This window comes from Molossus molossus, unplaced genomic scaffold, assembly GCF_014108415.1.
Source record: "Molossus molossus isolate mMolMol1 unplaced genomic scaffold, mMolMol1.p scaffold_m16_p_10, whole genome shotgun sequence".
Taxonomy (NCBI): Eukaryota; Metazoa; Chordata; class Mammalia; order Chiroptera; family Molossidae; genus Molossus; species Molossus molossus.
The window spans coordinates 60,032,747-60,176,925 of record NW_023425345.1 but is presented as its reverse complement, the minus strand read 5'-3'; positions in this window follow the sequence as shown (position 1 = coordinate 60,176,925).

Sequence of the window (144,179 nt, the reverse complement as noted above, 5' to 3'; positions counted from 1 at the left end):
CTTTATAAAGCCCCACTTATATGTGGAATCTAATGAACAAAATAAAACTATGAACAAAATAGATCCAGAGACATGGAAGCGTGGAACAGGCTGAAAAGTCTCAGAGGGAAAGAGGGAGGGTAGGTAGAAGGAAAGAGATTAACCAAAGAATGTATAAGCATATATGCATAACCCATGGACACAGACAATGGTAAAGGCCTGGGGCGGGGGGTGGGGTGGGAACTAAGGTGAATGGCGGGGGGGGGGGGGGGGGTCAATGGTGGAGAAAAGTGGAGACATCTGTATTACTTTCAACAATAAATATAAATTTAAAAAATAAAAGTCTCTGCAAACTGCCTCCTGAAAATTTCTACAGCATCTTCCTACTTGCTTCCCTTGGAATAACAAAAATGATTCCTTGGCTTCTGGTCTGTGCAACAGGTTACTTTTCTAATCAGATTGGATGGTAGTGTTACTCTCTAAATGAAGATCATAGGAATATAAGGATACGATTTTGTGGATTGTATGTGTGAAGCTTTGCTCTTGTTTGGTATGAGTTGGCATCCTGGAAAATCAAATTGTGATACCCAGGAAGAAGTTAAATATGTGAACATGGAATCCCTCTGGAATTGGTTTACTTAAATAATTTAGAAGAAAAGCTAATGTCCAGTTAGCGTCTATTTGGCCATATTGCATAACTACAGATGACCTTTTTTTTTTTCCTGAACATAAGGGTTTATATCATACGTATTTTTAATTATTTTGAATATGTTCTTCAATTGGAAGATTATGATTATATTTTCATAAAGAAAAATCAAGATGCAGTTGGAGATAATCTGGGTATCCAAACCAATCCACTGTATATCCTATTTTGTTTTAATGAGCATAAGTGAAAGTGTCAATTAGTGTGGAAATAATAGTCATTCATGTTATCTATAGCTTCTGTCCATCTAAAAGGCAAAACCTACCAGCCCTTTGGAATTGATGTACCTCATATTTTAACTGTGAATTTTGTAATGTGAAAGATAGAGCTATTTAATTATTTCAAAAGAATTTTCTAAGAAAGTCGTCAAAAATTGTTACTTTCTCACCCACCAGTGGTTTGACTATCAAAATATGTATATTCTCATTTCTGAATGTGAGAAAACATTGATCAAGGTGCTTAGTACTATTTTAGTTTACTAAGTTTGGATTTGTGTGTAATTTTTGTAATTTGTGGCAAAGCATTTAGCTTTATATACCCTGAAAAGAGGATGATCTTTACTTGTTTATGTTTTAGATATTATCATGTTGCAATAGGTTTGCCAAAGTGATTCTTTCTTCTATTTCCTACTGTGTTTAAAAAAGGATTATAACTTCTAAATTACTAGATTCTTCTATATCAGATATGCTCATCATTTACCAGGAATCAACCTTCTCAAAATAAATCATATTCAGCATAAAAGATCATTGTTGTGCTGTATTTTCAGCTTTAGTATATGTGTTATTTCAGAACCTGATTTTTTCACTATATGGTTTTAGTCAGTCTACTGACAATGTTTCTTTTATTGAGAATGAGGTCAAAGACAGAGTAATTTGGGATGAAAGAAACCTCATAGCCTGGTCTTGTCTTTCTCTCTATCACTAATTAATTACTTAAACTATATGTTCCTAAATAATTATTAAAAAAATAAATAAAAGCCTTTACTCACTCTCCAATTTTAGCTCTACCAATTATATTCATTCTAAAATTTGTTATACAAATAGAGTTTAAAATTTTAATGACATGTTGAAATGTTTCATCATTACATCAAATTGGTCTTTAAGTCAATTATACTTATATGGATAATATTTACATAAATATATACTGTATATAATAATTATACTAATATTTTCTTTGGAGTGCCCATATAGACATAAGACTATTTTTTTCCTATGTTTTTTATTTGGGTGCATAGATTTAGTTCTTTGCTCCCATGCAATTTGGGAAACTCAAACTTTGGATCATGGGAATAATCTTACAAAGGTAATCAATAAAATGACACTGATTACCTATTACACCCTGGTCCCAGAAGAAGGCTGGGTCATGGACAAGTGTTTCCAAAATCTCTGGCAAATTCTATTATTTTTGATTATGAATGAAAGTGTATATATATATTATATGTGTGTACTTGTATATGTACATATGTATGTATGAAGAATAGATGCTATCTACTGTAGATTAGGTACTTTCAACTCTACAAGAACTTCTCTTTTCCCAGATGAGTCCATAATAAGCATCACTGAAGGACTGTGAAAGAGGCATCACTGCAATACTCAAGCAACCATTTAAAAAGCAGAAGGTCCTATATCCTATTAGCTAGTTATTTCATGTAATAACAATAAATGAGCTTCTAAAATATGCAGAGCACATCAACATGCATAGTACATTTTATTATGTTTTATAATCTTCATAACAATCTTTAAAAGTAGGAATTATTATTTATATTTCCAAGACTTTACATCATCCACATTCAGGGCCAATGTTAAGAGTCTCTTGCATTCAGCCCTGGCCAGGTATCTCAGCTGGTTGAAGTGTTGTCCACATAGTTCAAGCTTGTGGGTTTGATCCCCAGTCAGGGCACATATAAGAATTAGCCAATGAATGTATAAATAAGTGGAACAGTCTGGCTGGTGTTGCTCAGTGGTTGAGCATCGACCTATGTACCAAGAGGTTGCAGGTTCAATTCCTGGTCAGGGCACATGCCCAGGTTGTGGGCCAAATCCCCAGTGAGGGACATGCAGCAGAAGGCCAATCAATGTTCTTTTTCATTGATGTTTCTATCTCTCTCTCTCTCTCTCTCTCCCTTCCTCTCTAAAAAATCAATAAAGAAAAAAAAAAAATAAGTGCAACAACAAATTGATGTATTTCTCTCCTTCTCCCTTCTTCTCTAAAACCATTAAAAAAATAAAAATAAAAACGAGTCTCCTGCATTCAAATGACATGACTAGCTATAAAATAATACAAGTAATAGTAAATAAAAAGCCTACAGGTGCTTTTTAAAGTAAAATTCTAAGAATATATAAATGAGAATATTTAATTTTAAATATTTTGATATTAAAAGTGTATGTCATTTTTCTTATTTTATTTCAATAATAATCTAAGATAATAATTTTTTAATTGTGATTCTGAATATAATGAATATAGCAACCTCTGGGTTAACTCAGATCTTCAAAAAAAAAAAAAATTGAAGTATTTAAAGTGATAATCACAGTTTATATTTCTGACCTTATTTTGGGCCAACACTAATCTTAACGTTAAACTATTTAAGTCTAATATTGTCAATATTGGATTATATTATTTATAATCAAAAATTTTTAAAAGACAAATGCTGGCGCTGGAAATTGGCCCAATTGAGAAGATTTTTATCTTCCAAAATTATTTTTATTCAACTATAGTATACATAAAAAATAAACATTGATGTTCCCTCTCTAAATGCTTAAATTTATATTCTAAACCTTTATTTTCTATTAGGTAAAAAAATGTCATAGTGCCTTCTGAATACGCAAGAAGTATATTAAAGTTAGAAATTAAAATTGTATTTATAATCAACCTTAGAAATTAGCTAAATTTAATAAGAAAAGCAGATTTGTGATTCTGAAATTAGTAAAATATCTTTTCATATATCACTTTCCTCATAAACATGGTAATTATTATGCTATAATTGCTAGTTAACTAAACATTTATTTACATGTGATTATGTTGTAATTTTAGCTAAAGATATTTACATTAAATATGGAAGGGTATTACTGTGCAATTAGATATTTTTTCTACCTCTATATCACATATTAGCATAATTAGTAAATTATCTGCATGAAAATTACCACATAAATATGTAGATTTACAAATTATTTTAGAGTAAACTATAGTTGATATAAAGGGCTTTATTATAACTTCAAGTGACTTAGAAAAGTTTCACATAAAGTAATGCACACTAAGAAATTCTGTTTTAGGAACAGTTTGTGTACTTGAGAATCTCTCATTTGCTTATAGATTTGCAAATGGAATAGACCACTATCAACTGTAATGTAAATAGCCTAAGAATTTTGAGAATATCTAAATATGTAAAAGTTCACCATAACATTTATTTCACCAATAAAATGCAGTAAAATAAATCTGAAAAATAAAAACGACATTTGTATAGACCCTTAATAATTTTACCAATACAGGCCTAAAGTCATCTCTAAACTGCATACATATATTCAGAATGAGCTCTCATTGTAACTGTTTCCTTTATCTCTTATTAAATTTTAACTGTTCATATGAATTATTCATATCTAGATCATCCATTGCAAAACTGGATATTCCTGTTTTGTTTCATGTTAAATAAATATTCTAGCTAAGAATCAGCACTTTCTGAGTCTTAATTGAACAAATATTGCAGGTTGCTTGCTATGGGCCAGGCACTGTTCTAGGCTCTGTAGCTAGCTGTACTTACCTGACTTCTTGGAGCTTACATTCATTTGTTCTTTCCTTGTATTACCATTGCTAGTAGTTTGCTTTGTGTTGTGTTTATAATAAAATTCAAACACCTGACCATGACCTACAATGACTTGGGTGACCTTCCTGCCTCCTTCTCCAACCTCATATCTTATTACTCCCTTTGTTCCTGCAGTGATAAGTCTCCACTCTACTGCAAAACAAAAAAACAAAACACCCTTATCACTTCCTTGTCTCTGCTTCCTTTGGCTATACCTTTCCTTCTCAACTTTTTTCATGGTTAGGTTAATAATATCATTCAAGTTTCAACTTAAATGTTACATCCCCATAGAGATGGTCTGTGACTGCAAAGTTCCCCGGCTCATCATATCTGCCCTTCACTCAATATTTAACGCAATTTACATACCAGTTTCTGCCTCTCTGCCATAAAATAATGTAAGATGGAGAAAATAAACAGTATAGCAAACACCCAGAAAATAACTGATTCATGAACAAATAAATAGAAACAGAAAGAAAAAGGTTCCCATAATTTTTTTTGAGAAATGCTTCTTTTTATACCTTGGAGATTCACAAAGCAAATTAACATATTAAAGCTTTACATATCCTATTTTGTTTGATCCAGAGTTTCCAAAGCTTTTTTTGAACATGAAACCTTTATCATTTGTTGTTGTTTTTTTAAGTGGCACCTATTATCATCTCTTTTAACTATTGTTCTTTGAAATACACAATGGCAAACATTAGTCCTTTTTTTTATTCTTTTGAGATATTCATAATTCATAATATAATTTAAATAAGCATTCTAATAGTATATGAAATAAAAAGTTTAACATATTGAGAGGATCAGAATGTGTTTTCTGAGTGAACCAAGTTTAGTTCAAATAGAAAAAAGGCATTTTGCCATTAGCTTTCTGGCCCATGGTTGACAGTTGATGGAACAGTGTATAGAGTAATATGTTTTCCTTTTGCTTTCTAAATTTGTATTAAGCCCATAGCAATTCTGCAGCAAATTTAATGATGTTGTAGGAAAAATGTCTAATATAAAATATTTTATTATAAAAGAACCGAAACATTAAGGCTATGCTATATCTGCCTTATGTTTGACAGCATGGAAAAAAGTACTATATTTGTAGGGAGGGATGTAGAATGTCTTTAGAAATGAAAGTGAAAACCTGAACTGAATAGACATTATTCCCTAGTGTTTAACTCTGTGGGATGTTTTTATTGTGTTTTGTGTTTGACAAAACATACTTTTTCATGTTCAGATTTTGGGGAAGTTTAGCTTATTCTGGTAAAAGGGATTATGTTATAAATTCTCTTGCCATTTCTGAAATGATATATTGAAATATATTTATGTTATGATACATGTACTATAATTTCTTCATGAAAGAGTTTCAAATTTTTAATAAAAAGGAAAAACATATATGTGGCTCTGTGGTTGAGCGTCAACCCATGCACCAAGAGGTTACTGGTTTGATTCCCAGTCAGGGCACATGCCCAGGTTGTGGGCCCGATCCCCAGTGAAGGACATGAAGGAGGCGGCCAATCAATGTTCTCTGTCATTGATGTTTCTATCTCTCTCTCCCTCTTCCTTCCTCTCTCTCTAAAAAAATCAATAAAGAAAAAAAATTAAAAGAGAAAACATAGCTTTAAAGGATTTAGAAGTCTTTTTCAGGGTTGTATCTTTATCTACTCTTCTGACTTGCATAAATAATGGGTTAATGAACTTCCATTTCAAAATATTGACCACTCCAAATGAGTCTTAAGTGAAATAAAGAAATTCTTCCCTAGATTTTGGATATTATAGCATTTTTATCAATTATTAGATTTCAAGACTGTAAAAGATAAATAATGTCTATCTCCACTGAATCTGTTAGGCATAAAATGACTCTGTCTATAATGGGATAGGTTGAATTCATCAATAACTCTTATTTGCCATGATTCCCTGGCTGTATTTTTATATTTCACCTTCATTAATGTTACATAAGTGTATACTAAAAAAGAAAATCAGGAAAAAGTGCAGCTTTTAATGTAGTACAGACTCTGCCATCTTTAATTTTCTAGCCTATAACTGAAGGCCTTTAGAAGTACTTAATACATTTTAATCCTCACCAGAGGATATTTTTCCTATTGATTTTTTTGGAAAGAGTGGAAGGAAGGGAGGAGAGAGAGACAGAGACAGAGAGAGACATTGATGTGAGAGAGACACATTGATTGGTTGCCTCCCACACCCCAACTGGGGCTGGGATCAAACCTGCAACTCAGATACATGCCCTTGACTGGGAATCAAACCCAATACCTTTTGATACATTGTTGATGCTCTAACCATTTAGCTACATAATTTTCTTTTCATATACATGTCGCTACTTGCTGGTATAGCTAATAAACTTTTTTCATACAGTAAATACTAAGTCATTTGTATTATTTGATTATATTTGCTGGTATTTTGACAATTAACTAAAACGCCAAAATGGGTTCTCAATCTATAAAGTTCAAGATAACAAATGCAACCACCTATTACAGTAGCCAAGCAAGTAACAACCCTGAGTGAAGGTGGCAGGATGCCAAGTGCTTTTGCAAAAGTCTCCTGGTTGGTGGAGCTGAGATAAAGATCAGGTGATCCAGTGTCTCTGGAGAGCTTCTTGTGGGGCCACGGAGGGAAGGGAAATAGTTCCAATTAAAAGCGCTTTGAGGCTGAAATATCTTTTGAATACTCTAACTGATCAGTATAACTTAGGGCTAATTTAACATTAAGCTGCCTTTTATTCTTTATTTTTATATTGAGGTATGTTACCTATAGAGCTTTTATGATATGAATATTTATTACTACGTTCTATGTAATTCTGTTAATATGTTATTTTTTATTTTATCCTCTTTTCTAAAGCCACTCTATCTTCCCTATTATGTATTAATTTGATTTAGAAAATTAATAAAATGCAAAACATAGTTCTAATAGTTTTAACAGGAATAGACTGTGGTGAGAAAAGGCAATTTAAGTATTTACTGAGGAAACAAGAAATAATACAGAACAATAAGACTTACTCTGTAAACACAGCCTCTATTAGGAGAGGCACAAAAGCTACATTCTGGAATAGAGTCATATGGCATGATTTCAACCTGTGGGAGAAAAGGTCTAACAGGAATTTGTGTGCTATGAAACATTTCCACTCGACATTAGAAAGATTTAAGTGCATTTTTAAAATAAGCAACTTAAATTTAAGGAATGACACATGAGACATACATCTCATCACCATCCCAATACATTGAATGACACAGTATTTTATTATCAAGTATACAAAGTGTTAATAGCAACACAGTTTTAAAATCATTATCTAATGCAGATAAATTACCTCATAATCTGCAGTGCTGGTGGTACTCTAGCTCAGTGTATCATTACAAAATGCATTTAAAATTTATAAAACCCTATCAGATGCAACGGTGATCAATGTATGTACCATTTAAAATAGGGAATTATTTTTATTATTTTTTAAGCATTTGTGTATGTGTGTGCATTATGTTTGTAGAGACAGGTGCATATGCACATTTGTACATGTAAATAGAAAATGTTCAGGTTGCAAGTATATATGTATATATTCAGAAATAATCAGAATCACCCAGTCTCATCACTATTAGAGGCTTTTAGGGGTCATTCAGCCCCACTGATCTGCCTTGATATAACCTCCTATCCTGTATCATTTCTCAGTTTTCAAACTTTTACATCTTTACTGTGATTAGTCGGGACCTCTGTTGGAAATTATTTTAAATATATTTTTGTTATATATTTTATATAAATTTTCCAGGTATAATGCAATTAAGAAATTTATCTAATGCCCTTTACTATATCAGGTAACACTTACAACTCTCCAACTGAATCCTGGGAGGTGGGGGCTGGGGGGAGTTTCTGACTTTGATAAATGTATTACAAACCAAAATGGTATTGGCTTTTTTTTTTTTTTTTTAAATCCTCACCCAGGAACATTTTTCCATTTTTGTCCAGATAGAGTGGGAGGGAGAGAGAGGAAGAGAGGGAGAGAGAAACATCGACGTGGAAGGGACACATTTAGTGGCTGCCTTCTGCACAACCCCAACTGGGGCCAGAGACAAACTGCAACCGAGGTACCTGCCCTTAGTGGGAACCAAACCTGGGTCTCTCTGGACCGTGGGCTGACGCTCTAACCGCTGAGCCAAACCAGCTGGGGGGCTTTTTTTTGTTTGTTTTATAGTTTTTTCTTTACCTTCACTGGTATATAGTCTGGCTCTCCTGAATCAAATTCAAACAAGAAATATTTCTATACACTCATAAATTAATCTAGTAGATTGTATTTCTAAAGCACATGCATTTCTCTGTTTTTAACAGGACAATTTTGTGTTTCTTTTTTCAAACAGGTCATTTTTCTGCCTATTTATATAATATTTTAAAGATTATGAACTTTGAAAGTATCTTATCAAAAAATTACAAACACAGTCAACCAAGAAAAAAACCCGTTATTTCTTATTCTATATAATCATCATCAGCTGTTGTTCGAGCATCTTTGGCTCACATTCTCCAGCTTTGTCCCTGATTCCCTCCCTGTTCCTAGAGGCTTCTTGCACCTCGAATTGCTATATTCTCTAAGACTCCGTCTTTGCTCATTTGTCTGTTTTCTGAACGCTCTCTGGCAATGTTCTCTCTCGCTGCGACGTCGGCAACCCTTTCGATGACAGCCCTCACCTCAACTTCTCCCCTTAGCTCTCTCACAAATGCCTCCTCTCAGCCATACTTACATGAAGGTTAATTTACTACCTCACTGTGGCCAGCAATTTTATTAACCTCTGTCCCCAACTTTCTCCTCCTACTGACCTTTCTGTCCATAGCATCATTCTACCCACAACCCACAGTTTTCAATCTGTGTTCTGAGTAAACAGAACCTTCCTCAGTGGTGCCTGAAAATAACCCAGCAAGCAATTCATTGTGTGGGGCTCTGGGACCAACCCACCCTTCTGCCTTCTAACAAGAGCAGCTGCACTTATAATTATTTGATAGCTCGGATTTCTGGACAAAATAGTATCAATAAAATAAGCAGGTGAATGAACAAATAAACTTAAAAAACACTGATCTATCTGAAAAATCTTGAAGCCATTCTTAATTACTTATTAACACAACCTCCCTCTTGGGAAGAATCGATGTCTCAATGCTTCTAAACCCGTATTCACTTCTGGAAAATTTGCACTGTCTCCCAATGCCAGACAAGAAAGTTGCCATCTATTAATGGATCCCCTAAATAGTTCAGGTCTCTGAGAATGTTTGTAGTCTCCCCCAACTTTTGCTTATCCAAACTGTCTATCCCTAAACAAATGTTATTCTATTTTCTCTCTTTCGCTCAGAAAGTTTCCTTTCTAGAAAGTACCCTATCACCCAACTTTCCATGAGATCCTCCCACTTATTTGAGTGGTAGCCAAATAAACCTGTCCTGGGACCCCAGGCAAAAAATCATCTTTCTTCCTAGAGCTGCTACGACATTTTATTCTTTACATATCTCTACTTCACATATTCCATTTTATGCTGAGTTGTAAATATTAAAGAACATAACTTTGATTTATACTACTCTCCTGGGTCTAGGGGATTTATTTGTATCTTATAAGACCATTCATGCCTATCAGAATGCCTTATATAAAAGAACTTTAAAAAATATGTTTAGTGACTCAATGCATTTTAAAGTTTGTCTTTATTTTTAAGACAAAAAAACAAAGAACATCGGTGTAATATTTCCCTGCTTTTGTAAAGCCAGTGGGTGTCAGGGAAAGGACTCATTCTTATTAATTCTCCATCTGAGTTGTAAGAAATATTCTTGGATATTCACTGTGATATGCACTTGAATTATTTCCTTAACATGTTTATGATAAATCAAATGTAAACTGGCTCAGAGGAGACTCCCAAAGAAGTTCCAGAAGACCAGTGGAGTTTTCAATTCAACTACATAATGGCTTATTTGTTGAATAAGGTTTCATCAGAAACCAGCTATAGAGCGAGTCACCAAAAGGTGTTTCCCACCGAGTTTTTAATAAGCTCATCAAAATCCATCTATTGAAGAGGAGTGTTTTATCTTAACGATATGTGTCGAGTTGAGTCTGCTTTATTAAAAAGTACACTTCAGTCTCTTCTGCAGAAAGTATGATTTCATCACCAGGTTTATTATTAAAAAGAACATATCTTCCATAAAGAATCCCACAGTTGAAGTCTCTGATTAGGCTGCTCTTTTCAAAGTGGTTTGTATACACTTAGGAGAAACATGCCTTTTTTTTTTTTTTTCCTGTTTTCTCATTTTAATACCAGATGCATTCCCCAGGGGTGTCCTGCTCTCACAATTAAGATACAAAGTTGATAGCATGGACCAGTGGTGGCCAGTGTGGTAGATGATCAGTATCACCAAGTCAGCTTTACAAATACAGAGATCTAAGGCCAGGTCTATTTTATCAGCATTCCTAGGGGATATGAATATATATCTATATCTGTCTATATCTATCTATCTATATCTATCTATCATCTATCTATCTATCTATCTATCTATCTATCTATCTATCTATCTATCTATATAACTTATATATTATATGACTTATATATTATATATATATTATTATTATTTAAATATATATATTTGAAATGGAGCCCATCACCATCTTATGTGGTTTCTGAACATAAACTATATTTGGCAAACACAGATAAGAACTTACTCTGTGCTTCACCAGAGAATAAAACTAGACAGGCTGTTATGTGTTGATAGATTTGGCTTAAACTCTAGAGAAAAAAACACAAACCAGAGAACTTGCTGGTAGTAAGGTAATAAAGTGGGCTCTGCTTAATTTCTCTAAACTCTGGCAAAATACACTATTATATTACTGAGAATGTTTAATCAGTGTCTGGAGAACAATCCTCCAGATCTTCTATAGCAAAAAATACCCCCCCCCCTTTTTTTTATCTTCAGAGAGAGTGAGAGGGAGAGAGGGAGGAAGAGAGAGAAACATCAATGTGAGAGAGACATACATTGACTGGTTGCCACCCACACGGCCCCAATCAGGGCCGGGGACACATTGCAACTGAGGTATGTGCCCTTAGTGGAAACCGAATCCAGGTCTCTCTGGTTTGCAGGCTGATGCTCCAACCATTGAGCCAAACTGGCCAGGGCAACCAAAAATACTCTTAATTAGAAGATTCTATAACTATAATCAAGGTATTAGAATTAAAGATATTAAACATCACTGAGATAAATTAATAGCAATTATTACTATTTTGTTTTGCAAATTTATAAAAATTCAATAATGAGAATTTATTTTTCTAAAAATTTTAATTTTTATAAAATATATTTCATGAATACATTTCTAAGGATTTATTTCCTAAGGTGAGAAAATTTAAGGTAATAACATTTTAGCGTAAAATCTGTGTATGCTATGCATAATATAGGTATGAAGAATTATTTTTTTCAAATTTTTATATAGCAAATATTTATCATTTCTAGATAGCAAATACTAAACTGGGTACTCATGATACAAAGACAAATAAAATTATTTTTTGTGGCTTTAGAGGTCTTCAGATTAGGAAATTTGTGTTCATCTCCTTGTTTTTTTTAAATGCTCACTCGAGGATATTTTTCCCATTCATCTTCAGATAGAATAAGTGGGATGGAGAGAGAGAGAGAGAGAGAGAGAGAGAGAGAGAGAGAGAAATCGATGTGAGAGAGACACATCAATTGGTTGTCTCCCGCATGACCCAGACCAGGACCGGGTCCAAACTGCTACCAAGGTTCGTGCCCTTGACCAGAATTGAACCCGTGACTGGTTCATGGGCCAACGCTCTAACTACTGATCCAAACTGGTCAGGGCTGTGTTCATCTTTTAAATTTCTTTTTCCACAGTCTGATTTTCTATTTATATGTTACTGATTTTTTCAGTATATCTTATGCTAACCATATTAAATCTTCAAAATTTTTAGAGGGACATAAAATATAATAAAATGTTTTAAATAATTATAGCTTGAAAAATAAAATACTTGGCATATAAATTTTTAATTTTATTGTTAATTCATTATTTGTGCTACTCAAGTGGACAATGTGGTAATTTACTATAAAAAAAAACTGTTGATCCATTTTGTGTAAAGTATGGCATTTGTTCAAATTTTATAGCACTATAAACTGACTTAGGATAAATTAAAAAATTAGCTGAGGAATAAATGTGATAAGCATGAGCAACTCTGACTGGCAAAGACCGCCTCACATCACAGCAAGAACAGTAAAAGTAGAAGAGATTCAAAGTGGCTGAAAAGCTCTGCATGAGGGTAGGCTTTTGGGAATCAAGGAAAGCATACAGGAGTTTGCAGTCTTGTGTGGAATTCAAACAGGGATGATACATTTCCATGTGATTGGAGGTGATGGAACAGTATTAACTAGTAAAAGCCCCAGAACTTGATTTGCTTTTCTTTGGGATTTCTTGTTCTGAGCAAAGGCAAATAAACATTTTATCTCTTAGCATTAAAAAGGCTAATTTGTATTTTTTGCATTGGGTAATGGTCAGGATTCAAAATAGCCTGCACAGAATGGAATAGTAGGTAAAAAAAAAAAAAAAAAAAAAAAAAAAATGGATTTTAGAATTTTAGATAGTCCTGAAATAAATTTTTAAAATCACCTGTGAAAGTTGGCTGGCATTTAACTGATTTATATGGATGGGGCAGGGCTGGGCATTTTTCGGCACACTTTCAATTTCATTGGTCAGACATCTGTTTTGATTGACCAGAACTCTGACCTCCTGCTATTAACTGTTTTTGACAACTTCTCTGTAGGGAAGTATACATAAAGAACATTAATTATTGTAAAAGTATGGGCTGCTTCTGGAATTAATATACCCCCTTTGTTAAGAGCTCTAAAAGCAGAGGGGGATACGGTAAATAGTGTAGCAGAGCAAATGGAAATAACTTAGGTATTTTCTTGTCTTCAGATTCAATATGAATTTCAAGTTTCATGTAGAGTTCACTCTTCTGGGTGTACATTGCGTAGTTCACACGAAGTCAGGGGTGATTGTTCACAGGGGTCTTCTACCGGCACACTGCTGGGAGGAATCAAAGCTATGACACCTACATTTAGGAAGAAAGGGGAGGAATTTTCCTCCTTGGAAATAAGACTTAGCAGAAATAAAATAGAAATACATAAGATAAAATCTTGCCCAGAGAAGTGGATGTAAAAAAGAATTAAGCAACAGTTAGTGTGAAATTTGAGTGTGAGAAAGTGAATTCTTAATCACAGATGCAATTCAAGGGGGCACTAGGTGAACACTAATTGGAGGTAATAAGGAGAACATGCTGTGTTTAGAGCTGAACTATATGATTGCTCAGATGTCATTCAAAAATGAGATTATTTCATTTTCTGAATGGTTAAAGTAATGGTTCTCGACTGGGGGTGCTTTTTCACATTCAGGGCATTTGGCAATGTCAGGATACATGTTCGTTTGTCATGACTAGGTGGTTCTAGTTGACGTGCTGTTAAATATCCTACATTACATGGGCTAGATGGTCTTCCACGACAAAGAATTATCCAGCTCAAGTGTCAATAAGGCCAGGTTGGGAGATGCTGGGCTAAATTAGCAGAAAACTACGTTCAATAAAGTATAGCCTCTTCTATGTTAATGGGATACTTAAGTCTCACAATTATCTGTATTGATTTTTTTATTTTTATTTTTTTCATTGAGTTCAGAGAGAGAGAGAGAGAGGAATGGAGAGGGAGAGAGGGATAGAAACATCAATGAGAGGGAACATCGATTGGCTGCCTCCTGTATGCTCCCCATTGGGGATCTGGCCCATAACCTGGGCATGTGTCCTGACCAGGAATCAAACTAGCAACCTCTTGGTGCATGGGTCAACGTTCAACCACTGAGCCACACCAGCCAGGTTGTATTGATTTTTTAAAAATACACTATCAACTTACTATTTTTGTAATGTAGTGTTCTATGTTTTTCACATTTTTCAAGACAAACTAATTTGTATTCAACTTTAATGTTTACTTTATATCATTTTTTTTCTCCTTTATACCTTATTTGGCATGTAGTCCTTTCGTTTCCTAGCTGTGCTGTTTTGTCACTTTGTTTAAGTTCCATTTCTTCCACTGAATTAATAGTGTTCCTATACTACTTCCCATAGTGACAGTGATGCCTTGCTTTTCCCCAAATCGCTGGCCAAATTCCAATTGAGTAATTATACTTTACCTTTCAAAATGTATCTTGTAGTTTCTTCTGTTCTGAAATGTGTGGCAATTTTCTTACATGCTGAAGTATATAATCTTTGGGTATTGCAAGATTTCAAGTGAGAGAAAAATAGGGAAGATCAACGTTCAGCAGTGTATATACATATATGGTTATTATTATGTTTTTAAATTTCTGAAGCTTTTAGGGTTCCTGGAAAGGGAGGAGTATTGGTGGCAATGAGTCACCATTTTCAATATCACTCTTTGTCTTCCTTATTAATAATATTCTGGTGTTACTTAAATAACAATAGCAAACATCAATTTAGTTGGACAAATGAGTTTTTCACATGACAGACATTGTTTAGGCACTTTAGTAACATTAACTTATTTCCTCTTTATAAAAAACATTAAGTATAGGTATTATTGTTATTTCATTTATAGATGAGAAAATGGAGGGACAGAGAAATGAAATAACTTCTCCGAAGCCATTCCAGTAAGAAGTGCACAGCTGAGTTCAAACCCAGAGAGTCTGGTTCCACAATCTACACCTTTAAACACTAAACTATTCTGTTTTTCTAAATGTTATGTTACGTGATATGCTTACACACGTATCTATGTACAAGTTATTGTACATAGAATACTTAGAAAAGGGCTATATAACTTTGTGTTATAATTATTAGCTTATTTTATATGCACAACAACTGTGTGAGATAGGTACACTCATTTCCTTTCTGGAGTTGATACAATAATAGGTTGAGATCAGTTAAATAACTTGCCTTAAATCGCACAACTAATCAGTGGAAGAAATGTAATGTGAACCTAGGGAATTTGATGCTAGGCCACAATCTAAAACACTACAGTTTTCAACTAAAAACTTACGTAAGTTGCTCACACAGTAAATTTTTAGTATAAGCTTTAATTGGAAACTGGTCTTAGCCTTTGCAAACTGAGCAGAAATACTGAGCAGAAAAGGGTGTGCAGGTAGGTTTCTTAATCTTAGAGCATATATACCTTCTTATGTTAGATGAGCATGTATTTCTTTTCTGGATAGTATTCCATACTTCTCTGAATTCCAGGTAAGATATCAGCAATGCAAATGTGTCTTTAAAAACACATAAAATCATCTTACTATCTTACCCATGATTTCTCTGTTTTATTAGATCCTCAGTGTTATCCCATCATTGTCTGCTTGTGCAAATAATGAAGGTCTTATTTCTAATAATTTAGGGAATAAAACAATGTTTTTAATTTGCAATGTTCTACAAAATACCTACTTGGAAAAATAAAACTCAGTGTCAACAAGAAACATAGCTGTTAAGTCCACCATAGTATACCAATAAAATAGATTATAGTGCTGCTGTTAAGATATTTATGAAGAATATTTAATGGCATGAGAAACATATATACTATGTAATATATAAAAGATAAAATATAACATCTCTTTTAAAATAAACATAGAAGAAAATACTTTAAAATATTTTTTTCTAAATACATTACTGGAAAATTTTATATTTTTCATTTAACATCTTAATGCTTACATTTTAGAACTGGAACATTTTTCTCTTTAGTTGATTACTTCTTGAAATTAATTCTGATATTTAAAATTCTTAAAAGACATTTATTTGATCATTTAGGGATGGAATCTCTTCTGTTTTCCAAGTGTATTTGCTTTCAAACAAAATGAATAGAACATATTTTATTTCATTGAAGAATTGCTGAGAAATTGATATATGTGCAAAACCTCTACTGGGATGTTGGAGATAAAATGATAGCAAGATGTGGTCTCTGCTCTCCAGAAACTCACGGGCAGGTGTAAAAAGTCTCCAGCACTCAGTAGATTGTGAGGGTTTTATGGCAGAGGTACAAGTAAAGGACGATGGATACTTAGAGAAGTACATGGGAATCTAGACCATTGGAATCTGAGACGCTGTCCATGAAGTATGGCATTCAGAAAGAATTTTGAATTCACAGACAGAGAAGGCAATTTTAAAAAGTAACAAAAGACCTAACTTCTAGTTTTAAAGCTTTTATATACAAACTACAAATGGCCATTTTTCAATGCCAACTCCACCTATCTCTTTTAACATCTTGTTACCCTCTCCTTTTGCTCTACAGATGTTGTTTTGAAATATTATTTTGTTCCATCCACTTTACATGCAAGCTTAAGTGATAGGATATGAGAATTGTCTTCATATTCATCATCCATCCATTCTTCAAATCTCATTATGTTCTTAATCTTGAGTTTCTATTTTTTGGTGAGGCACCCAAAGGGGAAGGGGCCCCTAAGTAATAATCTTTTTTATTAGTAGTAACTTATACTGATCTTCTTTGCTGTAAATCAGTGATCACAATAAGTGGAGAATTCATTTTGTTATACATCCAAATATGGCTTGTGCATCCAAATAATATATTTGTTGAAATATACCAGTTACACAGAAGAAAAGAATAATAACAACAAAATGTTTATTGAATGAGTGACCTAAGGAGCACTAAAATAAATACATTTGGATTTGGACTTGAGTTTGAACTGATTCCCTAAAAACTTTTCCCCTTACAAATCCTACTCAAGTATTTCCACTTAAATTGGTCTTTGACAGCATGGTTATTGGGAGGAGACGGGTTCTTAATTCTTCCTGTAAGTTATGTCTAAAGAAAGTTCCCCTTGAAGATGGAATCAGAGAGCAGAGTGAACTGCTGAGGTTGCTGGTATCTGCCATCACCTAAATCTCAGAGGACCATACCCTAAATCTTCAAAGGCTCAGTTGACATTTTCATGCCATTTTTATTTCACCCAGACCAAATTTGAAAGTATTTCAAGAGCAAATGCAGTCTAGTCATATTCCTATTTCTCTGGAAAAAAAAAAAAAAATACCACAAAATTGGAACGGTAATTCACACATTTTCTCTCTCTCTCTCTCAAAAAAAAAAAAATCTTTAAAGATAGCTCACCATCTAAATCACTGGGCAGTTTTTACCAGTTTTTACTGAAGTTGTATTCTTTTAAACGTCTTTGCTGGATGTTCATTCTGTTCATATTCTTAGTGTCTTGTCATTTTGACTGCTCCTGGCTAATGCTTTCTAGCTTTAAAAATATGGTTTGAAAGAAATTGGCTTCTGGCTCTTATCATAAATAGCACAAATGGCAAGTCCCCAGGCTCTAAAGTGAAATAACATAGAAAATAGTTGCATATTTAATCTTACATGGTAGACAACACAGGTACCTGCGATCGTTAGAACACAGCTCAGTGCACTGCCTAAAGGATTGCCTATTCTGAAGTGTTTCTGATACTAAATTACAAGTCTTGATCTAATATATGGTTGAATTATTGTTCTAAGAAATCAGAGACGTTCAATCTAAATTATGGAACTACTCTACATATTTACTTGGTGTACTTTTTTAAAGCATAATTATTCCCCTTGGTATCACTTAGTTATGTTTTTACTTCTCTTTTCCTCATACATTTCTTTTTACCTCTAAAAATCCATTCACTATCTATATGTAATACTATGCCATATATCCTATATTATGTTAGGACAGTGGTTTCTGAAAACATACAGAAGGAGACGGGAAATAGAAAATTACATAAAATATATGTGATTATCAAAATGATGATATTTATGTATAACAATGTGATTAAAATGTGTAGAGTTTGATTCTGATTGCTGATGTTCCCCATGGTAAAGTCCACTAACTTCAGAAGATGAAAAGAAAAACATTTTTCTGTAAGAAGAAAAAGCTTTAAAAGCTCCTGTTTCTAAGATCAAGGCTACTCTGACATTTATAAAATCACCACGGCTTTTTTTTCCATTTCCAGTATCAGTAGAAACAAGACAGTCAAACTCAAAGAAACTGATTTCACAGTTATTGTTTTTTTCTTCTGATTTGATTTAGCTCGTGATTCTCATACCTGTAATTTCGAGAACTACAAGATTTAAAAATTGCAGGCACACACAAGAAATGTAACACTGAACATCAGTAACTGACAGTTTTGTGTTCATACATTTTTGCCATATCACTGGCTACCTGCTATCTTGCAGACAATTGCAGAATTTTTAATATAGTAATAAGTCAATCATAGCTCTTAGACTTAAAAACTAGAATACCATACCAGAGGAAAATTTCTGACACTTTAATAAAAATTAATATAATGAGAAAATCTGATGTCTTGTGTCACTGATGATTTTTATGCTAAATTACTATATTAAATGGCTTTTGAAAGCGAATTTACTAAATTTAAAGATTTTGAGGATGGGTAAAAAAGGTGAAAGGAATTAAGAAGTACAAATTGTCAGTTGTAAAAATAGCCACAGATTATAAAGTACAGTATGGAGAATATAGTCAATAATATTGTAATAACCATGTCTAGTGTCATACGGGTACTAGACTTATCAGGGTGATCACTTCTCAAGTTATATAAATGTCTAATCACTATCTACATCTGAAGCTAATATAATATTGTATGTCAACTTTAAGTGAAAAATAAATATTTTTTTTAAATTATTAAGAAAACAAGTTTGAATCTTTCAGTTTATACCACCCTGAATGCTCCGGATCTCATCTGACTCTTAGTTTATGATAAAGTTTTGTCGTTTTATTTAGAGAGCTAAAATAAAGAATGAGAGGATCTGTCAATTATCTTAAAACTCTAACATCGTTGCTTCCCTTCCTTCCATTATCTTCCTTTGATAGCCTTCCTCCTCAGATCTGACATTCAGAGCATGGAGTAGTAAGAAAATTCACCACGGTACCTGCTTGGAAACCGAAGGCCGTGCTGAAACCCTGAGGTGGTATTGAGAAGCGAATTATCACACATCAATTTCCGGCTCAACAGCACATGTTTTTATGCAGTGCATTTATATAAACCTCACCTTAAGAGGCAAAGAAATTGGGATTATGTGGGTTGGGCCTCCGGAAGAGAAACCAAATGAGCCTGTTCAAAATCCTCAGGTCTGATTTATATGGGAAGCATCTGATGGAAGGGAAAAAAATCAATAACAACAAAACCAGACATTGTGGATGAGAGTAAGATTGGAAATAAATATTTATAACTGTGAGAACTATTCATCTTGATATTTTAGCCCTTAAAACTTATAGCAATACATAAACTACAAACATTAAAAAAAAACTGCTTTTTTATTAACTTCAACACTAATCAGGGAAAATAAAATGCTTGTAAGTTTAAAGTGAAAATGGATTTGGTTTTTGCTGATCATGGCTGGTAGTAAGCAGCTGGCTGGATGTCTCAAATCTCACTTTCAAAAAGCCTATTTTCTATTGGTGATGAGAAATTTGCCCCTTGCTTATACTTATCAGTGGGTGTTCAGTTGTTACAGCAGATTGGAAGTGATTTCGTTCATTTCTTGGGTATTTTCAAAAGCAGGGCAGGATTTCACACTCTGTGGAGTGCTGCTTCACCAAAAGTAAAGAATATTACAGCTCAAGGGAGTGATAATTAAAGCCAATAATAACCTAGAAGTCTCCCTGGATCTGCAATGTTGGGAATAATACTTCACCATTGTATACCTGTCGGGTCGGGGATGTTCTAGCTGGTTCCTGAATGAGGCAGAAACTGTGATTCAAATGGGAAATGCTGAAATCACTACTAAGCTTTCATATGGAGAGTTAATATATGCACATGCATGTTGCAACAAAGAAGGTAGTATATAAAGGTAATATATTATGCAGGAAAAATAACAAAAGGCTATTTCAAGGTATGATGAACCATTTTGTGTACAAGTGAGAAAAAGAAAAAAAAAATATTTATAGTTCCATAGGTGAAATTGGATAAACTTGCAGAGAAGAATGTCTAGTATTTTGTAAATATTGTAGAAATAATGTAATATAACCCATGCTAAATAGATAGTCTGACTCTAGTGGGTATTTACACTTTTTTCCTTTATAGTTTTGTGAAAGTGTTATTAAGAAACAAACCAAGCTCAGCCGGTGTGGATCAGTGGTTTAGCATCATCGACCCATGCACCGAGAGGTCGCCAGTTTGATTCCCAGTCAGGGCACATGCCCAGGTTGTGGGTCCAGTCACCAGTGGGGGGCATGCAGGAAGCAGCCAATCGATGTTCTCTCTCATCGATGTTTCTATCTCTCTCTCCCTCTCCCTTCCTCTCTTTCTAAAATCAATAAAGAAAAAAAAAAATAGAAGCAAACCAAATGAAGTATTTCAAATACAATTCAGAGGAAAGAATAGCATTGTCCAAAGAGTAAGTGGTTAGAGAAGTCATTGTGATGGTTTGGAATGCTTCAATGATAGAAATAAGAGAATGAAAATCTATTCAGAGAGTAACTCTGTATGGGCAACTGATATGTTTTTGACTATCACATACCCAGTCTCATATTTCACACTTTATAAAGAGTGATCAGAAATGTTTCCAGAAGAAAGTACTTTCTTTTACATTGTGCCCTGTGCTTGCAATTACAGTGTGCAAGAGGTGAGGTAGAAGGCGGATGAGTAAACTTATATCACTTTCGCAAGTTGAATTGTAAACTGTCTTGATAATTTCTTTGTCTCTAAAAATGCAGTTTTTGAGGGAAGACTCCTATAGAAATCCTGGTGTTAGAAAAATAGCAACTTATCCAAATATGGTATGTTGTCTAAATGTTATCCTCTGAATGAATTAATATTAGTATAATGGGGTTCAAATTCAGTACCCACCACAAATGCTTGTTCAAACTTGGAAAAGTCACTTAATTTCTTAGCCTCAATTTCTACCACTGTAAATGGACACAATAGTAATGATCATACTTTCCAAATCATAGGGTGATTATAATAATTATATTATTTAGTATACATAAAGTGTTTAAAATAAGGACCTATAATGCTAAGTGTTATGCCCATTGTTAACTTTATAAGGATAGTTTTTATAATTGAGAACCCTCTAAAATAATATATTGCTCAGGCAGTTATGATTCAACATTTCTTCATTTATTTATTAAGTTGCAAAGCCATTTTTGTGTATTCTTTATGTACCAATTGCCATCTTATCCTACTGAGATATTAAGATAAATAAAAATATAGTTCTATCCTTTAATATTGAACTTAAGTCCAGTCTGTCATAACACAGAGAGGGAACTTAAAGGAAATTAAAGAGGATGGAAGTTTATTTCTCTCTTGTGTAACAAGTCTACTTAGCAGATAGATCTGTTCCATGTAGTTATTCAGAAACCAAGTTACATGTTTTTTTATCATCCCCAGCTACACTGTCACAGTTAGGTAGCCACCACATCTGGTTGTAGGTGTTGTGAAGTACAAACAGAGCATGGAAGAGGCTTGAGTGAGGCGTATACTTTCTATCTGCTTACATTCCACCTGTGAAAATTTAATAAACATGGCAAGTCTAATTGCAATGGACACTGGAAATATCGTGTAATAAACTGGCAGCCAAATATCTAACTATTACCAAAGACGATGGGGAAAAGGGATTTTGTTTGACAGCTAGCTGTCTCTAACAAATAATCTGAGACTCACTGTCTCCTGGTGGAAAATGATAATTACAGTGTAGTGTAAAATTGCTAATACAACTATACTGTATACATGTAGTTCATTTAAGCAAGTGAGAAAAAGGTTCCTAAGTAGCTTGTGAAATCTCAGTTTTTCTAAATTTGGTCGTTGGCCTAATAAAGTTTTCACCTGTCTGCAGTGAAGTGAGGAAAATAAAGGTGCTATAATAATCTCTCACAAATCTAAATTATTATAATCAAAAATCTTTTTCTTTTAATTTTGAATTTAGACTCTTCCTATATTTTGCTGTTAAAATTTTCTTTTATGAAATGATGCTGTCAGAGGATGAGTTGTTTGGTTTTGAGTGTCTTCAATTGAACTTTGACCCTCCCCTTTCACCCAAAGTGCAATTGTATGCTGAGCTTCAAACGGTGGGCAGGGATATATAACAGTCTGTGAATGTCTTAGACCTACTCATATTTTCTGTATTATTTACAAAATATTGTGTTTTTGAATATTTAGAAGGAAAAATAAAATGTATTCTCTCAATAATATAAGAAGATAATTTTTGTAAATACATAATATTATCCATTACCCCCATAGAAATATAAAGTAAACACTTGAAAAATTTTTATTTGGCTCTTTAATTAATGAGGAAATCAAGAAGATGTTAAAACTGCCCTGGCTGGCTTGGCTCAGCGGTTAGAGAGACCTGGGTTTGGTTCCCGCTAAGGGCACATATCCCAGGTGCAGTTTGTCCTCGGCCCTAGTTGGGTCGTGCAGGTGGCAGCCCCTCGATGTGTCCCTTTCACACCGATGTCTCTCTCTCTCCTTCCCACTCTATCTGAACAAAATATCAAAAAGTGTCCTCAGGTGAGGATAAAAAATAAATAAATAAATAAGATGTTAAAACCAAATTACAGGAAAATTCAAAGAACTCCCAAGTTTGGGCTATCCCAAAAGCTGAAATAAATTTACAAAACTAGTCAATATCCACAAGACAATAATTAGTTGCATCCCCACAAGATGCAATACAATTTATTTATATTTCTATAGATTAAAATATTTTGCATTATTCATTACTATCATTTCTATAATTTATAGAACTCTAAATAGCTTGAAAAGACAATGAAAAGTGGAGATTACTCAGAAGACTCAGCGCAAGACACTCAGTAATGATTCTCGCCCATTTCCAGGTCATTCACAATTTTTCCTGACAATATTAAAGGGCTCTGATGTTTTTGTTTGTTTGTTTTGTTCATTTTGACATATCTTCCTATGTTTGGCCTACTCAAAATTTAATAATGTTAATTTATTGTGTAAGCATGTGACTCCCTATTTTAAGAGTAATACATATTGTTTAGTACAGTTTTAATATATTTTCACTATAATAACACCAGACAGTATGGTGTAGTAGCTAATCAAAGCAATGCTTGCAAAAAAAAAAAAAAAATGTGATCCATCAACATAATAAAGAATCTGAATGGAAGGGTAATCTGCTTTAGATATTTTTATTGCTTGGGTTTAAGTATCCTGCTTGGGGTTTTGCCTCTCAAAAATGTGCAAATCTCTATTCTCAAGGATGGTATCTCCAGAAGTTCACCCAATGCCAGGAATTATTTGCCTGTCACAAGAAGACAAACCATTGATTAATTCTAACAGCAGAGAACAGAGAAAAAAAAGAAATGAGTGTTTTATGAATATGGCAGTAGGGTGGTAGAGTGGATATAGAGGATTTACTTGGAAAAAAATATGGAGAACTAAGCATTTGGCACATGAAGTTAGACTAGCAATAAAAGCTGTGGAAAAGGATGGGGGGAAGTCTTTGAATAACCTAAGTTTGTTTTCTTATTCTGGTGGTTTTCAAACTTTTTAATCTCAGATCTCTTAACTCTCTTAACAATCATTGTGAACACGGAAGAACTTTAAAAAAAATATATGAGTTATATTTGTTGAAATATATTATATTAGATATGAAAATGAAGAAACATTTACACTATTTATGCATGAATTTATTTTAAAATTAGAAAAAAAACCATTACATGTTAGCTGAAGTAACATTTTCATGAGAAATAACTATTTTTGAATACAAAAATTTATTGATTGACATTATTTTCATAATAATATGAAATTTAAAAAATATATATTTTTGTAATGTCTACCTTACTAAAAGACAGTTGACATCTCATATCTGCTTCTGTATTGTTGTTTGGGTTGACATATATTTAGAAAATCCCACCACAGTGGTTAGGCACTTAGAAACAAGTTGAATCCTAAAAAATGTGTTTGGACGCCCCCTGCTGGGGTCTCTGTGTCTCATTTTTAGACTGGCTGCCCCAGTCCATTTACACTAACACTCTTGTAGAAAACGCTAGCTTCTGTTTTCATCGTCATCTAAAGAGTTTCCTTCCTAATTTACTGAAAAAACATAATTTCTACCTACCTGCACTTGTGTTCATATACTCTTTTCCGTTAGATGAAGTAGCTGAGCTCCTTGATAATTACTGTCAACTTGGTTCCTTTTTCTCACATCTCCTGGCCACTCAAGGGCATTACCTTAGCAATTCTCCTCTTCATACAGGGCATCACCAGTTATTTCCTCGACTACTTCCATCGGCACATATGCATAGTGTAGACTTTACAATATTTAACATGGAATAAAATAATAATTAAGTCTACATTCCTGTCCACTTACTGCTCTTTGTTACCTATTAGGGCAAAACCCACTGCAAAATGCGCTTCTATTTACTACCTCCAATTTCTCTTCTTTTATTCTCATATAAACCCTCTTCAATAAATCATTTTCTGTTACTTTTTTTACAAAACTGCCACTGTTGTCATCAACAGTGACCTCCATTTTGCTAAATTTAATGTTGACTGTCAATAATTTTCTGACTTGACTTGGAAACAGCATTTGAGGGTTGGCCACTTCCAACTCTTCGATCATTTTTTTTTCATTTGAATTTTAGGACTTTCTCCATTTTTCTTTTCTTCTGTACTTGCTTCTTATCCCCAGTCTCTTTGTTGACTCTCCCTATCTATTCTACTTATAAATTTAGTGGGTCTCAAAGCTGAGTCATCAGATTTCTTCTGTTCTGACTTTATTTCCATGCCTCTTATAATATCAAATTTTATCTCTGTTGAATTCAGAGTCGAATAGCCAAATAATAATCCACAAATCTACTTGAATTCCTACTCATTAAAAAAATTTGATATAAAATTATATTAATGATATATCCTCCTCTAATTTATTGTTGCTAATTTTTTTCCATTTTGATAAATGTCACTCTGTCTTCCAGTTATTCAGGCAAAAACTTTAGTTTTAGTTTTAGCTTTTCCCCTTTTATCATACTCCATATCCGATCACCCAGCTAACTTCCCTCCCTCTCTCTCTTTAAGGTTGCTATTCTGGTCTAAAGCACCATTAAATATTCTTAATAATCCATTGGGATTATTTTTTAGCATTCAAACTGATTATCTACCTTCTGTACTTGTCCTCTTACACTCTAGTCTCAAATCAGTAGCTATGAAACTAAGATCATGTTTCTTCTCAGTGAAAAATCCTCTATTTTCTTACCCTATGGAGATAAAAAGCTAAAGTCCTACCAAAATCCACAAGGTGCTGCAAGTTCTATTCCTCCTTTAACTTTTTGGCCTCGTTTCACACCACAGTCACCTTTCCTGTCTCTACTTCCCCCACACTGTCTCCTTGCTGTGCTGAAGTACATATATTGTAAGCTTAAAGAAAACATTTTACATACTTTTCAAATCAATTTTGAAGATACATGCCAACTTCACATTAGCTAGATAATTAGACAGAAATATAAACAAAGTACATCAAAGCATAAAGATACCAGTATCTAACTTTGAAAGAACAGGCATACAGGGCTTAATTTTCCTCGGGTTATATAAAAAGTAAATTCCAATTATATGCTACTTATGAAAGAAACATTTAAGTCTATCTACATCATGAAGTAAGGATGCAAATAAAAATCTACAGTATGACATATTAGAGAAGTTAAAAATATAACAAAAGAAAAAAGTAGTATTATTCTATGTATTAGCTTCCTAGGACATAGCAGCACAGTACCACAAACTAGGTGGCTTAGACAACAGATAGTTATTGTCTCACAGTTTTGAAGGTCAGAAGTCTAAAATCAAGGTGTTGGCAGGGTGACACTACCTGGGAAGTTTCTAGGGAAGGATCTGTGTTAGGTCTCTCTCCTACCTTCTGGTAGCCTTAGCCATTCCTTAGCTTGTAAATGCAGACTTCTCCTTGTATCTCTTCATAAGGCATTATCCCTCTGCATGCACATCTGTTTCCAACTTTTCATTTTTATAAGGACATGAGTCCTATTGAAGTAGGAGTCTATGCCAATGAGTAGAGTCAATGGCCCTATTTCTAAATAAGGTCATTACATGAGTTACTGGTGACTAGGACTTCAACATATGAATTTTGGGGGGACATGATTCAACCCTTAACATCCTATAATACAAAATCAAGTAAGAGATAATATTAAAGGAGAAAATAAATTTGTATTTATAACTGTAATCCATAATGAATATGTGAGTGTTAATTGTGTCAACTAATATAGCTATAACATAAAAAACAATGTATTTTGGCATACAATGAAAAATTCAAAGAAACATAAATCACCTGGGAAATGTTTAGTAAACATCTCTCAATCTATGACAAATTAGGTAATTTATATAGAGAATAACATATAAATAATATAAAAATAAAATTAACTAATAGATATCTAATCAAACTGCTTTGCTATAAATAAAATAAATATTTTATTTTCAGAATCTACTGAACATTTTATAAAGCATATTTAAAAAAAATGTGTTGGAGGACAAATTAATTCTGCAATAATAGATTAGTTATGAATTAATTCACAAATTGTGTTATAAAAAATGACATTGAATTCATGAAGCAAATGATAAATGTTGTTAAAGCAAATACATAATGAAAATATAAATATTAACCAGAAAGTAGATAATGAATATAACAAATATACAAACTACAATAGACTGTCTTAAAATATGCCTAAAAGACAAGAAACAGCAATAAAGTAAATTTGTAAACAAATATTGACTATATTTAAATAATTATTTAAAAATTTCTGCATTTATAATGCAATTAAATTGATTTTGAGTAAATTATAAATATTTTCTCATTATACTCATTTATTGACTTAAAAAATTAAATGTAATGAATGCTTTGAAAAATAACTAAAATTGTCTCTATTTTCAACTTAAAGGGACCAATAATCTTGGAGAAAGTTATTTTTACAGAAGATGATGGACTTAGAGAATACTTTACAGGAGTTTTTTTTTATCCTTTCAAACATAATTACTATGGTACAAGGTGTGAAGAAAATATGAAAAGACATACAGAGATTCATCTGTCTAGCTATACTAATCTTTATACAAAGTTTGAAAAGATAGAACCAAAAATATCAGTGACTAATGTTACATTATTGTAAATGTGGACATTCTAAATAAACTACTAGCAAACTAAAGGCAACAGTACATTTAATATAATTTTGTGTAACTTTGCAGTTAACACAACTTTTTAAAAAAATTTTGCCTGTCCTATATCCTTTACAATTACTTCTGTTAACAGTATTCTGCTTTGTTTTGAAAAATCTTCTTCCTTGCCCTGGCCAGTGTTTCTCAGTCATTAGTGTTGGTCTGCACATGGAAGGGTCTCAGGTTCTATTCCCGGTCAAGAACATGTACCTGGGTTGCAGGTTTGATCCCAGCCTGGTTGGGTTCCTGTGTGAGAGGCAACCAATGGATGTGTCTTTCCCACATCAATGTTTCTCTCTCTCACTCTCCCCTCCCTCCCTCCCTTCCTCCCTCCCTCCCAATCTCTCTAATAATCAATGAAAAATATATTCTCAACAACAAAACTTCTTCTTTATCATGTGCACTTCTTTAAAGTTGTCAACCAGCACTCCCTACTGCTTTGTCACAAGAGTGAGAAAATGAAGAACTCTAGCATATCAGACTATTTTTTTCTTCCTTGCTCACATTTTCAATATGTGCCGATATATCTCTTTTTTTTTGGTAATGAGTCTCTGTTGCATGAAAACAATAAATATATAATATTATAATCCATCATAATCAAATGTGATTTATCTTAGAAATTTAATACATTTTACAAATTATAAATCAGTTATCATAAGGCAATTAAGAAATTGAATGTCACCTCAAGAACCTGAATGTCATCTAATACTGTTTGATAATATTAACAGATAGGAAAAGAAATACAGGATTGCAGTATTTCCTTTAAACTGTATAAAATATGGCCTTTAAATTAAAAGCTAACATGGAACTTCATGATGCACAAAGAGTTATACTCATTAAAACCAGAAGGAAAGCAAAAGATGTCTTTGATTCTAGAATTTGTGGCCAATGCATGAATAAATTAAACAGATATAAGAGAGAAAACTCTTAAAAATGAAAGTCTACAATTATAATTTTCAAATGACATAGTTATATATCTATAAACTCTAGTGGACCAACTGAGAACTATTAGATTTTATAAGAAAGTTTATTAAAAGGTAGATATATAATAAATATAACATCTCTAATCTTTTACATTGTGGATAGTGTCTGTGGGAGGTGGCAGTAGGGCTGTGTGTGTGTGGACAAGCCTTTGCTTTAATATCCAAATAATAGACTTGTAAGAAACCATCAGCCACGTTAAAGGGAGTCCATTCCTCTACCCAGTAGTCCTGGGAATCCGCAAGAATGGTGTCTTCACATATCTCACAGAACTGTCACAGAAGACGGTTCTTTGGATTTTCCATAAATTGTTCCCCAAGCTACTGCAGCTCTTTCCTGCTCTAGTATCCTTCAAATTATTCTCCTAATTCCTCAAATTACAGCTAAAATAGGGCTACCCTGGTTTAACAAATTTTATCAAATGCTTAAGGACAGAATAAAAGAATTACAATCCATATAATGAAATCTGAAAACCAGATAATCAGGTCTAATTTCTCCTCTAGTGCACTGGTTAGAACCCTCCCCATGAGTTCCCTTTCAACTTGGATTTAGGCTGAGCTGTAGTCTCTTTAAAAAATGTTTCTCTGGAGTCCCAGATTCTATGACCTCAACTTCCAGCAGGGTACCTCTGAGAGTTGAGTTCATAGCCCTGTCCAAAACAAAAAATAATGAAGGAAAAGAAATGTACAGCTAATAGTTTTATCAGAGAATGCCTCTGTGTTCTGAATGAAGATCTATTCATTATAAACCAGAATGCATAATAGCTCAATTAGAAGCATCAGTCTTTGGACATAATCCCATATTTAAAACTTTTTTAATTTGCATAACTGAAAGGCTTGCTAGTATGGTCACTATAAAGAAGGGAGAATATACCTCAGAAACAAAGTTAGCTTCTACTTCTCTATTTTTTAAAAAATTGGTTTTTAGAGAGAGAGTAAGGGATAAGTAGAACAAGAGAGAACCATTGATGTGAGAGCAAAACATTGACAGGCTACCTCCTGCACACCCCCTACACAGGCATGTGCCTTGACTGGGATTGTGCCATGTGGTACATGGGGCAATGCACAACCAACTGAGCACCCAGCCAGGGCAGCTTCTGCCTTTGAAGACTTTAAAGCCATGGGAGAAGAAAGTGCAAGTAATTTGAAAATTGCATTTTGCCTTAGTTACTAATTATGTAAGTATTCAGACCTGTTGGGCCTGATTTCAAAATAGTATCCCTCCCATTTAATTAAAATAAAATTTAAAAATAAAATAAAGTAACTGTAATATATATATTTTTTAAAAAGATAAATTATAGCAACTGTCCTCAAATAAACTGCTACCAAATAGCCGTAAAAAGAAATGGGTGGGAACATGTGAATACAATCAGAAACGTTACTGTAAACATAAAAAGAACTTGAATAATTTAAGATATGATTTACGTTTTTTTATTTCTTGTCAAATTTAAGATAATTTCAATAAAAATTTCATATTGACATGGGCAGAATTATATATGTTTAGCTAAAAGAATAAAACTCTACAGGGTTTCCCAAGAAAATGTATATAGGGTGTTTGTAGATTCTATTACATTTGAAAATAAAATGTATTTTAATAAATACTGACTATAATTATTCAAAGTGAGTGTCCATTGTTTTGGACACCCTATATAATAGATTATCTGGTAAAAGTCTAGGCAATTTCAAATTTCAGGATGTTGAAACAGCAGGTGGAAGAGGTAGTCCTGTGAGATATGGACACATTTTAACACTAACTAAATAGCTAAACTAGTCTTGCTATTGGCTTAAGAATGATAAGCAGTTGGGAAGACCACAACTGAATAGAAACACATTTTGGTCTGATATATACATATTTTTCCATAAGTAATTTTGAAACCAATGTATAAGTATATATTTTTTATTTTTAAAATAAATGTATTGAGGAGACAGTGGTTAATAAGATTATATAGGTTTCAAGTGCACATTTGTATAATACATCATCTGTGTATTGCATTGTGTGCCCACCACCCAAAGTCAAATCTTCTTCCCACCGCCTTTATCCCTTACTACCCCCACCTCCCTTCTCTCTGGCAAGCACCATACTGCTGTCTGTGTGTATGAATTTTTGTTTGTCTTGTTTGTTCATTTTAGTTTTTTAGTCTACATGTGAGTGACATTATATGGTTCTTAACATTCTCTGCCTGACTTATTTTGCTTAGCATGATATTCTCGAGATCCATCCACGCTGCTGCTGCTGGTGGTGGAAATGTAAACTGGTACAGTCACTGTGGAAATCAGTATGGAGGCTTCTCAAAAAATTAAAACTAGAACTGTCATATTGATCCAGCAACCCCTCTTCTGAGCATCTACCAAAAATTTTGAAACCATTTATTTGCAAATATATAAATATTTTTTAAAATAATTTGTTTTCATGTCACAGCATGTAAAAAAAAAAAATTCCTGGTAAAGTGTTGATTATGAAATAAAAAAAATTTTAATCAATAAAATGCTAGTACGAAATTGTATTATCAATATAGAGGGGAGAAGACAGGTTTGACTACCTAAACATTTCCGCAAATTTAAAATATAACCATATGAAGAAACAAAAATAACATATACAACCAAATAAAGTGGAAAAGACTAAATAACAAATTAGGGAAATATTTATATTACATATTATAAATAGTTATATTTATAATAAAGAAGTAATATTAAAATAAAATAATTCATATTAAATTTTTAAAAAAGTAAAACTCCAATAGAAACCATGGAAAATGAACAAGTAGAGACAAATTACATACACTCAAGCAGGAAGTAAACATGGCTTTCAAGTATATGGAAGAAAAAAATCAACCTCACTTAAAATCAAAGATTTAAATACATAAGAAGGAAATATTTTTATCTCTCGATAATCTTTCTATATAAAAGTTATTGGTTGGGGTTGAGTGGTTTAGAATGGCCTTGCTCCCATGTATAGTGCTAGGTCAGCTCTCTACTAGGGCAATGGATACAACTGGGCCAGGAGTTCTTCAATGTCTACTAAGCTTATTCCTATGGTGGCATCAGGGTATAGAGAGAACAGAATCATGCAACATCTCTTGAAGCCTGGATTTGGAACAGGCAAATTGTCACTTTTAGAACATTCTAACTGACAAAGCAAGTGCAAAGATGGAGAAGTATTTACATTTTGATGAAAGGAGCTACTAAATCACCTAGCAAATGTGTAGCGCTGAAGAGGGTGAAGACTACAGCCGTTAAGCTCCCAATCCAGCAGACAATAAATAGCAAATTAAGGATTGTGGTATGAATGCGTAATGAAAAGTTATTCTGTTTTTCCATATGCAGAAGGAGGCATAATCAGAATTCAGCTTTTGAGAGTAACATGAGAGCCATAAAAAAATAATTGGAAGTGGGGATAAGCTGAAGGTAGAGAAAACATTGGTGATATTATTAAAATATACATTAAGATGGTAATGAGAACTTGAATTTAGTTTGTATTTAAAAGGAAAAGCTGAGTTGTAAAGGTATAATTGACCAAAGCATGGGACTTGCAAATAAGAAGAGAGAATAAACCAATTCTAAGCTCTTGCACCTTGGAATTTCTTAGACTATTTAAACATGAAAGTCATCCATTTTGAACAAAATGTAATAAGACTGGATTTAATCAAGTAGCATTTGATTTTTTTTCCCCCTTTGGTGTGGGAGAAAGTGGAATTCCTGCTGATCATAATCAGTTAGTGACATAACACTAGAATCCCCTTACAAGGAGCAAGTCCTCCTACAAACTGATATTCACTCCTATTCCCTTCCCTTTGGTGTTTTTCTCTACATAGGAAAATTCATATGTTCATTTAATGAGCTTTTCAATCACTCACTATTCTTCAGGGTATGCTCCTGAAGACTTTCAAAATTAGATTATCCTCTCTAGTATAATCTGTGAACTCACTGATTGAGGAAGAGCCAAAACAGTCAAAATCTATAGATGTTTTTTTCAACTAGAATTTCCCATTTCCTACAATTTATCAATAGCTACTTCTAGAGCCAATTTAACCTGTGTTTAAATCCATACTCTTTTATCCCTGGCCAGTTTTGCTCAGCAGTTAGAGCATCAGCCCACTGACCAGAGAGACCCAGGTTTGGTTCCCACTAAGGGCACGTACCTCAGTTGCAGTTTGTCCCCGGTCCTGGGTGGGGTCATGTGGGTGGCAGCCAGTCAATGGGTCTCTCTCACGTCGATGTTTCTCTCTCTCTCACTTCCTCCCTCCTTTCCCTCCCACTTTCTCTGAAGATAAATGTAAAAATATCCTTGGGTGAGGATAAGAAAAAAAATCTGTACTTTCAGCAAGCACCATCTCTTATCTTTTTAATTATTGATATCATAGTACTAAGGTGACAAATAAATATATTTTTTCTGAATTAATTCATGTTCTTAACAAAATTTATACATATTTTTCTTAAAAAACTCTAAACTGAGTCTTTCTTAAGTATTTGATCATGTGAAAACAGTAACTATCATTTATTGTGTGATTTTTTTTCAAGGATCTTGAGTTGAACTCTGGTTACCCAAAATTCATATCTTGTAGCCCTAACTCCTAGTACCTCATTTGAAATTAGAGTTGTTGCAGAGGTAATTAGCTGAGGTCATTGGAATGGGCTCTAATCCAACATAACTGGTGTCCTAAAACTACAAAGTTTGAATACAGAGACATGCACACAGAGAGGACACTATGTGCAGATGAAGGCAGATGTCTGCAAGCAAATGAATAACAAGGATTACCAGCGAGACAACATAAACTGGGAGAGAAGCATAAGACAGATTCTCACTCATCTGCTTTTAGTAGGGGCTGCTTTAAAGACTACAACATAGAAACCCTGCCTAGTGTCAGTCTGCTGATTTGCAAAATTCAGGCTCAAGACTACAACATCAACTCTTCCCCCGGTCTGCAGCCTGAAGACCTACCCTACAGATTTTGTATGTGCCAGTCCCTACAATTGTGTGAGCCAATTTCATAAAATAAGTATCTCTTCTCTCTAGATAGACAGATAGATATTAGATAGACATGGATAACTATCTCTATATCTACATGCAGAGAGATTCTGTTGGTTTTGTTTCTCCAGAGAACCCCGAGCAAAGGAATTATGCAATAGCCTAATGAGGAAGTTACAATCTCTTTCATTTTATTTTATTTTTGTTTTTTTATCCTCACCTGAGGACATTTTTGCATTTATCTCCAGATAGGGCAGGAGGGAGAGACGGAGGGACAGCGAGAGAGAAACATCGACATGAGAGAGACACATCGCCTGGCTGCCACCCACATGACCCCAACCAGGACTGGGGACAAACTGTAACCAAGGTACGTGCCCTTAGCAGGAACCAAACCTGGGACTCTCTGTCTGCGAACTGACACTCTAACCACTGAGCAAAAACCGCAAGGGCTATCTCTCTCATTTTATATATGATATTACTGATATTTGATAAGTTTGGTAACTTGCCCAAGGTCACACAGCTTGAAGTGACAAAACATTCAAACCCAAGCCTCTGACTCTATAGCTCACTGTCTTAGGTACTGTAATATTTACTAATATTCCAACTCCTGTATAATTTGTTAAAAAAATAAAAATTCAGCTCAGTATATCTGAAGATCTAATAGGCTCTTTTTAATGGTTGATGACTTGGGCAGCATCTTATCTAGCAAATAGAAAGGAGCTCCAAGATGCTATACAAAATAGGCAGAAGATGGGATGTGAGGGTGATCTGGCTGCGACATCTGTCACCCCATTGATCGCCAGGGTTGATTCAGCTGATCTGGCTGGCTAGGCGGTGTCCCCCTCCTCCCTCAACTGATCTATGCACATATGTCCCTCCCGAAGCTGCACATTCAGTCAAAGAGGATGACCTTCCACCCAGAGGAGAGGACCGGTCTTCGGTCAAGGGTATACGAGTAGCTGCGCTCCCCTGCTGGAACCTCCAAACAAGCTCTCAAAATAGGCAGAAGATGGAGGGAAAAGGGAGTTTCAGTAACCATCAAAAACCTCACTTATTTAATATGTCCTTTTCTTTTGATTCAAACTGGCCTCACCCAACACCTTGACTTGCTGGCCTCCTTCTCCTCTGCATGTTCACGTTCTTATTTATTAAGCCCTCAGGACAATGAGGGCCCTGGTCAGTCTTAAACAATCTTAGGAACAACATTTTTGGTCCATTGACCACAGAGGCAGAGTTTCAGTTAAACTAAAGATTACATCTAGACTTCAGTTGTGTTTCAGCTCCAGACCCGGAAAAGTGGTGAAACTAGGTGAAGTTACACTATGGCTAACATCATGACCAAATGCAGCGATCATCTGCCCCCTACCAACAAGTAAAGACAAACAATCAGTAGAGACGACTCTAACCAGGACCCTAACTTCCTTAGTCACCATGATCAATGCTTTTTCTCCTTATTTAACCCATCCCCTGAAAGCCTTCGGGGAGCATTAGCTCATCTGTGGCCTCACATGTGGGACACTTTCTCAACTAATAAATCCTTACTTTCTTTTCTGCAAACTCCTGTTTGCATTTGATTGGGCTATGATGTGCACAGGCAAACAGACCCTTTTACTCTGGTTAGCATTTCAAGCAAAGATTGGAGTATTGCAGGCAAGGTCAACTTCCTTTGGGGAAGGGCTGGGTCTATCAGGTAGATCACCTCACTAGAGCTGACCAGGTCATGTCAGACTGACTGATGAAAGGTCACATTTCTGGAAGAGGCTGAAGCTGCAGTTCAGTCTTGGTTTGCTGTTGTGGGACTTAACACAAGTGACTTCATTTGAGGCCTGTTGTTTCCTCTTAACAAAATTGTTTTCCATTTATTTTTATGTGACTTGAGGGAGGATATTTCCCTGTTATTCTTTTAGTATATTGCTGGAAACTACAATTGCACTTTTTTTTTTTTTCAGAACACATACTTATAATTTCAGTAAAGTGGATATTAAGAAGTAATGACTTGAAAGATATTTCAGATATTTTGGTCAAACAACTAAGATCATTTAAGTTAGTCCTACTGTGAACTCCTACCAGATCCTCACACATGCAAGAAAATGGTACTACAGAGGGTAGGGATTAATCATAACCTGACTTTAGAAATTCTTTAGACTAGTCGTCAATCTTAAGGTGGATCCTCACAACTTTAGCCTCTGTATTTCCTTATTCAACGTGGAAGTCTTTTTTCTTTTATAGATCTAAAAAATATATACTTATGCTCTGAACAGCTTTTAATTAAAATTAAAAGTTACTTCTGCAATACTGTGACTTATAAGAACGATATATATTTGGTCATTCTGTGGTTTTCATTCAGTGTCTGGCTCACAGATCCAAATTCCCTTGGAATTTCCTGAGTGATAAGATCAATGGGAACATCTTTTGTTTTAATATTTGGACTCTTGTCCTCAGTTTCAGAAAATGCTTCAAAGCCATAAAGGTGAAATGGACATCTTGTCATTCATCAAAAGCCTCTTTCCACCACAACTGGGTTTTGTTAATGAAGTGATTTAGAGAGCACCTATGGGGACCAGAAGGCAAAGCAACCATGAATAAAAGGTTGGAAATTCAGCCCCACCCCCTGATTACTAGGAAGAAAAGAGGGGCTAAAGTTTTAATCAGTCACCAGTGACCAATGATTTAACCAAACATGCCTCTGTAATATGGCTTCCAAAAAAATCCAAGAAAAGGGGGTTCAGGGAACTTTCATGTTGGGGAACCAGAGCACTTCCACATACCCCCATTCTGAGCCTCAAACTTCATGAGGATAAAAGCCTTTTTGTTTGAGACCTTGCCCTATGTATCTCTTTATCTGACTATTGACTCATATCCTTTCATTCCTTTGCAGCAAATCAGTAATCTAGTAAGTAAACAGATTTCCTGGGTGCTGTGAGCTATTTTAGAAAATTAATCAAACCCAAGGAAGAGGTAGTAAGAGCTGCCAATTTACAGCCAGTCTATCAGAAGTACAGTTAAAAACCTGGGCTTGCAATTGGTGTCTCAAGTGGAGTGTGGGCCTGTGGAATCTGATGCTACCTCTATGTAAATAGTGTAAAAATTGAGTTGCATTCTCCAACAAGAATTACTTGTTGTGTGGAGAAGCTTATACACAAACACATGCACACAAACACACAAACACACACATTTGTACATTCAGTCTAAGGTTTTCAACTCTGTGAAGTAAACTTTTCAGGTACAGGTGCTGCTGCTGAGAAGCAGACATTTCAGATAACACAAAGTAGGACCAGATAATAACCTCGGTTTTATGTGTATTCATTAAACTTAATTAAAGCCAATTAAAAGACATCAAAATTAATTGCATGTAGAACAAGCTGAACCTTATCCTCCACACCTTTCAAATTTCTTTTGTCATTTATATAATCATACATTTTAGAAAAAAAATTGCCATTGTGAATGTGAAAGCTGACTTCCTGAGATACAAAAGAAAGTGTAAAACCATGATATTAATCTAGTCCCTGCAGGACTTTCAGATTTGACAGATATGGCTTTCAACGTGTCTTCTCAACTACTACTCATGACAACCTTGGAAAGTAATTCAACCTTCTTTGAATCTCCAACTGTATAAAAAAAAGGCAGATACTATACAAAACATGTAAGCTCAAGTGAAAAGGTGGACTGAACAGATGGGGCAAAGCATAGTTTTGCTTATAAGTACACAAAAAACTACAATGGCAGCTAAAATTTTTAAAAAATATATACCTGAGATTCCTGGTTCATGACAAGATGACAAACAAATGCAGTGTGCTGGGGGAGTCTGGGGATGCCAGAGAAGAAATGTAAACATAGAGAATTAAATAATTATAGCAAATAAGTGTGAAAAACTCCTGAGGATAAGATGGCAGGTGTGACCTAGCCCACAAAGTAAACACTAATGCCAGTAGACAGGGTGAGCTTTCATGACTTGGGAGACGAATAGGCAGTCTGGAGTTTTGTTTTTTTCCTGTTTATTTTTCTCCATTTGTTGACTGCCTCCACACCACTGAAGGTCAACAAACAACAGCCACGGGAGAGAGTAACAGTCGAAGGAGGTAACATCAAAATCATGTCAAGGGTTGCTGGGATTCAGAAATGATAAAAACAATTGGAGGCTGATTACCAGGACCCATGCCTCTCTTCTCTTCTCTTCCATCACTGCCTGAGAATTAGGCGAATTCAGTCAAGGGAGATAAAGCATTCTAAGAAGAAAAGCGCTCAGGGAGGTGATACTCTGCTTTATACCCAGAATGCCACAGGAAGAAAGAAGAGAGAAAGGAAAAGAGGACCGGAGCCTTCTGTGTTAGGACAGGGTCAGTGACGGTTTCACTCAGCCACTTGTAGCTGCAAGGATGTCTAAGTCAGTGCGTTTGTTTCCTATTGGCAAGGCCACAGTTATCAAAACCAAATGGCTCAACACAACAAACTTATTCTCTCACAGTTCTGGAGCTAGAGTCCAAAATGAAGGTGTCAACAGGTCACACTGGCTCCAGAGGCTCTAGGAGAGATGCAATTATTTTCTTCTTCCTGCTTCTGGTGATTGTCTGTGTCCCTCAGTTTATGACTGCATCACTCCAATCTTTGCCTTTGTCTTCCTATTGCCTTCTCTCCTTAGTGGGTCAAATCCCTCTCAGCCATCTTCTTATGAGGATGCATATAATAGCATTTAAGGACTACCCTGATAACCCAGGATAATTTTCCTCAAGATCCTTAACTTGATCACATCTGCAAATGCTCTTTTTTATTTTTTTTATCCTCACCCAAGGACATTTTTCCATTTTTTGTTCAGGTAGAATGGGAGGGAGAGAGAGGAACAGAGAGAGAGAGAAACATCGACGTGAAAGGAACACATAGAGTGGCTGCCACCCGCACAACCGACCAGGGCCGGGGAACAAACTGCCACCGAGGTACGTGCCCTTAGCGGGAACCGAACCCGGGTCTCTCAGGACCGCAGGCCGACGCTCTAACCGCTGAGCCAAACCGGCCAGGGCTGCAAATGCTCTTTTTTCCCAAAAAAAGATAACAATAACAGATTCCAGGTTTAGGGACTGATACTTTTGGGGACCATTTTTCAACATATCACAATGAGTACTGACATCCAGACACATTGTTGTGCTAAATAAATCTAGGTTTTTGTCAATAAGAAAGGGGAGGAAAATGAACATTGGGTAAATAGCTAGAAAGTACCAATCACAGGCAGAAGTTATAATATAAATAACATAGACTTGAAAATAAATGGCATAATGAAGAATGAAGGGTTATTATAAACTGGTAAAAGAGAAAATTAAGACTACATGAAAATTAACAGACCTGCTGTTTTTGCTACCTCATATCCTATATGTTATAATCATTTATTTTCTACCTTGGCCTCAGCACTCCCAAGAATGAAAGCTTCTCAAGAGTAGATATTTTCAGATTTTGTTCCATGCTCTGAGCCCAGTGCCGAAAAAAGTGATTGACATACAGTGGGTGCTGAAAACGAATGCTAAAGAAATAGATTGAACAATTATCAGCATGGATGCACTAATTTAGCCAGAACAAGCAACAATTGGAAGAATTATGGATAGAGATAAATCAATGTTCAGGATTTTAAAACACCCACTCCAGAAATGTTAAAGATCAAACAAATAATACATAAGAAAATAAGAAGATATAAATAACACAATAGGTACCCAAAACACACACCTCAAAATCATTGCTTACTGAGGATACAAAATTAATTGTGTCCTAATCTACAAGGTAACAATATTACTTAGTCTAGGTTTTCCAAACAAAATTAAATGGAGGGAGAGTGGGGTGAATAGATGGGACACAGTGGATTTTTAGAACACTAAATACTATGCGGTGTCATATTGTAATAGTGAATATAAGTCATTACATACTTGTCAAAATCCATGGAACCCATGCACTTCCCAAAGAGTGAACTTAAACTATAGATTTAGTTAATAAAAACGGCTCATTAATTTTAATGAATGTACTATACTAATGCAAGATTTAGGAGAAACTTATTTAATAGTAGTGGAGGGTATATGAGAACTCTTGGTACTTTATGCTCATTATTTTTGTAAATTTAAAAGTGCTCTAAATATTGCCCTGGCCAGTTTTGCTCAGCAGTTAGAGCGTCGGCCTGCGGTCCAGAGAGACCCGGGTTCAGTTCCCGCTAAGGGCGCGTACCTCGGTTGCAGTTTGTCCCCGGCCCTGGTTGGTCGTGCGGGTGGCAGCCACTCAATATGTCCCTTTCATGTCGATGTTTCTCTCTCTCTCTTCCTCTCTCTCCCTCCCACTCTGTCTGAACAAAAAATGGAAAAATGTCCTCGGGTAAGGATAAAAAAAATTAATTAAAAATAAAAGTGCTCTAAATTTAAACTCTATTTATAAACTGTGATGGGATTACAATGTATTATATCTACTTTGTCTATAATTAAATAGAATATTCTTAAATATCTTTTTGATTAAAGAGAAATTTGTATGGAAATTTCAAAATAATGAAAACATGATATGCAAAGATTTGTGAATATCAGTTAACTGTTACTTACAAAATAGTGTATAGCTTTAACTAGAAAATAAGAAATAAAGAAAACAATAACCCAACACAAAAAGGTAGAAAAAGATAAAGTAAATACCAAAATAGTAGAAAGATTAAAATCAGATTTTAAAGAAACAAACAAACAAAAAAAAAACAACATCAGTAAACAGTATTAACAAACATCAAATGAAGTAGATACAGTTTTGGAAAATGGCCAATGAGGAGGAGGAAAACGTCAGACCTCTGAATGCAAATAGAAAAATAACTGCAGGTAAAGCAGAGACAAAAATTATAGGATAGCCTTCAACAAATCATCAAACAACAAGTGTTGGCAAGGGTGTGGAGAAAAGGGGACTCTAGTACACTGCTGGTGGAAATGCAGACTGGTGCAGCCACTATGGAAAACAATATGGTGTTACCTCAAAAAATTAAAAATTGAACTTCCATTTGACCCAGTGATCCCACTTCTAGGAATATGCCCTAAGAAGCCTGAAACACCAATCAGAAAGAATATATGTACCCCCACGTTTGTAGCAGCACTATTTACAATAGCTAAGATCTGGAAACAGCCCAAGTGTCCATCAGTAGACGAATGGATCAGAAAGCTGTGGTACATATACACAATGGAGTACTATGCAGCAGTAAGAAAGAAAGATCTCTTATCCTTTAAGATGACATAGAGGGACCTAAGTGAAACAAGCCAAACAAAGAAAAACAACTATCATATGATCTCACTTATCTGTGGAATATAATGAACATAACAGTCTGAGGAATGGGGTAGTCCCAGAGACGTGGAAGTGGGGTACAAACTGACAATCCCCAGAAGAGGGGGTGGTGGGAGAGAGATAAACCACAGATCTTATGTGTATGTACGCATGAACAATGGACATGGACAACAAAGCTGGGGACAAGGGGGGGAGGGAGGGGGAGGGGGAAATCAGTGGGGGGAAAAGGAGAAACATCTGTTAAAAAAATTAATTAATAAAAAAATTATAGGATAAAAATATAAAGTTGTATGTATGAATTTATTTGTATGAACATGTAAACAGCAATTATCAAATAAAATGGATAAATTCATTAAAGAATATAATTTTCCAAAAATGATATTAGAATTAGAAATCCATTAAATATTTAAATAATTGAAAGGTAATCAAAGACCTTTCTCACCCTCTTTTGCAACTTAAAAAAAAAAAAATGCCACCAAGCCTAAGTCGTTTTACAGATGATTTTTGCAAGAATTTCCAGACTGATAATTCCATATAAGAAAACTTATTTTGGAAAATATAAAGAAAGAAAAAAACTTCATAACCTTGGGAGAGGTGGGTGAGGGAGAGAGCGAGAGGCTAATATGTTGATTTAAAACAGGGTCAAAGTATAATTAAAATAACAAAAACAAAACAAAACTTAAAAAAAATTTCTACTTGTAAAATATGGAGGAGAAAATGCCAAATACAAATTGAGCCAAATGAATCTAATAAAGCATTAAAATATATCTTAACATATAATATTAAAAATAAAATACATATTTACATATATAATAATATATATTGTAATTATAAAAATTCAAGAAAACAGAAATAGAACCTATATATCAAACAGAATAGTTTTCTATCTTGTAAAGGACACAGAAGGAGGGATGTGAGGGGAGAATAAAAGAAAGGCCATGAATAAGCTGTCACTGCAACACTCTGTGGAATGAGGTCTATGATTAGCTCATTTCTCTGTACCTAGGTTCTAGTAAAAATTGAACAAGACTAAAAAAGAAAATAAATAAATACACAAACTAATAGCTGAGGTGTCAAAACCAGCACCCGCAAGCAGCAGAGGAGGAGACGGAGGCAAACGAAGGCGGCAGGATGACAAACAAGAAGAAAGAAGAATCTCTGGTCCCTGCAGACAGAAAAATGTCTTAACTAAGAAGCGTCAAAGATCCTCCTGTGTATCTGAATCTCTCTCTCTCTCTCTCTCTCTCTCTCACACACACACACACACTCACCACCCACTTAGGTGAATTGTTTTCAAAATGTGGTCCTAGACTGCATGCATCAACATTATTATTATTATTATAATTATTATTATTATTATTATTATTATTAAGTTTCCATCAACCTGGGAATTTGTGAACTGCAAATCTTGAACTTTACCAGACATCTTCTGAATCAGAACTCTAGAAGGGGAGCCCAGCGATCTGTGTTTTAACAAAGTGCATGCTAATATTTGAGAATCCTCGCTTTAAAGTCTGAAGTTTTAATATAATACAGGGAGTTGAGGCCATAGGCCTTGTGTATATAAGGGACCTTACAGTTGATTATCCAACCTGGGACACTTTTGTATTTAAAAAGAGAATTGGTCAAAATTATCATTTTTATTGTAATAAACTATCAGTGCCAGATTGACTTAAAACTATGGCTAGGAAGAGAGTCCCAGAGAATATTTGGCAATGAGACCATGCATTTATAAAAAAAAAACACACACACACACAAAAAGTTACAGTTGTACTAATTGTGTGATGCAACCACCCCTAGCCTTGAGATGAACTAAAAGCTGGTTGGTCCTGAATCAGGGAACAATGTAAGGCCATTGCAGGACAACTGCAAAATAACATCATCAGGTCACCTTGGCTGTCCAGGGCCAATGTATGTAAAAATGCTCAAGACACAGGTCTTCTGAGTGTGAATTGATAAAAATTGCAAATTACCAGATGACATAACAGTCATAAGAGTGAGCCAAATTGGAACATTCACAAGTGATAGGCTCGTGCTAACACAGCAGTCTGCAAAAGACTTCAGAATATGTGTTTGGAATATTTAAAGTTAAAAATAAAGAACGAAATCCATGACACAAAAAGAGGGTGGTTTGAAAATGACTGCTTTGGACAAAAAACGAGGCTACAGAAAAGGAATAAATTGTAGTTAAAATACAATAGACAATGTAAAATAATTAGATCATGATGATTTTGAGGTTTCTCTTTAGTAATAACTGGTACAAAACCTCCAGGATCCTGAGTATGTAGGATTGTGTGTGCAGGTCAAACATATACTTTTACTAGTATAGTTTAGTTAAATTATAGTAATCACTTATAGTAATATGCCATCTCCCTTCTGAAAAACAAGGGTGAATGTAATTCCAGATTCCAGAAAATATGCAAGACCCAAATGCTGACTATAACATTTAGTTTGGGACATCATTACCAAAGAGAATCACGTATTTTGATGTACAGTTTTTTTATTTCTTGGATTATGCTTTTCCTAAAGAGATACATTTTGAGGAAACTTGCTGAGCTGAAATTCACTATTTGGGAATAGTCGTCACGTTGCCTTTATAAATGGAATAGATGCATTTTGACCTTAGGCCTGTTAGATAAGTGTCTTGGCCCAGCCTGGTCACACCCTTCCTGTGGATCTTCATAGCCTGGAATACTGATGATCAACTTGAGGTGATATAAAGCAAGTTACTCAGCCCCTAGATGTACATCTTACTTCTTCATTTACATTCTATCATCTAGAATAAAGCCTCAAGTTAGAATTTTTCATATTTAATATATGTGATTTTATTTAAAATATTTATTGAATATTTACATATTATACATGAAAATAAAATGGAGAAAGTCACATTACCTCTGCTTAATAACTTCTAGTAAAATATATTCTTCCAGCACCTAAGAAAAATATTTTTCTAAAAAAATGTAACAACTATTAAATGATTTTCCCCCTAGATTTATTTTCTGTCTCATCTGGCTGACAATATTTCCTTCAGTGATTTTAATTAGCCTTTCAGAAGAAAAGTGGCTATGAAGAGTTTTGTATAAAATAAAAGCAGTAACACCTATAGAATAGGTTAGTAGAAAAGACTTAGGTTACATTACTGATTCTCCAAGTCTTTAAGGATCACTTCAAGAGAGAATTGCTAATTAAGCATATCAGTAATTTGCTAATAAAGTGACAGATTGGGTACCTAGGGCTAAATCAGTGAATAAGAATATAATCACATAATTTAAAATTTTCATAAGACATTTTCTGATACTAAAATGATCTTTGTGGCTTTGGCACAAAGCTATTGAGACAAATGATGAAGATTATCTCGAACAAAATAAAAATTGGAATTGTTACCATGCATTAGACTATCATTGCTGTTTATATTTTCTTACTCCTTTCCATTTATATCCTCTCCTCCCACATAATGACTTCACTTTAATTCCTAAATGTACACATTTCTAGCAAGGAGTCTTGCTAAACAGCAACAACAACAGCAAAAGAAAGATGAATTATATTTCCATAGTTCATCTTGATTCATTTGTTCACTTAATGAGTGGAGTTTAAAGGTAATATGAAACATCAAGAAATTGTTCAAAATCTTAATATTTTAGTCCTACTATCAGCTTTTGTTTTCTCTTTTCAAATAAAACTAAAGAATGCCATTTAAGTACCAGCCGTCTTCTGAACATTTAGGTAAAATATAAACTTGTTGCCCAGTAGAATTTCTTAGATTAGGAACACCCCTGTCCCTCTCCCTATTTCTCCCTCCCTCCCTCCTACCTTCCTCCCATTTCTTTCTCATTTCTTTCAATAAGTTATTGGATTCCATTTCCAAATAACAGAAGTTAAATCTATGTAAGATTTTCAGAATATTCTGGTGGAACAAAAAAGGCAGCTGTTTGATCCATTATTACTGAGATGTACCAATCATATGTCTTCTGTTTAGACTCAATCTGTTTTGGGATTGTCTAAATTGGAAATACACACACACACACACTTTTATTTGTTTATGACATATATAAATATATTATATCATAGTATGTATAGAAAATACATATATGAGTTGGTTGGGAAACATACATAAACCTCATAATGTAAAATACATTGTATTCTATGATCATAATATTACTTATATTTTTATTTACATAGTTTACATTTTATCAAATATATTTATATTTTAAAAATAATTCTTCCTTTTTCTGGAGCTGCTCAGCATTTTAAGTTTAAGACTTAAATGAATGTGCTATTTCTGTAATGCACAGTTTTGTAGAAAGGGTAAAATATTATTAGTGTGTTTCTCAGTCTTTCTCCTCTCCTGTTCACTGGGGCTCTGACCTAGTCTGGTTCTCCAAACTTACATGATGAGGACTGTGCAATGGCCAGAGTGAAGTCCGGACTGCTTTCCACTCCAGCACAGCAGAGGGCACAGCATTAAGCTAGAGGACAAATTGGGAAGAGATATGGGAAGGTGGGTTTGACTGTAGTAGCAGGATGAGAGCCTCTCAGCAATTTTCAAAGTCTAGACAATAGAAAAAGACAGATTTTCTAATAGCAATTTCTCTGGGTAATATTCTTGGATGCCCTGTAACATTATTAAGGTATGGTTGCAATGACTGACATTTCTTCAGCTCTAAGAATGGATCACATGGTTATTGTTTGATAAAGTGAAATATTTTAATTCAAGTAGAGTGGTTAGATTACCAGCCTCCCAACACCTGTAAACAGGCCTTGTAAGAGTAACAATATAAATTGAAATACTACATTAAAAACTACTTGCAATACCTCATTAAAAAAAATTCTATAAATATTGTATTAATTGATATTATTTATTGTTTTTTTATTAATTGATATTATTTATGTATTATTTATGTTTTACCATATGATGGCTCTATTAAAATAACTCTCAAGACATCATCAGGTAAGTATGACCCCAGGATGAGATTAATAAGAATGTAGCAAAATTTTGGGTGTGGAGATGAATTTAAAGCAATGAAGATACACTGGGTGATTTCTAATTCTCTCACCTTGTAATTTACATAGTTCTAAAATAAGCATCTTTGTTTTCTTTGGGTATGTTAGTGTAGAAAAGAACAAAAAGAATTTCTTTATTATTTATTGAGTAATTGAGAGAAAGAAAACAGGGAGATTTGTTGGTATTTTGAGGAAGGATCACCAAACCAGGCCTTTTGATTTTGTTGGTGGGAGCACCAGAAAGCTCATTTCTGATTAAATGAAACTTGCTCTCTGGGTCTAAGTACACAGTTTATTCAAATCATTAATGTCCAAACATATCGAAGCCAGATTTAATTTATTTGAGACCAGGTTGAAAATGCCATCACAAAGGTGATTGCATGTGTTTATTTAAATGATAAGGTCCAATTTTAATTACTGAAAAAAATATTTATATTATTGATGTCCTATGCATAGAAATCTCTTATTTTCACTTATTAATTGATAGAATAATATTTATTGTATTTAGAATTATATACCAATTCTCTTGAACTTACAAGTGTTTATTTGTCCACCCTTTTGGCAAAAGAAATCCAACATGCTGAGTTTGATGATTGCTGGGGAGAATTGCCAGTAAACCTCAAGCTGTTCAAACTATTCCTCAACAGCTTTCAGGGTTATCATCACTCGCATGGCATTGAAATAGATCCCAATCCTGTAAACAGTGTTCAAAGCTGATGTCTTGCTCTGGAAATCAGTTCCTGCTACATAAATCTTAGATGCCATAAAATCGCTTGATAGGGGAGGTAAAATTGATAGGCGATTACTACTGAAAGAATGATTGACAGCAAGACAATGCAGAACATCTTGACTGAGAGAAATGTGGCCTAGATGTGCTTTTCTAACCCACCAGAATAAGTTAGAAAATGCTCTTAGCTGAGAGATTTCTCCTAAAATGACTGATTATGACAAAGGGGGGGGGGAATAAGTAGAACTCCATAGATTGAGGGACAACGGTGACCAGAATTTTGCCTTTTATAAGGTAATAATTTTTACACCTGTACATATTTCACAGTGATTAGTGGTGCTTATGAAAAATGTAGGTTCTTCATCCTCACTGTACCCTTAGAGAATTATAACTCAGCATTTTTAAAGTCTCATATAATTATCCTAAATAGCCAAGTTTGAGAACCATACAACTAAAGCATACTTTTAAGGTAGCCCTTAAAATATTTAGCTTCTACCTACCATAAATTCTGTTTTTATCATCTTTATTTCCTCTATACTATTGATTTATATATATATAGAGAGAGCTAGATAGATAGATATATATTACACTATTTAATCTCTAGGACAGATTGAGCAATATCATTTGCTTTTTCTAGTAACTTCAAATATTATCTATTATCTAACAACTGAGATGCAACCTCTTTTGATCAAATTTGGAGTATTTGACAATTCCTCTTTATTGTTTCTTTAAACACTGATTTGTAATATCAGATACTCAGCGTTCCATGATAATTTCAAGTACTTCCAGACAACATGTTGGGACAGCAAGAATGTCAGTTTTACTATTTTTGTCAATAATAACATCCCAGAAGTAAGAGTTGACACAGAGATATTTGAAGTTATCCAGGGATTTGAATTAGAAGGCAAGAACAAACAAATAAAACAACAGCAATAAATTTTTAGTTAAGATTATCTATTGTGCTGGTTAGTGAATATTGGAACAGTGGATCAAAGTGATTAGGATTAATATAAAGGATTATAGAGCTAGGGGCAGGTGGTAGGCTTCAATGATTAGAAACAAATACATGAGGAAACAATGCAAGTTCACTAGAAGAATGAAAACAGCTGAAAATATGGATGGATAAAAATACCAGAGAGTATTATTACCAAGTTTGCTGTAGAAATCTTTCGGAATTGTCCAAAATAAGCCTAAATTGGTGGGTTCCTGCTGTGGTGGAAATAAAGATCATTGGCTTTGAAATGACACAGCATCTGTGAGATAAGAATGTTGAATTATTCATATAATATCTCAGGATGTTAACAAGAGTTTGGGTAAAGGGAGAAATGGTGAAAAAAGAACTAAACTGTTCTTAGAAAAGTGGGAAGTGTGTGGAAGACTGAAAGATGACTGTGACACAAATGGAAAAGGAGGTGTAAAATCATGAGAGGGACTTTGAACAAGGAGACGTTTTTCAATGAGCTAGTGTGATTTTCTAGAATGGGAAGAGGCAATGACAATCATTCATCATTTTGTCCTGGACCCAACAAAGTATGTGTGGAAAGATGAATTCTCATAATGAATGTTTTAATGTGTCAACAAATATAAATTTTTTATTATACATTTAAAACTATACTATATTTTATAACAGAAGAGGGTGGATACACAGATTTTTTTTTTTTTTTTTATCCGTAGGATGAGTTTAAAATCTAGAGGAGACACCTCTGCACTCTAATAATGTATGCACAAGAGACTGGGATAAAAGTAGTTAAAAATATTGATTGTACCCTAAATATGAAACAATTTTGCACCAGAATTCAAAATCACAAATCTACTGTTATAGTGTGGAGAACCCATTTTAAGTTTTTTTTGTTTGTTTTTTGTTGTTGTTGTTGTTGTTTTAGCAATATAGGAGAGTATTTGGCTTCTTAGGCTAGAAGCTGAAAATAAAGGCTATAAATGTATAACTCACATCTGTTATTATTTAATCAAAAATACTAGAGGCATGAGTTGAGGCCAAAGGTAGAGGTAGTATTTTCTTGATAAAAAGTAAAACATCTCATGAGAGGACACCAAGAAAGCAGAGTAGGAGGATGGATGGACTTTCGACTTGACTGATATTTTATGGTATCAGAGAGAAGCTTATTAAGAGAAAAGGATAATGTATATAGAAAATTTGTTTTATACCATTTATAATTTTTTTAATACACACATATATTCTCAAAAATTACTTGCCCTGGCCAGGCAGTTCAGTTGGTTGGAGCATCATCCCATCTATGGGTTGGGTTTCTGGTCAGGGCACATACCTTATCAAATGATCAATGTTTCTCCCTTTTTCTCCCTTCCTCTCTCTCTAAAATCAATGAAAACATATCCTCAGAGGAGGATTTAAAAAAAAATACTTTGTAGGTGTTATTGGACTGGCAAATGTAAAAATTTTTAATTACTAGGACCCTTGAAAGTGGAATCACATCAGGCTTGAATCATCTCTTTCATTAATTACTTCATTTGACATTTAAATAGTCCTGTTATCATTAAAGTCTAGTGGTGGAAACCAATTTGCAAAACCACAGAAACAAATGTAGAATAGTAATTGTGTCAAGCTAATGCTGAAGTAGTGGTGCTTGAGCTGACAATCTAAAGGATGAGAAGAAACTAAGTAAAGAAAGAAGAGACATCAGGTGTGAGCCCCTGTGGCGTGAGGAATTATTGGTGACTCCACAGAATGGGAAGAAGGCCACTGTGACTGGCATAGGGAGTCAGAAGGACCTTAGTGTGAAATGGGGATGAACAAGATGTAGGGGGGCTAACTACACCAGATCTTTTTGGTCATTTGCAAGATATTTAACTTCATATTTGAAAAAAATAAGAAATCATAAATATCACTTAGCAATGGTCTCAATAATTCTACATAACAAATAATCATACCAATCTCAGCAGCAAATAATGCTAAGATTATTTACCTCACAAAACTGTTTCTTGGGCGGGGGAGCTGAGCTTCGTTAAATCTGCTTCTCCTGTCTTTTATTCTTATGTTGGACATGGTCTAGCTTGGGTAAGTTCTTCTTAGGGATGGTGGAGGCACTAGAAGGCAGGTGGAAACCACGAGGAACTGGGCTTGGAACTAGATTGCTCTCACTTCCGACTTCAGCTGTTGGCCAAAGAAAGCCAAATGGCTGGATCGAAAATCAAGGGGTGGGGACATATACTCCTCTACTGGGAAAGAAGCAGTAACAATTATGCATATTAACCTAATGTACCATACTACGAAAAATGTGTGTGTGTGTGGTGTGTGTAAGAGAGAAAGGATAGGGAGAGAGAAGTTAGAAAGAGAAAAGTAACAGGATAAAATTACCTTTTATAAGATTTTGATTCAATATGGAGAAATAGGTGTTATCTATCATCTATCTACCTACCTACCTACCTACCTATCATCTATCTATCTAGGCCTCTAGTATTCCTCACAAGAAACCATTGTTCCTTGGACGTGAGTGGTGAGGTAGTAAAAAAGAAAAGTGTATGAATTTCGAAGATATTTCACAAAGACAATCAACAATAGTTGACAATCAACAATGAACAGTTGATGCTTTGATTACAGGGGTAGAGTGAGAGAAAGTTAGTGAACCTGCTGATAAGCGTTCTGAACTGACAAACTGAACACATGATGACATCATTCATTGGAAAAGAAGCAGCAGAAAAGGAACAAACTTATAGGCACGGATCATGATAAAAAGTTCTGCTTTGGAAATATACAATTGAAAGTGCTTTTGACACATCCCAAAAAAAAGAAATAATAATCAGAGGATTTAACATTAAGATTGGAATCTTAAGGAAGATGTTTCCTGAGGATAAAATTTTGAGTAGCTGAAATTACTGAAGAAGAACATTTAGAAATATTCACAAGCTAGGTCTTCATGAAAGGTCCAGAGAGAGAAAGGTCGGCCTGCGGAGGATCAGAAGGAAAGCCAGGGAACAGGGGTGTCATGCAGCCAAGCAAGGGGTGTACCTCAAAATGGAAGCAAGTAAACAGAGTCACATGCTGCTTTGAGGTTAATTAAAATAAAAATGAAAACGTTTCCATTTGCTATGCTGATTGCTGACATAATGGTCCGATAAAGACAAGTGTGACCGAGATATAGAGTGGTAGGTTTCAGATGAAAAGCATTCTAGCAAAGGTTTCTTTGTTTGCTTTTACTTTAAACGTTATTTCATTTTACTGGGCAAATCACCAGTGCTGCCAACTGTACCCCCAACCCCCAAATAAAAGCCAAAACAACCAAATCTGTGCTTATAGGACAGTGCATCTCATATCTCTGGTTTTTGTCCTTTCCCTTCTAATTTGTTCTAGTGTAAATGTAAATACTCCTCAAACTTTTACTGGAGCTAAAAATAATGTGTGCATATAAAAGGTGCAGAGCAGTGTCTTAGGAGAACATGGCACTCCTCTAAAAGCAATTACAGAAAATAGCATGCCAACAGGAGTGGTTTAAAGTTATGTTGCTGATCTGCGGTGGGATGGCAGGATATTAGATGTCAGTCATGTGAGTGGCAAAAATAATACCCTAATAAAACACAAGCATATGTGAAGTATTAGGCTGAGTTAAAATTATACAGTTTAAGATCTTAGTGTATTAAGAGTGGGGGGTACTACATTTCATTAAGAGATCAATTTTCTGTTTTAAACGTCTCTACCTTACATTATGTCTTAAACAGATTGCCCCCAAACTAATGTTTGGAGTGAGAAATATGTTGAAATCCAAATGAATATGAAATCTTTGTTTTTGACTACAGAGAAGCTACCCTGATCCATTTAATACTAATGACATAAGTGCTGACTACGAGTACCAGAAATGTTCAGTGAAGTAATTTTTATGTTTTTGCATCATTTAGAATCACTTTGAATCTAAGTGTTAGAACAGGGAAACGTGGAGCCGGCCTTTTTCCCAGGAGACCATCATCCAAGTCAACACTCCTCAGGAAATACTAAGTACACTGGCAAATATGCTGACACACACACATCTTTACAATTCTGTTAGAAGTGGATGTATTTGAATGCTCAAAAAAATTGTATGATATAACATGTGGGTAATTCTAAATAATTAGAAAAACCCCGACAAAGCTGTATTTTTACATCCATGACAATAGCGTTGTGTGTTATAAAACATAAATTTGATGCTTTTAAATGATATCCGCTATATAACAGAGCTGTGTTTAAGTAACAAATACATTGTTTTTTTCTTTTTATTAATTGATTTTTGTTACAGATGTATCTCCTTTCCCCCCCACTGATTCCCCCCTCCCCCTCCCTCCCTGCCTTTTCCCCAGATTGTTGTCCATGTCCATTGTTCATGCACACATGCATACAAGTTCTGTTGTTTATCTCTCCCCCACCACCCCCCTCTTTAGGGGATTGTCAGTCTGTACCCCACTTCTGCATCTCTGGGACTACCCCATTCCTCAGACTGTTATGTTTTTCACAAGATAGCCCCAGAACCTACAACTGTGACTATAATAGGTGACAAAGTTGATTGCTGAATAAATAAATTTCATAGAATTATTTCCCAACCAATAGAAAGTAAATCAAGAGACCTCAGGGTTTCACTTCCTATTGATTCTGCTCTGCCTGATGGCAGGTAGAGAATTCTTGGGTCAGAAACACTGACCAGTAATATGCTTAGAGACTAACTCCTTTTCCACTTGATATAGAAAACCTTCAGACAACGTTTCCAAATTAATTCTCAATTTTATATATTAATTTCTTAAAATACTTCAACTATAAAAAATGTGCTTTAGGAGGTACTTAAAGAGTTTAAGCGATTAATTATATGATCTGTTGTGATTTTCTCTTTTGTTGATGTTGTATTTTCACTTGTAGGGTAGAAGAGCACTTGATTCCAATCGTATTCTAACACATGGGTACAATTGTTCATTTTAATACCAAATGTCTTCTTTATGGTGATCATGGGGTTCCCTAATTCTATAATCAATTCTGACACCTGAATACGGAATATCTATAATGTTGTTATATTTATATCATCTTTGGATTTCTCTTCGTTTTTTCCTTAATTTATTTTTCTTTATTGATTTTTAGAGAGAGAGGAAGGGAGAAGTAGAGAGAGTTAGAAACATCGATGAGAGAGAACATCGATTGGCTGGTTTCTGCATGCCCCCCACTGAGATCGAGCCCACAGCCTGGGCATGTGCCCTGTCCAGGAATCAAACCAGTGACCTCTGGTCCATGGGTCCACCCTCAACCACTGAGCCACACCAGCCCAGCTCTTCCATTTTTTCAACCCATGTGTTTTGCACTTGCATCCTAGTAATAAATGACACCTTCAAATTTTTATTATCACACCCAGGAAGTGTTAAAAAAATCTGTCATGTAAAACATAATTCTGATTACACTAGAAGCACCTGAAGCTACTGGAATGTTAATTGAATGTGGTTTAGGGGAAAGTGTCATCTGCCTTACAGCATTCATTTGCATATTAATAACAAAACTTTGTTCAGTAGAAACGTTTCCTGATTAAAGTGCTAACGTAAGAGCTCGCTTAGAGATTATATGATATCAAATTATGAACTGAAATAGTCATAATTTCTGAAGGAAAAGTCTTCTCAGACAAGCTATTTCCATAAAGGAGCAAGGAAACAGATTGAAAGTACTGATACTATGTCTATACACTGAAAGAGTAAAGAAAACAATGTTCTAAGGCATGTTACTGAAAATTACTGGTTCTTCAGCAGGAAAATTTCCCCTAACGTTATTTATAGAACTTTATGGTGGCCGCATGATGATTTCAGTGTTCTTGCAAGGGGGGCTCCCATGTGAGCTTTCATCCGAGGTAGCATGAGGTTAGGGATTCTGGCACATGCCACCCCTGTGTCCAATGACTCGACTGTGACTGTGAAACTCGAATTAGTGATATCAATACTCAGAAATATTTAAACTGCTTCTTATGTCTGGAAACCCTACCCGCCGTATGTCTGAAGCTTACGACAGACTCTTCTAAATTTTATTTCAGAGAACTACATTTCTAATTTCCCTGGTCAACCGTGCTTAGTTTTGATTTTTAAATTTATGTGTAAAATTATGTAGACTGTACTAACTTTTGCAAAAGTTTTCCGCAAGCTATGTTTTCTAAGAAGATACCCTTTTTGAAGAATTCCCATTATTTAATCCTGCTGTGTTAGACTCCGTTTTGCAATTATGTAGCTCTTTGGTTGAATACACACTCATCTCATGAAGATCATAATACTGTATTACTACATTGTGGTTTTGCAATTTGTATTATGAAACATTCCTTATGACTTGACATTCATTCCCTTTTTATATTCATTATTTTATTTTCCTTTTGGGAAAGAAGATAAAGTTTGGACTCAATTTATAATAGTTTACAATTGTAAATATCTGGGCATCAGCATAAACTTGTACCTTGTGGGATTTTAAGTGTCATTTTATTTGTGGCTTAGATTTTTTTTTTTTTTAATTGCGTTCCTTTCCAAACAGGCATGTGTTATAAAAAGTAAGTTTTTACTTTCATCAATTTATAATTAGGTTCTAAAAAAGAAGATAATGCTACTGACCAGCAAGGAGTTATAGCAATGTATTTGCATTTCATCTGTTTTTTCCTTGCTATTCTCACTTGTTACTGGCAGAAATTTTCCAGTTAAGAAGAAGAAATTAAGCCTAGCCAGTGTGGCTAACTGCATTGAGTGTTCTCCCATGGACTGAGAGGTCCCTGTTCAATTCCTAGTCTGGGCACATGCCCAGGTTGTGGGCTCAATCCTTGATGAGGGGGCGTATAGAAGGCAGCCAATTGACATGCCTCTCTCACATCAATGTTTCTCTCTCTCTCTAAAAAAAACAATAAAAACATATTAAAAATAAATAAAAAATTAAAAATAATTTTAAAAAAGGAAGAAATTGAGATCCTTAACTTGACCTCATTGAAGCACTGAGCTGAGAGGTATAGAAATGGAAAACACATGAAGCTTCGCGTCACATTATATTATATTACAATTAGAAATTACATATAACTTCCTGTAGGACAACTCTACCTGAATGCTTCAAAGATAATATATGCATATATTTACTTTCTTCCTCTCTTCCCTGTCTTCTTGAAGAGTACCTAGTCAGAAAGCTGAGATTTATTTAGACTTTAATACCACTGAGGATAAAACCATCCATTTTGCTTCCTTAACATTTCTCCAATTCTTCACTCCTCTCCATCCTCACTGTAATTCTTTGTGTGTGTGTGTGTGTCTATATATATATATATGTATATATATATTTTTTGTTACAGATGTTTCTTCATTTTCCCACATTGACACCCTCCCCCCCTCCCTCCCCGCCCTGTCCCCAGCTTTGTTGTCCATGTCCATTGGTTATGCGTACATGCGTATAAGTTCTGTGGTTTATCTCTTCCTCCCCACCCCCTCCTTACTGTAATTGTTTATTTCAGATCACTGTCACCTCTCTTCCAGACTTCACTAGAAGCCTCATGACGGATTCTGTTTATGATGCATAAATGTGGCCATGACATTTTTCTACTAAGATTGCTTTAGTAACTTCTTTAATTTTCAAGCTGAAGTCTCCCAAAGACTTTGGCATGTAAGAATCTTTTATATCCTAACAACTTTTACCTCCCAGGCTCTCTCTCTTGCAATCCCTTTTTTCACTTCCTCCCTGGTCTCCTTCATTCTTATCCCTGCTTCAAACTATTAGAAAGAGCATTTTAACCCTCTTTGCTACGCCTCTGGGCTTTTGTGCACTTTCTATAAATAGCCATAACATCCCACTGGCTTTTATTGAGTGCTGATGAGGTTGAATCATGATGGTCTTCCACTCAACCTAAACACCCTGAACCCAGAAATGGAGTCTTTTGTTTCCTCTAATTTTGTGCACAGTGCTTAGTATACAGCTCACAATTCAAATGAATTTGTTGAATGAATAATTGAATGAAATAAGTCAGTTTAATTTACAATTTATTTAATTTGCCTTGGTTTTGCTGTTAGGTGGTTTACAAAGCCTTGCAAATAAGCTTATATGCAGCACAATCAATATGTCTGCTTAGTTGACAAAGGACTCTTACTTGAAACTGCTCTATACATGTAGGGAAATCACTTCTACATTATATTCCTTACTGCCATCCAAGCCTAAAACCTCAGAAGTATCTTTGACCCTTATTCTCTTTAATTGTTCATACCCAATAGTTAATGAGTACTTTTTATTTTATCCCTTAAATATCTCTTGGAGGCTTTACTCACGTGTTCTCTTAATTCCTACTGCCACTGTATTAGCTCCTGCTCTCGTGGAAATTGGTATCCTTAAAGAGCTTCCCCTTCTCCCGTCTCAACCCTGTGTAGTCCAAAAAAATAGACTTATTCTCTGTAATATCATTATGATCATAACTGTAAGATAGAAATTAAATATGGTAGAGAGCCCGGCCGGTGTGGTTCCATGGTTAAGCATCGACCCATGTACCAGGAGCTCACCAGTTTGATTCCCCAGCAGGGCACATGCCCAGGTTGTGGGCCCAATCCCCAGTGGGGGCAATGTAGGAGGAAGCCAATGGATGTTCTCTCTCATTGATGTTTCTATGTCTTTCTCTCCCTTCCTCTCTCTCTAAAAAAATAAAGAAAAAAAAAATATGACAGAGAAAATGCTGTATTTATACCAAATCTACTTTGTTTTTCTCTTGGGCACACAGCTAAATTTTATTTCTCAGGTTCCATTACAGTACTGACAGCTAACATTTCAACTGCAATGGATCTTGGACCATAACATGAGTAAATAATGTAATCTTTATTTTGTTAATCTGATAAGATTCTGGAGCTTATCTGTTAAAGGATCTAGATTTACTATTTGCAGAGTCTAATACCTTTGATACCCACAACATCGGGGTTAAGAAGAGGAGTTCTTTAATTACAAATAAGTTGAGGCTCCAAGTTCACTACATATGGGAATTTAAGAAAATAATTTTCTTGCTTTAAATCTGGGTTGTCTCTTCTAGAATATGGTAATAGTCTCACTGGGGTGTTTCGAATCAACCATATAATTAGAATTTAGTAAATACTGGTTATTATTATCTGTAAAACAAAAATAATAGTTCTTACCATGTATAGGGCTTTTTGGATAGATTAATAGGATAATTTGTGAAAACATATTTAATACAGTACTTGACACATTTTATGTGCTTAGGTAAATTAATAGATGTAGCTATTATAATTATTATTATCACTAATAGGAATTGTACCATTCAAAGTCCCAGCTATCCAACAAGATACTGCTAATACAAATGTTATCTATTTTTAGTTTGGAAGAATAAGGAATGCAAAATAGCATTGCCCATTTAAATGTTCAAATAACTCTCTTCTTTCACCCCAGTATTTGGTGAGCAATTAACAAAATGCAAGTTGCTTTTTGGCTGTGGGCCTAGAGGTAGGAGGGAAGTTAGTCCAAATAATGAACAAATTGATAATTGTTACTTCAGTGAATGAAATTTGCTCTGTAGGCTGTATGTCTTCACTATAGTTGGCAGTGGCTTTAAAATCCCAGTCATGTTTGTCTCTTTTTGCAGCTGATGTCTAGGTATCATCTCAAAAAGCTAAGATTTAAGATATAACTATACATGGAGGAAAAGGAAAACATTTGATAATAGACATTGTAAGTGCATATAAGAAGATATTTTAAATCCACTTCAGACTCTGATATTTCTAATTTTATGTGTCAAGAAACTTAAATGCTGTCACAAATACATGATTTTCACTTACAGGTACATTAGAGCATACTAAAAATATAATTGAATTATGAAAAATAGCTATGATTTTAGATGCTGAGAATGAAAATGAAATAGTATAATATTATGCTCTTAGAGTATGTTTAGTTTAGTTAAAATGTGCTGGTATAGATTTAAGCAAATAATAATTGACTGTATTTTAAGACTGAAGGCAAAGCCCAGTTGCTAACTCAAGCACATCATTAACACACTGGTCTAATGTTCATAGGATGTATTATTCATTTCTTTCTATTTGTGCATTTTATATATTGTATTTATTATTGAAGATGCTAGAACTATTTGGGTTAAATAATATATTCTGGTATAACAATAATTTATTAATATTACCCTATAAGCTGATAATTTTCCATCTGTTGTTTTATCATGTTTATTTTCTTCTTTCCTATCCACCTTATTACTTTTGATAATAATGACTAAATACAGAGTTGTTTGCACTCCTTGATTTATAAATGCTATAAATTCTCTTAAGAAAAAATATAATATTAGGTTTCTCAAAAGTTTAGAAATTTATGTCTGCACTTAGTAAATGATTGAGTTGCTAATCAGTATTTACCATTTTGACCAGCAGATCAATACATTAAAGATCTTTAAAACATAAACCTGTCCCTGGCTGGATAGCTCAGTTGGTTAGAGTGTGTCATCCTGATACACCAAGGCTGCCAGTTTGATCTCCGGTCAGGAACAACAAATAGATGTCTCTGTCTCTGTCTCTTTCTCTCTCTCTCTCATCTCCCTTCCTTTCTCTCTCTAAAATCAATAAATTAAAAATAAATTTTAAAAATTAGCAAACTGTAAATCTTATATATAAACTTGTTTGTAAAATTCAATTTATTAAATACTTATTGTAAAGAAGTCTTTCCCCTGGTTACTCTGTTTTTCATTGTGCACTGTTGAATGGGATCATTTCTTACTCCCTCATCTTTGCTGGAGTTTAGTAGAGAGTTTTGACTTCTCTTATTTCTCTCTCCTGGTACTTATGACTATTTTTCTGTGTCTAAGAAATAAAGACTTTCCTCATTTGAAGTCTGTGATTTACACACCTGTCCATCTCCATACAATCTTCTCACTCACATTTATGTTTTCTATCTTCCTCGGGGGGTTATTCCCTCTAAAGAGGTCACAGACATAAATATATTCAGGTGCCGGGTAGGTCATGTTAGTATGTGAGGTGGTAACTGTCATTGAAAGGAAGTGGTGGGGCCTGGATCAAGGATAAAGAGCGTATCCCACCTAAACACATGCAAATGTAAAACTCTGTATTTGCCAAACTAAGCAGGGGTTCTACTGCTAGCTGCTTGCTTGCTAACCTTGGTCATAGGATAAAGTCCAAAATTCTTGGCATGCCCTACACATCTGGTTCTTGCCTCTGACTCAGCCCATCTCCCCATCATTTTGTGACATGCACACAAGACTCCAGTTACTTCCACCTCTCTCCATCCTTTCTATCAGACTTTGTACCTTTTCACAGAGTTATCTCTCTGTCTGCTTCCCCTTTCCTAGGGATCCCTTTCATACTTCTCTAAGACTGCTTGGAAAACTTCTTAACCTTTAAGTCATCCTTCAAGTTATATCTCTTTTGAGAAATATTCACTCAAGTCAAATAAGTGACCCTTAACACAATAGCTGCATAACTATTACAGAATCCATCTTATTTATAAAACTGTAATTATGTATGTATATCTGACATCCCCTGAACAAAATTGCACTTTGCTAGTGAGGAAGAAAAGAATGACTGTTGGTTTCCTTATTGTGTTCTAGTCATCATTATTTAACACTTCTTTGTGGCCTTCACAGCACCTTTGAACACAATATATTTGAATAAATGTGTACAAATCAATGGATTGATATGGAGAAGCAAATGATGGAAGAACTACAAGAAATTACCAGGACAAATTTAAAAAATGCTGAAGGACAGTTTCACTTTTAGAGTTCATTTAGAGAATATGCAAGCATAAGCTTATCTATAAGGAAATGAATAAATCTCAATCCCTGGGCTGGTATGTGGTAGAAATATTTGTGGATGAATATATTTTTTAGCAACCTCAACTCATGAACAAAAGTAATATTCATGCTGGATCAACTTGGTTGAGACATTCTCTGGACTCTCCCTTCCCCCAGAGAGCTCCATATGTAGCAACACTCCTCAGTAGGGCTACATTTCTAACTGTGGTGTGCAATCATTTATAAGTAAAATCCGAATACTGCTCTTTCACTTTCCTCTCTTATGCTCTTAGGCATGGACTTCCTAGAAAACACACCACAACAAGACCTCTCTCTTTTTTATCACCTACTACTATAAATGGGATTATGACCAACAAGAAAGTGTGTGTATGTTTTATTATTATTATTATTTTATTTCTATTCCCTTGACATCAGTACTCACTGTAAGTTCTCACCAAAAGTTCTGGGCCCTAATTAGATACCACTAAAAAAACCTCCTCCTTTTAGGAGCAGTACTTACCAGGGTTGCATAAGCAGTGAGTCCTGACGTTCACATATAAACACAGGTCTTTTTTTACCATTAATATTTCTAATTATATAAGCTTCAAGTGGAAAATTTTATAATACTTTATCTGTATATTGCATTGTGCACCCAACACCCAAATTCAAGTGTCCTTCTGTCACCATACACTCAACCTCCTCTACCCTCACTACCCGTCCACCCCCCTTTCCCTCTGGTAATCACCATACTGTTGTCTGTGTCTAGGAGTTTTTGTTTTAAACACAGGCATTTTGACACCAAATGGTGTGTGCTTTATAGAAAACAAATAGATGCTAACAGTATTGGAACAAATTGAGTTTTTGAGTATGAATTCCTCCAATCCACCAATTCAATTTTTGCAGAACAACAGAGATAGATCTAGAGGAGAATTTGTCTTACTGGTAGATGTGCTTCACAGTCTTGACTCAGAACTTGTCTTGGAACTTCTTGGCCTCCAGACCTTGCAGGTCATGAATGGTAAAGGCCAGAGATTTGCAGTATTATTGTGGGAGAAGGTACCTTGTTCCTCAATGATGATACTTTTGCTCCCAGTAATGGCATGTCAATGAACATGCAGAGATCATCCACAGGATCAGCTCCAGTGATGAGATGCTGAACTACTGTTTCCTGGTAAAGAAAGTCCACTTGAGAGAGCTCTCTAGAGAGAAGTTTCACAATCTTATAAATATTTGTCTCCATTTGGAAGTCAGATACGAAAGATAGGTAGGGTGACCTCCTAAGGGGCCATGACCATGTTTCTCTATTTCTTTGGGCTCATATAGAAGTCTCAGAAGTCTATCTTGTATCTACATGGTCCAAAATTATCTGTTTACGAGCTTTGTGGCAGGTTCTCATGCAGATTTCATAATTTTTCATGAAGAAAAAAAAAAACACTTTGCTAATTAATATTTATAATATTTTTACAAAAACATGTTTGACGTTTTTTGTACTTGCTTCTCTTTCTCATTCTACCTCAATTTGTGTCTTCCTTTTGTCATTTATAAAAGCATGTTCTACAGCACTGAACAATTGATAAATATCATCTCTTTTCTTTCTACTCTTCATTTTTCTGCTAAAACTCTATGAATGTGTAAGGTACCATTCTACACTGGCACTAGATGTATTTCAGGCTCTGAACATCTTTCCCATTCCTGAGAGATACACAGGAAAATGACAGGGCACTTTCAGAGACCATTATGTGTCTTCGGGAAAAATATCCAGAGATTATCTGTAACTTCTAACAGTGCATTGTCCATAAATATGGGGTGTTCAAAAAGCTATCTCTCTCTATTAGGAGGTATTTAATTTGAATAGTCTCATATATCCTCTTACATAGATGACACTTCTACTCCATCATGAGAGTGATTATTGGGCTGTTATAATAAATATGGTGTTATTTTGTTGAACAATTTCATCATTGCCAATATTGATCTTCTTTGATAGTATAGAAGTATATAATATTAGATATTTGGAAGAGGGAAGGCAATTACATATATATACAATCTTTGACTCTGTTACATTTCCTTCTAAAAAAAAGACAAAAAGTAAGTGTGAGAAGAAACAGAAAACACAGGTGAAAACATGAGGAGAAAACATACTGTGAGACATTTCCAATGTTTAATTAAGTTTGAAAGAATGTTTTAAAAACATAACTCTCACCCTGATTGTGCGGTTCAGTGGTTAGAGCTTTGGCCCACACACCGAAAGGTCATGGGTTTGCTTCCTCATCTCTCTCTCTCCTCCCTCCCTTCCACTCTCTCTAAAAGTCAATGGAAAAAAATATCCTCAGGTAAAAATTAACAAAAATAAAATAACTCTTATTCTATTTAATTCATTAATTAAATATAAGAGATGTTTACTATTTTACTTCTTAAAGATGTTATGAGGGTTAAATTAGACAATTGGAAAGTCGATCAAAGATGCTTTCTTAACCTCTAGAAAAAAAGCACTGTTTCTGATTTATAAAGTTTCAAATATTTTCTTGTCACATAATCTAATATCAAGAAAAATATCTGATTTTATTTTTGTAATTGCAAAAATACCATTACAAAAGACTACATACTTTTGTGAGAATCTATGTTCCACAATGCACTGGTATAAAATATCTTAAGTATCTAAAGGCCATTCCATTTTAGAGGCATGCTCTTATTTATGAAAGCATATAACTATTTAATTTTATTGCTTTTATAAGTATAATTTCATTATAAAGTTGATTGGAAATTATCATGAAGTGAAAATTTGGGAAACATGTTATTATCTCTATGCTCCTGGTGCACATTTGCCACAGGTGAATTCACTGAACATTTTCTGTTCTATTTTTATTTATTATTTTTACACTTTCTCCTGAAAGTGTCATTGAGTTTCATGAGTTAGATTGTTTAGTGGAAGTTCACTGGATACATTCCAAAATCTAATTACTTAGCTTAATTGAAAAACTTTAAGATTTGTACTGGGCGGTATTTTCTTATTCCACAGATAATAGTTTAGTTTTCTCTTCCAAGTCTTCCAGACACGTCCAACAAGTACCTGAGCTGTGACTACCTCCTGGTTATAATTACCAGCAAAATAGAGGAAAATCACAGACTTGCTCTTTCCTGCAGCGCTGATAAAGGAACATCTCAATCTTAGAAAGAAAACAAAAATGTTTTCTGGAATTTGGAACTAACAAATTGTCAAGATAAAGTGAAAGTAAGTTTCCATTTTACTTTAAAACATGTAGCTTGGCTGGTATGGCTCAGGGGTTGAGCACCAACCCCTGTACCAGGAGGTCACTGGTTTGATTCTCACTCAGGGCACATGCCCAGGTTGTGGGCCCAATCCCCAGTGGGGGGCATGCAGGAGGCCGCCAATTGATGTTCTGTCTTATCGATGTTACTATCTCTCTCTCCCTCTCCCTTACTCTCTTTCTCTAAAAATCAATAAAGGAAAAAAAAAAATTAAAACATGTAAGGATTTTTTATGAGGTTTGTTAAGAGTAATTGTTTAAAAATATTTTCTATAAACAACTATGGAATATTGTTATTTGACATTTAATACAACACATGTAAATATATATATTCATTCTCTAAAAGAGAAGGAAGAAAAACAACTTTTCTGGGCATGTGCTTGAAACTTTATATTTACATGAAATGAAACACTAAGATTTCCGGTCAAGATAGTAGAGTAGCTAAGTGCTGTGCTCACTTCTTCTCATGACTAAATCAAAATTACAACTAAATTACAGAACAATTATCATTGAGAACCACCTGAAGACTAGCTTAATAGAATTCCTATAACTAAGGATATAAAGAAGACATGTTAAGACCAATAAGAGGGGCAGAGATACGTAATAGTCACTACGTATGGAAGAATATCTCAGCTGCAGAGGTCCCCTTGAGGAACTATGGGTACTAGCCCCTTACTACGCTCCACAGCCCAAGGTTCCAATGCAGGCAGGAGAAGTCCTCATAACATCTCACTGTAAAAACCAGTGGAGATTGCAGTTGAGTGAGTCAAAGGGCTGGTAAAGTCTAAGACATTCCTCTTAAAGGACCTGCACACAACTTTCTCACTCATGGACTTGCTTTGAGCTCCAGCTCTGAGGCAGCAGTTTGTAAAGCACCAGGAACAGATGAGGAGGAGCTGAATTAACTAGCTACAGGGTGAAGACTGGAGGATCAGACGTCAGGGCACCTCACCCCAGGGGCAGAAGTGCTGGCAGATACCATTGATCCTTTGTTGAGGTCTTCTCCCACCCAGCAAGGAGGTGCAGGCAAGCAACAAATCTGAGCTTTCCATTAATGTGGCTAACACTATTTGCCCTGCCCTGCTAATTCACTGAGATGCTTTCCCATCCAACTTGCATCCGGCCAGAACCTCTTCAACAGACTTTTCCACACAAAGATCTGTCTCAGCTAATGTTGCAAACTTTCCTAAAATCTCTAAAATGTTCACAAACCCTAATAAGCAGCATCTGGCCTCTGCATGTCCCATATCTCTTGCTAAGCAGCCCAAAACCTGACACTTGTGGCAGTCAGCTTTGGTTCACAGCTTAGCTCTCCCAGGAGCCTCCAAGCCCAGCACAGGTGACAACCGCCTGCACATCACTTTGAGCTCCTAGCAGGTGGCCCTGGGCTAGGTGCAGGCAACTGCTGAACTTGGCCTGCAGCAGAGTCCCTCTCAATAGACCCCAGAACCAGCACACCCAGTGGCTAACTTTAGACCACACCAGAGCACCACCCAACCAGCTCCATAAATGATAAAATGGTATACTCAAAGGGAAGACAGCTGCATCAGAGCTCCACTAAGGAAAATTTCAATCTATGGGGTCAGAACCTGCCCAATATTTTGTCTGCTATAGTCACAGCCATTCCTCACAGCCAGTCAGAATGAAGGTAAATCCCTCTCACTGACAGCACAACAGCAGTCAAGGCTCAACTACAACAGAAGCACACACACAATTAACATAGGCCACTCCTGGGACATATGACTCAGGTGCCAGAGAGACTGTACTACTGGGCTCCACAGGAAATATACTACATAGGGCTACTCTTCTAAACCTGGGAGGCATAACCTTTCTATGTAATACATAGAAACAGAAATAGAGAGTCAGCTAAAATGAGAAGACAAAGAAAAATGCTCCAAATTATAAACAGGACAAAACTTCAAAAACAAAAACATGCACACAAAATATGAAATGCACATAAGCACTCTACCCATGCACCAAGAGGTCACTGGTTTGATTCCCAGGCAGTGCTCATGCCCAGATTGTGGGCTTGTTCGTCAGTAGGGGACATGTAGGAGGCAGCTGATTGATGCTTCTCTCTCATCCATGTTTCAATTTCTGTCTCTCTCTCCCTTCCTCTCTCTCTAAAAACCAATAAATCATTAAAAAATAAATAAAGATTCTCAACGAATTTAGGGGAACAGTAGATGAACTTAGTGATAATTTGACAAAGAAATAGGAAACATAAAGAAGGAGACAGAAAATTAGAAAAAGAAGCAGTAATAATGAAGAATACAATAACTGAAATGAAAAATAAATTAGAGGAAATCAGTATTAATTATATGAAGCAGAAGACTGAATCAGCAATTAGGAAGAAAAGATGGTGGAAAATACCCAATCAGAACAGCAAAATATAATAACAATAAAATACCAAACATATCAATGTTCACATCATAGGGGTACCAGAAGAAAAACAGAAGGAGCAGAAAATTGAAAACCTATTTGAAGAAATAATGACAGAAAAATTCCCTGACTTAGTGAAGGAAATAGACAAAACAGTCAGAAAGTACAGAGAGTCCAAACCAGATGATCCCCAAGGGACCCACAGCAAGACACACCATACTTAAAATGGTTAAAGAAAGACAGAATCTCAAAAGCAGTAGGAGAAAAGCAGTTAGTTACCTACAAGGGAGCTACCAAAAAACTGTCAGCTAATTTCTCAAAAGAAACTTTGTAGACCAGAAGGGATTGACATGAAACATTTCAAGTGATAAAAAGGAAGTACCTACAACCAAGACTACTCTACCCAGCTAGGCTATCTTTTAGAATCACAGGACAGATAAAGAGCTTCTCAGACAAGAAAAAGCTAGAAAAGTTTATCCCACCAAACCAGTATTATAAGAAATGTTAAAGGGGATTTTTTTAAGGAAATAATAATAATAATGAAATGATAATAAAACTGCATACCTATCAATAACTACTTTAGAAAGTGAAGGGATTAAATAATCCAGGTAAGAGAAATAGGGTGGCTGAGTGGATAAAAATACAAAATCCATACATATTGAAAGAGACTCACTTCAGATTGAAAGACACACAGACTGAAAGTTAAAAAATGAAAAAAATATATTTTATGCAAATTGAAATGTAAAAAAATTGGCCTATTAATACTTATATGAAATAAAGTGGACTTTAAAACACATTATAATAGGAGAAAATTAAGTTATTTTATAATGATAAAAGGATAAATAAAACAAGAGGATATAATCCTTATAAACATGTATGCACCCAATGTAGGAGTATGCAAATATATAAAGCAAATATTGACAAAAATAAAGAAAGATATCAATATTAATAAAGTCAAAGTGGGGACTATAACACTTCATTAACATCAACAATAAGAAAATCAACAAAGATACAGCAACCCTAAATGAGACATTAGACCAGATGGATTTAATTAATATTTTTAGAACATTTCACCCCAAGGCAGCAAAATATAAATTCTTTTCAAGTGTATATGGAACTTTTTCCAGGATAGACTACATGTAAAGCCACAGAACATGTTTAAAACAAATTTTAAATATGTTTTTATTTATTTTTTTGAGAGAGAGATAGAAACATCAATGTGAGGGAGAAACACATGCCTCCAGCACGCCTCCTACTGGGGATCGAGCCCACAACCCAGGCATGTGCTCTGACTGGGAATTGAACTAGGACCTCTCAGTCCATGGGCTGATGCTCAATCCACTAAGCCACACTGGCTGGGCAAGTTTCAACAAATTTTAAAAAATTGAAATCATGCCAAGAATCCTCTTACATCACAAAGGTATGAAAATAAAAAACACTTACAAGAATGAAACTTTAAAAAAAAATCACAAAAACATGGATGCTAAATAAAATGCTACTATTCAATGTATGAGTTAAAAATGAAATGAAAGAAGAAATCAAAAGGTATCTTGACAAATAAAAATGAAAACACAACAATGCAAAATCAATAGGACATAGCAAAGCTGTTCTAAGAGGAACAGTTATAGCAATACAGTCAATATCGAGAAACAAACAACAACAAACGTCAAATAAATAATCTATCCTCACACAGAAAAGAACTAGAAAAAGAACAAACAAAGCCCAAAGTGAGTATAAGGAAGGACATAGTAAAGATCAGAATGAAAATAAACAACTTTATTTATAAGAGTATAAGAAAACAATATATAAGGTCAATGAAACCAAGAGCTGGTTCATTGAAAAGATAAATGTGATGGATACATGTTGAACCAGACTTATTAAGAAATAAAGAGAGAGGACCCAAATGAATAAAATCAGATACGAAAGAGGAGAAATGACAACTGACACTATAGAAATACAAAGGGTGATAAGGAAATGTTATGAACAATTATATGCTAACAAATTGGACAACCTGGAAGAAACAAATTAATTTATAGAAACATACAATCTTCCAAGACTGAATAAAGAAGAGACAGAAAATCTGAATAGACCAATAACTAATAATGAACACAAATCAGTAAATTAAAAAAATATATATTAAAAACCCAACAGACAGAAGTCCTGGACTAAATGGCTTCACAGGTAAATTTTATCAAATATTTAAAAAATTAACACCTATCCTTTACACACTATTACAGAAAATTCAAGGAGAGAAAAAGCTCCCAAGCTCATTTTATAAGGATAACATTACCCTGATTCCAAAACCAAACAAAGACATTACAATAGAAGAAAAATATAGGTCAATGTCCATGATGAACATAGATGCAAAAATCTTCAGCAAAATATTAGCAAATCAAATTCAGCAACACATTTAAAAATATCATACACTGTAATCAAGTGGGATTTATTTCTGGGATGCAAAATTGTTTGATAACCAAAATTAATTTTTGCAATATACTGCATAAACAAAAATGAAGAATAAACATTATATGATGATATCAGTAGATGCAGTAAAAGCATTTGAGAAAATCCAGCACCTATTTATAATAAAAACTCCCAGGAAAGTGGGAAGCGGGAGAACATACCTCAACATAGTAAAGGCTGTGCATGACAAACTTACAGCTAATATAATACATAATGGGGAAAAGCTAAAAGCATTTTTCTTAAGATCAGGAATAAGACTGGGATGTCCACTTTCACCACTTTTATTTAACATAGTATTGGAAGTGCTAGCCACAGCAATCAGACAAGAAAAAGAAATAGAAGGCTTCCAAATTGAAAAGAAAGAAGTAACACTGTCATTATTTGCAGATGACATAATATTGTATATAGAGAATCCAAAAGACTTCACCAAAATACTATTAGAATTGATTAACAAAATTCAATAAATCAGTAGATACAACATTAATATTTAAAAACTGGTTCTATTTTTATATATCAATAACAGACTATTAGAAAGATAAATTAATAAAAAATCCATTTGCAGTTGCATCAGAAAAGTTAAATAAAATGCCTAGGAATAAATTTAACCAAGAACATAAACATATGTATTTGAAAAATTATTATAAGACATGGAAAAAAGAAATAGAAGAAAATATTAATAAATTAAAGCATATTCTTTACTCAGGAATAGAAAGAATTAACATAGTTAAATGGCTATACTACCCAAAATAATCTATAGATTCAAAGAAACCCCTATCAAAATACCAGTGGCATTTTTCACAGAACTACAACAAATAATTCTGAAGTTCATATAAAACCACAAAAAGACCTCAAATAGCCATAGCAATCTTGAGAAAGAACAAATTTGGATATATTATGCTAGCTGTTATCAAACAATACTACAAGGTTGTAGTAATCAAAATAGCATGGCATTGGTATAAAAATAAACACATAGATCAATGGAATAGAATAGAGAGCCCAGAAATAAACCCATGCCTGTATGGTTAATTAATACATGATAAAGTAGGCAAGAATATACAATGGGGTAAAGACAGACTTTTTAATAAATGATGCTGGGAACACTGGACAAATACATACAAAAAATAAAACTAGATCATTTTCTTATACCATATACAAAAATTAACTCTAAATGGATTAAAGACAAATATAGGACCAGAAATATTAAAATTCTTTGAAGAAAATAAAAGCAGCAAACTCTGACATTGTTCTTAGTAATATTGTTTTGGATATTTTTCCATGGGCAAGAGAGAGAAAAAAAAGAGAAGAAACAAATAGGACTACATCTAACTAAAAAGATTTTGCACAGCAAAGAAAACCCTAAACAAAACAAAAAACCTACTGAATGGGAGAGAAAAGTAGATATTTGCCAATGATGTATTTGTGAAGGGATTAATATCTAAATATATAAGAAATTCAAAAATTAACACCAAAAACAAACAAGCAATCCAATTAAAAAATGGGCAGAAAACCTGAATAGACATTTCTCCAAGGAGGACATATAGATAGTCAATAGATATATGAAAAGATGTTCATTATCATTCGTCATCAGGGAAGTGAAAATTAAAACCACAATGAGATATCATCTCACACATGTCAGAATGGCATCAATAAATCAATAATCAACAAGTGTTGGCATGGATATGAGGAAAAGGAACTCTTATGCACTGTTTGTGAGATATTAAATTGATGTAGTCACTATAGAAAACAGCATGGAGAGTCCTCTAAAAGTAAAAATAGAACTACCTTTTGACCCAGCAATTCCACTTCTGGGTATTTATCCAAAGGTGTTTAAAACACTAATTCAAAAAGACACATACACCTCTATGTCCATTGCAGTAGCCAATATATGGATGCAACCTAAATGTTTATTGATAGATAAATGTGTGTGTGTGTGTGTGTGTGTGTGTGTGTGTGTGTGTATATATATTATATCAAAGTTCATGTTCCCTATGCTGTTCTTTTCATTACATTATAGCAAAACTGTCAAACTATTAGCTATTCAATAACATGGTTTAATGTGTCCTTAAACTGATGTTGGGAGGGTTTATGTATTTCCCAACTACTACACCAAGGAGAATTTGGGAGAAATCTTATCAGACATAATAAACTGTTCATTTGTTGGATATTTGAAAAAACATACAAAATATGTACATAAATTAAATGTCTAATTAAAAAGAAATTTATAAACGACCATTAATGTTTGCAAGTCCAAGCCCCTTTTGCTAAGTAAGGTCAAAAAATGCTTTATGATCTATTTTTGCATAAACTACATGCATAACACCATGTGGGAAATTAATATATCTGCTTCTTAGAAATGAAATAAGAGAATTAAGAATACATGAGAAGTAATTTAAATGTATAGTCCTTTTAAAACCTTGTGATTTTTTTTGCCATCCAGTTTGGCTCAGCGGTTGGAGCATCGGCCTGCGGACCAGAGAGTCCCGGGTTCGGTTTCCACTAGGAGTACATACCAAAAAAAAATAAAAATTAAAATTAAAAGAAAAATTTGTGATTTACCCCTAATATTTTTGGTTGTCTTACCCACACCAAATATGGTAGCATAATTTTTTAGCAACTACTTTGTTTAGAGTTTTTGAAGCCATTTGTTTTAATTTAACAGGAGCATTTATTTACAGTTATTTTGAATGGCTTAATTTTATTGGTTTATTTTATATTTTAGTAATTACATAATATAATAACAAGGCAATTTGTATAAAATAAATGTTGAAAGAAAAAACTAATTGAAATCAACTGGCAGTGTTTAGGTCCGGGTTCTTTGTCTCACAAAATCAAAGAATGAATTCATGGACAAAAGAGCAAGTGAAAGTAAAGTTTTATTTGAACGATAGATAGACTCCCCACAGTGAGGAGGGAACCCAAGTGGGTTGCCAGTGAGGCTCTTTTGTCTAGGGGTAGATATATACCTTGCTAGTCTCTGATTGGTCCTTTTAAGGATTTCTGCCTTAGTAACATCCATACATTTTAAAGCTCATGATTCCCACCTGACTGGATTTAGCCCTAGGTCATCTAGCTCTAAATTCATATTACCCTTCTGGAAAAAACATATGTGGGCATCACTGATATTAAAAAAACTTGTCTTATCGGGTGAATTGAGGCAGATTTGATTAGCAAATATATATATTGTCCCATAACATTCCCTAGTTGGAAGTGGACAGGTTCTGATTTAAAAGTAGACATTGACTAACTTATTCCTGACATTTGTACAGAAGTTTTACTCCCAGGGAAGAGACAATTTAGTTGGGTATGGTTAAGAACAAATAATATAGCCCTAGGTATCTATAGGGGCCTTAGTGGCTTTCTTTTCTATGATAATTTCAGTTTCTCCCAGACTATTAGTGAGGAGGTGGGAAACACCCTTGAAGGAAACCTATGCTTGCTTTTGGTTTCTCCCCCAAATCTAATTTTGGTTTCCTATAATCTTTTGAAGGTAATCTGGCTTTCTGCAATAGAAACACTATAGTTTTACATCAGAACTCATTAGCAATCCTGCTGCCTTGCTCCCAGAAACCAGTAGGTATATTAATTGAAATAGGGCAACATCGCCAGCTCTATATTCTTTGACAGTAAATAAAATTCATTTGCAAACCCATCAGGGTCCCAGAAAAAGAAACTATACAATTAATTGCTGTTCCTCTCTTGCCTGAAACCAGCCTTTCTGGGATATTTTTTATGTAATTGACCTGGGTTCTCTTGAGGAGCTTCTAATTTGCATTTCCATAAATGGGGGCAGGGAGTTTTTGGCCTTGGAGGCACAATTTCCTATGTTGACTTTAGTTTTATTTTGAGATCTGTATAGTCCAAATAAACCTCCAGATATACTATTTAGTGGGTTGAGTTGTGCTGCCTGTGTGCTGAGTTCAAACTTCCCCACAGTGTCTCAGCCTTCTCTTCCCATGGTTCCCTCTCCTACTGTCCATAACCTGCTTCTATCTCCTTCTAATGACTCTTGATAAACATGCAAATTGAATTTTCAGACAAAAAAAAAAGCAAAAGTTACAAAGTCTATGAGGGTGTTAACCATAAGCATTCAGTTTACCATGATTTTTAATTACTGTACTTTATAGGGGACATGATGTGTCAGTTAATCTAATGAATTAGTTAACTGGAGGTAAATTAACTAAAATATATAGACTACAACAATATAAAACATTTAGCCTATTAGACAAAAGCATTTTTAGTCATTAATTCTACTCTCTATATTTAGTATTAGTGCTAATAGGTATGCAACTAATATATACATTAGATTATAATAAATGCAATAGTTGAAATAAAGCAATTAGCATATGTTGAACATCTTCTTTACATCAGTATTTTTTAGACATTATTTAATTTTATACTTGCAAAGTATACTATAGTTTGCCTGTGACCAAAAGAAAGTTCAGAAAGAAAATTATTTATCAAAAGTCATAGAGCTAGAAAGTTCAGAATTGGAGTATACATTTGTCTTTGCACTAAAGGCACTGAAATTTCAACTAGAGTTATCTAATACTTTGTCTGAGTTTCTGCAGGTGATCACTTTACAGTGATAAGAATGAATAACAATGTATTTGCTTGATGGAAATTGCTTTTTGGATTAAAATAATAAATTATACAAGTTAAAGCAAATATGATAATTTTAGACAGTGATGTATGTATAGGAAAACAATTACAGTTCAATATGATAGGTTTAGAACAGAAAAGAAAATATTACATAAGGTAGATTTTTAGAATTTAAAATGTTAAAAATAATTTTAAAAGTTTATAATATTGAAATCTTTGTTTTGGAAATATTATTAGGGTTATTAATAACTAACAAAAAGCTCACTACTTAAATGCATTTAATATATATTACTTATCAGTTAATGATTATAAAATGAATGTCTTTATACTTCTTAATGTGGTATAATCAAATAAGCAGTATTCTAATTTGTGACAAAGTTGACAGCTATATTTTCTCATATAAACACTTAAGATTAATGATTTCAAAGTAAGGTTATGATTCAAGTAATTTTAGTTATTTGAAAGATGTTTTAATGAATAACTAGGAAATTAAGAGTTGAAAATATTAGTAACCACCTTTTTTAAGGTAGTATATGGAACTTAAAATATTTCTTCTAGTGTCAGGCATTGTCTTTATTTATATCATGGAACACTAATTCTGAAAATTTTGACTATTACTGTGAAAAATTATAATAAAAATTATAATTGTGCAAATAAATCCTGAATTTAATTCCATAATAACTGAAAAGAGGTAAGAGATTAATAACATCAATACAGCAATTTATTTTTTCTATGCTGAATGTCTTTGTAAGATCTAGTTTATAATCTATTTATTAGAGAATTACATACTAGTAAGTTCAAAATGTATCTTGATTGCCATTAAGAAATTCTATTTATTATTATTCAGAATAACACAATATATTCACGTAACAGTGTTCCAAGAATTAGTAACAGAGTTTAAGATTATTGATATCTACTATGCTAGTCTGATACAAACGGAGGTTTATTTATGGCAAAAGATCTGCTATATACTGAGTTGAGGTGTGCTGAGCTCCAGGTCATCTTAAGCTTCTGTCACAGGCAGGGAACAGAGTCAATGGGGAGGCTGGGAATTGGCTTCTGGAATGAGACAGAAGGACAGGGCAGAAAAGAGAGCAGAACAGTGATGCTTATTGTTGGTGCTGGTTTTGCTGCCACTGCTCCTGGTAACTCTGGCCTTTTATTTCCAAAATACTGGAGTTTTAGATCTCTTTTTCTACTGTTAATGGAAAAACATCAATACCTTTTCTGTCTCAGATTTTTTTTTCAAAAGTCTTACATTGACTCAGCACCTTCAGAATCCAACCTGAATTCCACATCCCATGGAATTTCCTCAGGTTAGAGAAATATAATTATTTTTGAGTTGTAAGACTTTCCTTTTAGTGTTTGTTTTCAACATTACTCCTGGTGAGTGCAAGAATCTAGACTTAGGAGCTAGAGACAAAGCAGAGGGGAGAGTGGAAAGCATTAGGAGAAATGGCTTCTCTTTTCCAGGTAACTCCCATTGGCCAAGGTTGTCACAGAATCTTCAATCCAGTAGAATAATGTTTCCAATAAGGAAGATAACTTGATTTGGGTTTGAGTATTCTCTGAGTCTCTCTAATCTCATATATATATGCCTTTTCCAATTATCAGTGTTCAAGTCCTTCTTCACAAATGCCTTACATTTCACAACGTAATTTCAAAACAATATATCACGTAACTGACACTGATGTGGTTGTGTTTGTACTTCAGTTCTGTCCAACTCCTAAATCCATGGTCTCTCATCTCACCTCCTCCATCACTGGCTAGATTTCTTGATTTTATGAAGCTGGGGAATGATTTACTTGTATAATCTGACAACTTCCAGGAGCAAATATTAGCTTCTTTTACTGACAATCCTTGGGTATTTATAAAAGGAACCTAGGAGAGGCTTATCTTTCAATCTTTACACTGAGCTGAGAATTTAGAAATCTGACCTTGTCATTCTCTTTCTTATTATATGTGATACAAATGATCAGTTTATTTTCCTCATGCTCTTTGTACTGGTTTATGGCAGTTGCCACTCAGACCCCAAATACTATTTTCAGTGGGCACTTTTTTTCAGGTGACCAGAGAAATAGATTAGATAGTTCTTCCTCACTGTATGCTGTGAAATCGCAAATCTATCTTTTAATGCTAACTGATGTTCACTGTCTTCAGTCCCAAATATGCCCAAGAACAAAACCCAGATTTCTCTATTTCCCTTTAGGTCTCTTCTTAGAAGCCATTCCATTTTTATACTGGTCATGGTTTTCAGTCACAAATAAGAGAAATAAATTAAGCAGGGAAGGACTTTTTTTGGAAGGGTTTCAGGTGAACTATAGATAGAATGAATAGGAAAGTTAGAGAAACAAGCTTGAGGAACATCCAAGGCAGGCCAGGCACAGCCAGTATGGTACCACAGGGACCGTGTGCAGGCGGTGGAGCTGTGAGCCAGCTGGACCTCGGCCATTGCCTCTGGCACTGCTGCCCATGCAACGCCAGCCTTTCTCATATTCCGTGCACGTCTCACAATTCCACGACATTCTGTATGCCTTGCAAGTTTACTTCAAGCACGCACCCTTGTTAATTATAAAAGATACCAGGTAATCATGGTTTGCTATTACTATGTGCCAGACATTTGCTAGCTTTTAATATTTATATCTAATCTAAATATTATAACTAAGGTTGAATTGTCCTCATTTTAAACATAAAATTTGACTCAGAATTTAAGTAATTTCAAAATGATATATCACGTAACTGACACTGATGTGGCTGTGTTTGTACTTCAGTTCTGTCCAACTCCTAAATCCACGGTCTCTCATCTCACCTCCTCCATCACTGCTAGATTTCCTGGTTTATTTTATTTTATTTATTTATTTATTTATTTATTTATTTATTTATTTTTATTTTTTGTTTTTTTTTGGAAGTAAACTGGCTTTCCTGGTCTTTTTGTACTACACCTCAAGACAAATGCTCGTGCTTGCTCTCTCTCCAGACCAGCTCTGCTTGGGTCTACTGCTGCCTGTCAGGAATGATACTGTATTGCCTCCCGTGTGCAAATATTCCAGAAAAATCTACTTTAAAAGTAAGCAATAGGGGTCAAAAGGAATGTGTATTACGGGAATTATATGATGCCCAAATAATTTTTTTGATTGCCTGGTACAGTGCCAGGAAAGATGGCTGGGTTTTACTATTTTCCTTGCTTTCTAGCTGGGAAATACTGTGGGCTATAAATAAATGTTACTTTGGTCCGATGGAAAAATTGTTAAATTAGTAGGATAAAGAAAAATATAAAGGCTTGAATATTTGCAAAACTAGAACCTAAGAACAACTTTTACACAAAGTAAAACAAGCTCAGAACTTGTAAGTGACCATGTAGCATAATGAAAACACAGGTGGTGGTCAAATGTACAATGGCCCACAGTCAAGGCAATGAACTCAGCTCTAAGGTTATAGACTTCATCTGTCTCAAAGGTTTACAACTCTATTTTGTGGAAGTGTAATTTAAGTGAGACAGAGATGAAATAGAGAAACAAAGAAAAGGAACAGTGAAGAAGAAAAGTTCAATCTTGCTCTTGTTTTTAAAAATAAACTATTTACCCTTCTGAATCATTACCATTTTAGTGTACTTCAAAGTACCTGCTTTTGAAATGGACTCTCTGATCATTTTTAGATCTGTACAAATATTATTAGATAAAGAGCATAGTGGCTATGTAAGTAAGATCATGTACTATTTGTATTTATACAGACTTAATTTTGAGTTCTGCCTCTACCGACTAGCTGAATGATTCTGGGCAGTTTTAAACTCTTAGTTTCTGCATTATGACATTGGGTTGTTAAAAAGATGAAATAAGAGAATGCATGCAAAACACTTACATTGGTATACCGCATAATGTTACAGCTTTCAAATAAAAGTTAGCTGTCATCATGTTCATCGTAGTTGTATTATGAAAATGAATAAATTAACCATTTTAAGCCAACTGCCAACATCATAATTTAATGACAAATTGCTAAAGCAGTAGCTAAAACCAGGATAGGTTCTGTCTTCATTCTCATTTATAGATTTGAAGTATGAAACAAAAATAAAAGTGTTAATTCTTACAATGAGTAAAAGTATCATTATTAAAAAAGAATAAAAGTATATACCTAGAAATACGAGAAGCAAAAAGAATCAGATACTTGTATAAAGTAACAATATATATACTAAATAAATAAAAATCCAAATTTTTATTTATTAGTTTTGGAAATTCAGTCCTTAATTTTAAAAATTAATTTATTTTTTAATTTGATTAGACTTCTAATAGATTAATTTTGAGAGTAAATTAGTAGCTCATGGGGAGAGGCAACTCTTAGAAAAGCAGTCTCTTCAGGAGTAATTTTGCTTTATGTATATTGTTTAGTTTTCTTTTCACAATAATAATTGTGAATTTATAACTCTTTTTGGTACTCTGAGAGGAGAAAAAAATTTTTTTAAATGTGTATACTCATTATTCTCTAGTTCCTCTTCTACTTAGCTCTTTGACTGATTCAAGTCAAGCTTTTGCTTGCATTGCTCTGATGAAACTGCTTATTAATGTCACCATGACACTAAATCTACTGGCCGATTCTCAAATTTTATTTCATTTGACCTACTGGCAGCATCTGATTCAGTTGATCATTCCTTCATTCATAAAACATTACCTTTATTATTCTACCATGTCACATTTTCTTGATGGTCTTATTTTACTTTGCTGTTTCTCAATGACCTTCAATATTTCTCCAACCCCCATGGGGGAATCCTAGACCTCAGTCTTTACCACTTGTCTCACCTTGACCTGTGTTCATTTCCTTTATGGTTTTATATAGGCTCATGGTTTTAATTGCTGTTGATATACTACAGATCTCCATCTGTGTGTCTTCAGTCTAGATCACTTCCCATTTGACTGTCAGACTCATAGTTAGCTGACTTGATGACATTTCCATTTGATACTTAATAGGTATTAGAATGTAATATGCATACTTTCAAATTTTTCTTCCCACCTTTTTTCTCATTAAATAAATGATGACTATACTTTTTGTGGCTTGGACCAAGTAACGTTGGGGTTATCCTTGATGCCTCTCTTTCACTCATCATATTCTTTATCAGCTTATCAACAATCTCATTGGGCTACCTTGAAGCATACCAAAATATAAACACTTCTCACCACTTTGTCATTGTCCTGAAAGAAGCTACCAGACCCCTTAAATCTCTGTTCAACTGCCATATTCTATATAAATCCCATGTAAAATTTCAACAAACATACACATCCAAATTTTTCCTTCCATGTTACATTTTTTTCTCTTTTGCACTTATCAATGACTACATGCTATATATTTTGCTTATTCTTTTTGTTAATTGTTTTCCCTTTTTATAATGTAAACTCCATAAGGACAATGGTTTATGTTGTTTTTGTTGGTGGCTGTATATTCAGGACTCAGTATATCACCAGTTGTTTATTAGCACTAGAAATTTAAAAGAATAAAAAGAAAAAATGATTTGCATAAAGGTCAAGTTCTTGAATAATCATAACAGTGAAAATTAACATAAACATGAGGTACATCTTAAATTGATATAAAATGAACAGAGTAAGCATTGTATAAGGAATAAAGCAATATGAATAAAAATATTTGTAATAAATAGTTCCCTGACTTGATAGTTCTATACATGGAAGCTTATGTTAGTATAGATTAGGTTTGTTGCAATGATTCACATATGTATGTAAATAAAATAAAATTGTTTAAATAAAGTAATTAACTACTATAATACTTATTGGACATAGGAAGATCTCTCTCTATTAAATGTGTAAATATATATGTTTAGATAGACTTCATTTTTGAGGAAAGTTTTAGGTTCACAGCAATATTTTTGAGTAAAATGTGTAGAGAATTTTGATATATTCCTTGTCCCCACACTGTAGTCCCTCATTAGCAACATACTCAGTGGTGCTTTTGTTATAATAGATGAACCTACAATGACCCTGTCAATCTTGATCATCCCAGTATCATCATCATCGCATGTCCATAATTTACATGAGAGATCATTCATGGTGTGGCACATTCTATTTCAATTAATTTTTAAGAGAAAAATATTACTATGAACAGTAGAAAGCATAATATTCAGTGTTCATTAAAACATAATTACTTAGAAAAATTATTGATCCATGAAGCAAAATATTAACTTTGATTTTCCAAAGGCATTAGTAATAAAGACGATTCTTTTGGCTCTCTGTACTTTATACATTTTATGTATAAGGGCATTTCATATTCCCCTAAATATGCTAAAACTTGCTTCTAGATTTTTACTATTATTAGTAATTAATCCATTTGTTGTGTCACTTTAAAACAATGATCAATTGAAAAAACTTCCACAATTATTAAAACTGTCTCTAAATTAATGAAATACAATGGTTTAACACAATTATTAATGGATCCACTTTTCTTCACATTGTATTGTGAATGTATCTTAAGTCGGATATTTACAAAGAAACAAGATGCATTTTCAAACGATTATATTATCAAGTGAAAATCCAAAGCCCCAATGATTTTTAAACTGATCCAAAAATCCCAGAAATAGGACTATATTTCAAAAGGGAGAAAAAAAATCTATCAACCTACCTTCACTCTTGAACTCAGTGCTGGAAACTGTTTTCTCAGCCCAGGGGAGAGGGTAACGGGTTTTTGAAAGATCATTTCTTAGTGGAGAATGTTTAAGATACCATAATATCTTCTTTGCCTCAAGATTTCAAACCCCACAAATTGTAAGAAACTATTCAAAGGGTCTAAAAGTATTAGTTCCAAACATGTGAACTATTTTTTTTAAATCTACAAAACAAACAAACAAACACAAAGCTTCCAATATTTCTTATTTATGTAAATGGTCATGGGACAATGGAGAATATATCTTTGGGTAAAAAAGAAAAAAATTATATAAATAAGTATATTGATTGTTTTGTTCTGTGATTTTAGTATTTCTCATAAAACTACCCTGAATATCATGAATGGTCCTGCTACCTGATTGCAAAATTATACTATCATATAATTTTAGAAGTTTGTTCTTAGAGGAAGAAGTGATGGTCTTATGTAAATTCTCAATGTGCTTGCTGCTAGCTTAGAGAAGATGAAGCAGAATGTAAACTGCCCATTAGAAAAAGTTGTTCAATGTAGTACTTTTTACTGCTTCTAAGAAACTGTTAATCTATCTCAAAATTATTCATTTTATTTTACATTAAAGTATAGAAGATAAATATTTCCCAACTATCTCTAGAATTTGGGTAGTAGAATGAAATAAATAGTTGTAGAAGCACTATCATATTCGTAAAAATGCAGAAGGCTACAAGTTTAAAGACAGAATTTCCCGTATTGTTCTGCCATTGAAAAGCTGGTCCACTTGGTGGAATCAATTAATCAATACTCTCACCAGATTTCTCTGAAGGGAGATTACTGCTTTAATATCATATAACTTCAGGAAATGTAATATTTATTTGAGTTTTATTTTAAAAAAAAACACATAAGATTTCTAGATTAGTTTTATGTCCACATGCCAGTAAAACACATCTTTTTAAAAGCTCCCTTGCTGTTTTGGACATTTGCAGAAAGATAATTTACTGTTATAATGATTTGGAGATAAATTCTGATGGCATTGAAAAATGAAAATCTTGGGAGATAATATAAGAAGTATTTATCTCCTGATATGTGTGAGTGTTCATAGTGCAGAATGAATTAAACTTTGATCTTAGCTAGAAAAGTAGCTTGTAGGATAATTTAGATATATCACCCCTAAGATGGTCTTTGGTAGATCTAGTTGTTACCCAATTGAAAAGGATCAGGATGGACCGCAACAGCACTTGTTTATTCTGTCTGTATTTGGTAGCCTCCATATTTTATGCTTCTGTATAAATACATGTAACACCAATAATTCGTAATTTTTATTTTTGTTTTGTAGTCAGAAGACATGATGTTTCTTTATGTCCACTTAAAGAGAAAGGGGGGAACTTATTTGTGTTTTCTGTCCATAAGAATAATACTTACAATGTTAAGAATAAGTTCACATGTCCCTAATTGTGTGAAGCGCTGCTACGTAATATACCTTCCCAAATGGAATAAATAAGTGATGAGCTAAGGAGAAGATAAGCATAAACTTGACAGTGCAATTGTTTTATTGAACTGGTATCACATGTCAGTATTTTCAAAAGTATTTACCATGTAATAACCCATGGAGCATAGTATGTGTTTATGTCTGTAAAGATATTGCAAAATATCTAATTATCCAGAATTATTCTATACACAAATGTATTAAATATTAAAATGATAACTCAACAGATCACCTGATTTATGCTGAAATTGGTGGTTGATCATTTACTCTATAGTGACATTTAATTGATATAGTTGCTGTTATATTCCTGGAACTCTTTCAGATACTAGGAATATGAAAATGAGCAAAAGAACAAGTACTACCATTTCATTCCTGTAGCTTGCAGTCTAGACAAAAAAATATGCAACAACTAGACATCCATACAAAGGTAACAAATGGCCATGGCCAGTGTTATGACAGCCAAAGTTATTAAATAGAGAATTTAACCTGGTTATTAAGGTAAGTTATACTTCCGTGTGGTAGTTTTGATTGACCTGCAACCTGTAGGGTAAAGAGCAAAGGCGGCCATCTCAGGCAAAAGGCCACAGCTGCTCCTTCCTCCTGCAGTGGGAAGAGCATGTTTAGCACATGTTTGACTGAAGGAAGTCAAATTCAATGAAAAAAGTAGAGACAAAAGATCTACACTATGTCTAGTGGCCACTAAATATGATTCTGCACAAGTTACTGTACGTTGTACTCCCCTGGTATATTGTCATTAGGGTATTTACCGATTCCCATCCCAAATCATTTTGCTTATTTATTTACTTTGGGTTCATTTTTGAAATGTTTCCACCAGGAGAATACAAAATCCCCGAAAGCAGGAACCTTGCATTTTTTTCCCCTATCTATGCCGTCACCTCAATAATTTAGAAGAATGCCAGAATATTATGGATACTAAATAAATGGTTCATTCAATGAGATGGTGATGAAAATTGCCTTTGTTTGTTACTACAGTGGCAAAAGTTACAGGACAGGATACGTCCAAAAGAAAGCTTGTTAATCAGTCAAGAAGTACATGTCATTTTTAAAAGGCGGAGTTAGAGCCAAGGCAGTGCGCTGGCAAACAGGTGGGCTTTCCGGAGAAGCCTTTGCCCAGTGAGGTGATAGCTCATTCTTTCTCAATGTTTTTCTCCCTTCGCTCTTCACTCCATCTAAATGTGTCCACTGGGATGTACTAATATCTTTGGGCCTCCGTGTTCTGATTGGCAAACGGGGTTATAGTAATTTATTTGACATGTTGTGAGGAAAGTCAGATGAAAATAATCGAGTATAGAATATATCCTGTGGTTGATAATCAACATGTAGAATGTATGCAGCTCTCACTGCTCTTGCTGGAGCTCTTGCTACTGTTAGCAGTACTAAGTGTTGCAGGATGCGTGCTTTTAAACACTGACTCCACAGATTCTATTCCTCGGTACCTTTTTGTTGTTGTTGTTGCAGTAGTGCGTGATGTTGTTTTCTCAGTTCCTCTTTCTGAGAGTTCATTATTGGTGTATAAAGAGGGGGAGGGGGACTCCTGCAAAAATGTCAACATTTATATATATATATTATCCTCATCCGAGGACATTTTTTCATTTTGTGTTCTGATAGAGTGGGAGGGAGGGAGAGGAAGAGAGACAGAGAGAAACATCGACCGCACGACCCAACCAGGGCTGGGGATAAACTGCAACCAAGGTACATGCCCTTAGCGGGAACCGAACTTGGGTCTCTCTGGACCACGGGCCCACGCTCTAACCGCTGAGCCAAACCAGCCAGGGCTAAAATAGTTTTAATAAAAAAAAATAAAATAAAATTTCAGAATAAAAAAAGAAAAGCCGAGTCTGCAATGGAGGTTAGTGATGTTGCAGGAAGTGTCCTTGGCATCAGTGTCTGTGGGAGGAAAGTGGAGGGAGCAGAGTGCGCAAAGGAGACCGAATCGCGAGATGGCCAATCGCAGCCGCAGCTGACCCCTCGAGTACTTCCAAAGCTAAGATGACCCTTCCGAATTTTTCTCTACTGGGCTTACCTGGCCAGACTTTTATTCATTTTACTTTTTCACTGTTTGGATGTAGCCAACCACAGAAGATGAGTGACCTTGTGGGAGGTGGACTCTTTGAAGCCGAGATGATCATGGAGGAACTGACAGAGAAGGAAGGAGTCCTTTGATAAGGGATTTGGGTATATGTCCCTGTGTCCGATATACTGGCTTCCTGTTTCAGATGCCAAATTTTTTATATCCTTGACCCTCTCTCAAGGTTTAGTAGAGAGTTCATTGATCTGATTGAGTAGCAAGACAGCTCAAACACACCTTAGTTCTTCCACACATTGTTTGGGAACAACTTTTATTCTATTAATTTATTCTATTCTAGACAGTATGCCATTGTGTTATAGAATTTCCGCTATGTGACAGTTATGGGGAGATATATGCATATACACACATCCTCTTTCTTACAGAGATACCATTTTTTATTGTGGTAAAAACACATTACATAAAATTTATCATCTTAACCATTTTGAAGTTTACTGTTAAGTATCTGTTAACAACATTACATTGTTGTGAAACATATTTCCAAATGTTTTTCATCTTATAAGTCTGAAATGCTGTATCCATTAAGCAACAATTTTCCCCTCCCCTAAACCCCTGGTAACTGCCATTCTATGAATTTGACTAATTAGGTAATTCATATAAGTGGAATCATACAGTATTTGTCTTTTTGTGACTGGTTTATTTTATTTAGCTCAATGTCCTTAATTTATATCCATGTTGTAGCATATGACAAAATTACTTTTCTTTTTAAGGCTGAATAATATGCCATTGTACATAAAAACCTTATTTTGTTTATACATTTATTCATTGACAAAAATGCTATTTTTATAAACAAGCAGAAGGAGGTTCAGATTGGTTAAAACATTACCCTGTGATAAGAAGTAGATAGGCAATAGGGCCAAGAATCAAATATAGTAATTTGGTCTGTAATTCAGATTTCTTGAACTAATTGATACCTAAGGTGATTTAATTCCCCAAAATCCAAGTTCATTAATGCACTGAAATGTACCATCATACTACAATAATCTACATACTTAACTTTAAAAATACATTCCTGATATAACATCAATGTCTTGCCAAGGTTTTAGAAAGCTGAGATTTTCAAAGAATGCTTACATATGTGTTGATATAAATTGATTTATTTTAAAGTGATAACTTAAGTTCTATTCAGGGAGTTGTTTTTAGGGAATTATTACTGAAAATATTTAAAATGATACTACTGACATTATTTCATAATGTAAAAAATAGATTTAAAGAAGATTACTACTACTAGATATAATTTATTATACTCAATGAATATATAAAAATAATATATTTTGGTTTACAGTTACATTGATAAAACAATCCTAAATTTAATCCAGTTATTCTTGTTTGATTTGTTACAGTTTTAAAATTTGACAACTTTAAGCATCCATACCATTTCAACTTAAAGCAATTCCTAAAATCTGAAAATTACGTTAACAAGGGGACTATTCAAAGCTGTGCTCCTCGTCGCGTAGGGAAATGTTCCGATACTCTAAAGCAGTGGTTCTTGAAGTGTGATTTCTGACTAGTAGCTTTAGCATCACTTGTGAGTTTGTTAGAAACTCAAATTCTCAGTCACTATCTCAAATCTACCGACTCAAAAATCCAGGGTGAGGAACCAATAAAGCTGAAATTTAACAAGCTTTCTCTTTTAATGCCTGTTATAATGTTAGAACAATCGCGAATCTCTGATCTAGATCATTTTCGGCAGAAGAGAGATTGATGTACCTAGATATATGAGAATTTTGAGTGGTCACAGACTTTGAAGGAGGCAAAACTGCTGACAGAAACTGACTCCTGGCTGGGAAAAAATGAGGAAATGTATTAGAAAAGATAGAATGCTTCCTTGCATTAGTTTTAAATGACAAGAGGAAAAAAAAAAATTACCTTCCAGAAAAGAATCAAACTTAGAGAGAAATGCAAAAGCAAACATATATATTTCAGACTTTTCTATGGAACCCAGGCCTACAAACACTTGGGGAGTATTTAAAAAATACAAATATCTAGACTTCACCAGCATTTTCCCCTCCACAGTTTATCTAAGGCCCCAAGATTTTCAATTTGTACAAGCTCTCCACATTGAGAAATTTAGCTTTAGTAGTCCTAATCCTGCGATAAACATGCTCACCCACATGGCAGGCATGTACCAGTATCCAGTGATTCCCAGCCTGGGCCTGGGCGGGAGGAAGAAATCTGTTGTTGTGCCCTGGCCGGTTTGGCTCAGCAGTTGGAGCTTTGGCGTTCGGACCAGAGGGTCCTGGTTTGGTTCCCGCTAGGGGCATGTATCTAAAAAAATGAAAGAAAGATGAAAGAAAGAAAGAAAGAAAGAAAGAAAGAAAGAAAGAAAGAAAGAAAGAAAGAAAGAAAGAAAGAAAAGAAATCTGTTTTTTTTTTTATTATTATTCAGATAACTCTGATGTTTATTCTGGCTGGGGAACTGCTCTTTATTTTAGCATCTCCATGATTTCTTAGTCAAGAAAAATTAGAAATTTTAGCAATTCTTATTTTGTTTTATCAATAATTATTCTTTTATTTTATTTTATTTATTTATTTTTATCCTCATCTGAGGACATTTTTCAATTTTTGTTCAGATAGAGTGGGAGGGAGAGAGAGAGAGAGAGAGAGAGAAACGTCAATGTGAAAGGGACACATCGAGTGGCTGCCACCCTTACAACCAACCAGGGCCGGGGACAAACTGCAACCGAGGTACATGCCCTTAGCGTGAACCGAATCCGGGTCTTTCTGGACCGCAGGCCGATGCTCTAACCACTGAGCCAAACCAGCCAGGGCCCGATAATTATTCTTAAAACAGCTATGTTTTAAGTAACTGAGCAATTCTTGAGAATAAGATACAATAAAGTTGGGATAAACTTTAGAAACACCAATAAACTTTTGTTTGCTTGTTTCCTTATATAGTACTATAATAAAAGTAGAAATAATAATAAAAATAATAGCTAAATATTATCGAGCTCTCATTCCTAAGAATGTTACTAAGGATTTTCCTTTCATTTCTCACATCTCACTAAATGTTTGTTTGTTTTTTTTTTAGTTTTTATTGAATTTATTGGGGTGATATTGATTAATAACATTATATAAGTTTCAGGTGTACAATATTATAATAATACATCATTTATATATTGTATGGTGTGTTCACCACCCAAAGTCAAGACTCCTTCCATTATCATTTATTTTCCCTATACCATTTCCTATCTCATCTCACCCCTCTTCCTCTCTAGCAATCACTATATTTTTGTCTGTGTCTATGAGGTTTTTTTTCCCTTAATCCTTTCTCCTTTTCACCCTGTCCCTCTACCCTACTCCACTCTAACAGCTGTCAGTCTATTTTCTGTATCTCTGAGTCTGTCTCTATTTTGTTTGTTAGTTAATTTGTTCATTAGACCTATACTCAGAAAATTAAAAGACAATGAAGAAAGAAATTGAAGAAGATACAAATAAGTGAAAGCATATCCTTAGTGTTAATGAATAGGAACTAACATCATTAAAGTGTTCATATTAGCTAAAGCCATCTATGGATCCAAAGTATTTCCTATCAAGATACCAACAGCATATTTCACAGTACTAGAACAAATATTCTAAAAGTGTATATGAGACCACAAAAGACCCTGAACAGCCACAGCAACCTTGAAAAAGAAGAATAAAATTGAAGGCATCATGTTACCTAATACCAAACTATAGTGCAAAGTCATAGTAATCAAAACAGCCCGGTACTGGTAGAAGGGCAGACATGTAACTCAATGGAACAGAATAGAGAGCCTAAAAATAAATACATGCCTTTATGGTCAATTAGCATTTGAAAAAGGAGGCAAGAACATACAATGGAGTAAAGATAGTCTATTCAATAAAGTGTTAAAAAAATTGGAGATATACATGCAAAAATATAAAATTAGACCAACTTCTTACACCATACATAAGAATAAACCAGAACTAAACCAGGTTTAAAGACTTAAATGTAAGACTCAAAACAAAACAAAAATTCCTGGAAGTAAACATAAGCAGTAAAACCTTGGACATTTCTCATAGCAACATTTTTTCTGATATGTCTCAATGAGCAAGGAAAACAAAAGAAAAAACAAACAAATGGGAATACATCAAATGACAAAATTTTTCCATAGCAAAGGAAATCATCAACAAAATGAAAAGAGAACTAATTGAATGAGAGAACATATTCACCAATGATATATCTGATAAGGGGTCAACATGCAGAATTTATAAAGAACTTACACAATTTTACACCAAAAACCCAAACAATCCAATTAAAAGATGGGCAAAAGACCTGAAAGACACTTCTCCAAAGAGGGCATACAGATGGCTAATATACATATGAAAAGATGCTCAAGATTACTAATCATCAGAGAAACACAAATTAAAACCACAATGAGATATCACCTCACACCTGTCAGAATGGCTATCATCAATAAATCAACAAACAACAAGTGCTGGTGAGGGTGTGGAGAAAAGGGAAGCCTAGCACATTGCTGGTGGGAATGTAGACTTGTGCAGCCACTATGGAAAACAGTATGGAGGTTCCTCAAAAACTTAAAAATGGACTGCCTTATGACCCAGCAATTCCACTTCTGGGAATATAACCAAAGAAACTCAAAACATTAATTCGAAAGAATATTTACACCTCTATGTTCACTGCAGCATTATTTACAACAGCCAAGATTTGTAAGCCACCCAAATGCCTATCAGTAGATGAGTGGATAAAAAAGCTGTGGTACATTAACATAATGGAATAATACTTGGCCACAAAAGAAGAAAATCTTACCTTTTGCAACAGCATGGATGGACCTAGATAGGATTTCATTTATATATTCAATTTCACATCTCCCTATAACAGATTCACTTTTATTCACTCTAACAGTCTCACAGGGAAAACATCAGAGGCTCAGATAGTTTGAGCAATTTGCCCCAAATCACCCAGTCTGAGACTATAAGATTCAGAAGGAGAAGCCAAACTTCTGATTCCAGAGCTTCTGATTTCAACCACCATGTTACGCCTAGGAATGAATATCAACCAATGTAAGATTTACCATTCTAAACTCTGTTAATCAAGATTTAGGTATGGTCTTATTGTCATGTTTTAAAGTAAAATCATCTACCAGTCTTTACTTTTATCTGCATTCATTGTATTCTGTCTTTTTAATTTTAAAAGCAGAGTGGAATTTTCTATAGCTGCTACCAGCTTTGGAATCAAATACCCACAGTATATGAATGCATGCTCTAGTAAAACAGTCTTTGGCTCAAACTTGCATATATATATATATCAATAATTGTTTTGTATCTATAAGTGAATGAGAAATAATTTTTATCAATAATTTTTATCAATAATTGTTTTGCATCTATAAGTGAATGAGGAAAAGAAATCATCTTCAAATGGCATCACTAACAATATGAAGTAATTACATAGCCATCACCTTGGATCATATATCTATATATCTATATACATATATATGTGTGTATATATACATATATATATATATACACATATGCATGTATGTACACACACGCACATGCACACACACACACACACACACATTCCCCCTTTTATATGGAGAGACAATGGAGATTTCATGAGATAAACCAGTCCTAAAATGTTCCCCCTTTGGTGACAACCTAGTTCCTAAAAACAAACATTTTCACACTGTTACCTCTGTGTGCCAAGGGAAGCTTTGATCAATGTTTTACAATGTGTCATTATCAGGTAACACTTTTTCACAGTAGGTAATTAGCAGGTGATAATGAGAATCAAGTCCCAAATTTCACATAAAAACTATACTTCCAGCAGAAATCAAGTTGCAAAATGCTTTTTCATACATTGCCTAACTGAATAGAAAGATAACCTCTTTTTAAAATCAGAAAGCTAGACACATATTAGGAAATCAGAATCTGCAAGTAACCAGATAGTACTACTGACCACTAACTGGATTGTCTAGTGTAAGCAGTGTGTTTTGGTTGAACTAATTTGAAATTAAGAGAGAGTATTATTGTGTATAACTGATACTGAACAAATATTTTGGCTCATTTACAATAAATAACAATAGTAAAAAATTACTGAAAATTGAACTCCAGCCTGGCCAGTGTGGCTCAGTGGTTGAGTGTTGACCCATGTACCAAGAGGTCACCAGTTTGATTTCTGGTCAGGGCACATGCCCAGGTTGTGGGCCAAATCCCCAGTGGGGGGCATGCAGGAGGTGGCCAATCAATGTCCTCTCTCATCGATGTTTCTATCTCTCTCTTCCTTCCTCTGTCTCTAAAATCAATAAAGAAAAAATAAATAAAAACATAAGAAGAAAATTGAACTCCAGCTGAGTCTGCTGAACAATTCCCAATATAATCTATGGCATGATTTTATGTTAAAAATCTGCCTGTTTTAGAATCTCCATTGCCAGATTGCCAAGACAATAGACATATTGAATTAAGTATAATATGGTGGTTAAATTCTAAATCTCTGGAATCAGGTGTTTGGGTTCTCAGTCTGGGACCAGTATGCTCAAACTGTGTGATTTTTTTATTTTTTTTTTAACAAATTGCTTAAACTATCTGAGCCTCTGTTGTTTCCCCTGTAAAATGGATGGAGTGAACAAAAGTGAATCTTTTGTAGGGAGATAAGAGAGATACAGGTGAGAACAAACGCAAAGTGCTTAGCAGAGTACTTGGGAATATAGTTTTAGCTATTATTTTTACTATTCTATTTTTATTATTATCATCACATATCTAGCAGAGCTCTGGTACCATTTACCTAGATATTGTCCAGGAAAAGGTGGAATATTATGCTGTTATCAACCACTAATAAAACCTGGAATAGGATATAGATTTAGATAGCTTTCCACCTAACATAGAAACATGTTTTATGGAAATGGAACACATGGTTCATGGTTTTGAGAAAGCGTAGTGGTAATAGGAAGAGATGGGGACAAACTTCAGTGCATACAAGAACTGTTGCCTCAGGAATAGCTTAGCTGGTTCCTGGGAATTAAGCCCCTTATTATTGCATTGCAACATTGGACTACCAGTAACACAACACATCGAAGGAATAATGTAATGTTTTCTTAAAGACAGAGTGGGGAAGTTAGGGGGAAAATTTATGCAGAAGGAAAACTTAGGTAATTAAATAGATATTTATGGAATAATCATTCTGTGCCACAGACTATGTTAGTAGGGGAAGCCAAGTCACGCTTCTGCTAACATGGTGCTTTGAGTTTTAATGTGTCTATTAAGCAATCCCAATTGAATTTCTAGAGTGATTTAAAAATGTGCGAATATACATCTAATTGATATATATGTATGCATGTACTTTTGCGTATACATATCTATATAAATCTGAGTTATAATATGGTTTTCAGATATTATTTGTGCCAATTTTTTTGCAATATTACACAGATTATTTTACCATACAACAGCTTACCCCCCCCAACATTTTAAAGGCTTTTTAATGAAACAATTTCCTTCTAGACAACTATTATTACCTGTGCTATAATAGATTATGATATACCCAATGAATTTCTACCTTAGATAAAGCAAAGTGACCTTCCACACCATTTTATAGTAAATCTGTGAAAGTTATAGTCCTGTATTTCCCTAACTGACCTACCATAATAATAATAAAAAAGAAATAATTACCAATTGTAGCCCCTCTAAGATTGCTCACTATGACTCTACAATTGTTATAGTCACTGGGTACTGAGAAAATGCCAAAGGCATTCACAGGAATCTCGAGTTCACCAAAAGGTTCTGCTTTATTAGTCTTTGCTGTTGAGTGGAATCATACTTAATGAGAGGGGAACTAGGGCAGGAGAGAAAGGTATGGGGCAGGGCTGTGTTTTGGACAACTACAGAAACATTTACTCAATCATCTGCATATTTTTCCCCTGGACCCTTTCCCTTAACCCCTAACACTTAACCCTCGCCCCATTTCAGGATTTATATTGCTACTTATAGTTGCACTTGCTCAGTGAACATTTTAGAATGCAGGAGCTAGTGATGACTGGTTTCACATTACCTTTGAGTCTGAGAGTAGCACATATTTGTGACGAGATAGAATTGCTGATGAAAGGAGAAGTAGATGTTAATTTCCAGTGAGAAGATTGCTTTCTTGTGTTGAATTAACGATTTCTGTTGCTTAGCATATTCCCAGAACCTTTGACAAAATATGATATGAAACATTTTGGTAAAAGAATGCCAAATTTCTTTACTCTTAGCCCCTTGTCACTTTTTTTGGTAAGCTGGACAATACAAGCTAAGTTTATTTTTAAGAACAGTGGAAAGTCATACAACAAATTATTACAAATGTTATGATGTTTGATGACGCTCCTTATGATAAGTAGTTTTTGTGTTTGTTCCCTTAAAAGATGGCATTGCAATGGGAAACACATACCCTGGCAATTTTACAGGCCAACAGATAAATTCATATTATTAATGACCACTGTCAGAAGGTGTCTTGTATTTGATTACTAGCAATGGTTCTCGCTGAACAGATTCTTGGTAATACGATCCCGATTCTCTGGAAAAGTAGCCTGCCAGATTAACCAACCTGTGATTTACCCAATCAAGGAGACTCTCAGTAAGATTTCCGTGTTTCCCTCCCTTTCAATCATAATAATGACTCTAGTTAGCCCCAGATGAAGATAGGCACTTTTCCCTTCAAAGTCTTAGAGGAAAAATCAAGCCATGCTTACTAGCTCTTGTTACATTGAGGTATTTCTCTGGAAATAGAAAATTGTGAAAAGAATCTTGGTTTTATGAATACAGATGTCCACTAATTATTATCATTCTTTTTGAAAATAGGAAGACTTAGCAAAGAAGTTAGATTGGTTTTCTAGTCCTCCTATACCAAATTTTTACACACTTAGTGAATTTCAACAATATAAATTTATTATCTTATAATTCTGAAGTTCAGAATTCTGAATTGATCTCTCTGGAATAAAATCAAGGTGTGGGGTGGCTCTATGCCTTCGAAAAGCTCTGGAGGAGAATCTGTTTTCTTATCTATTCCACCTTCTAGAGGCTACTGCATACCTTGGCTACGGGTCTTTTTCCAACATCCAAGCCAGCAATGACCAGTTGAATCCTTTTTACACTGTATCATTCTGACACTGACTATCTTGTCTTTTTCAGACCTTTATAAAGATCTTTGTAATTCAGGAGAATCTCCACATTTCAAGTTCAGTTGATTAACAACCTTATTTTCATCTGCAATCTTAATTTTCTGTGTTCCATACCATACTAACAGGTTCCAGAGATCAGGATATAGGCATATTTGGGGGACATTACTCTGCTTATTTCAAGATGTAAATTAATTTTCAGAATTCATGTTGAAAGAAAAGTAACTATATTTACTGTAGCTAAATGTTTTAAAGGTACAATGTTAGAGTCTGGTAATTTATTATCTTATATTCTTATATCAGTTCAATATTATTTACCCCTTAAAGAATCTCTATCCGACTATTAGAATTAGATTCCTGAAAGCCTTAGATTTGAGAAATAATCTCTAGCAAAATAAATTTAGTGGAAATATTAATAAAAGGAGACATATATACACACTGGTATATATTTTAACTAGTCATTGAAACAAATTACAACAAGACCATGAAAGAACAATCACTTACATTGTATACATTTAATTGGTATAATATGTTTATAGATACTAAAACTCAAAGTTTGTTATTTTTTTTAACATTTCTGAATTGGGGGTTAATCTTTTAATTGTTGTTGTTCAAGTGGGAGATATAATGTACTCTTTTGTTTGCACATTACATCAAAACTTGCAGAATGATTTTAACCAGCTTGGAAGAAAATCCAGATACATGGGGGAGCACTCCTTTAAGAAATGCTGCAGTACCAAGATTCTCACCGGCAGAAAGGATAATGTGCAGAAACACACATACGCATGTGTGAGCACACACACAATTGAGTTTCAGAAAAGTTGGCACTGAGTATAATGTATTTTAATGGAATTTTAACCAACATATTTTACTTATATTTTGTTTTTAGTATAAACAAAAGTATAACATTATCGTGCCTAAAAAATTTTATAAACACAAAATAAAGTGTAAATGATAAGAAAATTTAACATAGTTTCACTAGTAGCATTTTGTCTTTCTTAGTGTTACATAAAAAATGTTTCTTTCTCTGGCTGGTTTTGCTCAGTGGTTAGAGAGCATCCACCTAAGGACAGAAGGGTCTCAATTTTGATTCCCAGTCAAGGACACATACCTGGGTTGCAGGTTTGGTCCCCGGCCCTGGTTGAGGTCTGTGGGAGGCAATGAATCAATATGTGTCTTTCACATCAATGTTTCTCCCCCTCTCTCTTTCTCTCTCACTCCCTTTCATTCTGTCTAAAAATCAATGGAAAAATATCCTCAGGTGGGGATTAACAAACAAAAAAAAAAAAAAAAAAGAAAAGAAAAAGAAAAAACAGGAGAAGTCTGGCTGGTATGGCTCAGTGGTTGAGCATTGATCCATGCACCAAGAGGTTGCCAGTTCAATTCCTGGTCAGGGCACATGCCCAGATTGTGGGCCTGATCCCCAGTGGGGGGCATGCAGGAGGCAGGCAATCAATGTTGTCTCTCATTGGTATTTCTATCTCTCTCTCACTCTCTTTCCCTCTCTCTCTCAAATCAATAAAGAAAAAAAAAATGTTTCTTATCATTGATGGTATTCTAACTTCAAAGAAATGTTTTATGTTTTTTGTCTATCTGGTATTCTTGTCCCTGGGAAACCTATCAGACCAACACCATGTGAGAAGGTCATTCATTGTACCACATATTTATCACATGGTGAGTTGTGACTCAAGTAACCCAATCTATCAAAATATCAGCTTTATTTCTTCATTGGAATGTCACTCATGGTACACCCATCTTCAACACAAAGATGAGTAGTGATCCAAGTAGCCACTTAGAATATTTAAACTGTTTGTTATGATTTCTTTATAGGTGATTTCAGATATATATTGAAAATTGATATATTGGCATTAGAAGTGTTTATTATGCTGAAATCAGGAGCAGTTTAAATAATTTTTTGCTGGAATTGATTAAGACTACCTTCTTTAAACACAGGGGGTGGCTATAATGAGAACAAGAGTTAAAGAAATGTGCACAAAAACATATATGAAAAACGAAGAAAAATAATAGTTCGTGTGAGACCCACTGAGGTCCTAGACCTAGCCATGCCTGAAGGAGTGAGGGTTATGTCCCTGCATAATTTCATATTTAATTGTCAAATATAATTTAATATATTTTTGCTGAATTAAAAATTATTGTAGCATTTTGGTTGAGATCATTAATTTACAGCTAAATTCAAGTTGAATTGACCTTTTTATAATATTGACTTCTTTTCAGAAATGCAGTATTTGAATTTTCTTGTCTTGTTCCTACTTGTTGGATTGTTTTATTAAGGCATTTCTTACTACAAAGCTGCTAACAGAGTCAGATCAAAACTTGTAAATACTTAATTATGTCTTAAAAAGGGTATATATTAAGAGTCAAAAAAGAAATTGAACAAATCTAATGCTCAAAAGGTTGCAACAACAAAGTAACACAAAAATCAAGAAATATAACTTTTTAAATTAACTATCTAACATACTTCTATAATGCCTTTTCCCTACATTTTTATAAGTATTTTTGATCACCTGTTTATATAATGACAACTTTGCTAAGTTTTAGAGGAAAGAATCTATCAATGAACATTTCTTTAGGGTAGTTGATTTGAATTAACAGATAGTTTTAACAAGTAGATGTGAACCAAATTCTTCACTTCAATTTTCATCAGCTTAATGATTTGAAATTTTCACATATCAGCATTTGACCTCAAACATTTCAAATATCGTTTCTCTTCTACTAAACCACATACTTCCAAAATAGAGTAGGGGTTTTCCTGGAAGCTATTCTTATATCAGTGTGAATGGTGATAACTCAACTATACAGAGAGGAGAGATGGCTGCAATTTTTACGACCAGATCCTAGTGTCCCCAGTCCTATTGTCCTGAGGCCAGATCCTAAAATGCACCTGCTCATCCCAGTGTTACCAGTCAGAGATGGTGGATGGTGGAGGGAAAGCAGATTAATCATTGAGATACCATCCTCAACCAATTGAGTAAAAGTATCTTATTTTTATACATTTTACAAAAATATACAACTATGTAAACACATGGTGGAGGTCCCTCCTAGGACACTCAACAAGACCAAATAAGTAAATGTCCTGAAATTCAAACTTCATTACCATCCCAGTAAATTTTCTTCTAGGTCTTACATCATAATGTCCAAGTATCTCATTGTTCATTTTAAATGGTTATACATATACTGCCATTTACATTAATTTCGTGAGAAACTACCCTACACCTATACTGTCTCTAATATTAATAGACATGATAGAATCACACTGTTGGTTGATTCTCAATTGATCTTGGTGTATTCCTTGACTGCACCTCTCTCTCTGTCACATGCCTGTAACCATGCAGTTTTCCCCAGATCATCAGCAGGCCCTAGGCCAGGGGGGCGGGGTAGCTTCAACTGCGTTCTTGTGGCCTTGTCATTTCAGTATTTTCCTTTTTGTCCTAAGTTCCATAAAGTTTCTATTTTGGGGGGATTATCATATCATTTCTTTTTTGTCGTAAATTCCATGAAGTTTCTATTATGGAGGGATTATTATATCATTATGATTATTTTACTGTTTTTCTGCTGTTTTCCTTTACTGTTATTCTTTCTCTTTTTCTCCCAAGATGCACAGAGGTAAGTGGCAAACAACTAAAGTTATTCCGCCCTTCTCTGAGAGGGTTTGGTGGAACAGAGGATCTTTGCTGTAGTAGATTTTGCCACATTTATTTAACACCCCAGGGTGCCCATTGAACAGCCTAGTCTGCTTCTCTTCCAATTTGAGAATTGTGCTGAGCATTGTAGTGCCCTGCCTAGATCTCCTTGGATTCTTTTTATAGATCCTACACATCTATCCTGTTTCTTTGTGCTTTGTTTCATTGGCTTTGTGAAGGGTTAGGATTTTTTCCCTACAAAACTCACAAGATCAATAACTATTTCTTTGGAAAAACCAAGAGCTTCAACTTCTAGACTAAAGTGCCCCCCTTTTCCCCCTTGCTAAACCCAAAACCAGGGAATGTAATTACTCTTCCAGACTTTCTTACTTTTATCTATGTCTGAGAATGAATAGATGTATCCATTTTTGTTCCACATACATTTGCTTATTCCACACATTCTTGTTTACATAGTTCTTTGTCTTGTGACCAGCTTATCTTGTATCTATCATGTATCTATTGCAGATAGGCAGATAGGTTGTATGATGTACCCCTTTCAAGTTGCAGAATGAATTTGCCTGAAACATATGAAATTTATGCTAATACCCAGGGGCAGGAGCAATCTCATGGAGTGAATTTTTCTTTTTTATTTGCTGGTGCTCTTACTTTGGGACTGTTGTTAGCATCTACCCTTGGAGATTCCAGAAAGATGAAAGTAGCTGAGAGTTTATTTACATCCCTTGAGGCAGCTCATAGGCAGTGATGGTGCCCAAATATGAATGCTCACTACCATTGACGGAAGGTGGGCAAACAGATATAATTTATACTCAGGGCTACCCTGCTGGGTTAGCCTGGGGGCTGGAATTGGAATCAGTTGGAATCATACTCTTGCTTGGATTCTCTTTCTATGTCTTCCCTTATTCACTTACTAGTTTTTACCTGGGAGCACTTTCTTAATATATCATTTGCACATTAATTACTATCTCATAGTCTGTTTTTAGGGAACTTGAACTAAGTCGGTGGTAGTTTTGAAAATTTACTAGCATTCTGCTCTTAACAAACAATAGAATTTACTTTTTCCTCCCATGTTTGTAATTTTTCAAATTTTGTATCTGAGGGTTACATTTACTTCCTTTTTTGTTGTTATGGACAACATGCATGTGTGCACACACATACACACGCATGCATACACAACTACTCCAAAACCAGTAAAAAAGTAAGACATGTGGGTATGGATTATCTCCAGTTAGTTTCCTATTGTTAATTTGAGCACAGTGTCTTGAAGTGTTGAGTTACTCAAGAAATTTTAGGAATTAATGAAAGCAATTTTTTTTTTTTTTTGTATTAGTAAATGTAAATATAGTGCTAAGGGAGAGTAGTCCCTACTGGGATATTTTCTTTTTATTTTTTTCTTTCTATCTCTCTATCATCTGTTTATATATCAATTGATATATTCATTCCCGATGTATCTATCATGTATTTGTTGTAGATAGGCAGATAGGTTGTATGATGTACACCTTTCAAGTTACAGAATAAATTTGTTTGTGGACATGTTATTTTTTCCCCCATTTTATTAGTCTGCTAGTTGAGAAATCAATAATATTGCCAATAGATGATTTGGTTTACTCGTTTATTTAGCTGAAATTGCTAGCTTGGTCTACTATGCTATTACCAGACTAAAAAGCCTAAATTTTATTAGCTGTATATTCTGTGTCAAACTTCTCTTGGTGATGTATATTTTACCCTATTTTTTTAAAACTCATATTTCAGTACTTTCTAAAGTGAGTGGTTGATAAATGACAAGTGGAGAAGAAAGGCTGAAGTAACTGTGTTAAAGAATACACCTGAAGTGTGCTTTATTTTGCAGTGACAGCCAGTAAAATAATAGTTATTTATTTTGAGTATTTACTGTTCAGAGGAAAATATGTACTAGGTAATAGAAAGTGAGAGAAGACATAACAGAAATTCTGATGATTTCTTCTCAGGAGGAACTTGAACTCCAGCTAAGTGGTTTTTGATCTTACTTTTCTCTTAATCTCTGACATCTGTCTTCAGATGTGTAACATTCTAATAAGCAGACACAAGTTTGAACTGTCTTTCTGTCATTTTTCTCAAAGTATGTATCACATTTCTACTTTTAATAAACATAAAAATATCTTTCCCCCTATTTCTAATGTACCTTGCCCTGAAGTGTCTTCCATAACTTTAAAGAAAATCTCTATTTTGTTATAATTTGTGCAGCATTATTTTTCATTTTCACACACACACACAATGTTTTTATTAAACCCTAGAAATTTCTCCTGCACTGTGTGGCTCAGTGGTTGAGCATCGACCCATGCACCAAGAGGTCACCAGTTTGATTCCCAGTCAGGGCATATGCCCAGGATGTGGGCCAAATCCCCAGTGAAGGGCATGCAGGAGGCGGCCAATTGTTGTTCTTCTCATCCATGTTTCTATCTCTCTCTCCCTCTTCCTTTCTCTTTCTCTAAAATTAATAAAGAAAAAAATTAAACCCTAGAAATTTCAAAGACTGTTCTGTCTTCAGAACATTCAATGCTTGTTTTATCAGGAGGGAGCAAATTGATGGTTCTTGTCAGTTTTATACTGGGAATATTGCTAATTAAAATAAGAATATCCATCATATATTTTTCTTGTTTTTTTTTTTTTTTTTTTTTTTGGAATAGCAATCTCTGTTGTGATAACTTCTATTAAGTTAAAATTATAAAAGTAAATTAAAAATTCTTACCTATTTATTACTTTTGCACAATATGACTAAAAAATCTGCTGAAAAATAACAGTGTTTCTAAGAGAAGAAATAACAGTACTATTCTAGAAAAAAAATTCTGCCAAGAGTTGTTTGATTTCATTAGTCATCGAATAAATGCAAGATAAATTTATAATAAAACACCACTACACCCCCAAGGGAATGACTAAAACTTAAAATACTGTCAGTACCAAGTGTTAACAAAAATGTGGAGTAATAGCACTTTCACACATTTCTGAGGCAGAATAAAATGGTACACCATTATGGAAAACTGTTTGGCGGAGTCTTACCAAGTCAGCCTATGACTCAGCAATTCTAATTGCTGAGATAAATAAAAACATTAATTACAAAAAATCTTTCACAAGATCTACATAGAAACCTTACTCATAATAGCTCTAAATTGGAAACAATCTAAATGACCATCATCAGGAGAATTAGAAAAATAAAGTTCAAAACTACAGATGTAATTCCCAACCACATTGATGGACCTCAAACACATGATGAGTGAAAACACATTGATGCAAAAGCATACATACTGAATGATTCCATTTATGTGAAGTCTTAGAATAGCCAAGACTAATGGATGAGGATAATGCGACCACTTACCTTGGTGGAGGTATTGACTGGAAACAGTCATTAGGAAACCTTCAGGGATCATAGAAAATTCTTATATCTTGAACCAGATAATAGTTACACTAGTGTTTATGTTTGTCAAAAATTGTATAGTTAAGATTTTAAATTTTTTAATGTATTTAAAACATAGTACCTTAATTTTAAAAAAATTAATGGACATTAGTAAAAGAAGATACAGAAGTTAAAACAACTATTGTGTAGGTGCTGTGCTACCAACTTGATGTAGGGTAGCGCCAAAGCAGGTTTACAGTTGTCCCTATGGAAAAAAACACAATGATTAATAAATAATAATGCAGAATAAACTCTATTTTGCCTACTCACAACCTGAACCTACTTTTGCCCCACCTTGTATGTGTGATCTATTTCTTTCTTACAGCAGTCCAGTGAAGATATGTTCTATTTTGTCACATATAAAGACATTATATATTAGATGGATTAATTTATTTGACCAATGTATATAAAGCAAATGCAAAAGTCAGTATTCAGTCTAAATCTATAATTATTAAACTGTTGCTTTTTTTTCATTATAAACATAAAGTAGATAATTAAGTCTTATATTAAAGTAATATTGCAAATAGGTTAAAAAGAATATAAAAGAGGTTGTAAAAAGCATAAGTCAAAACAAGTATTAAGAAAATGAAAAAGATATAATTAACAGAAAACTTATTAAAAGAAATGCACTGGTTTTGTGAGAGATTGAAATATGAATAAATAAAATTTACAACATAGAAGTCAATGCTTTATGCCGGAAGAGCAGCAGGAGGAAGACCAAAGGCAGACACAGGAGCAATGGGATGGAGCACAGGCACCTCAGTGCAGTCCACAACTCACGCTTTTGTGATTTCGGGTAAGTCATTTAACCTTCACTGTATTCTTCCCCTGCATGTAAAAGTAGAAATTCTAACAATGATTTTCATTATAAAACTATGGGGGAGGATTAATTAGGTAATGTTCTCAGGAGCTTTGAAGATTAAAAGCCTCATGTAAGTGCTAAGTATAAAACACAAAACCAGAAGTCCAATCAGGAAATATACGGCAGAGAGATGAAGGGGACATGCAGGCTTATGACAAAGATGAAAGCTAAAGTGTGAAAAGATACAGGAGGTGGACAGCTTGGAAAACTTTGATGGCTTTGGGAAAAAAAACAAAACAAAACTGCAAGCAAACCCATACAAGAAAGCAAATATATTCAAAATGATGCTGATAGGGACTAATTTGTTAAAAATATGACATTCTGAAACTATACATCAACATATTTATACTGCAAGAGAAACTGTGAATACTTTCTTTGCAAGGTCACAGGATATGCCATATTTATCATGTCTATCATATCTAAGCTGTCTCCTTCCATTTTTTGTCAAATCTGCTTTTAGGTGTCACATGTCTATCCAGTGCGAGACCTGTGTCCCTAAATTCTACTGATCTCTATCACCTACTCTAAATGTGTGAGATTCACAAGTCAACCCAGAATAAGATGGATGGGACTCACAGACCACAAAAGGTTTCAGTGTCCTGTGAAACAGGGAAATGAGCCAGTCTAGAAAGAAAAAAAAAAATGGATGAACTAAGAAACACTAAAGCAGTTACTGTAGTGAGCTTGACTATAATTTTCAAACCAAATAGGAATTTCAAAGAAGAAAAAAAAAAATTGTGACTTAATCAGACAGACTGTATTTCTTTAAAAAGCATTGATTTTTTTTTTTTTTTTTCATGAAAACCTTAGTTTAAATATCAGTTTGGAATAGAACCAAAATAACTATCAGAAGATACATATACACCACAGGTATTGTGTGAGTTTGAAGTAGAACCAGAATATTTAGATTAACAATAGAAACCACATGAACACTGAGTAGTCAGAAGAGATGCTGGCAATAAGTAATTGAACTGGTACATGTCCAGTAGATATTTGTTCTGACTTGGACCAGTGGTTAGCAAATAGTGTGGTTGGCTTAGTTTAATTTCAGGACCTCCTTCTTTTCCCTTCCATGACCTTTTCTCTTAAATTTTACATACCTGCTCCCTGACCTGTGTGTGTTGTTGCTTTTACGCTTCCCATAGCCTTTCAGGTTCACTCACCATATCATCTTACTGATCTTGACTCTGTGATCTGCATTATCTTTTAGCATCTATGTTACCAAATTCCAATTTCTTTTGGTCTGAAATTACTGTTTAGAAAAACTGTAATCTGATAAACTAATTTTCAGTAAGGTATTATAAAAATGTAGCATGTTGGTGAGCTACTCCTTCCATGACCCATAACAAACTGCATTCAAACAGCTCAAATGCAGCTGAAGTACTTTGAAATAATTCTGCGGTATTCTTCTTTAAAAGCAAAAGCAAAAAAAAAGGGGAACTTTTGTTGTTTTTTTGCAGGTACCTTGTGGTAGTAGATTAATCTAGAATCCCTCAAATCAAACATTTTTTTTAAATCTATATGTCTTTCACTATAATATGACCCCTGAAATAAATATAAAAAGATAACTTATTTGAATCCAATGTTTAGGTCATCTTTTCAAGATTCTTTCCTTGATCCTTTCTGTAGCTCACTTGTAATTTACTCTATATTTGTTTATGTACTTTCTTATCCTGTCTTCTAAACTATGAATGACAGTATTGCATCATATTCATCTTTGTATACAATATATCTGTCAGATTAGGTAACTGATACTATAATACTAATACAGCAATAGTCTCCTAACAAATGTTTTTGTTTTAATTTGAATAATATAATGAGTGAAGGATGGGTGGGTGAAGAAAACATTGCCATTATTTAGCAAACTATTCTTTGATGTTGCCAAAGACAAATCAGGATGTCAGATTATCTCCCAAATCACAACTCTGAACATATCTCTTTCTAGCTCAAACACCTTAGAAGACATCCATTGTTTGTAAAAACTCACATTTCCCAGATAGGAATTAAAAAGGTTTCCAGGACTGGGGTTCAAATCCACTCTTCACCTTTATTGATCATTGTATACACTTAAGTGTCTAGGGAAGGCATTTTAGCCAAACTAGATTTGGGCCATTTTTTCAGCATGCCATTATATTCCTCATCCTTCACTGTATTTTGAGTGCAGTTACCACACTCTCCCCAAATTTATAATGTTTAGTAGTACTCTTGTGAAACATTTTTCTTCTCCTCTCAATGCACCTTTCACATCTATTTCTTGCTATTTGTTGTTTATTTCTGCTGAGGGCAAGGGTTACGTCATATCCATCTTTGCACACCATTTCTTTTAGTGCGCTACCTGTGACGTGGCCTCTCCTGGGTACTGTGGTACACTCTTCTCAGTAATGTTGGTCACCAGACTTCAAGGAACCGAAAATAAATAAATAAATAAATAAATAAATAAATAAATAAATAAATAAATAGACCTAAGTCCTGCTTTGTATAAATAAGTGCACAAGAACCATCCCGAGTTCACCAGTCATCTGAAATTACTTCAAAACTAAAAGGCCGATAAGCCTAGAGTAAATTTGGAGAAGTCTATGATAAATTATTGTTTATGGATGAAAAAATTATAGGTGTCTTCGAAAGCCAACTGAAAAACCCGGAAGAAATATTTAAACAAGAGTTCTGGTACAAGGTATAATTGTGCCAAAGGATTCTGTGTTTGATGATAATAAACAGAAACAAAATTCAATTAACATATTTATCTAAACAACTAATTTACTCCCAGAAGGAAAACGGCACTTAATTAATTTGGCTGAACAAGATTCCTAACTGTGAATTCTCAGCTATGCTGTTAATGGGGTCACCTAAAACACCAACTAGAAATAGAAATATTGAAGGAAGGAATTGGAAAACTATGTATACCAAGAAACTTCTAATTAGAGGCAATTTTTTGATAAAGTTATTGTCCTGTTTTAAATGCATTATTAGAGATACCTTCCTAGGGAAAACTGGTGCAAAGGGAATTGGATTAAATGTAAGAAGCTAGCTCAGGCTCTATTGGTTTGAAAGGAGCCTGCTAACTCCTAGCTGTCCCGGCCCCGACCCTTATTCCTTGCTAGCAGGTGCAGAGTGGATAAACTTTGAATCTTATCCTTTCTATCTTATATAAAGTGAAATGGCTTGTTTGACAAAATTATATAAAAGGAAAGAAAAAACGTCTGGCCATGGCCACAAGATATATATATATATATATATATATATATATATATATATACACACACACACACACACACACACACACACACACACACATATATATATTTTTTAATGTAACATTTTTAGAAAACTTCAAAAGAAAATTTTCAATAGTGCTAGCAAATGCCTTGGTTTGAAGTTACATCAGAAATACTCTAAATTCCTAGAGTTTCTGGGTTAAACTCAATACACTAAATACAAATGCAGGTAAATTCCATTGACTGATTTATGCTGGATCTGCACTTTAGGGCTTCTCTGCTAAAGGAACTTGGGTCAACTATGTCTTTAAATTAAACTTGTGATTGCATAGGCTTTGGAAAGTACATACATAATTATAGAATGACAAATTAATTTATTAACATCATCAGACATTTTCTTTTTGACACCGTTTTATATCTGTGCCAGATAAATATACTTGTTTGGTATGCAGAAAAGAATGTATGGCATTTGTCTAAAGTGTGATCTATAGTAGTATAAAAGCCAAAGGGCTGTGTGTATAAAGGGAAGCTCTAGGGCTGTAGAAATATGCATCAACAAACAAACAGAAAAAAACAATTTGCATATTTTAAACTATCAACTGAGGCAACAAATAATAAGCACTTATCTATTGTGTTGCTAAATGTTTCTGCTTGACATTCCCTTTTCAGGGAAGCAACTCAAAGACTTAACATGTTTGTGGAAACAACCAAGAGAAAAGAAAATCTTTGAGAGCATAAAAAGGTCCTGAATTGAAGAAAACCCTCTCAAGAGAGGGTTTTGTTTATTTGTTTTAGGAGAATAAAAGAGGCTAGTCACAACTTCAATTAAAGTTTACTCAGTACTTGGACATCTAAACGGGAGATGTGACATACTGCTTACCCAAGGCTGCTTTCTTCCTACAGTGCCTAGCTCTAAATCATCCACTCACCACAGTAGAAATCTCATCTGGATTTAGAGTGTGTTCTCATTTCTCTCACATCAGTCATGTTAGATGCAAACAACTAGGCTTTGGCAAATATTTCCTATGTGTAGTTATGGTTTGATTTTGAAATTATGTATAAATCACATCATTGTGGTAGCCAATTGACTACAAACATAAATATACATTTTGAAATTTTATAAATGAGATATTAACCACCAACACATGTTTGGAGCAGTTAGTATCCATCAAAAATGAAATAAAATCAAGAGTGACATCAGAGGAATGGCAGCATGAGAGAACCCCCTTTTTTTCCCCCTTGAAATGTCAACATTTATAATTCAGCAAAGTATTCCCTGCGCAACACACAAACACAGCTGAGAGATTCATATATTGAAACATCTAAAGGTGGGCAAGTGGGAACAAACCAAGGAATTGAGAAATGCTGAAAAGAGCCACGGACACAGCCCTGCAGCTGGGAGCTCACAAGAGGAGGATCAGGTTGTGGCTGGAGCTCTCTTCAGTCAGGAGAAATCGGAGAGAGGTGGTGGGTATTCTTGCAGGAGTGGACAGTAGGAGCTGAGGCTGATCCCAGTGACATGGGCAGGGACACAGCACAGAGTTGCAGCTGTGCTTGTCTGGTGGTCAGCATTACAGGAAGAAACAGAGCCATGGAGCCTGGCTGCTCCTTCACCCTTGGTGTTGGGTTCCTGAACACATTATCTACAAACCTGAGAATTGGTACTACAGAATCATTTTTCCCTTGAGCAAAGTGTGCATTCTGTGACTGGTCCCAGGATTAGGGGTACAGGAAGGACTCTGCAGAGATCAGAGGTCACCATTATCAGAGGGCAAAGCAACTTAGAAGGCAGCTGAGTTACCCCAGCCCACACCATTCCCGCACATTGCAGCTACACTGAGCAGTGTCGGACTGCCTGGGACTGCACTGGTATTTCACGGGTTTGGAGCCCCATGCCCCATGGCAGTCCCCTGCAGAGTTTGTACCCTGGGACTGGGGTGACCAGATCACAGGGGAGGCATGCACATTTCCGTTTTCTACCACCCTACAGAGATCTGATAAGCCAGAGAAGTATAAGAGAACTAAAAAAAGAAAAAAGAAAAAGATTCGGTGCCACCTAATGGAAAATAATAGAAAGACTTCTTTGTAGCAATCTGCTAGAGAAATGCCACTCATACCTAGATGCCCCGACAGAGAAGGAATCCATTAAATCCATGAATAACCAAGGCAGCAAGGCAGCTGGGAAAGAAAATGAAATACCTTCAGAGAACAAACTTAAAGACATGGAAATACCTGATTTAAATGACAGAGAATTCAATACTGCAGTTATGAGAAAACTTAATGAGATGCAAGAAAATAGGCAGTTTAATGAGCTCAGTAAACAAATCAACAAACAAAACAAATAGTTAAAATTTTTTTCTTTATTGATTTTAGAGAGAGAGGAAGGGAGAGGGAGAGAGATATAGAAACATTGATAAGAGAGAACATCGATTGGCCACCTCCTGCATGCCCCCACACTGGGGATCAGGCCCACCACTGGGAATCAAACCAGCGACCGCTTGGTGCATGGGTTGAAGCTCAACCAGTGAGCCACACCGGCCGGATCAAAACAAGTACTTTACCTAAGAAACTGAAACTTTAAAAAAACAAACAAACAAAAAAACAGGAATTTTGGAGATGAAAACCTCAATAAGAGAAATCAAGAAAGAACTAGTGAGCATAGGAAATAGAGCAGACCAGATAGAGGAAAGGATTAGTGATATTGAAGATAGAAATCTACAAATGATGCAGAGGGAAGAAGAGAGACACTTGAGTGTAAAAAGTGAAAGGACTCTAAGATAACCATCTGACTCCATCAGAAAAATAAATATAAGAATAATAGGAATACCAGAAGAGAGGCACAAGGGAACCGAGAACCTAGTCAAATAATTGATAAGAACTTTCAGAACACTTAATTACCTCAATCCACAAAGGTCTTTTCCTAGGCAAATTTTATTAAAACTGTCAAAAATTAATGAAAAAGATAGAATTCTCAAGGCAGCCAGGGAAAAGAAAAAAGTAATCTATAATGCAAACCCCGTTACGGTATCATTGGACTTCTTAGCAGAAACTCTACAAGGAACCAAATATTCAAACTACAGAAAAGGAAAAATTACCAGCCAAGAATAATATATCTAGCAAAGTTATCCTTTAGATATAAGGGAGCAATAAGACTTTTCAGACATAGAAGCTGAGGCAATTTATCATTATAAGACCTCCACTGCAGGAAATACTCAAGGGTTAGTCTATCTGAAACAAAGAACAAAAAGTCACAAGTCTGTAAATAGCATAGTCGAATGACATAATTAAAATTTACAGAGCCTTTCATCCCAGAACATCAGATTAAACCTTCTTCTCCAGTGCACATGGAACATTCTCAAGGATAAATGTAATGTCACAAAATTAGCCTTAAGAAATTCAAGAAGATTGAAATCATACCATTCGTATTCTCTGACAACAATGCTTTGAAACTAGAAATCAACTGCAAAAAAGAAGTAAAGAACTCCAAAATATGTAGAGATTAAACAACACACTATTAAAAAGTGACTTGGTCAAATAAAAAATAAAAGGTAAAATCAAAAGATATATAGAAACAAATAAGAATGACAATATGACATATCAAAACTTCTGGGATACAGTGAAAGTAATAATAAGAAGGAAGTCTTACATCATTACAGATTTATCTCAAGAAACGAAAGAAATCCCAAGCAAACAACCTAACATTACATCTTAAAGAACTAGAAAGTGAAGAAAAAAAGCAGTCCAAATTCAGGAAAAGACAGGAAATAATAAAAAATTAGGGCAGAACTGAATGAAATAGAGAACAAAAAGACTATACAAAAAGTTTATACAACAAAGAGCTTGTTCTTTGAAAATACTGATAAAATGGACACATTTTCCTGGCTAGACTCACTAAGAAAATTAAGAGAAAAGACTCCTATAAACAAAATAAAAAATGAAAGAAGAGAAGGTACCACAGACATCATAGATATACAAAAAATGTACTGGGATACTATGAAAGTCTATATGCCACCAAATATAATAACCTAGAAGAAATGGATATGTTCTTAGAAATGCATAGCCTTCCTACACTGAATCATGAAGAACTGGGAAATAAAAAAGATCCATCAACAGTCAGGAAATTGAAACAACTATCAAAAACCTCCTAATAAATATAAGTCCAAAAGTAGATGGCTTTACTAGAGAATTCTACCAAACATTCAAAGAAGATTTAATTCCTATCCTTCTCAAATGCTTCCAAAAAATTGAAGAAGAGGCAATGCTTCCTAAGACATTTTATAAGGCCAACATAAACCTGATACCAAAACCTGGCAAGAATAACACAAAGAAAAGAAAACTATTGACCAATATCTCTGATGAATACAGATGCAAAAATCCTAAACAAAATACTGACAAATTAAATACAACAATAGATTTAAAAAAATACATCACGGTCACGTGGGATTCTTTCCCAGGACACAACATATGCAAATCAATCAATGTAATACACCACGTTAACAAAACAAAGGATAAAAATCATATGATCTTATCAATAGACAGAAAAAGCATTCGATAAGATACAACATTCACTTATGATTAAAACACTCAATAAAATGGGTATAGAAGGAAAGTATCTTGACATAATAAAGGCCATATATGAAAAGCCTTCAGCCAATATCATACTCAATGGAGAAAAACTGGAAGCTTTTTTTTTTCCCCCTAAAATTAGGAATAAGACAAGGATGTCCACGCTTACCACTCTTATTCAATATAGTTTTGGAAGTCCTAGCCACAGCAATCAGGCAAGAGAAATAGGAAAAAGCATCCAAATTGGGAATAAATTTAAATAAGTCACTTTTGCAGATTACATGATTATTCATATATAAAACCTTAAAGAGTCCATCCATGAAAATAAACTATTAGAAACAATAAAAAAATACAGTAAAGTAGCAGGATAAAAAGAATCAATGCATAAAAATTCACTGCTTTTCTGTATACTAACAATAAAATTTCAGAAATAGAAATGAAAAACAAAAATTCCTTTTTCAATTTCAACCAAAATAATAAAATACCTAGGAATAAACTTAATAAAGAATGTGAAAGACCTATATACTAAAAACTACAAAGCATTATTAAAAGAGATTGAAAAAGACACAATGAAATAAAAAGATGTTCTGTGTTCAGGAATTGGAAGTCAACATATTTAAAATAGCCATATTACCCAAAGCAATATACAAATTTAAGGCAACCTTCCCCTCAAAATCCCAATGAGATACCATCTCACACAGTGTTGGAGAAGTTGTGGAGAAAGAGGAACCCGCATTCACTGCTGATGGGAATGTAATTTGATATAGCCACTATGGAAGAGAGTAAGGTGGTTCCTCAAAAATTAAGAATAAACTTACTATATGACCCAGCAGTCCCTCTTCTGGGTTTCTACCCAAAAAACCCAAAAACATTTATTTGCAAATATATATGCACTTCTATGTGCATTACAGCATTATTCACCATAGTCAAGACATGGAGACAACCAAAGTATCCTTTGATAGAGGACTGGATAAAGATGTGGAATACTACTCAGCCATAAGAAATGATGAAATACTGCCATTTTGTCAACATGGAGGTGCCTTGACAATGATATGCTAATTGAAATCAATCAGTCAGAAAAAGCTAAGTATCATATAATTTTACTCATATGTGGGATGTAAAACTGAAAGTTATAAACACAGACGACAGTATAGTGATTACCAGAGGGAAGGGGTTGAGAGGTTAGCTAAGGGTGAAGGGGGCCAAATATGTGGTGACAGAAGATGATTTGACTTTGGATGGTGGGCACACAGGGCAATATACAGATCATGTGTCAAAGAAGTGTAAACTTGAAACCTGCATGACCTTATTAATCGATGCTACCCCAACAAACTTAATAAAATATAAATGAAGAAATAACAATTTTATAAAATGAAATAAAATAATTAGGTAGTACTTTGGTTCAGATTTAAACAAATTCTTCTTAAATGCTTCTATCTCTAAGGCATTCCTAGAAGAACAAAATGTTCTTGAATAGAGTGTCTGTACCAGTAATCTATTAAAAACTATTTTATATTACCAAGTACATGTTTAAAGAAAATCATTGAGATTTCCCCCCAGCTAACTTTATTGTATGATTGTAACATGTGCCACTTAAAAATTTTCCTGTTTGAAAAATTAGGTAGGTGGTTTCTAATTGTATCGGTCTGTGCAATGTCATTTGAGTCTTCTCAGGAGGAGAGAAATGCCATTTCTTCCTGGTTTTGGAAGAAGGGGTTCCTAGAAGTGAATTTGTTGTATCCAACATATGTACATTTTAAGAATTGATAGGTGTTAGAGAATTGCCCTTGAAAAAGTTGATCCCTTGTCCAGCCACATGACTGAGGATATTACAGCCTTCTCATGTCTGGTGAGAGGTCTGCGTAGAAAAGGGTGTAAGCATAAAATTTTCATTTCATCCTTCCCAGACCTAACAGAATTGTCTACTCACAAACAATCTGCTGAGTTAGGATATTCAATAAACTGGGTTCTAGTCTGGGCATTTTATACTCAGTACTCCTGCATTCCTCCACACTGCCTCTTATATCAGTCTCATTCCCCATGCATACGCCCATCTTCTCCAGCAGAAAATGCAATCATTTTATTTTAGACTGTTTTACTCATCTTACTTTTTTTTTTCTGGTTCTAGGACAATGCTTTGAAAATTCTACATATTCGGCAAATGTTTGCTGAAAAAAAATTCGCCATGAAAAATATATCCTAATGTATATACATACACTGATATATATGTTTATATGGCTATAGACATATAAACTGATATACAAGTTTATGTATTTATATAAATAATCGTATATAATTTAATAAAATTCTACCATGATATTTCCTTTCTGAGTCCCATGGTGACTATTTTAAGCAGATACAGTGTTTCAGATCTCAGAAGCCTAAACAGAAATGACATCATTGTTTTAGGGGGTTCTCTTCATATTTGTAAAGACAACCTGCACCACCTTAAATGTGTTTATCTGCAAAGAAGCCACATTAAGATAAAGGGAAATAAAAAAACCCTAAAAATGTTTTCTTAAATTAAATAAGTCAGATCAAAATAAACTCACTGGAAGTGGGATGCAAACTTGTTCATGCCCAACACCCGACAGAGGTTTCGCCTCCTTGTAAAGTTTTCTGATTCTGTATACCTGGCTAGAACCTGATAGTAACTTCCTGGCATCATCTTCTGGGCTTGCTCAGAGTAGAGCTGTGATTTTTCTAGTATTACTGCTGATGGTTGACAGCTAATCCTAATGAAAAAGCAATGCCACATTTGCTAATCCTAACAGAGAAGCTAAACCACTTTCACTTTCTATCTAAAACCCAAAATCTGATGAGTTTTTTAAAACAAGATGCCTCACTAAATTCTATTTTAATGAATACAAGATTGTGTATGTTTATCTGTGAACATAAATATTTCAAGACACTTGCTATGTGTAAGATGTCATTGAAGACACTTTTTCCTCCATGTTATAAAAAAAGAAACTAATTTTCACAACTCTGTAAAACTCCCACGAAATTTATCACAGACTATTAAAGAAATAACCTTTTCTTCACCATAGTCTAATCACTTTATTCTTTTTTTCCTAAATTTTTAGATCAAATTATTATGTTTAAAATTCATAGATTACATATGAGTTCATGTACTGTTTTCAAAGTTTTATATTTGGAACAAGAAACCACATAGCTAATTTATGTAATTATGAATAAATGTTATTGGCAAGTAAGATTTGTACAATATACACATTAGAAAATATTTTCTCATATATAGCTTACAATAATTTACAAATGAGGACTACTTTATTAGAACATATTTGAGCATTACAGATGAAATCACCCACATTATGAGAGGCATGGGCCAGTGTTTTAGTGTAGCAGAAATGATTCATATTGCTCATGAAAGCTGATGGTTAAATTTTCAAGAATTTTACCAGCTAGTTGGCTGTGTGTATTTGCACCATGAAAATCCAAAGGGTAGAGCCATACCAGTCCATCCCAATCCATAGCATTTTAAACATTTACCAGTATATTGTTGGGTTGACCTATATCCTTTACTTCTCAATATTTTAGGTACAACATGGAAGTCATGACAATCTGTCTATAAAATAGTGAATATCTGAGAACTAATAAATAGTGGAGTTAAGATAAAACTACATCCTGACTGGGCAGTTCATTCGTTTAGAGTGTTGTCTTAATACACCAAGGTTGTGGGTTTGATTCCCGGTCTGGACACCTACAAGAATCAACCAATGACTGCATAAATAAGTGGAACAACACATTGCTATTTCTCTTTCTCTAAAATCAATCAATAAAATAGTAAATAACACACGATTATTTACTAAAAGCCATTTTCACTACACTTTTACTTTTTATACTAATGAAGAATATGTTTTAAAGATACTGGGCTGCTGGCTATGACTATGATTTAAAAGGGGTTCTTGCTGTCATAAATATTTTAGTGTAAATGTTTTCATATTTTTCTCCTGTGTATTATGTATAAACACAATGAGATATAAATAATCAACAATGCTAAAATGATTTTTATTAAATATTTGATTGAGAATGTAAAATATTGGTTAAACAAGGGTACATGGTCCAGACATGATTTTTCTGGGGTTTATTTTCAAAACTAACTTGCAAAATAAGAAAATTTAACATAGATTCTGTATGGTTTTTATTTTAATTTTATGATCAAAGAGATATTTATAATGCCTTGCATAAATTTTCAACATTCATATATTTTGGATGTTTTGTTAATGAGGCTTCTGCACGTATTGAGCCCTTGTCCCAGGGGAGATATTTGTTTAGGTGCATTATGCAAAGTTAGAAACCTAGCAAAAACTATTTTATAATGCAGATATACCCTATTTCATCAGAGATTATTTAGGAAAAACAGGACTTTGTTGTAAGGTTTTCATAGTCATCATCCTATATTTAAGCAATTGGTTTATAAAATATTCATAATTAAATGCCCAAATGAGAAGTTTTTATCAAATGATAAAGACAAACTCTGATCTAATACTTTTTACTGTAACTAGAATCACAACTCAGTTAGAGCTAAATGAATAGAATACTCTTTGAAATCTCAGATGCAGCATAACATAGGAAATGTTGAATTCAATTAAGGAATATTTTTTATAAGAAAAAGTTAAAATTATGCCTTAAAAGCATGTGGCACTGTTTCTTGTTTTTTTTAAAAAAAATTTCTTTCTTTCTTTCTTTTTTTATTTTTTTTTTTAGAGAGACAGGAAGGGAGAGGGAGAGAGAGAGATAGAAACATTGATGAGAGAGAACCTCTCTCTCTGATGATTGGCCACCTCCCGCATGCTCCCCCACTGGCGATTGGGCCAACAATCTGTGCATGTGCTCTGACAGGGCATCAAACCGATGACCTCTTGTTGCATGGATCAATGCTCAACCTCTGAGCCACACCTGCCGGGCACTGTTTCTTCTTAACATGATCTATAGATTCAATGCAATTTCAATCAAATTCCAAGCTAGTTATCTTTATGAATACTGGCAAATGGATCCTAAAGTTTATATGAAGCGGTGAAAGATCTAGATTAGCCAACACAATATTGAAGGAGAACAAAGCCGGAGGTGTGATCCTACTGACTTCAAGATTTATTATAGAGATACAGTAATCCAGAATGTGATATTGGCAAAAGGATAGACAAATAGATCCATGAAATATTAAAGAGCTGATCTATTAAATAGATTAAAGAGCCTAATACAGAACACACAAATATAGTCAATGCCTCTTTGACAAAGGAATGAAGACCATAAGATATAGACTTTTCAACAGACGGTGCTAGAAAATCTGGACATCTACATGTGTGTAAAAAATAAATGTAGACACAGACCTTACACTCGTTACAAAATTTAATTCAAAAAGGATCATAGATCTAAATGTAAAGTCCAAAACTATAGAAGTCTGTTTTGTGCAGGTTTTGGCAGATTGTTAGTGATGTCATAGGCTAGAAATGCTTGCGGCTGCTCACTGGGCCCACACCAAGCTCCCACAGAAAACAATATTGTGGTTAGACTGGCCCTTGTGGTTCTCACTATGACTGCAAGGTGCCCTTAGCAGTAACTTCAGGGAACTTTGGAAAATAACAAACGAGTTTTATTACTCATAAGTCCTGGCGTGTATGTCATGAAAAACCTAAGGTCACACAATGAGGCTGGGAGGGGAGGAGAGAGAGAAAGAGAGAAGAGTGAGACAGACAGCTCACAAGTCCATGAGAGCACAGACCTGGGGTTCTGCCATTATTGGGGTAAAGGGTGGGGGTCCAAGGGTTTTTCAGGTTCATTCTTTTTTTGTTAATCCTCATCCAAGAACATTTTTAGATAGAGTGGAAGGGAAGAAGGGAAAGAGAGAGAGAGAAAATCATTGATGTGAGAGAGATACATCAATCTCCTGCACAACCCTGACCAGGGCCAGGGATTGAACCTGAAACCCAGGTATGTTCCCTTGACCAGAAATCGAACCCACAACCCTTCAGTCTGTGGGCTGATGCTCTAATGGTTGAGCCAAATTGGTTAGGGCTACAGGTTCGTTCTTTACTGGTGAATTTAAAACATAAGAACAGTAATTAAAGCATGGAAAGGGAAAAACAAGTGGCTAAATGGTCAGTTATCGAAGTCAACCAGAGATAATTAAACAAAGGAAGCTTCTGGGGTGAGTTTGCCTGGCCCTACCTAGTCCTATGATGGGCACTGTATTTGTTACAGGTAGCTGTCTTTGAAGTGGCCACTTTGTCAATCAAAAGCTTAATGCCAGGCACTTGCATTTCAACAAACAAAAAACAAATAAACTAAAACAACCTGTTATGTGCTTATACTACAAACTGTTAGAATATAACATAGAACAAAACCTAGATGACCTTGGACATGGCAATGACTCTTTAGCTACAGCACTAAAGGCATAATCCATGAAAGAAGTAATTGATAAACTGGACTTGATTAATATTAAAAACTTGTGCTCTGTGAAAGACACCACCGGGATAGTGAGAAAGTAAACCACCATGAAGTTGGAGAAAAACAATGACAACACCAAATGTTGGCAAGATTGTGGAATAGAAAGAACTCATTTAACGCTGGTGGGAACATACCTGGCACCACCTTTCTGAAGACAGTTATTTCTTACAAAACTAAACATACTCTTACCATTCAACACAGCAACCACATTCCTTGGCATTTACATAGAGGATTTAAAACGTATGTTCATGTAAAAACCTTCACATAATGTACATAGCAGCCTTATTCATAATTGCCAAAACTGAAAGCAATCAAGACGGCTTTCAGTAGATGAATGGATCAATAAACTCTGGGACATCGAGAAAATGGAACATTTTGCAGCATTAAAAAGAAATGAGCTATCAAGCCATGAAAAGACATGAAGGAAACCGAAATGAATATTACTAAGTGAAAGAAACCAAAATAAAAAGGCTACATATTGTATGACAGCATGTATATGGCATTTTGGAAAAGGCAAAATTATGAAGAGAGTAAAAAGTTCAGAGTTTGCCGGTGGTTGATGGGAGAGAAATAAATAGGCAGAACCGAGCATTTTTTAGGATACTGAAAGTAGTGTGGATGATACTATAATGATATACATGTATGTGTCATTACATACATTTGTCCAAACCCATAGACTATACAATATCAAGAGTGAACTGTATTGCAAGCTATGGACTTTGGGTGATGATGTGTCAATGTAGGTTTATTGGTTGTAACAAATGTACTAGTCTGATGGGGGATGTTGATAATGGAGGATGGTATGCATGTGTGGGGGTTGGAAATATATGAGAAATTTATATTACTTTTTTCAAATTTGCTTGTGAACCTAACACAGCTCTTTTAAACACAGGTCTTAGTTTTATTTTTTTTTTTTAAGGTAAAAATTGATTTCTATTCAGGAATATTCTATAATATCCAGGATCCAATTATCCTGAAGAAATGTTTTAAGTAGATAAATATCCCGTGTATCATTTCTGCCTTAAACCCGGTGCTCTGCACCTTTATTCTATTTGGTCCTGTGCTGGCTTCCTCCAGTTATGGGTCTCTCCATGGAGTAAGGACTTTGCAGGGACAAGAGCTCGTGCCCATTTAGAGCATGCATTCTTACTTTGGGTACTAAAACCCCAGAATACCCACCCTGGTAGCCACGGACCTAATTTAGAACCAGTACAAATCTTAGTTTTGCATCTAAACTTGTAAAAGTAAAACACTTACTTATGTGCCCACCCCTAAATCCAAGGCTTGGCATGTAGCTATTTGCAGAGGGTATCAATGAGGAGTGTACCTGGGATCAGGAGTGTCCAATGCACGATCACGAGGCTACTTGTGGCAAAGGAAAAGGAGGTTGTTTGCAGAGGGAAAGAAAAGATAGAGGATGGGAGGTGGAACACAATGTGGGAGAAGCCCAGAGTTGCCAGTTTCTGAAAGGCCAGATTCTGGCACAGAACTCCAAGGAGACTAATGACTCTAAGTTCAACCTTGGTCTTCCAGAGCATTAAAATGGCATGTGGTATCAAAGCAGAAAGACAGAACTTTTTTTCTTTTTAACTTTTCAATTTTTTTATCACCATTTATCTCCTCTATGTCCTCTTCCACCTCTACCCACCTTCTCTCCCTGCAATAAACACATTACTGTCCATGTCCCATGAGTTCTCCCTTTCTTTTTTCTTCTTTGTTCAATCCCTCCATCCTCCCATCAGGGCTGTCTGCCTGCTATCTATCTATGACTCTGTCTCTATGTTGCATGGTAGTTCAGTTTGTTTATTAAATTGCACACATGAGTGAAATTGCACACAAGTATGGTACTTGTCTTTCTCTGACTGGCTTATTTCACTTAGCATAATGCTCTCCAAGTCCATTCATGCTCTGTGCGTGCTTCAGATGTGATAGTCATGCCTTCAGAAAAATAAAACTAAGAAATTATCCATGTGAGTTTACTAAAAATAACCCACTGAATTTCATACTTCATTGTTTTATGAAGGTTGCTTTCCTAACATACGTACAGATAATTCTGTCAAACTATCTTTCAGAATAAAATCTTAACTATATTATGTTTTCTGCCAATAAACAGGATTAAATTACCCGGGTAACTTTCAAGAACAAAATTTCTTATTGGTATAAAAAGTACAGTGTTTTGTTTTGTTTTGATTTATAGATTCAAATCATTTTACCCTTTTTTGTTGTCATTGTTAATGGTTGTCTTGATTCACACTTTGTGTTTAATTGTTTTCTTGTACAACTTCAGGGTTTAAAAACAAATGTTCTACTTCTAACACTAATATAGTGTTTATTGAAAAAAAAAGTTGGTGTAGAAGTTCAATGTTTTTGGAAAATAAAATTATTCAACAAGGTGAAATAAATGTTAAAGAAAATAATTCAGGGTTGAAGTTGGTCCTCATATTAAGTAAATACCAAAGAGCCACAGTTATATGTTAAGTTTGAAATATGTATTATTACATCTTAAATAATTAAAAATACTTAAATACTTATAGAGTTAAATGTTGTTTATTGTAGAATGATAATATTTATTACTATGTGACCTCAGATAGCTTATTGGCTTACAAAACTAGGAAACTAATAACTTTATACTACGATCATGGCTGAGTGCAGAAAATTACAAAAAATTTTAAGGCTTATAAGTGAAAACAAATTCAAGAACCACAATGCAGATGTCTGAGATGGACAAGTCTTCAGATCTATGATGTGGCTGATAAATCACATTGGGCTAGAATTAATACCCTAGAAGTTGGTATAAGAAATATGTCATTGCACCAATATAGAAGATGCCTCTAGTGCAGGCATATCATTATGATTATTAGTAATTTCACACCAAGAGCCAAGCATACTCTATTAAAAATACAACTGTGAGTGAGCAGAGAAGTTCCTGTTAAACTAAAACTGTAGAGATGACTCAGTGAAACCAGTCAAATTGTGTGTGTGGCCATCTTACTATCCTGAATATGGCAATGCCTATGATGGAAAGGCATTGATAATGTCACGTGACATTGTAATACTTGGATATTTAAAAAATCATATGGTGGGAAAATTATTTATTTTGCTTTGTTTTGTTTTGAAAAACCTATTCAGAATAACAACTTTTTGAAGCCATAGAAGTGTATCTTGCTTTTAAAGTATTTTAAATAATTAAAATATTTTAAAATTCTCATTAGCATAATGCTTTCTGAAGATATCAGAGCAGTCACATTTTGCAAGATCTACATAATTTGTGGATTTTTTTATCATAGTGTAAGAACAAAGTCCTTGTGAACATGGATAACAGTTGTCCTAGAAACAAATTAAACTTAAAGGCATACATATTCACATTGATAAAACTACGTGATACATTACTTTAGATGCAGAGATCCACAGAAAATTGCTTCAGTAGATTATAAAAAAATATGTAAAGGCTCTGAAATTAATATCACTTCAAAGGTGAACAGCTATAGGCCATAAAAGGGAAGGTTATTTCTGCAACATGCTATTAAGTTTTTAATTTTACAACTATGTACAAATTTTAGAATGATATCAAATTGGGTACATACTAGAAATTAAGAGATGTTGTTTTTGTAAGTATGATAGGAAAATATACATTGTTTTTCCAAGGTGTGATGTATTCTTTTCTTAATCTAAAGCCTGAATCTGCAGAGTGAAAAAAGGTTGTCATGAACTATTTTCCACTCCATCAGCTACATATGCTATGGAAAAGCATTTTAAGTCAATTTCAAATTTTCAAAGATCTTTTAAATTTTCACATTAAAGAATAATCTTATCAAAAATATTGCAATGGTGACAGATATAAATAAAAATACATATTGGACATAAAATTGAGTTTTGCCCCCTCCACGGACTCTTCCCAAAAATATGACTCAAAGTGGACAGCCCATTTAATGTGGTGTGTAATACCATCCACTGCTGCCAGTGTCCAGGACATTTGCACTGAAGATGTGTCACTGATCAGTTTTAGGTTCTGACCAATCCCAGTCTGACTCATTTTTTCTTTTCATCAAGAAAAAAAATCTATGTATTTTACATGTTACATTACATTCATTTTAATTTATTCTTTATTTACACATCTATTCATTTATTTAATTTAAATTTAGCTCCTTCTTTTTCTTGTCTCTCTCCCACCATTTTCTTGGTAATTACTATAGCACTACTGTTCCTCCTGCTGTGTTTTTCAAGAAAGAGAAGCTATTAACATAATGCCATACTGTTGTTTCCATAGAAACAAACATTGTCAACTAGAGATAGTTGATCATGTATTTGCTTATTAAGTAACTTCTCTATGGCCTCATATAGTTGGCTTAAAGTATTTGCCTCTCTTTAAGAGAAAACCTTTGTGTACTTTGGGTGTTTAGATACTATAATGAGATGAAATAGCTTAAATAAGCCTTTAAAGGAGTTATATGGTACTGTTCTTGCAGATCCAATATATTAGTAGAGTTTCTTTGAGATTAATATAAATACATATTAAAATATGTGGTTATTTTTATAAAAGTTACAGCTAATTCTTTATAAAGTTAAAATGTTTTAAATGCTTTATTTAATTTGGTTAAGATGGAAAATGTGTTAACGTATATTTTATATGTTATAGGTATATTTTATATTTTATATGTATATTAATATTTTATTATACATAATAAAAAGTATATTATATATAATATACATTAATATAGATAATAAAAAGTATAATAATATTTTTAAATGAGCCATAAGACAAGCTCAGCAATTATACCAAAGCTGAGGATGCAAAACCGATCTGAGATATGTGGTCATTCTCTTGGTAGATCCACTAAGTATATAGTATAGTTACCACATGTTATTTTACCTGGGAAAGTACCTGATTGACATTTTAATATTTAATTATAATATAATACTGTATTATTTATTAAAATCTATATTTTACCTCAAGTAATATTTTATTTAATTAGTGAGTTAACTGTACAGATACACACACACACATACACACACACATCACAAATGCATGCTAATCCAATTTAAAAAGCTCACATTATGGATTTTCAAAATATTTTTATTTATTTTTTATTAATTAACTAATTTTTTACAGATGTTTCTCCTTTTTCCCTCAATGGCACCCTCCTTCTGATCCCCCCACCTTACAGCATTGTTGTCTATGTCCGTCGGTTATGTTTACATGCATATAAGTTCTTTGGTTTATCTCTTCCCTCCCCCTTGCCCCCTCTTCTGAGGTTTATCAGTTTGGACCCTAATTCTATGTCTCTAGTGTCCGATAGCCTGGGAACTGGTGCCAGGCAAACTGCTCGACCCTTGTTTCGCTTGCTCAGCATTGCCTCCCACCCTGTTCTGGAACGGCCTGCCCCGAGCTTGTAGACTAACTCCCATCCTGCTCTTATCAGCTCACATTCCAGAGGCTCCCATGCAGAGCCCCCGCAAGGTCAAACCCTAACAGACAAATCTCAGCTGCAACGGGCAGATATAAAAAAGCACAAACCCCAGCATTGGGCGCAGCTTCTAGGACTCGACCCCCGGAGTCTGTGAACCCGCCCGGAGTGCACCCAATAAAGCCTGATCCCTGTTTATTCAGCTGATTGGCTCTCCAGTCTCTTCTCTGTTTTTCGGCGGCGCCCCCGATAACTTACATCTAGATCTATTTTGTTCATCAGCTTATTTTGTTCATTATATTCCACAAGTAAGTGAGATCATGTGATATTTGTCTTTCTATGATTGGCTTATTTTACTTAGCATAATACTCTCCAGTTCTCTCCATATCATCTCAAAGGGTATGAGATCTCTCTTTCTTACAGCTGCATAGTACTCCATTGTGTAAATGTACCAAAGCTTTTTTATACACTCATCTATTGATAGACACTAGGGGTGTTTCCAAATCTTAGCAATTGTAAATAGTGCTGCTATGAGCATAGGAGTACATATATTCTTTCTGATTGGTGTTTCAGGCTTCTTAGGGTATATTCCTTGAAGTGGGATCACTGGGTCAAATGGCAGTTTCCTTTTTTAAATATTGAGTAAATACCATATTATTTTCTATAGTGACTGCAGCAGTCTGCATTCCCTCCAGCAGTGTATGAGAGTTCCCTTTTCTCTAAACCTTCATCAGGTTAAGGCTTTTTGAAAGACTCATTTGTAAACATACATATTATCTCTTGCCATTAACTTGATAACTAGATTTCTATTTCTCCTAAGGAAGGGCTATACAAATTCTCTATTTCTCTCCCATTGGCATTTCTCATCAAAAGTTTAGAAACTGTTAACTTTTTTTCCCCAAATATTATAATTTAAATAAGTAGGCACATATTTTTCTTCTTCTATAACAGGACAGAATTGAAAGGGATTTTGATTAGCTATGGGCTGAAAAAGTAGATCAGTCATGCTGTCGTTTGACCATCTCTAGATTAACAGTCAGAAGCCTCTGTTAGTAATAGAAATTTTGAATACTATTCTAATTTTATTTTATTTATTTTAAAATTATTTTTATTAATTTGTTTTTGTTACAGATGTTTCTCCTTTTTCCCCTTCCTTTTTCCCCCCATCTCCTCCCTATACCCACTACCCCTTCCCCAGCTTTGTTATCTATATCCATTGGTTATGCATATATGCATATAAGTTCTGTGGTTTATCTCTTCCCCCCAACAACCCTCTTCTGGGGTTTGTCAGTCTGTACCCTACCTCTATGTCTCTGGGTCAATTTTGTTCATCAGTTTGTTTAGTTCATTACATTCCACAAATAAGTGAGATCATGTGATATTTGTCTTTCTCTGCTTGCTTGTTTCGCTTAGCATAATACTCTCCAGGTTCCTCTATGACATCTCAAAGGATAAGAGATCTTTCTATCTTACAGCTGCATAGTATTTCATTGTGTACATGTACCACAGCTTTTTTATTCACTCATCTACTGATGGACACTTGAGTTGTTTCAGATATTAGCTATCGTAAATAGTGCTGCTATGCACATAGGGGTACATCTATTCTTTCTGATTGGTATAATCATCAAACAACAAGTGTTGGTGAGCGTGTGGAGAAAAAGGGACTCTAGTACATTGCTGGTGGAAATGCAGACTGGTGCAGCCACTATGGAAAACACTGTGGTGTTACCTCAAAAAGTTAAAGATTGAACTGCCATTTGACCCAGTGATCCCACTTCTAGAAATATACCCTAAGAAGCCTGAAACACCAATCAGAAAGAATATTATTCTTATTTTAAATCACATCATCAACTGTGTGCAGTTAATGTCTGCTTGTCATTGATACTGTGTTTACTGTCATAAACAAAAGAAAAACAAAATGGATGTATTTCTCACATTCAATATTAACTTATTTTAATAAAGGAAAATTGTTGTTTTACATAATAATCAACTGGGATTTTTTTTAAGTCATTTTCTTTAATATCAGCTAAACACCAAATGGAAGTAAATACATTTTAAATTGGTTTGCTTACCTACATTATTTTTCTGATTTTTTTTATTAATTTATTTTTGTTATAGATGTTTCTTCTTTTTCCCCCACTCACACCTTCCTCCCCATCCCCCCCACCCCATCCCCAGCTTTGTTGTCCATGTCCATTAGTTATGCATACATGCATATAAGTTCTGTGGTTTATCTCTACCCTCCCCCCAACCCCCTCTTCTGAGGGTTTTCAGTCTTTATCCTATTTCCACGTCTCTGGGTCTCCCCTGTTCCTCAGACTATTATGTTCATTATATTCCACAAATAAGTGAGATCATGTGATATTTGTCTTTCTCTGCTTGGCTTCTTTCACTTAGGATAATACTCTCCAGGTCCCTCCATGTTGTCAAAGGATAAGAGGTCTTTTTTCTTACAGCTTCATAGTATATGTAACTGGGATTTTTTAAAATAAATGTTTTAGCAGCAGAAAATTAATTTATTAGATGTTAGGTGAGATTAGAGTTATGCACTTGACTAAGTGCTTCACATTGTTCTGATGGAGATAGTGCTCAGAGCACATATGACAAAATAAGGTTCAAACAATAGAACACAATTTTTGGAACCAAAAAATGCAAACAAAAAAATATGTTTGTATTTTCTAATATTTCTCTTTGATTTTAGGGTTTTAATGAAAACAAACAAACAAACAAAAACATCTAGGAACTCTGTATTATCTTTGCAGATCATCAATACTCATAAAATATCTCCCCTCATCCCCCCATTTATCTACTCCATTCTGTTTTCAGTGAGATAATTAATTACATTACATTGGACAACCACTGTTGGCACCTGTACATTTGCCATCTCTGTCTCTTTCAATTCAAGAGTGATTACCAAATGAAACAACAGGCTTGATTAGGAGGATGTTTCCTAAATCTTATATTTGAATCTGGGCCTACTGTGTCTGACCAGGCAATAGTCTTTTTTAAAATATGTTTTTATTGATTTTTTAGAGAGAGAGGAAAGGAGAGAGAGGTAGAAACATCGATGTGAGACAGATACATGAATTGGCCGCCTTTTTCACGCCCCCTACTGGGGATTGAGCCCATATCCTCGGCTTGTACCCTGACAGGGAGTCTAACTAGGACCTCACAGTTCATGGAACTATGCTAAATCCACTGAGCCACAGCAGCTGGGAAATACTCTTGAGTGAAAATGGTATCTCCTGCTATTTACAATAAAGAGATATTGATTTTTCCATCTCTCTGCATATTGTAACTCTCAGTAATTTAGATTTCATGTCACAGGCAGAGAGACCCTTGCTTCTGCTTCTGTTGCACACCGGCAGATGCTTACTTAGATTTATATCTCTTTCTCAAAGAATTTTGCCCAAAGTAGCAGGAGTCAGAATTATGTAATTTTTTGTATGCTCTTTCTATACAGCTACAAGTTCAAAGGTGTCTGTCGTGATTCCAAATTACTATAAGTTAGATGTCACCAAATGTTTTTTCCTTAGGACCAGTGTCACAAGCTAATCATCATATAGTATATCCTTTCTTCTGTCTGCTGTCCACATACAAAGACAATGCCACATCTTTTTAATTTTTATTGCTGCAAGCTCCACTTTCAGGTACCAGTTCCTGTGAATACTCAAGCTATATTGGTGTAACAAAAGACCCACATTTAGTGGCTTGAATGACTGGAAGTTTACTTCATTCATAACAATACAGAAGTAAATTATCCAAGGTTGGTGGAAATGATCTGCTCCAAGAAAACATTTAGGGATCCAGGTTCCTTTCACCCTACTCCATTATCTCTAACTGTTCTGTCCTTGATCACATTATCAACATTGGCTAGCATCCATATTCACCTTCCAGACCAGAGGAAGGTGAATGAGGAAATTCAAGCTTGGTGGCTTTATATTGAAGGTGATGATCCAACATTTGCTCACAATATCCTTGCAATACCACTGGTCCAAGTGAGTACATGGATACATCTACACTAAAAGAGGCTAAGAATAATATCGTATTGAGTTATCATGTTGTCACTAAAACTGGAGAGTTCCACTACTAAAGGGAAAAATAAACACCAATTAACAATTAGCACTTACCGCTGTAAAATAAGTTGTGAAAGATGAGAAACTTGAATGAAAAAAAATATTTGTTATGCAAATATTAGGTTTTAAAAAATTATGCTATCCATTATTACTAAAATACTTTTTTTTTTTTTATCCTCACCCGAGGACATTTTTCCATTTTTTGTACAGATAGAGTGGGGGGAGAGAGAGGAAGAGAGAGAGAGAGAAACATCGATGCGAAAGGGACACATCGAGTGGCTGCCACCCGCACGACCATCCAGGGCCGGGGACAAACTGCAACCGAGGTACATGCCCTTAGCGGGAACCGAACCCGGGTCTCTCTGGACCACAAACGGACGCTCTAACTGCTGAGCCAAACCAGCCAGGGCCTAAAATACTATTTTTAAATCTATTTTAATTGTGTAATATTCCTCCTATAGAAACTACAGTTTGGCTTTAGTATTTCCTATTCTATCTGCTTTCTAGTTCTCTAATAACCACTTCACCACCACTTGTCTATCTTCATCTCTCAAATAATTTTACTAAGCTCTTAGCAACACTCACACATTCTTCCTTTTTGCATTTGTATCATGAAATGTTTTACTTAATATTTCCACTCATTCATTTTCATCATCTTCAAAACCTGATTTGAAATTTTCCTTCTCCACCAAGTACTTGATTAGCGCTGTATACTTTGCCATTTCTTGTGTCATCACTTTTTGATTCACACTTATGATGTTACCTTTAATAATTTTAACATATTTCACATTTATATGCCATCTTCTATGTCGACTGTGAACTCTTCAAAGGGAGAAACAAAGGTTTTTGTTTTTTTTTTAACACACCAATAATAGGTAGAAATGATGTATATGTTTCTTGCTGAAAAAGCATCCCTCTTATGAGAAAAATGTTTGAAGAAAAGCACAGTGCTTAGAATGCCTTTCTTATATTTGCTATTTAAGCTGTGTGATCTCAGACAAGTAACCTGATATTCCATGTTGTTATTAGGGTTATGCTAGTGATAAAGCCCGAAAGCTCTTCAGCAGAGAAGTTCTTTAAGACTAAGTTTGGTGGCTATGGCATACTGATTATCCAGTTTTATCATTTAATAATATTTATCATGATCATTTTTCTATATAAAAGCTCCTATTATTTAAACTAACAATGCTTTTTGTTGGTCATGATATCAGGCAACACTGGTATGGATATCAATGAATATTACTATCAGAATACAAACTTCTAATGATAATGCTCAACATTTTTCTCTATAGACCTCTAAATCTTTATAAAAAAAATAAATTTCACATATTAGGCCTGTTAAAAAATGATTTTACTATTTATTTTACATAATGAGAAATCATCTGATTAAACAAATAGGGTCATCCACTGTGACCTAAGGCCCAACAATTTCAGAATTTATAAAACCAAAGTGAACCAATTCCACACACAGTTTTGTTTTGTTTTGTTTTTATCCTCACCTGAGGACATTTTTCCATTAGATAGAGTAGGAGGGAAAGAGAGGAGGAGAGAGAGAGAGAGAGAAATATCGACGTGAAAGGGACACATCGAGTGGCTGCCTCTTGCACGACCCAACCAGTGCCGGGGACAAACTGCAACTAAGTTACATGCCCTTAGCTGGAACTGAACCCTGGTCTCTCTGGACCACAGGCGGATGTTCTAACCAATGAGCCAAACTGGCTGGGGCCTAACATAATTCTTAATGATTCAGCACTTTTATGCAGAATAATTAATGTAAATGATATGTTAGGGTTATTTGATCTCAAATGTCCCTTTGAGCAATAACACTCCGTGATTTATAATGCAAAAAGTAAATGTTTGTTTATGTTACTAAATATTGGCATGACATATTTACATTATCATTTTTCAAGTTGATTACTTTAAATCTATCATATAAAGAACTATAAGTCTTCTGAAGTCAGTATGTCTCACCCTACAGATAAAACTTTTCACATGCACCAGAGCCATACCATTCTGAATCCTAGTGAGCCATCCAGAAATTCTAAAAATAACTAGCCATCCCGGAAACTTATATTGGCTTCACATAATAATAGGTATTTCATTTTCTCTTTTAATACACTGAATATATAATTATTTTGTATATACTATAACATTTAAATAAATGAGATAATAAAAGAAATTTTTAATATTTGTGCTTTTTTATCTTTTATTTAGTTATAAGGAACTTTTTCTTAGTAAATCAGAAACCAGATTTATGTATTTTTCATGTATATTCTCAGAGGTTCTACATTTCCCTAGCAAAGTTGTTGTTGATGGATCCATCTAATGTAATTGGCCTTTAAAGAGTACAAAAAATTGTTTCTTGTAGAAAGGAAACATATGTTAAAATATAAGAAACTGTATTTTAGTTGATTCATGCCAAGATTGCTAAGTAGCTGCTAATGCTCATCTACCTGGCACTAACTTAATTTATGGGACATTGTCTATCCTTTATTGTAATCATTTTTCTATTAGCCTAGAAGAAATTCCATATTTTTAAGTTAGTCAGAATTGAGTTTTGAGCCCCATGATGAAAGAACTCAAGTAATCCAAAATATCTTTATAACTTTGAATTAGGGGGATAAAAAAATAGATAGAGAAGTCCTAAATCAAAATAGTAAACAAATCGGGGCAGATGAAAAATTTCAAAACTCCTACCAAGGTTTATTTTATTTTACCTCTAGATTGACTTATAGAAATGAGTCCACACTATGGGTTAGGATAGAAGGAACACTCTATGAGGGGAAGATAATATTTTAAGGAGATTTTAAAGTTTTTATTTTAATACCAGTGACTAGAACTGCATCAAGACATGAGTATATAACCAACCATATGACAATAAAAAGAGACCCTTAGATATATCTGATGAAGAAGTTAGCAGATAAGTTCTTTAAAACAACTATAATTAATATATCTAAGAATCTAGATAAATAAATGGAGAAAGTTGAAAAATGAAGAAAGAGCATACAGTGGAGTAAAGACAGCCTCTTCAATAAATGATGTTGGGAAAATTAGACAGCTACACACATAAAAAATGAAGCTAGACCACCAACATACACCATACACAAGAATAAACTCAAAATGGATAAAAGACGTAACTGTGACCCATGAATCCACAAAAATCCTTGAAGAAAATGCAGGCAACAAAATTTCAGACATCACATGTCGCAAAATTTTTACTGATAGAACGCCTAAGGCATAACAAAGGAAAAAATGGACACATGGGACTACATAAAACTAAAAAGCTTCTGCACAGCAAAAGAAACAACCATCAAACTGGAAAGGGAACCCACTATAAGGGAGAGCATAGTTGCCAACAATATATCAGGTAAGGAGCTACTTTCCAAAATACAGAGAGTATTCATATAACTCAACAAAAGGAAGTCAAAAATCTAATTAAAAATGGAAAGAGGACCTAAATAGACACCTCTCCAAGCAGGACATACAAATGGCCAAGAGACATATGAAAAAAATGCTCAATGTCACTAATCACTAGAGAGATGCAAATTAAAACAACTATGAGGTATCACCTCACACCTGCCAGAATTGCTGCCATCAACAAATCATCAAGCAACAAGTGCTGGTGAGAAAAGGGGACTCTAGTACACTGCTGGTGAGAATGCAGACTGGTGCAGCCACTATGTAAAACAATATGGTGTTTTCTCAAAAAATAAAAAAATGAACTGCCATTTGAATCAGTGATTCCAGTTCTAGGAATATATGCTAAGCCTGAAACACCAATCAGAAAGAATATATGTACCCTTATGTTCATAGCAGCACTATTTACAATTGCTAAGATCTGGAAACAGCCCAAGTATCCACCAATAGATGAGTGGATAAAAAAGCTATATACACAATGGTACATATACACAATGGAACACTATGCAGCTGTAAGAAAGAAAGATCTCTTATCTTTGAGATGACATGAAGGGACCTGGAAAGTATTAACCTAAGCAAACCAGCCAATCAGAGAAAGACAAATATCACATGATCTCACTTATTTGTGAAATATAATGAACAAAGCAAACTGAGAAAAAAATAGACAATAATGCTGGGGGTGGGAGGAGGGTTTAGGAGGAGGGTGTCAATGGGGGGGGGGGGGAGAAACACCTGTAACAAAAATGAATAAACATTACAAAAAAAATCAAATGTAAATTCTAGATTTGAACAATACAGTAACTAAAATTATTAAAGAGAAACTCTATATAGGACAAGACTGGAGTGATACAATGAAAGACAGCAATACATGTGCTATATCTAAAAAATATAAATATATACATTAAATAATTTGAGTCATGTGGGGAATAGTTAAAACATATATCCTTCATCTCACAATGAAAGAATCCTGGAAGAAAGAAAGAAAGAAAATGGGGCAAAAGCAATATTTGAAGAGTTAAATGTCTAGAAAATTTCCAAAAATGTTGAAAGACATGAACCTTAAGATTCAAGATCTGTAAACTATGTGCAGCATTAAAAAATAAAAAGAAAATGGAGAAAAGTACACCTAAGCACATGCTTATAAAACTGCCAAAGAGAGAGAGAGAGAGAGAAAACCTTGTATGCAACCAGAGGAAAAGAGAGACATTACTTTCAAAGGAGCAAAAATAACACTGACAAATTATTTGTCAAATAAGTGATGAAAGCTAGAAGTCAGCAGGATTACATTGTTGACATTTGAAAGAAAATACCTCTTACACTTGAATTTTAGTTTCAGTGAAAATAATCTTCAAAAGGGAAGACAAGACTGGGCTGTAGAATTGCAAGAAAACATTGATCACATCCAAACTCAAATGATAAACTAGAAATGTTACAGAAGCAGTTCTCTTGAATATGTCAAAAATCTGAGGACAAGAAGAAATCTATGTGAGTGAATGTTCAAACACTTTAGGAGAATCATGACTGCTTGCATTCTCAGTGAGGCAGCAAAAAGGGAAAAAAATTACAATAGAATGGGCTAGGGAAAAGCACCCAAAACTTTAACATTTATTGATGGAGAGTAGCCTCATTTATGTATTGAAATTCCAAGGACTCCAGATACAGAGCAAGATTATATTAACTGCCAGTCTTACACTTGGGGTTTGTTTAAATATGTGCTATTAGTTGTGCCTTTGTTCTACAATGAGAAGCCCTGCTGGGTACATTGCCCTCTTAGGTCACTGGGAAAAAAAATAGTACTGAATTTTTAAAGATTCAAAAGATGTTAGAATAAGGAGCTAAAATCCACAGAGACAATAATAAACTTTATATTTTATTTGATTATTGGATCATCATTGATTTTGTAGTTTCCAAGTCTTTTAATGGTGAAAGTAAACTCTGAACACCCAAAAAACCAATGCTGAGTATATACAGCTGTCATGTATGAATGTCATCTAATCTTCACAATATCTCCCCATGAGACAGATAATGTTACCATCATTTTTTGGTTGAGTAAACTTAAGCCCATGGTTAAATAACTAGCTCAATACACAGAGACAGCAAAACTCAAAGCCTTTTGTTACAATGTGCCTGTGCCTTGTCTACCTTCAAATGACTCACAGGATCAGAAATCAAAAAAGAATGTATAGTAAACACAAATTGTGTCTTGCCATAACAGAGGCTTACTATACATGGATCTGCATTTGAACACTGCTCAAAGAATAAATACACCTTATTCTGACATTGATGTACATAATAATGATAGAGCTTAAAGTGAGAATTGTCAGAGGTCTCTTGGTAGGGAATTAATTCACTTTACATTCTGAAAAAATCAGACACTTGTTTCTCTTAATCATGACACCTGAGAATTCATTAACGTAACAAGTCCATACTGACTGACAGGGACTACTGAACATAGCACTCGCACCGTCACCCGTTCATTTGTTCTCTTGCTTTGTTCTCACATCTGCCTCTGTGGAAGCTCTACTGCAATATGTCTGTCCTTTGACGATGAAAGGAAAACAACCCACAGTTTTACAACACTACTTTTCTCTTAAGGGAAAGATTTAGTGTGGGATCACTGGCAATATTATCCATATTTTATTTTTATTATTATTTTTCTTTGATTAAAGGTTTGAAATTTAGACTAAATCAGGGTCAAGTAAATTAATTGGCCATGGCACCGCTGGGCCACGATGTCAGTAGGAATGTGTTGGGCAACGTATTTTCCATGTTATTAACTGCACAACTGATTGAGCCATGGAAACTGATACGACTTCAAGAGTTGGGAAAGAATAGATCAACTCTTCTACAGCTGTAACAGACACAAACTCAGTTCTTTCAACATTGGTATAACACTCTGATTTTAATAAAAACTTTTCTGCTCACCTCAAGAGATGTTTCTGGTTTAATTTGAATCCAGTCAGATTTATGACTTTAGGTGTCTTACCTCTGATAATGCGTACAAGAATATCTTTTCTAGCAGTATCTTTGTTTCATCATTAATGAATTACATCAAATCTGAGAAATACACATTCAATATGTGTCCAAACGTCCATTTGAAAATCTTATCTTTTAAAAGCCAAAGGTGAAATGTTTTTGCACATTCTCATCCTCTGGAGGTCCTGTCTATGTCTACAATATGCTGACAGGTACCATTCTCTCAAGCAAACCTAATTTCCTTTCTTTCAAAATAACTATAAATGTTTGTATTATTCTGTTCACATTTTTGTATCAAGTCAGTCCAGAGAAAGGAGATAAATGGTTTAGGACACTGCACAATAGTATGCTTTATTGGAAAAACTTTTGTGTAATTTTTATAGGAGTGAAATAACTGTTGTAATATAAATACATTTAGAAGAACGTAATGGTTGTAATTTATACTACCTGAGTTCTAATCTTAGCTTGACCAATTGAAGCTGTATGATCTTAAGCAAATTCATAAATAAATTCTACTGTGTCTCAGTTTCTTCAAACATAATGCAGATATTAATTTTATGAATCTATTGTGAGGATGAAATGTATTAATATAGAGAGAGATGCAAGGCTTGAAAGACTCATTGCTACATATTTAGAGTTCAATAAATGTTAGCCATTATCATTATTATTGTTGTTGCTGTCACTCTTGCTATTATCTGGGCACTCAGTATGGATGTGCAATGGGCTGATGATAGAAATTCTTTAACACTGTGAAGAAAGTATTTCAGTCATCTAGAAAAATATTCATCATCCCCCTGTAAAGCTGGATCAAATCTTCACAGCTCAATTCCTTTTCTGATGAATATTCAATTGGCCTTGCAATTCCTATCTTTTCTCTACACTTCTTCTTTATGCCATTTAAATATGCACAATGAAGTCCTGGAGTCATGTGTGTGCACAAGATTTTCCTATGTGTATTTCAGCAATTCCAAGTATACGTGAGAAAATTTTCAAAATTATATTTTGGCAAATTCTTTAATCCTTGGCTCAACCAGGATTTGAGGATCTTTAGGAAGATTTTCATTAGTGACAAAGAATATATTTTATTCTTGGTAAGCTAAAATAAAAAAAACAATAAGTGTTGCCCGGCTGGTGTGGTTCAGTGGTTGAGCATTGACCCATGCACCAAGAGGTTGCCAGTTCGATTCCCAGTCAGGGCACAGCCTGTGGGCCTAATTGCCAGTGGGGGGCATGCAGGAGGCAGCCAATTGATGTTCTCTCTCATCAATGTTTCTATCCCTTTCTATAAAATCAAGAAAGAAAAACAACAACAACATGTGTTTAGTACTAATGTCTATAATTTTCAGTATTATATTTAGTTTCAAATTCTTATGATTTTTAATCTCTTCAAAAGCCTTAGGTGGTTCTGGGTTGGATGGACTGCAATTGCAGGGAAAAAAATACACAGTTTAACATAGCTCATTTTAAGGTAAATTGCACCACCTGGTAGATATTTCAATACTGTCTATCTGGCAATAAAATAGATGATAAGACAATATAATCCAAGTCCCTGAGCTTTTCAAGCATTAGCTAAGCATGCACAGAGCAAATAGAGAATAGAAGTACACAACTCCTAAGCTTTCTCACCTTTTCCATTTACAAGCATCTCTATTGCATCCAAATATTTAGATAGCTAAATATATTTTGTTTTCCCTCCCACTAAATGATCTGGTGGCATCTTGTGAGATAACCAGAGATAATTTTGGTGTTTCTTAACCATTGCTGAAAATCACTGGGCAATGACAATTTAACAAAATGAAAGAAAATTAAGGTCCTGATTTTTTTTTTATTTAATTAATCAATTTATTTTTTTTACAGATGTTTCTCCTCTTTCCCCCACTGACACCCCCCTCCCTCTCCCTCCTCACCCTGTCCCCAACTTTGTTGTCCATGTCCATTGTTCATGCATACATGCATATAAGTTCTGTGGTTTATCTCCCCCCCACTCAAACCCCTGTTCTGGGGATTGTTGGTCTATACCTTCCATGAATTTGGGACTACTCCATTCCTCAGACTGTTATGTTCATTATATTCCACAAATAAGTGAGATCATGCAATATTTGTTTTTCTCTGCTTGGCTTCTTTCACTTAGGATAATACTCTCCAGGTCCCTTCTTTCTTTCTTACAGCTGCATAGTACTCCATTGTGTATATGTACCACAGCTTTTTTATCCATTTGTCTACTGATGGACATTTGGACTGTTTCCAGATTATATTCTTTCTGATTGGTGTCTCAGGCTTCTTAGGGTATATTCCTAGAAATGTGATCACTGGATCAAATGGCAGTTCAATTTTTAATATTTTGAGGTAGCATCATATTGTTTTCCATAGTGGCTACACAGGTCTGCATTCCCACCAGCAGTTTACTAGAGTCCCCTTTTCTCCACACCCTCGCCAACACTTGTTGTTTGATTTGTTGATGGCAGCCATTCTGAGAGATGTGAGGTAATACCTCATAGTTGTTTTCATTTGCATCTCTCTGATGATTAGTGATGTTGGGCATTTCTTCATATGTCTCTGAGCCATTTGTATGTCCTGTTCAGAGAGGTGTCTGTTTAGTTCCTCTGTCCATTTTTTAATGGGTTCTTTGTCTTCCTTTGTTGAGCTGTATGAGCACTCTATATATATTAACCCCTTATCTGATGTATCATTGGCAATTATCCTCTCCTATAGAGTGGGTTGCCTTTCCATTTTGGTGGTTGTATCTTTTGCTCTGCAGAAACTTTTTAGTTTGGTGTAGTCCCATGTGTTCATTTTCTCCTTTGTTTCTGTTGCCTTAGGTGATGTATTTGTGAAAATTCTGCTGCCTATGATGTCTGAAATTTTGTTGCCTACAGTTTCTTCTAGGATTTTTATGGATTCATGAGTCACATTTAAGTCTTTTATCCATTTTGAGTTTATTCTTGTGTATGGTGTAAGTTGATGGTCTAGTTTCATTTTTTTTGCCTGTAGCTGTCCAATTTTTTTAACACCATTTATTAAAGAGGCTGTCTTTACTCCACTGTATGTTTTTGCACCCTTTGTCAAATATTAATTGAGCATATTGCCTTGGGTCCATTTCTGGGTTCTCTGTTCTATTCCCCTGGTCTATATGACTGTTCTTGTGCCAGTACCAGGTTGTTTTGATTACAGTGGCTTTGTAGTATAACCTAAAATCTGGTAATGTGATCCCTCCAACTTTGTTCTTTTTCAAGATTGCTGTTGTTATTCACGGTCTTTTTTTGTTCCATATGAACTTTTGAAGTATTTGTTCTAGTTCTGTGAAGTATGTCGTTGGTATTTTGATAGGGATTGCACTGAATCTATAGATTGCTTTGGGTAGTATGAACATTTTAATGATGTTGATTCTTCCAATGCATGAACAAAGTATGTGCTTCCACTTTTTTATATCTTTCTTTATTTCTTTTTTCAATGGCCTATAGTTTTCTGTGAATAGGTCCTTTATTTCTTTGGTTAAGTTTATTCCCAGGTATCTTAATTTTTTTGCTGCGATGGTAAATGGGATTGTTTTTCTAGTTTCTCTTTCTATGAGTTCATCATTGGTGTATAAGAATGCTGTTGATTTATTGACATTAATTTTGTATCCTGCTACTTTGCCAAATTCATTTATTAAGTCTAGTAAATCTTTGATGGAGTCTTTGGGGTTTTTCATTTATAATATCGTGTCATCTGCAAATAATGACAGCTTCACTTCCTCCTTTCCCATTTGGATCCCTTTTATTTATTTTTCCTGTCTGATTGCTGTTTCTAAGACTTCCAATACTATGTTAAATAAGAGTGGCAAACGTGGGCATCCTTGTCTTGTTTCCATTCTTAAGGGAAATGCTTTTAGTTTTTGCCCATTGAGTATGACGTTGGCCATAGGTTTTCATATACGGCCCTTATTATGTTGAGATATGATCCCTTTATTCCCAGATTGCTGAGTGTTTTTATCAGAAATGGGTGCTGGATTTTGTTGAATGTTTCTACAGCGTCTATTGATATAATCATATGATTTTTATCTTTCATTTTGTTTATGTGGTGTATCACACTTATGGACATGCAAATATTGGACCAGCCTTGCATCCCTAGGGTGAATCCTACTTGTTCATAGTGAATAAGTTTTTGATATATTGCTGGATTTGATTTGCTAGTATTATGTTCATCAGGGATAATGACCTGTAGTTTTCTTTCTTTGTAGTGTTTTTTTCTGGTTTTGGAGTTAGAATTATCCTGGCCTCAGAAAACGAGTTTGGAAGTCTTCCTTCTTCTTGAATTTTTTGAAATAGTTTGAGGAGAACGGGTATTAGTTCTTCTTTGAATATTCAGTAAAATTCCCCTGTAAAGCCATTCGAGCCTGGGCTTTTTTTCACTGGGAGAGTCTTGATTACATCTTCAATTTCTGTTGTTGTTTTTGGTCTGTTCAAGTTTTCTATCTCTTCCCAGTTCAGTTCTGGGAGACTATGTGTTTCTAGAAAGTTGGCCATTTTACTTAGATTGTCAAATTTGTTGCTGTATAATTGTTCATAATATTTGTTAACAATCCTTTGTATTTCTGTGGTGTCAGTTATTCTTTCTCCTCTTTCATTTCTGTTTCTGTATATTTGTTCCCTCTCTTTGTTTCTTGGTGAGTCTAGCTAAGGGTACATCAACCTTGTTTATCTTTTCAAAGAACCAGCTCTTTGTTTCATTGATCCTTTTAATTGTTTGTGTTTTTTTTTGGTCTCCATGTCATTTATTTCTGCTCTGATCTTTACTATTTCCTTCCTTCTACTTCCTCTGGGGTTTTCTTTTTGTTTGCTTTCTAATTCTTTAAGTTGTGAGGTTAGATAGTCTATTAGAAATTTTTCTTGTTTCTTGAGGTAGGCCGGTAGTGCTATGAACTTCCCTCTCAGAACTGGTTTTGCTGCAACCCATAGATTTTGTATTGTTGTGTGTTCATTTTCATTGGTTTCCAGAAAGTTTTTAATTTCTTCCTTGATCTCCATGGTAACCCATTCATTGTTTAATAACATTCTACTTAGCCTCCATGTGTTCACATGTCTTTACATGTTCTTGTTGCAATTGATTTGTAGTTGCATGCCATTGTGATCTGAGAAGATGCTTGATATGATTTCAATCTTCTTGAACTTGTAGAGACTTAGTTTGTGTCCTGACCTGTGGTCTATCTTTGAGAATGTCCCATGTGCACTTGAGAAGAATGTGAATTCTGCAGTTTTGGGGAGTAATTCTCTGTAGATATCTATTAAATCCATTTGATCTAGTGCTTCATTTAGAGTCTGTGTTTCCTTTTAAATTTTTGTCTGGATGATCTATCTAGTGATGTCAGCGGGGTGTTGAATTCCCCTGCTATGATTGTATTACTGTCGATTTCTCCTCTGAAGTCCCCCATAAGATTTTTAATAAATTTTGGTGCTCCTAAATTGGGTGCATATATGTTTAGAAAGGTTATATCTTCCTGTTGGATAGATACTTTCAGTATTATGTAGTGACCTTCTTTGTCTCTAATTATGGTCTTCATTTTGAAATCTACTTTATCAGATACGAGTATTGCTACCCCAGCTATTTTTTGCTTTCTGTTTGCTTGAAAGATGTTTTCCCATCCCGTCACTTTCAACCTATGTGAGTCTTTTGTTGTGAGGTGGGTCTCTGGTAAACAACATATATGTGAGTCATGCTCTCTTATCCAGTCAGCTACTCTGTGACTGTTTTCGGAGCAATCAAACCATTCACATCTAAGGTGATAATAGATATGCACTTATTTATTGCCATTTTTGTTTAATGTGGTTAAATTTTTCCTCCTATCTTCTACTAATTACAGCAGTCCTTTTAGCATGTCTTACGGTACTGGTTTGGTGTTAATAAATTCCCTTCGCTTTTTTTTCTTGTCTGGAAAGCTCTATATTTGACATTTTATTTTTAATGATAGCCTTGCTGGATAGCCTAGCTGTTTTTTGTTCCCTCTACTAGGTTTGGATGAGCTGGTTAGTCTTGGATTCAGATCCTTGTTTTTCATGAACTTGATTACTTCATGCCACTCCCTTCTGGCCTGCAGTGTTTCTGGTGAGAAGTCAGCTGAGAGCCTTATGGGGTTTCCTTTGCAGGTAATCTGTTGCTTATGTCTTGCTGCCTTTAGGATTCTCTGTTTGTCTTTAATTTTTGGCATTTTAATTACTATTTGTCTTGGTGTGGGCCTGTTTAGGTTCTTTTTACTTGGGGCTCAGTGCTTCTTAAACATGAATGCCTTCTTCTTCACCAAATTAGGAAAATTTTCTGTCACTATTTCTTCAAATATGTTTCTAACCCTTGCCCACTTTATTATTCTTCGGGGACTCCTATGATGTGAATGTTATTACTTTTCCAGTTGTCTCCCAGTTCTCTTAAACTGTCTTCTTGTTTTTAAATTGTTTTTTCATTTTAGTTTTCTAATTGGTTGATTTTTTTTTGTTTTATCTGTCTTCTAATTCACTGATCTGGTCCTCACCTTCCACTACTCTGCTGGTTAGTCCTTCCAATGTGTTCTTTATTTCTGCTATGTCATTCTTCATTTCCACTTGGTTGGTTTTCAATGTTTCTATATCTTTACTCATGGTGCTGATGTCCTTAATCATGCTCCTGAGCTTCCTCAAATTCATGCCTCTGAACTCTACCTCTGATAATTTGCTTAGCTGCATTTCATTTATCTCATCTTTGAATGAAGTTTTATCGATTTCTCTTGTTCTTTTCATTTGGGATTTGTTTCTTTGTTTCACCATTTTGGCTATCTTAGTGGGTTTTGGAGCCTGCCAAATTTTCCCTATGACTTTTGGTGTTCTGCTGTTTGTGATTCCCTCTACTAGGTTTAGATGAGCCTGGGTGGGCCCACGTTAAACACCATTGTCAAGTCTTACTTTCCTGGGTCGATTTGCAAGCCCAGGAAAGGTTTAGTTATTCTCTAGCTTTTCCTGGTGGCTAGTAGTCCCAGTTACTCAGTGCCTTGAAATGTAGCCCTGATGTTCTGCATAAGAGGATTTCCAGAGGGTGGGATAGATGCTGGTTATTAATGAACCTCAATTTGCATTTCTTTGCCTCACCTTGGAAAGGCTGAATCTCTGAGGGGAGGGGTTGCTGCTTTTCCCCCACAGCTCTGGAAAGGAGCACACTGGCCACCGTCCTTTGTGGCCGCAACACAGCAAAAACTCTGAGTGCTCTCCAAATCCTGGGTGTCCCCACAGAGTTCCAGCCCAGTCTGCCTTCCCTCTGCCATAGCCCCCAGGTGAGTGGCTTGGCTATTTTAGTGCTTTGTCCAGAATCTCTGTGCTGTGGAGAGAGCTTGGTCTTTATTCCCCAAGGTCGCTGCTCACAGCTAAGTCTGCCGCTGTCCATTGGCTCCCAGTCCGCCACCCTCTTGTGCCTCTGCAGGTCCTACCAGTGTCCCTGGTTATATGGTCCTGTCCTATTGCTTTTCTGTTGGTTTTTTTCGAGGATTTGTCTTTATTTTAGTTGTAATTCCCATTTGGTCCTGTGTGCCTTCTATTCACTCTACCTCCCTTTTCACATCCTCTATGCCTATCTTGTGCACAGCTGGGTTGCACAGGCCTCTCTTGTGTCCCCACACTCTGCAGGTCCTGCAGGTAACTGGATGGCACAGTCCCTTTGGGGACCTGGCTCTATGCCTATGTTATGAGCTGCTGGGAGTCACAGGCCTCTCTGGTGCTTCAGCACCTCTCATGTCCTGCGGGTAACTGGATTGCACAGTCCCTGCTGGGTTGCACATGCCTCTCTGTTGCCCTGCACCCTGCAAATCCCATGGGTGGGCAGCTGGATTGCACCAGTCTGTCTAGGTCTCTGGCTTCCCACTGCTCTTGTGGGCTACTGTACCTCACAGGCCTCTGTGGAGCCCCAAGTCCCCCTCTGGTGGTTGGGGAGCTCCTGCTCAGCTTTTGCTATAGTTCTGGGGGATGGGTCTCAGCTGCTGGTCTGTGCTTCTGTTGCCTGGGGATAGATGTCTGCTCCCCAGCCTCTGTTGCTGGGGGTACATCTGGACTCTGATTGGGCTGCTACTATGGGAGATGCTGCTCAGCTCCAGGCTGTCTGTGGCTTCTGGACCGGCACCTTGGGAGATCCACTACTGTGTACCAGTCTGTGTTGACACAGTGTCCACTGCTCCGATGGTGCCAGGTGTGCTGGTGGGCTCGGGTTGCTGGGCCCTAGAAGCTCCCACTGCCTCCTTCCAGGGAAGATCTAGGATCTTCCAAAAACGATGGGACCTCCCTGTGGTGCAGGGAGAAGCTCCCTGAAAGGCCACTTATCGAGGTAGCCGGCTGCTCCTGTCCACAGCACAGGAGCCCTGTCCTCTGCGTCTCTGCACTGCTTGGGTTTGGTGGTCCACCTTCATGTCCACTCACACTCTCTCACACACTCACCCTGCCTCTGGTCCTGCCCATCATCATCTTTCAATTTTTAAGGTCCTTATTTTTTAAATTCCCAAATCAAAGAAACCTCTTCTTTTGTCCTAATAAGCAACTTTGACAATTGGGGCAAAATTATAGTTAGTTATTAAATTATTCCTAAAAGTGACCCAATATAACCCAGTCATACTCTTTTTTTTTTTTTTTTATCTTGTTGTTCCTACTTTCCAAAGGGGATAATACTTTCTCAGCTCAGTTTTACTGTTACATTATAGTAAAAGGTAATATCGACAAACTCATCAAATGAGACAAAGAGAGTGAATTGGTTAACTTTATATTATATAAAAGCTTAGTGTGGTTTTACATCTGTAAATGTTCATTATAATGGGAATTCTTCCACTTTTAAAGTTGTTAGGTTAGAGGGTGCTTTAATGTGTGTTCCCCAGAAGCAGACCTTGAAAGGATAATTTCCAGGAAAGTGGCTTATTTGGGACTTGCAAGAAACACTGAAAGAATGTGGTGAGAAAAGGAAGGGAATTTGGTTAATAAATAGGAGCAGCAACTGTGGGTTACTAGATCTGCAGAAAACATTGAGAAATGGTATAAAACATACATCTCACAGTTATTCCATAGGAGAGGAAAATGAGTGGTGTCTTTAATCCCTTACTCCAGTTAGTCATTGGTTGGGGGTTAGCGTTTGTTTCTTGGAAAACGAGGGAGAAAGATGTTAATTCAATTGCCATTCCTAGCCTGCCGAGGTCTTACTACGAGTGTTTTCTTGCCTTTGTGAGAAAGCCTCTGACAAGCCAACTCACATACTCTGCAACCTGGACAGCAGGCATGAAAGTGATGATGTCAAAGTGCAGAGTATCAGTTGCATTGATACAAATCGTCTTCTCTTTTTCTTTTAAATAAAAGCTATTCTGATTCTGGATATTCTTCCTACACGCTTGCATATCACACTGTTTTTTATTATCTCATTACATTGAAATTTCTTATTTATTTATATACCTCACATTGTTCACTAATAAAACCTCAGTGCCCAGTAATTGCTCAACAAATATTACCAGAATAAATTTTTTAAAATGTCCTCAGAATGCAGAATTTTGTTTTTCAGTCTTCCATTAGCTTTTTTTTTTTTTTTAACTTACCTCATGGTAGTCTAGATTGCTTGCACACTCCTGATTTACAGATAAGAGTATTCTAGTATTTTAAACACAAATTAAAGTCATCTTTATTTAGTTTTTTTTTCTCCAGTTATTCCTGTGGTCACACCCTATTCCCCCATTACCATTAATTAGAAGTTTGAGAAGTATGCACATGTCTTGGAATACTCACATTTGGAAGTTAAGTACATTAAACACCAAAAATGAAGTAGTGCAATTACATGAGTAAATATACATTGCCAGGTGAATGTACTTTACAGGGACACAATGGGATTGAAGAGGTTGGCTCCATAGAGAAAGGGAACAATAGATTGTCATTGAAATGTTAAATGAACAAGAAGAGCTCCTGCCAGTCTGAGAGTGATCCAAGAATATGCGATCAGTAGAAGTGCTGGCCCATGAGCTGTGGACAGGTGTACATGGAGGAGCAAAAAGACTCTCCCATCAGCATTATGCATCTTGCTGGGAGGCATTACATTTCACACATATAATAAAATATTTTAAAATTAATAAGGTTTGAATAATCTTTTCAGGATTTTATTAACTTATTTATATTTGGTTGTTCTTATACTTACATTTTATGCTCTTTGTTCAGTGGGTTATATTATAAAACACATAATCTATGGCTATACAACCTCATACTGTCATCCAAATATGTAGTGCTAAAAAAGTTTAACTTTCTTTTTAATGTGGTACATTCTAACACATTTATTTACACTTATTCCAAATGCATTTAAGTCCCCTGAGACGTTGTATGTGTTTGTGTGTATTCATACACACATGTCTATCTATCTATCATCTATCTATCTATCTATCTATCTATCTTTCTTTCTTTCTTTCTTTCTTTCTTTCTTTCTTTCTTTCTTTCTTTCATCATCTATAATCTTTCTTTCTATCTATCTATCATCTATCTATCTGTCATCTATCTAGAAATGGGGAAGATGGAGGAGATGTATTTGAATTGCCGAATGCCTAAAGAAGCAGTGATGATCTCTTCATAACTTCCTTTTCTACCATGTCCTGTAAGGGTAAGGCATGTCTCTAACCTTTAATACTTGCCAAGTCTGCAAGTTTATAAGAGGCATGGATTCTTTGTTCAATGGAAAGGCAAAGCTTTTATAGTTTTGAAGCTGTATAGCTTCTAAATTAAGGTGATGTATTAAGAAGAAAACTATTAGAAAATGGCCCATATGTATGATTTCCAGGCCCTTTTTGCTAGTCATGTCAAATTTTAGATTACATAAGCAAGGAGTTAGTAAACAGGAAATAATAATGCCCAACATTTTCTGTCATCACTATTTAATAGTGATGTCTTTTACATAAATTTTTTTATTAAATTATAACAACTCTAAGTATAGGTATATTATGATCACCCATATTTTAAGAGGATAAGATTTGAAAATGGAAGTAACTTGCCCAGGGTCACATAGCTAAATAAGTGTCCAGCTAGTTCTCAATCATTAGGTCAGGCTCTAAAGATCACACATTAAGTAAAATTCTGTGTATAATTTAAAAAGGAGAGAAACACAGGAGGTACACTGAGATCCCTGGTTTCACATGCCCAAAAAGTAAAGAAGGGCTAAAGTAGAGTTGACTGAAACACCCAATTGAGGGACAATAAAAAGTCGTCCCTAGGGGATGAGAAATTTATTTGCACAGAGGTTATTGAGTTTGTGAGTGAAAATCTCTAGGGGTTTAAGAGACTGAAGTGACATTGTTTACACAATTATAGTAGTAATCTTGGTAACTTCTTACTCATTGGCCAGTTAACGAGGAGTAAAAAATGCTGGAATAAGATATGCTCAGCTTCCTAAAAAATAAGTATTGTCAACATGTATGTGCAGTACCATGTTTTTGCAATTTAGCTCATCTGCTTACAGTTTGGTCTATAATTATTGGTAAATAGGTGATAGTGATAACAATGTGGGAGGAGATCATACAGGCACCACTTACAGAGCTCTCCAAGAATTTGTCACTAGATATTTGTCTTCAGAGAACAAGACTATTGAAAGACTGTTGTTTGACTTTCTAAGAAAATATTTCAAGTAGTGACATAATTTCTAACTGAGTAATGGGAGCAACTGGATTTCTTAACATGGTAAGTGATATCCAAAAAGTTGTAACTGAGGACTTCAAGAGGAAGTGATGGTGGCAGTCTCAGGTGTATTTCAGGCAAATGGCTAAACTTCAAAGCATCACAACAATGAGATTTATCTCAATTTATACTTACCAGGCAAAACTAATTCGGAGGATAAACCCTGTGTGTGAGAGAAGGTCAACATTTTGAGTAAAAAGCTTCCTGGAGTAGTCCTTAATGGAGGCGGTGTGTTTCTATCTTGCCCTCAAGATATATTTGGCATTATGTGAGAACATATTTGGATGTCACACTGAAGGAGCTACTACTGGCATTTAGTGGAGAGAGTCAGAGATACTTTAAACATCCTACAATACACAGGACAGCTCCTAATAAGACAGAATTATCTGGCCCCAAATGACAATAGTGTCAAAGTTGACAATCTTTAGGCTATGAATAGAGTTATTTGATACAATTTGATTCAAGAAGGCTTGGAGTCTAAATGTACTAATATATTGAGAAGTAACAGCAGCTGTTGTGATGGTGAAGACTTGTACTCCTGTATTTTTATGACTACACAAGGCTAATTATCTTTAAGAGGATGGAGCAGAGTGTTCTGTATTATTGTGAATCCTGGATAATTTAACTGAATACTGGCTTTGTTTTAAGAGCTTGAGTACCAAGAACAATGAAAATTCTGAATCTTATTTCAATCAATTTAAGCAAATAAAAGATAAACTTAGTATATAGATATATCATGAAGTATTTCAAAATTATATTATAGAACAATATCTATGTAGTTCTCTCAAAAATACATTTTAATGCTAATAAAGTATAAGGTAAATGGCAGCAAGAGTGACACATAAGAAAGTTCCTTTTAAATATAATTTCTCTACATGTTTTCCAATGAAAATTTAAATATGAACAACTTAAAGAATCACATTGTTGCAAGGGATTCTTGCTTCTAGTTGACAGAGATACAATGGGATGTAACAAGAATAATGGTTTTCCCCATTGTTCTGAAACAAAAAATCATTACATGAGTTCTCAAAAATTAAAGAATATGAGTAAAAATGCCTGTAGCTTTGTTTCATAAGAAAAATTAATTTTTCTGTTGCTTTGTAGAATGCACTTTCCAATAGTATTTAAACTAAGTGATAATTACAGAAAACCTCTAATTCTAATTTATAGTCTATATCCTTATCACGTCTTTTTTTTCTGAATTTAAATCTCAAGAAACATTGTTAACTATAGCTTGGTAAGTGTGCATCATCTAGAACTGTTTGTGGTGGAAGGTATTTGAAGGTGGAAGGCTCTAGATTAGAGTCTTCTGTAGGTTCTGAATCTGGACTCTGATGATGGGCTTTTATGATCTTTTAATCCTCTAAAATTGAATGAAAAATTCTATGTTCGAGTGTGCATTTTCTCCATGTGGAAATAGTCATAGTTTTCATAAGAAAGAGTCCATGACAGAGTCCATGGACCAAGTATTTAAAACTATCACACTGGAGGAAGTTTAGCAAGGGCTTAGGTCAGTGAGAAAGTCTAGTGCTCTCCCTTTGGTACCTGGAAATATAACATTAAAGCTGCTATATTCCCTGTGAAAACAGAGAACAAGAAAGGTGAAGGTTTCTTGTCACTCTAAGCTCATAAAGGATATCCGTCTTCCAAAAAATTAACATTTTTACAATACTCTGGATTATGTTTTAAATACAAATCAACACAAACTATAATCTTAAAATATCTCTACCTGCTGCTCTCAAAGTTTTGAGAATACACACAGACACACACACACACACACACACACACACACACGCATGCACACATACCCCAAATGTTAATGTCTTCTTTTAAAACAAAATACTATAAAACAACTTTTCTAAGTAAAAAAGCACCTAAACACAGTAGGTGTAATCACTTGCAATCAACCTTTTGTAGTCTCTATCTCTGCAGCAAATTTGTAAAAAATTAATTAAAATATTGATGTTATGACTCTTCTTAAAGAATTTAAAATTTATTTTCTTTAATGAATTCTCATAGCAATCTGTTTTAATTTATATTATGTGAATCATGTCATTCTGTATTTCATTATAATTGCAAACATGTTTCTGTTCCATATGAGATATCCTCCTGAAATCAATTTTGTTTTCTTATTAGTGTTTCTTTTTATCCTCAGAGTACATTTCAAGTGGAGAGTGCTAAAAAGTTATTACATTTGTGTTCTCTAATAAAATATTAAATATTAATGTTTGTTATATGATACAATTTTTATTATATATAATCATATGTCACAAGTAATTATATATACACAATAATATATTTCAAATTTGGTCAAAATTGTTCTTTGGAAAACATATAGAACAAAAATTTCTTTTGTCAGATATAAAAAGGTCCTACTATGTTAAGGAAGAAAATTAATAATCCAGTATGAAGAAATAAGTCAGGTTCTCAAATATCTGGTATACAAATATATAGAAAGGTAAGGTAGAGTTTCAAGCTAACATCTCCTTTTACTAGGTAAGTCAGAGTTCAGCTCAAATGTGAAGACACATGTGGGAAAAGGTAATGTGTGACAAGTGTCTGATTTATAATCACATCAATGACTTTGTTACTTAGAAAACTTGTATTTCATCTGGCCCAGACTGGTTATAATTGGAAAAGTAATAAATTCGATTCCACTTTTCCCCTTGCCTTCTCTCTTTTTACAATGCTGACTGTGGGTTGCGAAAATAAGTGAAAACATACATGACTTTAATTGTCATTTGTAATATTGAGATTTTGCAAACTTAAAAACCAAATCTTAATGTAAATTTCTTCCCCGTTGCAAACATTTACAGGGATAAAACAAAGATTTGCCATCCCAAATGTCAGTGTGCCAATTGCGGATTTACAGAACATCCTGAACCTGACTAAGGAGAGAGAAATCAAAAACCAATTTATATAATCCTTTGATAACTATCCCAGAGCCTTCCCAGACACTGCAGTTTATTAGCAGGTGTTGATTACCCCAGCCAGCTGTCAATACCTGCTGTCACCACTTAGATGCAAATTTTACACGGAAATACAGCAAATATATTTCCGTGATATCTTTCATTATTATATTTTCAAGTTAAAAAACATAGAGCTTGCTTACCTATCAGATTCATGCTG